Consider the following 131,975-nt stretch of genomic DNA (forward strand, 5'->3'; position numbering starts at 1 on the left):
ATATTCATATGTTCGCTTCATTTCAACTTTATGTATTAGCAGACACTACACTGTAAAAAAGTCTTTAAATTTGAAAGTTTAATCAACTTGTATTTACAATTAATTTCAACTTTCTTGACAAGTAAGCAGTTGCTATAAATTATATAAAAAAGATGATTCAACTTTATTTTTTATAATTTATAGCAAATTATAATTTATATCTCCTCACTAGTTAAGAAATTTGAAATTAATTGTAATTTCAAGTCAATAAAAAAATGTAACTTTTAACAGTGAACTAATTAAAATTAAATGAAGAATTTGTTATAAGAGAAATTTAAGCTCTTTAAAAAAGAACAAGTCTGTTTTTAATATACAATTCCAACTTTAATGTACTCAATAATAAATGAAATAAAAAACAGACATTACAAACATACAATCATTCTTTATCTTTTGGCAAATGTTCCCGTTTACATTACAGATTTCATTTCACATACAGAAAATCACACCCCTTCACCCACACACACTTCTAAATATAACATTTACAGAACATTGACACTTTTGTTGTTGTGATCATAAATGCTCTATGTAGCACGTCAGTTTTTTTACCAAAATATAAAGTTGTCCCAGTACAGAATAGATTGACAAGAAGAAAGTAATAGTGTCAAATAACTCGATAAAGAACACTTGGCTTAAAAAAAAAAAAGATTTTTTAAACAGTAATTTATCAAATAGCTATACATACAAAACCAAACACAATTAGTTTCTTTTGTAAATTCAGTGTTGTGATTCAAGAGAAATGCACGCACATAAAAAATACATGCTTTAAGATTGTATCACGAGACCGGGACTCTCACGCGACGAGTGACGCAACGAATCAAACATTCAGTAATGGAACAAGCATGCTATTCAAGAGAATTAATTTTTTGGGTCGATGTGAGAGAAGTCGTATGTGAAACCTTTAAACTGCTTTGTGCTTATTCATCGTCAACTATTGCAAATAATATTGATTCATCTGCACATGTAAAAGTGAAATGCATTTCAGCTGATAGAGGTATTAAGGTACTTTTCTGTTTGCACTGAAAATTCCTTGTGCTTATGATTTGCTTCTCTGTGCAAATGTATTTATTTCTTAACATTCCAGCATCGGCTATTTTCATGAACACATTGAGGGAATCTCAAATTCACATAACCTGCATGTTTTTAGACTGTGGGAGGAAAGCAGAATACCAAGAGTAAACCCACACTGACACAGGGAGAACATGCAAACTCAATACTATCTCATGGCAATTCGTACGTATTTTATGAAGTGGCTAATTTAGTACAACCACATTCGTACATTTTTGTACCCAATTGGTGATGGTGTTAGTGGTGGGATAGGGGGATGGTTTTTATGGTCTTATAGTTTTTTAAAATGAGAATCAAAAGTTTTTTGCACAATTAACTTCGTACAAATTCATACAAATTAGCCAACTTGTAAAATGCCAACATGTCATTCACACTGTGTGAAAATATAACCTTGATATTTTGATATATTTAATATTGACTGAGTAAAGTCATGTCAAAGATTGAAATCAAGGATTGAAATTAAACTTTGATGCTAATAAGATTATAAGATTTTAGCCTGGATTTTACAGAAAGGGTCACAATCATTTATGGTCTGTTCCTTACACAAACCTATCTTTGCCATACATACAGCCATATTGTCGTATTGTCAATTCATGCTGTCTACGTTTAGTGTTTTTGTCCTTTTGGATCTTAGCAGCCCCTTGTCACTGTGAACAATTGTTATGGAAAGACTTTCATTAAATCTTTACATTTATGCATTTGGCAGACACTTTTATCCAAAGTGACTTATTACAAGGTATAGATTTTATCATTACTGTATGTGTGATCCATGAGTTCAAACCCACAACCTTTTGCGCTGCCCATGCACTACCACTAAGCTTCATAAAAACTGCATACTAAATGGCATACTGTAAATAAAGATCACATTTTACATTTTTTGGTGAACTGTCCCTTTCAAATCTGCTATGTGGATATGGTCTCTTAGTGTGTATCTACTGTTATTTGATCATAAATCATTAAGTTGGATAACACTGCTTTAGGCCATAGGCCCACATGGGATGGTCCTTCAGTCTCCATTAAACAAGAGCTCTTAGAGTGGGATGTACAAGTTTCACATGGTATTTTCCTTCATCTTTAAGGTTATCCACTGTGTTTTGATCATTAAATAAAGCGACCATAATTCTCAGCTATTACAATATCAAAAGTTCTGTTATATTGCAACAATTTTACAATTGAAAACTTTTAGGATAATTTAAATATTAGAGTTTATGCTCTAATCAAAGGTGGACCTTCAAGTTCAACAACCATGTACGATCAGATACAAGGAGAAAGTGACCTTATAAAGTAATTACAAACCAGCAGCCCCCCTTCCTTCCACCCACCCTACCGCACTGACACCAGACAACATAATGACAGAAAGACAATGACTCGTTGAACGTCGCCTAGCAACAACAAGAACTAAAAATACATCGCTCTGTGCTTTTTCAATCTTGTATCATTGAAAAGTCTGAATGTATAAATACACATATGCCAGTACAAATGTGGACCGCATGTACATCTGATCCACCCACTTTAACATAACACCGGATCTGAAGATGTGATCCGAAGGAAAAGAGTGGAAAACTTCGATACACTCTTAAAATAAAGGTCTTAAAAGGGTTCACGCACCGATGCCATAGCAGAAACATTTTTATAGCCATTTGTGCAACCATACAGTCTAACAACTTATTTTTAAGAGTGTAGATGGCTGCCTGTGGATTTGTTGATATTTTATTATTTATTTAAATGGAGGGTCCCTGTGACTTTTGAAGGACATTTTCTCCTTTACAATTTTTTAGCAGGTAGCTAAACAGTGACGTATTAAGCCGTTGGCCACCTACAGCTTGTGGTGTTCCTTTAATTTTATTATGCTTTTTAATGTGAGTGCATTTAAAAGTTTTAAGTACTGATGTGCTGGGAGCCCTAATAGTGAACAACAGCAAAATTACAAAATTATCCTACAGCTATATCCTATCACTTCCTGTAGCATATGTCCCAGGTTGTACCAAGCAGATGGCTGATAACTGGGACACTCTTGTAAACAATTATCTACAAACTAAAACTATTGTATCATTTTGCAAAGAGAGGCAAATAATAGAAAGAGAGATGAGAAAAAATGAACTTCGCTAAACTAGTTTAGTTGGCTGAAAAAGGATCAACACTGTAAAATAAAATGTAGAATAAAGGTAAAACAACTTGGTTTTGCAAGTAAAATCAACCTACTATTTAACGTTTGACTGTAACTTATGAAAACAAGTTGAAACAAAGTAACACCAAAATACACTCACCTAAAGGATTATTAGGAACACCATACAATATTGTATTGGACCCCCTTTCGCCTTCAGAACTGCCTTAACGTGGCATTGATTCAACAAGGAAAGCATTCTTTAGAAATGTTGGCCCATATTGATAGGATAGCATCTTGCAGTTGATGGAGATTTGTGGGATGAAGGGCATGAAGCTCCTGTTCCACCACATCCCAAAGATGCTCTATTGGGTTGAGATCTGGTGACTGTGGGGGCCATGTTAGTACAGCGAACTCATTGTCATGTTCAAGAAACCAATTTGAAATGATTCGAGCTCTGTGACACGGTGCATTATCCTGCTAGAAGTAGCCATCAGAGGATGGGTACATGGTGGTCATAAAGGAATGGACACGGTCAGAAACAATGCTCAGGTAGGCCGTGGCATTTAAATGATGCCCAATTGGCACTAAGGGGCCTAATGTGTGGCAAGAAAACATCCCCCACACCATTACACCACCACCAGCAGCCTGCACAGTGGTAACAGGGGCATGATGGATCCATTTTCTGTCCGTGTTTATGATTGATTCTGTTTACGCCAAATTCTGACTCTACCATCTGAATGTCTCAATGTTTCCAGTCTTCAACAGTCCAATTTTGGTGAGCTTGTGCAAATTGTAACTTCTTTTTCCTATTTGTAGTGGAGATGAGTGGCACCTTGTAGGGTCTTCTGCTGTTGTAGCCCATCCGCCTCAAAATGGTGCGTGTTGAAGCTTCACAAATGCTTTGCTGCATACCTTGGTTACAACAAGTGGTTATTTCAGTCAAAGTTGCTTTTCTATAGGCTAACCAGTTGGCCCATTCTCCTCTGACCTCTAGCATCAACAAGGCATTTTCGGACACAGGACTGCCGCATACTGGATGTTTTTCTCTTTTCACACCATTCTTTGTAAACCCTAAAAATGGTTTTGCGTGAAAATCCCAGTAACTGAGCAGATTGTGAAATACTCACCAACAACCATGCCACGCTCAAAATTGCTTAAATCACCTTTCTTTCCCATTCTAACATCAGTTTGGAGTTCAGGAGATTGTCTTGACCAGGACCACACCCCTAAATGCATTGAAGCAACTGCCATGTGATTGGTTGATCAGATAATTGCATTAATGAGAAATTGAACAGGTGTTCCTAGTAATACTTTAGGTGAGTGTATTTGTTGATTTGACAACATTTTTTTTGGACAGTGAAAGAACATATAAAAAGAAAATGATTAGAGAGAGCAAACTAAAATTGAACAGAAGTTTTACTATACACTATACATTAGGCATGCGCATAAAGGGCAAAATTAGGAGAAATAATGACCCCAATAAATAGATGAAGCTCTGGATTAATGTGCTGATGTTGAGGGTCTAACATTTCACACGTAAAAAAAACACGGTGTAATAAACAAAACAATTATTTACAATTTTTCACTGCCTTTTTTACTCTATAATACCCTTGTTTTAGTCAAGTGAAAACATCTAGAAAACATTGTAAACTCATTGACACATCTACAGTAGCTTATGGCCTAATGACTTTGATATCAAGGCATCCTTGTTGAGTTCCCACACAGCCACATGATTCAATAGAAACGTGAACGTCAAAGAAAGTCCTAGAAGCTCACAGGACTGAACAAAACAGGAGATTGAAACTCCCGACTATGGCAGTGGCGGACAGAAAATTCACTGTGCTTGAGTACAGCACGCTCTCATTCATTAAGACACATTCATGTGCACGACTGGCATATGACACACAAACAGTCATACAATATTTCTCCACGTAATACATAGTTGATCATAATAAATATCAATAAATATCACATGAATTAACACTGATTGGTTCGTATGACACTGTCATCGATAAACTATTTCTTTTGGTCACCATTCAACTTCTATTACTAATATTGTGCCATGCAAAATATGCATTTCTTGTGTTTTCATTAGCTTTAAAATGAGAAAATTAAAAACTTTTTGTTCTCCCTATAAAATAAAAATTCAGAAGAGCATTTTTAAATGAGATCTACAACACAAGCACTTGACATTAAAAAAAAAGATTAGAAGTGAATACTAAATATTTGATCTATGAAGGGCAGGACCACTGATCAAGAAGGTGTGCTGTAGGTACAACTTTGAAAATAAGATGCGTATAGTTTTGAGGTGGGCAACATACCTGTAGTGTATGTGGGTGGGACAATAGTGGAAAAGGGTGGTATAGGCTGGGAATTCGGACCTCCCTAGACAACTTGATCTGAAATTTAATTTATAAAAAACTTCATTAGTGAGATATGAAGGTCTACAGTGAACCAAAAGTAACAGGCAAGAAAAGAGCAATGTTTGTCTTCGGGGAAGGTGGAGGTGTGAAGCATGCCCAGATATCTGCAGTGGGAATGAGTTTATTGAAAGTGCCCGGGAGAAATGACAGAGTAGGGATTTCTGAGAGAATCTCGAAGTGAAACTAAAGCGCCGTCCTTGAAAGAAACAAGTCTAATGCTGAAGGGGCTCTCGGGAGACTATCCTGGATAAGTGTCGCTGTGTCTCAATATCCAGGTGCTGACAGTGAAGATACTAAGTAAGATACTCCATCATCCCCCATCCAAATATCCACACCGGTGTTGGTGAAAGGATGAGAGTTCAATTTGTACAACAATAATTTACAACGTAAACACTCCATTTAGACGTCTCATATACACAATGATGAAAATATTAGTGGATGTATACGGTGAGAAGTTTCTTGTTGTTAGAAGCCAGGCACGTAGCAATACGCCTCGAGAGAGGCCAGCAGGATGTAGAAGAGCCAGAGCGAGATGAACAGGAACACAGTGAGCAGCTTGGCGGTTCGAGGGCCCCCCAGCTCTCCCCCAGAGACGGTGGGCCGACGGCGGTACAGAAGTATGACGACGCACAGCAATGCCAGGATTGTGAAGAGGGTGACGGAGAAAGCCAGCGAGCCGGGCGGGACCTCGAATTTTTTCCCCTGACTGTGCCAGTACACGGCGGCGATGGTCCACGCCACTCCGATTCCAAGGAAGACGTTTACTGCGTTACTACCCGTCACGTTTCCGATAGATGCATCAGCGTATTGGTCCTGGATGGCTGCCACCTTACTGGCAAAGGTGTCTGTATATAGAGAGAGGGGGTGTGAGAAATGGCATTGTCTTCAAGCTATACATTTGATTATTATGAGCATTTTATTACCTAATTTAACAATGATCTACCAATTGGGTGATTCTCGTGAAATTTTGTTGTTTTTTTCCACATTTAAGGGGAACATTTTCATTACCGCAACGTGTCCATGACTGGATTTGGGTTCTTTGACATGGAAATATTTATAATTAAAAAATCTAAAAAATAAAAAGCTTCAGTGAATGTTATACTATAAACATTTACAGTAAAGAAACATGTGGTGTTTAGTGATCATTGGTAAATGTAGAGACAATAATAAGGAATATAAATGTGTCCAAGAACAATTTTCTCATCCTCCGCAACAATTTCCAATCATTGTTTAAGCCCTCAAGGAACTAACATTTAAAAAAAATTGTTGTAAGGGACATAATTGACTGTGACACTCAAGATGGCTACCAGGTAAGCGGTTCTTATTTTTTCTCTCCAGATAAAAGTTTAAATTTTGTTTGTCATAGTACCTAAACAACTTTTTAGTTCTCATTACCGAAACATGAGTTTTTAAATGCATATATTTAATGTAATATCATGTTGCGGTAATGATAATTTTTGCTAATGATAATCTAAAAAATGTAAATAATTCTATAGGAAATATTTGTTTAAATCCTCTAAAAATAATGGTTATAGTAAGTTCAGACCTTAATCTTGTATGTGCAAAATAAATAAAATTGGCTTTAAGGGCTTTTTAAAAATTCTGATGCTGGACACCTTCTAAATCTGGATTTCGTGAAAATCACCAAATTGAGCTACAGTATGTCATATGAAAACATCATCTAATAACAGGTACACAAACACATGCTCACCGGGCACAGAGGTACCCAAGGCCACAAACACCACGGCTGTGACGGTGTCCTTCAGGCCGACTGTACAACCAAAGTGAGATGCCAAATCTCCAGTGACGGCAGTCAGCACACCGATAAGTGTGATGGACACGATAAAACAGGCCCAGCCATTCCAGTATTCGGTGGGCGGGACAAAGGCGAACAGAACCTTCCAGAACACTGTCAGGAAGTGCATGATGTAATCAAAGCATGAGGGCAAGCGCTCTTCTCCGCTTTCCTCCTCATCATCATCACCTGAGGAAGTAACCATACGGTCAGCGGATATATTACAACTAAATAATAATAATAATTTACTGTGGTGCAAACTTTAAAGTGAGGTATTTAGAACATGTTGCAAATAATCTTTTCAATTCTGTCATCATTATATAATCAAAGTTGCACCTGTTCCTAATTTTATAACAAATGTCAAATATGTCAGTAATTTAATGCGTCAACAGGTGATTTGCTTTTATAAAACGCTTGTTAATGTTACACGAAATGTGTTTTACAAATATCAACAACAGACAGATGCGTGTATTTATAGTGTAGTAGAAAGTTACTGACCTGCACTGACAGTAACAGCGCTTACAAATTGCTCTCTCCAGCTACTGCTGCCCACCACCAGCGCCAAGTTAGTCTTCTTTATTAGTTTGTCGACAGTATTCTGAACAAACACACACATGCACATACAGAAGATTAACCAAAGCCATCCTCTCCGCTAAGCTAACAGCAAGCTAAGCTGCTATGGAATCACAACACACTTAACAAGCAACACAATCAGAACTCAATACGTATTTCTGAAGGAGCGACTTCATAGAACAAGGAAGACATCAGCCTGTTTTTAGGACAGTGAAAACAGCGCTATACAGATAAGTAAATTGAGTGAAAAATACCACGCACTGTAAACACAATCAAAGCTTCAAAAACACAGAAAGAACGGGAGCTTTAATACAACTGTCTCATAGCCCAAAAAATACAGAGGTCCCAGTTAAACTGATTTAAAGTGAGTGGGTGTAAGAGCAGATCCCCATCAGTATTTCATTTTCTCCAATGTCACTTGGCTGTTCGTATTTAGAAGGCTGAAAATAATCTCATGCAATGTGTCCGCCCTCAAATCTCTTCAAAATCCTGACCTTACTGACCTGCTGCATTAAAACCGTCATCATGGGAATAAAGAGGGAGGAAGCATCTTAGAAATGCAAAATGTGCCCACAGGATTTACCTTGAATTCATAGGATTCCTCTATGACCACCTCAAGCTTGGTGTGCTCTCCTAGACTCGGGCAGCCCATCTTGGCCACTTCTTCTTCCTCAGCCCCCACAGCTGGCTTGTTATCGTTCGAGTCTCCTGTCAGTGGATGACACATTGAAAATCTACTAAGCTGTATGGTACTTTGACAAAGTATATACAATCAAAAGCACTGATGGTCCCATTTACTTGCATTCATGCAAAACTGGTATGCGCTGCTTTTATAAATAACATTCGGTATCTTGCAATAGTATGATGAGTTGAAGGAAGAACAAGAATTAGAGCAGTACGTACATTATTAATAAACAGAAATGGCCTGGAGATATGGCTCCGATATGGCTGCTTGCACTGATACCAGTTCATGTCTTCCATTATAACAAGTCACCCATTATATGTTCCCCATTGACTCTCATTATTTACGCGAAGAAACCTTTCAGATTTGGTCTTTAATTATTCAGGGATGGATGTGGAAGCTAATAATACAATATTAAACAGAGACACCCTCGTGTATTATCATACAACGGCACGGAGAGTTTTGCAAATGCAGTGTTGATGTCATATAGCTGGAACTTCTACTGACCGTGTTTCTGTCCTATCTCCAGCAGTATCGGCTCTCCCAGGTGGATGGTGAAGGTTTTATTCTTCTCGTATTCCTCATCGTCTATGATCTGCACTTCCAGGATCTTCCTATAATGGGCAAGACGGTGATAAAATGGATATTAACCATAAAAAAGACAAAACGTATTTATGAAACACAAGCAGTATTCAATTTAATCCAACAGTTTACGTAACAATAGACACATAAAAAACTTGAAGGAGGAGGGAAGGCAGAAGAATAGGCTTTATGCCCAGCTGCACTACTTCCTGAACTTCAGCCAGCTCCTTGTTTCCTGTCTTCCATTATTGGACAAACTGATTAATTCAGGTGTGCCTGACCTCAGTAGTCACAACAACAATAATCAGACACACCTGGATTAATCAGTTTGTCCAATAATGGCAGACAGGAAACAAGGAGCTGACTGAAGTTCAGGAAGTAGTGCAGCTGGGCATAAAGCCTATTGCAGCTGGACGCAGAGGCATGGAGGCTGCCTTATATACGCTCTTAATGATGATTGGCAGGCCTAAATGTTAAGGTTCCTCCCGAATCCACGTTTCAGAACTACATTTATGGGTATATATTACACTGTGGAAACCTTTGTTAGCAGAAAGTGCATGCAGAGGTTATCTTTGTGTTGTTTTATTTGGAGTCCAGTAATGTTTAGAGAAGCACAATATCAGAAGAACTGCTTCCCTTAGAGAGGTACAAACCACAGCAGCTCTGAGTTTCCCTACAGTGTAAAGTTTGTGTGTCAAGAGAGCAGGTGGTAACCACAGCTAATCAGAATTTGTCATTATTAGCTCACACAACACTTGTGGTCATGGTTGATAAACACTGATTTAAAAAGTTGTACAACAAGGAGACACAGTAACGAGAGAGGGAGAGAGAGAGAAAGAGGTTGAGTTTTCTTTAATAAATACAGTATAGCAATCCCTCGTATAAAAATATAATTTTGTTTCCAAAAATATGCAAACCTGCATGTAAAAACCCAGCAAAAGTCATTTTTTGGAGATTTACTGTACTTTACTTTTGAAGTAGTTTACTAACTGACTGTTTACTACACACTGTAAAAAAATTCTGCATTTTTGTTAAATCAACAAAATAGAGTTTGGTTCCTAAATGCGATAATACCGCATTTTTTATTAGTTAAAATCAATATTGTATCAGGTCAGTATTAAAAAGTACATTCTTAATTTTACGCATGTATAATGTAATGTTATTCTGTCATCTTTTCTCACTTTTTTCCAAACCGTGACAAACTGTCCTCCTCCTCTGCAGAATGCAATATATTCGCTCAACAAATGACAGCGCACCATTCAACGCATTTAAAAAAATAATGTTGCCGCTTTGAATACACACGGAATCCTAGTTTTCCTCATCTACTTTGTGATCAACAAACGGCAAAACAATACTTTTGATGGCAATGATAAACCTGTGGTGGTTTTCTGTGGTGAGGAAGTAACGCAAGCCATCAAAATCTAATAATTTACGTGAAAGACACTCGGACAAAGGAAAAATGCCGGCTGTTGCTTGTTCTGACACGACAGCATGAAGCTTCTGTCATGGTAACACATTGACTCCAGGGGATCTTATGAAAAACTTTACATTATTTTACTGGAAGTCAACGAAAATCAAGCAGGACCAAAACATTTTACAGCTGATCACAAAAAAGTTCAGCGACGATGTCTCAAGGATGACATCAGCAATGACAGCTAATATCAATATTAAGAGTGTTCTTAATATGACAAAGTAAGTGTTTTGATTAATGCCATTAATCTTTTTTTTAAATCAGTGTATACCACTAGTCAACTAAATGAATATAACATGGCAAAGATGAATGCGCATTTATATATTGATTCAATAGATCTATAGCATTTTAAAAAAAAACACTTGTCCATGTATTTATTGCATTTTGCTGAAAAAAAATAAAATAAATAATAATAAATCTTTGAAAATCAAATTATGCATTTGAATTTTATGTTATTATAACCTAAAGATGCTATGTGAAAGTTTGTAACAGAAAATAGTGCTTTTCATCTTGTCACTTTCTTGGTATAGAAAACACGTTTTTACAGAAATTAGTCAAAATGGATTTATTGTATTTTGGAACCAAACTCTTCATAAATTGTTATGTTACTTTAACTTAAAAAAGTTATGTCAACATATCACAGGTCAAAACTTATAAATAGTAGGTTGAATTGACTAGCAATATTGCATTTTTTTACAGTGCATAAAATCTAAAGAACATTTAATGAAAATATAACTTTAATATTGAAGAGTAAGGTCATGTCAAAGACTGAAAACAGTGGAACAATGGCTAAAATCAAACTGTGACGCTCCTTATCTCAGTATTTGATTTAAGATTTTAGCCTGTTTTTTACTAGCCTGGTGCAACCAGACTCTCGTACATTCATTTCATTTGTACAGACAGTCTGGCCACGCTCCATTGCAAAGCGTTACTTCCGTTAAGGAGGGTCCTCTGTTGAAGTTTAAAACTATTGGATCTGCCCAGAGTCACTCTGAATCTGCCATAACCAATCGCTAACGTTTGGTCGTGATATATGTCACTCAGTCTGGCGCACGACCTCAACGTCTGCGTTCTAAGCCGCTCCCCGCTGTTCGCTGATTGGACCTGCAGATTTTTGCCGGAGAAAACGAAACTCTACACAGCAGTCCCAGACGTTGTTCTGAAGCGAAATGAAAATTAAGTGGAAGAACGTAGGAGGCGGAGCCAGGCTAGTTTTTTACAGGCAGGCTCACAAGATACATAAAATATTATTTATTTTAGAGAACAGACTTTATAGGAGTCTTTATGTCACGCATATTCTTACTGTGTAAAAGATCACTTTTTACAAGTAAAAGCGAAGCAAGGCACAACAGAAAGAGCTATAAAGTATAACATTCATTCAGCAGAAATCCACAGTTTTAATCCTAGGAGATTTACATTTAATCTTTAAATTTTATGAATATATCCAGTCCAGTCCATGACCTTTGGATTGCAAGCACTATGACCAACAATTTTAGCTACTTTACAGGAAAGCAATTGCCAGCACAGCATATGTGGGAAATTAAAGCAGACCGAGTAATAGAAGGGAACTGATCACAAGACTTACGTGTATGAATCACTGATAATTATAGCCAATGAATAATGAAAAGAGACAGACCCAAAGGCAATTTCAATATTAAACAGAAAAAGTATTCGTTAGGTCTCACACATACACACAACTCTTTTTTTGCACCGTAGTCCTCTATTGAATGTTACTACTAATCTTCTCTTTACCACCAGTCTTTGTTTTGCTTTGCAGTCTTTATTGGCTTAAATTGTATGTGTGTAATTAAATCCTTTAGTACTGCAGTACATGCCTTCACTCCCACACCCTTGACCTTCTTTTCTCTTAACCCCCCCCCACCCCCACCTCGTTGTACTCCAATGAACCTGTAAACATCTTAACTGCGCTGTATAGTTAGTGCTAATGTCATACAATAAATGCTAAATAAAGACTAGAAGAATACATATGGTTATAAAAAATGCACATACTGTTACTAAAATCTAGATTTGATTAATCTTTAAAGATTCCTGTAGATAATGGTGCTTACAATGCCAACATTGTGGATTCGAATGGGAACATGCAAAAAAAAAAAACTGATATGAAATGAATACTTTGAATCAAAGTGTCTGCCAAATGCACTTAGTATTATACCACAGTAAATAGTACATATTCAAATTAAAAACTGCATCTCTACGTATCCCTGAGCAAGACAACCATGTGTCATGACTGGATTTACACCTACTATTATAATGTTGTCAATAAACTGATCCAGCTACTAAAACTGCTAACACCAGGTTTAAAGAGAACTCTTGTGGGTTTTTCATTCTGGTGGTTTTGGCTTGAAAGCTGGTAAAGGCCATCAGGAGACAGAAATATCCCACTGGACACAAACACAGGCAGAAAAAAACAGATGAAAATAACGGCATTCAGGAAACAGCTAACTACGATGGCAGACGTTCACATTAAAGTCAGCTCACTGAACAGGTACCTTAATCCCACACCGCACCTTTCAGCTGTAATGACAACTATTAGTCAGTGAGGCGAAGTCGGCCCTCCATCTCAAAGAAAGAAACAGATGTGCACAAACAAAAACTAACAAGGGACTTTAATGAGCTTTGAAATCCACACAGCTGCTCGCTTCTGAACCTATCCGCTTCACGGTTACATACGCAGCCCGTATGTATGAATAGAATATGCGCAAATGCTAATGAGTACAAAACACGCAGCAGAAAAATTTTTGATAACGTTTCCTGTGCAATAAGAAAATCACAAATATACATCAGAATAATAATATTAAGTATATTATGTTTCCCTATAAAAATATTTCCTTGATCCGGTGATTTCTCTAAAGAGGGTCTTTATGGAACGTGTGTGGGTTGCAAAGTTGCCAGCGTGAGCGAAGGAGGCGAAACATTAAAAGCCTTGTTTAAATGACTCATTTAAAGCACCTTCAGGCACTGCATCGCAGGTAAGATTCTGATGCCTTCGCACAGTAACGCAAGGACATGAGGCAGGTGTACGCATTGCATTGTGTGGAAACCCGAATCCGCAAAATTATAGCGTTGGCATGGCAACAGGTAGCAAGGATTGATAAAAGTATATGCCTTAGGCAATGTAACAAAAGAGATGGAGAGAGAGAAGAGGAGGACAGGGGTGGCATGTGAGTAAAAAGGAGGAGGGCTTAGAAAGAAACGTTTAGAGACAGAAAAGCAAAGGTGATAAAATCGTGTTTTCCTAAATGAAATGGTTGCATGTTAATAGATGCATTCATTTGCTGCATGCATTAATGTTACAGATGCTAAGGGTAAATAAAACAGACAGGCTATCAAAGAAAGCGCTGCAAGCATAAACTAGAAAGATCAATCTTTCCCTTTTTATATTCTCTTGCTGAAATACACACAAACACTGGCAGAAACCCTGTAGACAGTTTTTGCTTCATATGAGACTACACCGTTTATAAGCGCTGTTTACTCACATCACACATTTGTGACCCTGGACCACAAAACCAGTCATAAGGGTCAATTTGAAATGTATATTTTATTTGAAAACTGAATAAATAATGTATGGTTGATGTATGGTTTGTTAGGATAGGACAATATTTGGCCGATATACAATTATTAGAAAATCTGTAAATATTGAGAAAATCACCTTTAAAGTTCTCTGATTAAAGTCATAAGCAACTGCATCCACTCACAAAAATAAAGTTTTGATATAGGCCTACTTACGATAAGAAATGTACAAATTATCTTCATGGACTGATCTTTACATAATATCCTAAAGATTTTTTGCATTGAAAAATCAATTCTTTTGACCCATATAATGTATTTTTGGCTTTTGTCTCAAATATACCCATGCTACTTACTTGGTTTTGTGGTCCAGGGTCACATTTAAGCTTTTATATACTCATAGTGCACACATATTCACAGCTTCCTGGACACCAACACTTGGCAATAATTCGTAAAAGATTAATTACTTTTTGGCTATCTGGGCATTTCGGTATAGAGATCAGTTTAGGATCACATTTTTATTGTTTGCTGATTTCTTAAGGCATCTGATAAAGCTTTTGGATCTAGAAACGCTGGCGTGTGACATCAGACTTAAAGGAACAGTATGTAGGATTGTGGCCAAAACTGGTATTGCAATCACAAAACATGTGGCTAAAACTGGCACTGCAATCACACAGCTGGTGGCCAATATACAAAACGACAACATAAACATCAGTTGAGGGCTGCAACACTTTTCAAATGACAATATCCTGGTTATACCACTGTTGTCAGTGATATAAGTATTTGAAATGAAAATGATTTCTTAATATCTAGTGACATTTCAGGGCCATTTAATGATCAATTGATATAAATTTCTTACATACTGTTCCTTTAACAAGCAGATTTTACATTGGACATCGGGGGGGCTAAACTCTTTACAGGTACAACAAAATACAAGAAATTTGCAAACTGAAGAAGGAGGAAGAAATACAGGCAGACAGATCTCATGAGGTGGCGGTGATTAAATGACCTGCAGGTGGAGCTGTTTGTGTTGTGGGTCAGTAAGAGGGTCAGCAGACATCTGCACTGGACAAACGTGGGTGAAACCGGATTGCTGCTTAGCTTCAGGCCAAACACTTCTACAACACACACAACATCATCATTCAACAAACAAACTGTGCACTATTATTTAAGGGGACAGCCACTTCTAGTGTTGTCCAAAATCAGGGTGGACATTATCAAGTGCATTTATTCAATCTCATGGAGCGTCCCGACATGCATCACTGTCCCAACCCTTCATTTGAGCTAAATAAATTCCCGGATCTCACCAGAAGATGACAACTGCAGCTCCTCCAGTGCACCCAGGGGGGCCACGAGATGGTGCCAGGGGGGCCCCAATTTTATGACATTTTATGAAATACATTAATCTATCATGAATTCTTTGTAATTAAACCTAAAGGCTACTAATCAAAAGCACTACTTTTTTGTATAATTTAATGTTTTTTTTATTAAAATGTTGAGTTTTAGAACAGTTTTTTGTCACAAATTTTCTTTGGGGGGCCACGGAGGAATGCACCGTACACAAGGGGAGCCACACGCTGAAAAAGTTTGGGAACCACTGCTCTAAATGATAAAATGATGATGCTTTACTTTCATTGGTAGTCGCTCACGAAAATCACTCGTCATTTGCATAATGTCAGGGCCGGATTATCCATAGACTGGATTGGGCGAGTGTCCTGGGGCACCAGGCAATAGGGGAGCACCAATGGCTCCAGTAATCCAGTGTTTCCAGTGTTTTTTTTACAAGTACTCGGGCATGTGCAGGTACCCTTGACAAAAAAACGGAATGCGTGATCGGGTTTTAACCGCTCAATTGCATGACGTGTCTATCGTTTAATGTCACCATGCGTTCAGTTGAATCTACTGAAAGGAAGTTGAATCTAAAATGAAAGGAATTGTGTCGCTTTGCTGCTGCTTGTCACTTGTAATGTAAAATAATGTCTGGAATAGTACATTTTAAGGGATAGTTCGGCCAAAAAGGATATTAAACATATGGATTATTAAGGATATTAAGCATATGTCCATCATTTTTCAGACAAACACATTTTCAGTTATTTTAGAAAATGTTTTAGATCTTTCAGTTAAACAAATGTAAAGTTACGGGGTCCACTCCTTCAAGTCCAAAAAATGTGCATCCATCCTTCACAAAAGAAATCCAAATGGCTCCACGATGATAACAAAGGCCTTCTGAGGGTAATCCGCGCTGTTTTGTTGTAGAAATATCCACATTTAAAACTTTATAAACAAAAATAACTAGCTTCCAATAACGCCGCCATCTTAGTCGCATCCGCATTCAAGTCGAGAGCGTACGCAGTTTACGGAGGTTTCTCTGCTGCTGCTCTTTGTCATACGTCACTAAGAAAAGTTTATTTAATACTCTCTCCTGAATACAGAGGAGTCTAAGATGGCGGCGCTACCGGAAGCTAGTTTTAAAAAGTTTTTATAAAGTTTTAAATATGCATATTTCTACACCACTACCACGCAAAATAATAACTGAAAATGTGTTGGACCTATGCATCTCGTACGTCTTCTGGGTGAGTAAATCATGGCTTTAATATAATTTTTGGCCGAACTATCCCTTTAAGGTATAGGAAGGGGTATTTCGGACACAGCCATGGTCTTTTTGACGCCATGCACTACATTTCAAGTCTTATGATAGTTGTGTGAAGAACAGACTGAAATGTAGTCATTATTCACTGATAATCTTCTCTTACAGCCCTAAACTCATATCAACACACTCCAATGGAGTATGATGGTTATGATGTCAAACATATAGTTGGACGTCTAATGGCATTATATTTAAATTAATCATGAATAAGTTCAATGCAACACCAGATCAGTTTGGAAAAGATGACAGAATCAAAAAGATGAGCAGCTCTCTCTTTTCGCTGCCTTCACAAATTCTCTTCCATTTTCCTTCTTGCTCCGTCTCCGCTGTGAAGATTTTTGGGTCTGTGTGTGAAGAGACAAAGGACAGCGCGGTCTGAAGCATCGCTTTATCATGCAAATGGAGGAGCCTACAGTAGTCGCGGCTGACAGTGGACCTACGCTGTAATCCAGTGAGGGCGAAATGAAGCATTGATACTGAGCGCTCACACACAGGGTCTAACAGCCAAAAAAAATCCTAAAACTTGTTTAGGGACAGAGTTTCACCAGCCATGGCTTTGATATTGTAATGAACAACACAGCCCTCTCATTGTGCACAAATGGAGATTATTGTAGGAGTTTTTTTCTACATAAATACATTCAGAAATTATTTAACAAAAATGGCTGGTTTAATAAATACATGACTGATGCGATCAACCCCACAGCCCCTTAGAGGACAGGCGGGTTCAAAGAAAGAATGAATGATCTGAAGACGGTTTGAATTCTGTCTCACTCTGATCCCCCGCGACACAGTTCGGCTTGTCTGATGTGGGGCTTAATGAAGCACATCTGGATTACCTATGGTTCCAGATGTTAACTGGTATACGCATTGGCATGCCTTTCTCACCTTCCTTAACCCTGATCTTTGTAAAAGCTGCTGACGAAAGCTTCGCTATCTGGTCTTATGAGATGGCACGGTTTATTTTTTCAGCACTCATTAGAGCATCTCTTCCACTCATTCATTAACTATTGATCGTGTTTGGCCCTGATGGTAATCTTTACAACAATAACATTACTTGATAGCCCTGATTTTGTTTTCTCAAGGCTGTGGTGAGCCTTGCTTTAATGAATATAAGTGACTGCTGTGGATAAGCTTATTATGTCTGGTTACAATGCTGGGGATGGTTTATTACTGCTGCCTGTGAGAAACAAAACACAGACAACTTACAGGTTCTAGAAACTACTGTCATTAGGTAAAGGTAGATGAAGCATTATTCAGTGGAAAAGACTGGTGTTGCTGTTTAGGCCTGGGAGTAAAAATACAATAGCATTGCCAGAGCTAAACATCATATATAGGGTTTATAGTGAGAGGTGCACACGTGTCAGTTGAAGCATTTTAAAGTGTCTGAGACAGACGAAAAAAACATAGAGCACACTACAAGTTCAGTTTATCATTTAAAATCAAGACAACATGAACAACACGCAGAGCACGAGAAAGACACCGCAGCGATTATGATACAAAGTACTTGTCTGCTTCATGCACAAGCTGGCACAGTGAGAGACTCTTTAGCGCTGCATCTTATGTCATAGATGAGAAGAGGAACGACGAAGAGTGACGCCAGTGTCTAAGAAAAACTTTCTCATCTCACATCATTTGCATGTGTTTCTAAACCTTGCTAATGTTAAAATTCTAACAATTTGACTCTAAAGTGCAAAGAAGTTTGCTTGGTGAAAATTACATATTGTGTATTTAACCTTTATATTATGTTCCGGGGTCAATTTGACCCGTTTTGATATTTACGATGTCGGAAAAACCAATGAACTTGATTTTATTCTTGACATTTTGTGACTTTTTATCATTTATGGTCATGAACATGCATGCAAAGTTTGGATACTCTGATATGTTTTGAAGTGTACGTAAATAATTTTGTAACGATTTTGATGTTCGCGGGTCAATTTGACCCTCATTTTTTTGTTTCAAGGAAACTGTATAGACACAAATTAAATACATTTATTGCATATATGTTGGTGTTTTACTACCCTAAAAAGGGAAAAGTGAGCTTTTCCTCACTACAACATTTGTTAAAACAAACATGTTAAAAATTGTGGTTAAATGCATGTTAAAAAATCTTACTTTTTTGTAATGTGTTTGTAATGTGTGACAAAAACTGATGCTAAAATGGTCCTGTTCATACCTTATTCCTTCTTGTTTTTTATAACGTGATATTTAGGGAATTGCATTCAATCCAATTAGGTTCAAATTCGACCCGCTCCATCAAAATCGTCACAATCGAATACAATACAAGGTTTAAATGTTTTTTTTTTTTTTTTTTTGCTGAGCAATTGTCAATGAAGTACTCAACACAACAAGTACTTCACTGTAAAAAAAATTGTTATGTAACCTAAAAATGTGCTTTATGCATTAAAGTCAAATTAAAAATAAATAATTTTGATTATTATTGTGTGCTAATATTAACCTCTTGAAAAACACCCCCACTCTAGCCCAAACCATAAAAAGACCCACTTTCACTAAAAGGGTTGTTTTTACTAAACCAGTAAAAGTATAAGCATACCTATGGTATCATTAGAGAGAAGACACTTTGAGCTTCTTTTTCCAGGTTTCAAAATTATTTTAAGTTAAAGTTAGAGAGGCTGAAGTACTTTGGAATAAAATTTTTTTGCATAGCATCTTTTTTATTACTAAAAAACTTCATTCTTGCAAGGGTTTTTGTAAGACTAGTTCCTTTTCTAAGTGCCAGTCAGCCTCAAAATAAAAGTCTTTTGTTTACATGCGTACACTTTTATTCTTATTATTATTTATCCTTATGTTAGCATATAAAATGCAGTTTCCACACCAGGAAATAAAACGTCACACAAAGATTGTTGGATTCGTTATCTAATTGGCTTCATGTTCTGTCTTTCATTATTTTCCATGAAGTCATTGGAGGAACGAGGGAGTCAGATGACATCACAATATTTGACAGCGCTGTTTGGATATTATGTGTTAAGCGGAACCTAAAGTGTAATCTCATATACAGTGCTACGACATAAATAGTCCTCAGATTATATATTCTATTCTATTACAAGACGTTCATGCGAAATCTGATGTAAACAACAGACTATATATATAGATCTATATTTCATGGATTGTACACATTTGTGGATAAAAATGGTCATTGGATGTATTCTATAAGACGGTTTTCATGGATTATTCACAAACCTGAAACAGACTGGATTCGATTCGCGATCGTTATATCAACACAGAGGTTAGAAGTCACGTTTATATTTTGCTTTTTGCATCTGGACTTCTGTCACAAAATACTACATTTATGATGCTAGAGCATCTGTATCTCAAAACAGAGACCATACACTGATGCTAAACCCGTATACCTTTTAAACAATGTATAGTAATGTTAATATTATTAATGTTTGCAGACAGTAGGCTATTTAGATGTTGTTAGCAGTGTTAAAAAACTGATGTCATCCCGCCTCCGAGCTAGTGCACATCGAGAGGTAATAAACATTAAAACAACTGATCATCATTAACTCACTAACTTTATGATTTCATTCATATGTGCAATACAAAGGATATTCTGTTTTGAGCATGTCTGACCTGTTTTTCTTTCTTTCTGAAAATACAAAAATTCTTTGAATGACATTTGCTAAAAACGCATATAAATTGTTGCAGAAGAATAGATCCTGGCTGTTTCATCTTTTGGTGTTAAAGTTGCATAGAGAAAGTCTGAGTATCGTATAACAGTATCACATGCTTATTAAGAAGTAAGACAGAGATAGATAAAGAGAGAGACAGAAAAGGAGGCTAAGAGTATGTGGGGCTTTAGGGATCAGCTCAGTTACAGAGACGAGACTCATAATTACAGGACTGAGAGAGAGAGAGAGATCTAAGATATGATAAGATGAAGAATATAATTAATTTGAACACTGTTCTCTCTGGCATTAAAATCATATACCTCTGTAACCCCCTAATTGTTTAACTTTAATCATGTGGGTGAAAACCAGGCAGGGGTAAGAAAAGACCAGAATAAATGAGGTGGAAGGCTTTAGTGGTGCAACTATTAATGTATATCCATCATCACTTCCTATATCTGCCCTAGTGTTATTGAAAAATGTAAATCACACTATACTACTCTAATGTCTTATTAACACATTGGAAACAGTGATGGCTGCTGTATGGAAATAATCTCATAAGAGGTGTGCCTTTTTAACCCTTGTGCGTTGTTCAAATTTACTACCCAATAGTGTTGTTAGTGGATGAAAACATCCACTAAATTAAACGGCTATAAAATGTATCAGATGAATATTTTTTCCAATTTTTTTTATAAATCTGTTAATCACCCTCAGTACTGATCAAAACTACCAAATCTTCACAAAAATTCCATGATTTTTACTCTTTAATTGCCAAGTTTATAAGTGGTGTCACTGATTTGAGAAAAAACACAAACAAAATGACAGATTTTCAATATAAAAAGTGATTGTAAACTGGATTTTTTAAAACCTTTTTCACAGTCTTGGACATGTCAAAGATTGGTAAAAAAATTGGCTTCGATTTTAACCACATTTTTTGATTGCAGAGCTATGACACCTTTTTATCATGCATTTTTGAATGTTGGTGTTTTTCCTTTTGCTAAGAGGTCAAATTTGTCATTTTTACTGTTGATCACCATGTGGCACTATTAACCCTTTAGTAGCCCTGTACAAAAACAAAGCTTAATTTCTGGCTTGTACGTTGCGTTATATGGAGTATAACTCCATAATAAAAGCATATAAGTGTGTGTGCGTGTGTGTGTGTGCGTGTGTGTGTGTGTGTGTGTGTGTGTGTGTGTGTGTGTGTGTGTGTGTGTGTGTGTGGAAGTGTGTGTGGAAGTGTGTGTGTGTGCGCGCGCGATGCTACACAAAACTGATGCTACACAAAAACTAAAAATGCATAAAAGCCAATATTTTTACCAATCTTTGACGTGTTCAAGACTGTGAAAAAGGTAAACATAAATGGGTCATTTTGTGTGTGTTTTTAACCCCAAATCAGTGACACCACTTATGAACTTGGCAATAGGCTTTTCGCCCAGCTGCACTACTTCCTGAACTTCAGCCAGCTCCTTGTTTCCTGTCTGCCATTATCGGACAAACTGATTAATCCAGGTGTGTCTGATTATTGTTGTTGTGACTACTGAGGTCAGGCACGCCTGGATTAATCAGTTTGTTTGTGACTACTGAGGTCAGGCAGACCTGGATTAATCAGTTTGTCCAATAATGGCAGACAGGAAACAAGGAGCTGGCTGAAGTTCAGGAAGTAGTGCAGCTGGGCATAACGCCTATTAAATAGTTCAAATAAATTTTTGTGAAGATTTGGTAGTTTTGATCAGTACTGAGGTTGATTAACACATCATTTTTATAGCCGTTGAATTTAGTGGATGTTTTCATCCACTTACAACACGAAAGGGTAAATTTGCCCAGCACAGTATATTGTTTTGAAAAAGCATTTTCTTAAAACATATGTAAATGTAAGATTTGTCACCAAAAATCATTCAATTTGCTGAAACAGAGAGAAAGTTGTGGCCAAATTAAGAGTAAAAAAAACCCTCTTACACATAAGGGTTAAGTTAGTAATAACAGCATGCAAAATTGTGTTATTGGCTCATTGTATTTAAATACATGCAGTTTGTTAGCAAGATCTGTTTTTGACTTCAGGTTTCTTAACCAGTGCCAAACACAAACGATGTTATGAATTCGAAATCAACTCTATTAAACTGGAATGGTCTATATTTGACCTACAGAACTGAATAAGACTTATATGTATGTGTTTCTTATTACATTATTGTGTACGCTATGCCAAAAATGTACAAAAGCTGTCACTAAGATGGTACCCTTTAAAGAGGTTCTAATATTATGTACCATTTAGGAACCAAAATATAAAGGTACCAATACATACCCTTGAGGTACAGCCTTTAGGTACAAAGGTGTACTTTTGATAAGGTACCGCCCCAGTGACATCTTTTGTACCTCCCTTTTTGTACCCAGGGACGTAGTTACATCAAATACACATTTACATTAATGCATTTATCAGATGTTTTTATCCTAAGCAACTTACAGTGCATTAAAGCTATACATCAGAGGTCTCCAACCTTTTTGTGAGCAATGTAAAACATGATAATGTGCTTGTGTTCTAGTGCAAATGTATTTTATAAAGGAACTATTGCCCCCAAATGAAAGCCAAGAGGAATGTGCAAAATTCAATTATTTATTTGTATCATATATTTGCTTTGTCAGTGTTAGCCTATCGCAGGAGCAATGCAGGAATCACTATTGGTCTGAGAGTAACATGCTTGTCCCTGGACGCTCATTACAAGCTCCTGTGAACTGCATCACAGCACAACATGCTGCATCTAATTTCTGCACCACAGGTTATGCACACATGGAGTGCTGCCACCAGGGAAATACAAATAATGCTGGATAAACAACTGCGCGGAAAAGCCACGGATGTACAAAACAGCAACTCTGTTTCACACGCTGGCATGTAGCCTCAGTGTCGTAAAAGGTCCAACCAACGCGCTGACACATAAAGCATTTCTATGCATGAAATAGATGTGTGGGTGTCAGGATGTGCTGCGGAGCATGAGTGGGTTTGGGGAGAGCAAGCGGGCATGCAAATAAGTAGTACAGTGACTTATAGATGCAATTTATACAGGCTGCTAACCACACCCAGACAGACAACAAAACTGTGTTAAAATATGGTAACAGCGGAAGATGAGGTACGAAAGCAAAGAAATCCCACTGTCTCACTTGCAGCATTGCAATCTGTCCCACACTACCCTGTAGTCACGTTCAATCAATCCTTCTCTAATGACCCGCGGGGTGGCTGTCTATTTCTGTCTGCATACTGGCATGGACATACACACAGCCAAGACTTTGACTGTCAAAAGACACAAATCCTTTTTCCGGCTCCATCATTCTGTTCACAAACGTAATGGGATCATTCCAAGAAAAATAAACAGAGGAAAGAAAGAGAAACGCTTATAAATGATTCATTTAAAATGTCTGCTTACATGCCAGCAGTCTTTACACAGAAAGTCTTTCTATTTTTGATACATAAAGCAGCCACTAAAAATGTCTACAGGATTAAAACACCCATGGCTGATGGTAATGCGGTGCAGATAGATGTTTTGCTTATAGAAAAGATCTGGAGAAATTTAGAGATGGCAAGTGTGTGTTGGAAGTTTTTGCTGCCATACAGTTCACCACCATACACAGAAATTTATAAGAACGATCAGTTATTGGAAAAAGAACGAGAAAAACAAGGTTGTTAAGGTCAGACACTACTAAATAAACACACAACACCATACCCCTCCAGAGATAAAAGTCAATATCTCACTTTCACAAACACATTCAGGAAGGCTCTACTCTGCACGTTGCACATATACTGTACAGGTCAAGGGACCATCAATATTAAAGATATCAAGGTTATATTTTCACCCATAGGTCAAGGGTCAGTCATATTTAAAGAGTAACTAAACCCTAAACCAACTTTTTTAAGTTAATGATCTGTAAGAATGATGCTTTATTAGTGCTGTTCATTGATTTTAGTAAGTTTTTTGACATTTGGATATAAAGTGTTACAATACTGCAATATATGGTGTAAAAACGTCTGAGTGCTGCCCTCTTCAGGTTGAACGGTGGCTACTGCAGTTGAATTTTCCTATTGGATGTTGGGTCCAAAAAATGACTTGTGACGTAACCAGGTTCAAGCTCACCACGCCCTTGTTACGATCTCACCACACACTTGGTACGATCTTAGTTCGTCCCCTCTATCTCCGTTGGGATCTGCCTATTTTTCTTGCATTTTTCAAATATTGCCAGTGGGTGGAGTCAGGCTCTGACCAGGGGTTTAGTTACGCTTTAAAGATATCAAGGTTATATTTTCACCCAAATTTTCTTTACATTGTGTAGGACGGTTTTATGTGACCTTAAATAACAAAACATGACTTTAGCTGGGTCAATTTTGTCCTAAGAATATTAGATGCACTTATTATTCTCACAATAATCAAAAAATGTAAATATTTAGTTTAGCAAGTAGCTGTCAAAATCTATTTTGCATCAGAATCTGGCAGAGCACTTTTGAGCACAAATACATTCATCCAGTCGATTTTTGTAAGAAAAGCACAGCATTAAAGTACAAACACTTACACTGCAGGGCTAAAGAAATCTGATGAAAGATTGCTAAGCTTGGAAGCCGCAGTAAATCGTACTTAATTTGAAAAAGATTGTACACGTTAAGCCGTATGAGTTTGATTTCATTTGATAATGGCGCTTTGCAGTCAATGCATTGCAAAAGTGCAAAATTATATTTGTACTCTATGTGGAAAAATGACTCCACGCCTAAAATAAGACTCTGGAATAATGGGCCAACTGAGGTGAACCATGTGATTATCTTTAGAGAACAGAAAACAGGAGGATGAGAACATCATTTCACTGATAAATTGAAACAGAACTTAAGCTCTGCTGCATTGTTCTGCCTCTATCTTCAAAGTACTGCCGAGCATATTATAATTGTGGCGCGCTGAAAGAAACTCACAGGGTCCTTAATTCATAATTCAGAGCCAGAAAAAAAAGAGAGGAGAGGGAGGAAAGTTTCAAAGGAGTGATGGTATCAGTGTCTTTGCCATCTGGAAGGTCTCGTACTCATTACTTCCCATCAGACACTTTTCTCAACAAAACCACCCTTGTCATACAAACCATCCAGCCAATCAATGCTATTTTTTATAGACACCAAATAGTTGAATGTAAATAAATTACTCCCTTTTAAGTATTAACTTTTAAGTTTACCCAAATGGTCTTTGCAAGCCATTTTAACTGACCTTCCTCATTTAATTTTGCTGATTGTTTTCATAAACACATCCATTATAATGTAAAGAACATTCTGTGAAAATATAACCTTGATAATCTTTCATTCTGACTAAGTAAAGTCATATAAAAAAATTAAATCAATGTGAAATCATCAAATATTAAAGTTGAAATTGCTTCATTTGTTAAAGTAATGTAAAACATACACTATACATTTTGCTGGGTTATTTTTAACCCAATGCTAAGTTAATATTCAAACCACAATACAACATAGGTTTATTAACCCAACATGTGTTCCGTCCAATATTTACCCAGCATTGAGTTAAAAATAACCCAGCAGAATTATGAGGGTATGTTGATATGACATACTGATCACTTGATTTTTTTACAGTGTAGATATAACAGGGTCAGACTGGGACTAAGGATACATCCACATTAATCTGGATTAATTTAAATTGTGCTTTTATGTAGAAACCATCTCTCCATACACACTGATATTTTTTTAAGGTTCATAACCCATTAAAATGGCGGTAAATGCTTAAATCCCCTAACTGCACTTTAAGAAGTGTTGACCATCATTTCTATCAGATCTATTCATGATGTACTCCTGCATAGAGATTTGACCCTGCGCTAAGCCATGCCCTAAAACTGTCACAGGCCAATTGTGGTTTTGCAACCGTAACTAGGCACGGGAGATCTGTCAAGCTTTCGAGCGAGGGAAACATGCTGAAGCGTTGTGTGTATGTTTTGTGTAAATCTGATATCCGGTATCCTAAAAGTTTGGATGGCGTGGTGGAATATTTTCCCTTCCCAAAACCTAAAACCCAAGGGTAGAAATGCCGGAAGTGGATCAAGCAGTCGACAGGACTAACAAAAACATCTACGTTAATGTTAGCTAGCTAGCTAACTCAGCACATCATTACTTGGCTCATTCGAGTCCAAGTCAAGACCGAGTCCAGAGAGGGTTGAGTCCGAGTCTAGACAGAGTCCAGAGAAGGTCGAGTCCGAGTCAAGACCGAGTCCAGAGAGGGTCGAGTCAGAGTCAAGACCGAGACCAGAGAAGGTCGAGTCCGAGTCAAGGCCGAGTCCAGAGGGTGTCGAGTCAGAGTCAAGACCGAGACCAGAGAAGGTCGAGTCCGAGTCAAGGCCGAGTCCAGAGAGAGTCGAGTCAGAGTCAAGACCGAGACAAGAGAAGGTCGAGTCCGACTCAAGACCGAGACAAGAGAAGGTCGAGTCCGAGTCAAGGCCGAGTCCAGAGAGGGTCGAGTCAGAGTCAAGACCGAGTCCAGAGAGGGTCCAGTCCGAGTCAAGACCGAGTCCAGAGAGGGTCGAGCCGAGTCAAGACCGAGTCCAGAGAGGGTAAAGTCCGAGTCAAGACGGAGACAAGAGAAGGTCGAGTCCGAGTCAAGGCCGAGTCCAGAGAGAGTCGACTCAGAGTCAAGACCGAGACCAGAGAGAGTCGAGTCCGCGTCAAGGCCGAGACCAGAGAAGGTCGAGGCAGAGTCAAGGCCGAGTCCAGAGAGAGTCGAGTCCGAGTCAAGACCGAGACCAGGGAAGGTCGAGTCCGAGTCAAGGCCAAGACCAGAGAGGGTCGAGTCCGAGTCAAGACCGAGTACAGAGAGGGTCGAGTCCAAGTCAAGGCCGAGTCCAGAGAGGGTCGAGTCAGAGTCAAGACCGAGACAAGAGAAGGTCGAGTCCGAGTCAAGACCGAGACCAGAGAAGGTCGAGTCCGAGTCAAGGCCGAGTCCAGAGAGGGTCGAGTCCGAGTCAAGACCGAGTCCAGAGAGGGTCGAGCCGAGTCAAGACCGAGTCCAGAGAGGGTAAAGTCCGAGTCAAGACCGAGACAAGAGAATGTCGAGTCCGAGTCAAGACCGAGAAAAGAGAAGGTCGAGTCCGAGTCAAGACCGAGACCAGAGAAGGTCGAGTCCGAGTCAAGGCCGAGTCCAGAGAGAGTCGAGTCAGAGTCAAGACCAAGACCAGAGAAGATCGAGTCCGAGTCAAGGCCGAGTCCAGCGAGGGTCGAGTCCGAGTCAAGGCAGAGTCTAGAGAGGGTCGAGTCCGAGTCAAGGCAGAGTCCAGAGAGGGTCGAGTCCAAGTCAAGGCCGAGTCCAGAGAGGGTCGAGTCCGAGTCAAGACTGAGACCAGAGAAGGTCGAGTCCGAGTCAAGGCCGAGACAAGAGAAGGTCGAGTCCGAGTCCAGAGAGGGTCGAGTCCGAGTCAAGACCGAGACAAGAGAAGGTCGAGTCCGAGACCAGAGAAGGTCGAGTCCGAGTCAAGGTCGAGTCCAGAGAGAGTCGAGTCAGAGTCAAGACCAAGACCAGAGAAGATCGAGTCCGAGTCAAGGCCGAGTCCAGAGAGGGTCGAGTCCGAGTCAAGGCAGAGTCCAGAGAGGGTCAAGTCCGAGTCAAGGCCGAGTCCAGGGAGGGTCGAGTCTGAGTCAAGACCGAGTCCAGGGAGGGTGGAGTCTGAGTCAAGACCGAGACCAGAGAAGGTTGAGTCCGAGTCAAGACAATACTGTTGAATATAATAATTTCTCTTCTAAGATATAATAAAATATAAATAATAGAGAATTATATGTAGACTAAATTTACAATATTGTGCTGACTCGTTTACTGCTGGAATTATGTGTAGTCCCACTCTGTGTTTTAGCGCCACCGTCTTATCATTTTGGGTAACACAGGCTTATCTCATGCTTTAATCTCACTGGACGGGTGCTCTTTATTGCACTGCCAAGATGTTAAAGTCTCTGTTCTTGTTCGACAAAAATTACTTATTATATCCTTGGGAATGTCTGACACCGGTGCATAGTATGTGATATTTAATTAATGTAATGTTTTACAAATAAAAATGTAATAATTGTCATTTTCTTACACCAAAGTCTGCATATTTATGCGGGGGACACATTTTTCAAATATGCCTCATTTTACCAGCATAAATTGCAGATTTCCGTGCGCAAAATATATGGGGATGCATGATTTCATAATCCCTGCATTTTAGTAGCAAAAATCACATATATCTTAGCAGAAAGTTGAAAAATGTTGCATTTACCTCACACAAGCGCAGCCATGTCCCCTGTTGCCATGGGAACGTTATGAAGTGAAGTCATTATGTGACGTGAACATCATTGAAAAGCTACAAAAGCTGCAAACAGTTTTTGCAAAGTCCCGCAATTTTTGCAAGTTCCCGCAATTTCATTGCATAAAATTTTATAAATATCCAGCATATTCCATCCCATTTTTAAGAAAACAGGCTGCAAGATCAATGATTTTGCCTGCAACAATCACAAAAAAACTCTTGGTTTGTTAAGGCTTGGTACACATGTATCAGGATAGCACCACCTCCACATAATTTTGAGCCAGGAAAAACCCTGTGTATGTAATATTTATTTACTATGCTTATTTTACATATTTAACACTGCTATCTATTTAAAAATAAAGAGTACAACAACACCTAATATATAATACATGACATCCATCCACCAATATGATTAATCTGCATATGAAACTCTAAAGTATGCATACAGATAAGCTGGTGGCCGGGCAGGGACAGAGGGGAAATATATTCGGGAAAATGTTACCTGCTAAAACACAATTCATTTCTAACGAGGGAGGCAATTGAAACGAACAATCCCATAAAACTGCTGTTAATGTGTAATAGATGGAGAGTGCGTCTGAGAGCTGCAGGATTCACTTCACCTCTGTAACTCCCATTAAATCTTTAAATCATTTGTTCATTGTATTGCATATAAATTTGGTTTCTACAGGACCACCAGTCTACTGCAACCCCCTATGACCGATCCAGTCCTGCTTCAAACCAACTGATATCAAATCACACATATCCCAGACATCAGATGGTTCTCTGAGTGCAAATAGGTGTGAAAGTGACAGCCTGTCCGTAGACATGTGATAGTGGAGGCTGAGCTCCATATGTGTGGGGTGCAAACACAAGGCTGGGAGAACACGAAAGCATCTAGTTTTCACTTCTGTGCTCGCTAATTCGATCTATTTCTCTCTCTCTCTTCCATGACCCCAATCTCTTTATAACCCAACGAGCCTGTTGAGGTTGTGCAAAGCTGCTTTTCCCCTACCAGTTACAGTCACCCCCCACACAGCTTTCATTTCATTTTTATCCACAAATGTGAAATCCAATAAAGGTGTAGAAATTGCACAAAGCAGCTTGAAGTGAGCAAAGGCTATTTAAAGACGCCTTAAGTTAATTTCGGTCAGTAATCTTTCTAAAGATGAAAAGGTTAGTGTTCATTCTCCAACATTCATTCATAATCCTGGCCCTCGTTCATTTCCATTGACCGGCTTCTCACTTTGTTTATGTCCTGGTCTACGTGTGCGAACTTGTTTGTAACGAAACAGCTTGTACATATACTCGTTGAAATAGATGATGGGTGAAAATATGCTACAGAAAGAAGAAGAAAGGGTTTTTGGGTTAAATGAATAGATAAAAATGCTCACTGTCACCCTTTGAAATGGTATTATAATTCGCTAAAAGTCACCCCCAACTTATTAATGCTAATAGAAACAGCTCATTAATGTTGGACATTTTTGCTCACTTTAATGGGTCCACCATGAAACCAATAACCACTAATGCCTAAAATGTCTAGATTTACTGTGATGCTACCAATGCTACTTGATACTGAGATTTAATGCAGCAAGTTTATATTGTCAAAGCTCTGGATGCACTTTACATAACACATCCCTCCTCCTAACCTACTGTACAAAATCACTAAAAAGCTGAAATACCTGTTAACGTGAATGACATGTTTAAGAATAAACAAATAAATATGTAAGTCGGCCTCATTACCTGATGTTTGGTTACATTAGGCTGATGGCCAGTTTTCACACAAAATCTAGTCTCGGATGGCATTTTAAATTACTTCTGAGAAATCGAGTGTGAATAACAAGACATTATGGATTAAAGGGATATCTTTTCATGTAGATGCTGCTCAACAAGGCCTTCTGAATTGACAAGAACGTAAAGCCATAGCTTATGGTGGCAGCATTAGTAAAGCGATTCAAATATTATGAGCTTGGCAGGGCTTCTGTGTTCACCCATTTGTATGTGCGTTTATGAAGAGACGTGAGGCTGATGAAGTTTTTTGAACAAGAAAACAAGCAGAAAAATGCTAATCAGTGCTGTCAGAAAAGAAAAGATTCGCTCCATTTAATTTCTCATTTCCATTTTTAGGGAAAGAAATCACACAAAGATGTTTTGTCTCTAGTTGAGCTGTCAGAGATAAGCCTGTATTAGTCTTATTGTGACAAAAGCAACTGTCAGTTATTAAATAATAAACATGTTTGTTTGCATGATACATGGATGCAAGTCCATGCTCGAAACTGGGCAACTTCAAAAACATCTTAACCACAGAGAATCCTGCCTGTTTTTCCAAGATTTTGATAACTCTTTATTCAAATTTGGCTTGGTGGTTAATAACAAATTTTTCTGTGGTGTCACAAGCTGAGAACACATTTCATCTCTTACTTTAAAGGGGGGTTAAAGCTTTTTCATGCATTCTGACTTATTAACACTGTTTAAGAGTTGAATTGAAAAAGCAGTTTTATTTTTGTGCCGAATGCACTTCATACATGTACATGAAAGACTCATACGTAACAATCTTGCTTTTATTTTTTATGGGCAATTTTAGTGCAGGAAGTACAGTGGAAGTCCTTATATGGGCACATTAACCAAAATAGCGCACGCACACACCAACATAGTGCTGACACAAAATCACATCACCAGAGAAGTGTGTTTTTGTTTCTGAGGGAGATTTAAGCTTGTTTAGTTTTCCAAAAAAGCCAGTTTTTTACAGCGGTAAAAGAAGAAACCGAGGAGCTATGACACGACTGACAAAGGAGGAACGTGATGTTCCTCCTTTGTCAGTCGTGTCATAGCTCCTCGGTTTCTTCTTTTACCGCTGTAAAAAACTGGCTGGATAAAATAAAAAATTCTCTGGATTCAAACATAGTTGTAAACATTTGGGAAAAACGTTAGTTTGCGGGGCAAAAACTAACATGGGGGTTAATTGTAACACGGACTGTTTACATTTATCTCCCCCAAATTATTGGAAATGTATCATGTTTTTCCAGAGAGTTATTGGTGAACGAGTGTTTTGGTGGCTTGCAAGTAAATTTTTTATCATTTTCGGTTTCTGAGTTGGGTGTGTAAGATACCAAATCCAATGCTATGTTAAACCCCATTCACACAGACCTTTGGTCCCAGAAAATACCCGTAAAATTGCCAGACAAGCGTCTGTGTGAACAAAAACTCGTCCCGTTAATCTTCTGGGATCGTTGCCGGAAAGAGGACCTAGTCAGATACACGGATAACCCTCTGTGTGAACAAGAAGCCGAACGAATGCCATAATGGGCGTGTCGTAGTGAGGACGCACAAAAGTTATGGTTCAGCTCCTTAAAACGAGAGATAACATGCATATAAACATTCACCACGAGAAATGTTGCAAACTAGATTGAAGCAGTTATCAGGAAATGATAAATGAGACGCATAAACAATGACGCACGTGCCCCAGTGAGGACGTGCGTGTCATGGCAACATGAAGTTGGTTCAACTCTTTAAAATGATGGATTTACAACATTCACGACGAGAAATGTCAGCAAACTGGACTAAAGCAGATATCAGGTATGTTAACTCGTTACTTACTGCGTTGAAACGGAGATCATTCTGCAGCATAAAAGAATATCGCGTCACGTGCTCATTTGAGCTATAATAAACAAAAATACTCGCGCGTCATCCCAACAAGATATATCGTTCAGCTCCTCAAAATGCGGGTTTTAAATGCATATAAACAATCACGATGAGAAATATCTGAAAACTGTTTTAAAAAAGAGATCAGGGAGATCATCAAATATCCACTCAGAAGCTGAGATCATTCACCAGCATTAGAACTGTGCGTTCACGCGCTCCTTTATAGTCTTATCATAAACAAAAATGCACGCGAGTTGTTTCTGGAGAGAGAAATAATAAATAATATGCAAACTTCAGACGCTGCGTAGAAGAGAGGGCAGGACTTTCAACAGGTCACGTGTCTTTCCGGGACCATCAGATGCGGGTAATCATGTCAGTGTGAATGAATAAAAAATCAAACGGTCCCGGAAAATTCCAGGATGCCTTACCCGTGTATTTTACGGAATGTCTGTGTGAAAAGGGCTTTATATTAATCCGTGTCTTGTTGACTAAAACAACATCATTTTGAAATAGGTCTGCAATTTTTTGGTGAGTTTGAAAATATTTTGACCCAGCGGGGTTAATTGTAACGCTGTGTTACAACTAACCCCTCAGCACTTAGGATATGAAAACGGCTAACATTAGCGTAATTCTTGCCGTTGTTTTAAATAGGCTACACATGAATGATTGCTGGTTGACAACAAAATAAATGTGCCTGTCTTATCAAAAATCATGTGTCAAATAAATTTTTATTAATATCTTTAATATTGATTGAATAAGGTCACGTCAAAGATTGAAATCATAATGAAATTAATAGCTAAAATCAGACTTTGATGCTCTTTATCTTAGAATTTGATTCTGAAACTGTAGTGTAGTTATTACAGAATAGGTAACATATAAAAAATGTTTTGTCAGTTATGCTGCTTTTTCTCACATATTTAGACATTTGTTTCCATTTATAATTGAACTATTGTTAGAAAAGGGCTGGATGAATAAATACAGTGTGGATACCTGTCTATTATAGACAGATATATAAACAATATCCACTTCAAGTTTATAGACAAAATAGTATTGAAATATTTGCCTGCAAACTTCATTTTTAGCAAGTGTTATTGGAAAAGTGACAGATAGGGGGTTAGTTGTAACCTTTGCACTTCTGTCACGTTTGGTGTATTTGTCCAAGAATGGTAAGTAATAGAAACAAACTTCAAAAGTTCATTTGTAGCAGAGATGTTGGTTGTGTAAAAATAAAATTAATCAAACTCAAATATTTTTTGAATAATTGAGATAAAACCAAAAAGCGTTAGGTTGTGCCCCGCTCTCCCCTACTAGTACATTTTTAATGCAAAAATCTTACATATCGTGCCTTTAAATCAGTGAAGATATTCAGCATGTTTCTGTCAAAAGGCTGGGTCACTATTGATTCGTCACACCCGGCGAACTCGCAGAGTCTGCAAAACCCTTTCGCATCGATCCGTTCTTTTCTTTACTCTAGCAAATCATCATCTGATGCCGCTGCCGTATGTTGCCTGCCTGTTCCGAGATCAGCGCTTACATAAGTGCACTCATAGCCCACTTCATACCATTTTAACTCAATTTTCTTTGGCACTGATATGATATCTTCATACGAGATTTTCTGCACAAACGGTAAAATAACACAAGCATTCACACAAACGTGTAGTGTATCACAGTGGGATGCGTGGGAGAGCGGATCGTTCCGGAATTGGAGCGCAGGGTGCTGTGTGTGTGTGTGTGTTTAAGATTCACTCTTTACAGTATGTTGTTGGTTAGTAATAGGAGACAACACTAACCAAACTACATGCTTGAATTTTAGCCCGGTGCTGATCACAGATCCTCATTAGCATCTTAAGATGTTGCCCCACTTTGTGATCCCACACACATAGACTTACACATATATCCGCACAATTCCCAGCCACTGCCGGGTGTCAGCTCACAGGAGTTGTGACTGCAGAGGGAAAATGTTAAGCCTCTTCTATGCTGTATGGTCAGCAGAAATGTACTGACAGACACACACAGATACAGCAGGTAAAAATATTATTGAACACCACTTTTTTACATCTATTGAAATACATTTTTTATCAGATGTTGTAACAACCCATGCAATCCACTTATGCAAAGAAATTAAACCATACATGTCCACAAATTAAGTTACGTGTAAACATGTAAATCGGTTGCATTTGGTAAAAGCATGAACACAACCAACTGAACATAAATACGACAAAGAAAATCATATGTGGACTCATATTCACTCATCCACCCACACAATACACAATTCCAGCCAACCCCAATTCAGTATCAGGAGTGATACACACACTGCACATAGGCACAAACTGGCACTCAATCCCTCACCAGGCCAAAAATACTCACATACACATTCACACAGTTCAGATCTTTCCCTGATAGACAGCTTCAATGCGGCACAATCCATGTGTAACACACAAACTCCCACATGGTGCTTGACTCCTGCATCTCTCACCAGTCAGCCAGCACACACTGAGCGATATAAGCGAACTGTTCAAACAAATTACCCTCCTCTCTCATCTTTCTGTGCCCTCCCTTATTTCACCTTTCCTTCCGCCCGCGCAACTGCCTCTCACCTCTTTACTCTCTCGTTCTCTTTCCTCTTTTGTGAATTATTGCTTCTGCTTTATTATCACCTCACGGTTTAATTTCATCGATCCCATGATGCACTGCACCTCTCTTTATATCACTACTGTATCACTTTTCAACTCATAACTTTGATCAGGGTTTCCATCTCTATATTATTTTTTAATAAAGTCAGGTAAATGTTCTGAGGAAGGGGCAATCGATCGTGCCGACCAAATATGTACATACTTGAGATTTCTGTGGTGTTTAACTACATTAATTATTAACTTTATTCAGGGGCGGCTCGTGACTGCTCTTCTGGGGGGGCGCAAATTCAAAATATGTGTTCGGGGTGTCATGTGTGTTGCTCGTGTTTTCAAAATATGTGTTTGTTGCGTCATGTGAACCATGTGCATCACGTGTTTTGTCAAAATAAGTGCCTGCTGCACACGCATCAAAACCGTTTATGATATAAAAGAGACGCTCACGTTCAAAAAATGCACGCAAGACACTCCCTTAACAGTAAACTCTGATTACACATGAGATTATGCAAGTATCTGGCAAATGCGAGCGTCTCTTTTATCATAAACCCTTTGGACGCGTCTGCAGCAGGCACTTATTTTGACAAGACAATTTTAAGAATATAATAGGATATATAATTTTAGGAAAGCTGTCATTATCCCCTTAACTGGCGCAAATCCCTTTTGTTTTATAAATAAAATAATAAAAATGTAAATGTTTCAGAAAAGTAATAATGTAAGTAATAGTTGGTTTGTGTCACACTTTTAGTGGTTTTACCAACAACGGCCACTAGGGGCTCTATTTTAACGATCTGAAACGCAAGTGCGAAGCGCAACGCGCAAGTGAGTTTGTGGGCGGATCTTGGGCGCTGTTGCTATTTTCCCGGCGTGAGAAATAACTCTTGCGCCGGGCGCAAATCAATAAGGGGTTGGTCTGAAGTAGGTTCATTATTCATAGGTGTGGTTTGGGCGTAACGTCAAATAAACCAATCAGAACGCTAGCCAACATTCCCTTTAAACGCAAGGGCGCAAGTTCCATGGCGGGTTGCTATTATTATGACGGATTTACCAGGCGCACGTCAGGAGCGGTTCACAGCCGAGGAGACCGACGTCCTTGTACGGGGGAATCCCACGCTTGCCAGCATAAATCGGGCACGCCGTGTAACGGGAGGTGGATCTGCCTCAGGACTTGACCCAGCAGAGGACATCGCTGCGTCCACCCTCACCGCTGAAAGGGTTTGGGGGCTTTGAAATCGGACCCAAGAAACGCAAGCAAGGTCCAACCCCAAAGTACACTTACAAATCAAGTTCATATACATTAAGGTTTCTTATGAAAACATTTTAATTATTATTTACATAAAATAAACGTAATACAGCCACACAACAAACTTATGAAAATATTTTAATCGTTATTTGCATGAGAATTTTTTAACGCAGCCACACAATAAATAAAAACTATCACCACAATGCTCACCACTATGATTCCCCTTATCTCGTGTATTAATATTTTTAAGTGTAACAATTTATGATTTGCAAAAATAACCGTTGCATCTGTGTAGATTAGATAAGCAAAGTGTATGCGCGTTGTGCACGCTATACATTATGGTCAAGCATGCGCCCTTAAAATAGCATAATGAACCACGCGCAACGGGCCACTGACTTTAGACTAGTTTTTTTTGGTTAGTAGCGCAATTGTTTTTTGAAACTGCAAAATAGCATAAGAGATGGTTTGCGCCGCAACACGCCTCCTTTTTGCGCTGAACCGCCCAGGGAGCGCAAGTTCATTCCCTAGTTTGCTGACGTGCATCTGTGGAGGGAAAAACCCCGCTGTGCGCCGGCGCAAAATACGAATGATACATGCGTCACTGACAAAGTCAATTGCGCTTGGTGCAAGATAGGGCCCTAGGTGTCAACGGTCTGCTGCATACTCTTGTCACAAATTAATAAGTTACTGTCACTGCATTATTATTAATGCAAAAAGGTTTTGAAATATCAACCACATTCTTAGAGCTTTCCAACAATATATAGTTGGTCAACAGTTTTGAAGATTTATAATAGGATATAGTGTTATGAATAAATAATAATTAACTCTTTCCCCGCCATTGACGAGATATCTCGTCAATTAAGAGAAAACGCTTCCCCGCCAATGACGAGATTTTCCGTCTTTCCGCAATACCGCTATTATCCACCAGGTTCCGCAACTTTTTAAACCCGGAAGTATTGCCCTATGGCAAGCTGCTGCATGTCCGTGTCTGTTTTAAAGATCGCTCTGAATGGGATCTCTATGAAAAGTCCGTCACAAAAATGGAATTATGTCTGCTTTTTGCTCAAAATATGGTGTTTTTGCAAAAACCTACCCATATTCAAAAGCTGATTGCAAAAGAACCACTAAAGGTAGGATGAAACGTTTTTTTTGTTTGAAAGCAGAGGGTCTGTTCTTTCATTTGGTATATTGTATGTTTATATATTTAAAGAAGAACATTTTCTGGAAGGCATTAAACTTTTGTGAAAATCATGAAAAACGCTGGCGCTGGCTGGCAACTTTTTTTTAAAACGCTGGCGGTGAAAGAGTTAATATGCATTCCTATGGGCGGGGGGTCATGTAACAAAAAACTGTCATTTCAATCATCAGATGACCTTGAAATAAGAAAACTACATTCTGAGAGCTTTGTAAAAACAAAGTGGGTCCACCTGTGGCTGTGTGACATTTTAGAAAGGGACTCTCACTACGTCATCATAATTTTCCCAAAATGGTGATGCAATATGAAAACTACACTCTTAGAGCTTTCCAGTTACGTTTAGAATATGGTTTTAGTGTTACAAATAACCTGTGGACCTGTGGCATTTTTAAAAATGGCTCTCACTATGTCATTCCTTTACCAAAATGCTATGAAAACTGATGATGAATGAAAACTGCACTCTTAGAGCTTTCCAATGATATCTAGTTTGTTGTGATAGATAAAAATGTACATGCAAAATATTGAATTAAACTCAGGTGTCCCGCTCAAGGGACAGCGTCAGTTAAGAACACACCACCATATGAAAACCTTAGCAAAAAAATGTGGCATGCCACCATGTACCTCCTGTCACTGTTTATGTTCAGAGATAAGAAAAATGCTATCTAGGGGTCAGGATGTAAACTCAAAACTAAATAACTGTCACGATTTTTATTAAAATTAAATTCAATTTAAAAATATCAATATTGCTTTTTTGAGAATTAATACAGTATTGCCAAACTAAATATCACAATACTCACATGTGTCAATATTCTCTTACACCCTTATTAACAAACACACAACTACTTTTTAGTTTGGATGCTGCCTACCTACATACAATACAAAGGGGGTAGGTGGCCAACTACAATAAGCATGGAAAGAACGCCTCCATTTCAACACATTTCTGTCCTGTCCTGTCCTGTGTCTCTCATGTAAATACTTTCTATCCATGACTGAGAAAGCTACATTTTCTCAGACAGCTATTTAAGTTGTTTACCTACAAGCTTTGCACTCTTCACAATAACAGATTCCAGGATATTTTTGTCACCCCTGATCTGTGGCAGCACTGAATGTTACATCTGCAAGCCACTTTTGATTTGATCAAGAATGGAAAAAGTCAGGATCTTTATCACTCTTAATCTCCCTCGCTGACTGGCTGACTGACATTTCTTCAATTTTATCCTTAAAACTCTTATGTATATGATTCTGCTTATTACACGGCTCTGTTCATAACCCATAACCTCTTATCATCTCTTATCATTTCATCAACTGAACTGTGTCATTTCTGCACCATTAACATCACAAGACAAGCGTAAGTGTTTTCAAACAGATTTCCTAGCAGTCTCCATTCAGCTATGGTTTGGGTAAAATGAGCCTACCCATTATCAATGAATTTTTAAAGTATAGCTATAACTTCTCATTCTGTGGTAAAGAAACATTATTTTTCCAAATCAATATTTTGTCTTGTTTTTCAATGATAAAACTCGAGAGGATACATTGACTTGGGATGCAGAAATGGATAATACTGTATTTGAAAACTTGTTTTTAGAGAATATTTTTTAAACTGCATTTATTTTTCACACGCCATTGGTAAACAGTTTTTATTGGTGTAAGTACAGTTTTCTAATTTGTATTATATTTTTGCTTAAAAGAAGAAATAAATGTCAGTTAGGTAAGAAAAATGACTTTAATTCAAGATTGCCCAAGTTTTCTTTTTAAGTAATTTATCTTGCTTTAAAAATATTCAGATTTAGTTTTATTTAAAATAAGTTTAGCAAATTATGCTTTCTGAAGTTTTAAATGTATGGACCGAAAAGGAGTAATTAATTTAAATAATAAAGGATTAATTACTAGAATTTATCAGGATGCTTACACTTACATCCAAACACAAAAAAAATGTACTAAAGGGATCTGTGGTATCACAACCAGGGTTCTAAATTAACTTTTTTGATCACCAGCCAATGTGGCTGGTAACTTTCTAAAGTTACCAGCCAATCAGCATTTCCACTAGCCAAATTTTTTCTGGTGAAAAAGAGAAATTATGAATGCATTTGATAATTTTATTAACATTGTGAGTATGAAAAACACACATAAAGTGAGGCTTCTCCAAGCAAGGCTCTCTTCAATACGACCTGTCTTGGCAGTTTTAATTAACGTTAGACTCTCTGATGACTTTGGGCACTCTCATGGTCCTTTAGCCCTACTGCCTCAACTTTAAAATTATTTGTTCCCACCACAAATTGTTCGTTTCGTTTTTTTCTTTCACGTACATGCATATTTTCAACATTATACAATGATAGCAATGATTAATAACTTATTTTTACAAGAATATTCGTACAATATTTTAAGAAACCAGTCATTTTATGACTGCTATACTAAAATAATCTCAGTTATAGTTACTGCTAACTGTTGATGTATATCCTAGATAAACATTAGTAAACTAAATATTAATTTCATACATGTGTTGATTTTCTCAGCAACAATGCAATTCTATAGACTTGACAAGAGGTTCTCCTGAAATGTTTTCCTCTAATGTTTGAGACCTGACAGGGTGTGAGGATGTAGTTTTCTCTTACCTCCCTTAGTCTCATCATCTTTCCTTTCTGCTTCCCTTTCCCTGCTTTGCAAAAAACATTTCTGACGTCCACAGAAGCCAATAGTAATCGAGTCAAAATAAGATTAACATTATAATTTAGAAACTTACTTTAGTTTCGTCATGTTTTTATAAGCTAACATAATCGCGTGACGTTGAATGCGGTTGTGCGTGGATAAACGCAATGACGCGCCGACATGGCTTTGTGCGTGTATGCATCAGTGCGCCTGCTGCATCGCTTATTCGCTTTTACAAGCGCATATAGATCCGTTTTTGCCGCTATTATCTTTGTAAAGGAATACACTAGTTAACTGCTAAAATCTTAACTTGAGATTTACACCGGGGCACAACAGATTTAAACTATGGCATGTGCCGCCTTCCTTGTGTGTTATTGTGGATGCGCTCCGTTCATTTCCATGGTTTCTCGCGCTGGTTTCACTGCAAACTGCGCGCAGCCAATGGGTGTATGAAACATCATCACGTAGCATTACGGTACAGTGTTCATGGGAAATGTAGGAAGTACTGCCAGAGGAATAAATGTCCGAGAACAGAGCATTATGTATCATGCATGCAATGCCTCATGCATCACCGGCCAAACTGGCTAGTAAGTTTTTATGAACACCCGCCAAAATTAATTTTAACCCGCATTTGGCGGGTTGGCGGGTGTTAATTTAGAACCCTGATCACAACAGTTTTTATGATGACATTATTACCCGAACCTAATTGAAATATTAGAAAAAAGGTGCAAAAGTTGTACCTTTTTGTCACTGGGATGGTACCTTTTAACCCCTTAAAGTTCCAATGTATCAGCATGTACCTTAGAGGTACCAATATGTACCTTTTAGGTACAAAAGTCCCCAGGTTCGTCATCGGGGAAATGCAAATATACTGTAAGTGCAGAATAAAAGTGAAAGGATTTGTGTAAACAATTTCAAGATTTGATTTTGTTTGGCTTCCAGCAGACAAACATATGCTCTGTACACGTATTTGGCATACTGAGTGATGGCAATGACAAAATGCCTTCTCGCTGAAATTCGCACCTGCACACTTAAAACATTTTAATTCTCAAAAGAATATTTAACTCACATGGTCTCATCATTGAGGAACTCCAGTTTGCCAGCCACCTCTTCATAGTCTTCTCCAGCCTTGGCCGTGCCCTCTGTAGTGTGGTACGGTACTGCCACCTTCCCTCGTGCTCCAGACGTTCTGTGAACCTTCACCTGCATGATGCCCACGCTCTCGCTCACTCGTGTCGAATTGTTCTCAAACGTGAAGATTCCTGCGTGGTCGTCGTCGTAGATGGTCACCGTGGCGCTGTGAGCATTACCCAGAGCGGCTTTTGGAGGGACGTGGCTGGACCCTATGACGATGCTGCCTGGAGACACGGCACTGGTGTCTAGGACTGAGACCTCAGCTCGATGGACGACTCGAGGATTGCTGAGGTTTACGTAGAAATGCTCGTCTTCCTCAAATATGTCATCATCAATCACGCCAACCGTCAGCTCCTTCACGGTCTCGCCCGGTTTGAAGACCAGAGTGCCCTCGGCAAACTCGTAGTCTGATCCTGCATTAGCCGTACCGTCTTCTGTGCGATAGTCAACCTAGGCACAGGAAAAGTTTGTTATACATCTAGAGTGCTGATGCAGTGCTTTATTTTGTAAAGATATGAAATACAATTTGTGTACAGATTAATAGGTCTTACACATGGAATCTGTTTAACTAAACTTTTAACAGACGCTTAGAGATTCAAATGTGGAGTATCATTTTAAAATGAATTTAAAAGTACTTAATTACAGTAGTAGTACAGTACAGCATAGCATAGCATAGTTTTTATACATTTACACCAAAGTGTCCAAAGTCATTGCGTATTACAAGGGATACATTTTTAAATCAATTTGTGTTTTCTGGGATTATACAGGATTTGATAGAATAGTATAGCATAGAATAGCATAGCATAGTACAGTATACAGTGTTTCCCACACATTGACTTGGACAAGCCGCCCAGATTAAAGGATTAGTCCATTTTCTTAAAAAAAATCCAGATAATTTACTCACCACCATGTCATCCAAAATGTTGATGTCTTTCTTTGTTCAGTCCAGAAGAAATTATGGTTTTTGAGGAAAACATTGCAGGATTTTTCTCATTTTAATGGAGTTTCAAAGGACTCTAAACAATCCCAAGAGAGGCATAAGGGTCTTATCTAGCGAAACGATTGTCATTTTTGACAAGAAAAATAAAAAATATGCACTTTTAAACCACAACTTCTCATCTAGATCCGGTCGTGATGCGGCAGCGCGACCTCACGCAATACGTCATGACGTCAAGAGGTCACAGAGGACGAACGCGAAACTACGCCCCAGTGTTTACAAGTGTGGAGAAAGAGGACTGTTCTGACGTTGTTGTATGTCAACTGATACTAATTAATGTCTTTGTGTCAGTTTATTGTTTACAATGGTCCGCAATTGTGCGTTTCATATATGTAACACGTGACCTCTCTACGTCACTACGCATTTACGCTTTTCAGGACCGAACGTAGACGAGAAGTTGTGGTTTAAAAGTGCATATTTTTTATTTTTCTTGTGAAAAATGACAATTGTTCCGCTAGATAAGACCCTTATGCCTCGTTTGAGATCGTTTAAAGTCCAATAAAACTCCACTGAAAAAAACTGTTAAGTGTTGGGTTAAGTATTAATTGTTGGGCTCTATTAAAGTCCATTAAAATGAGAAAAATCCTGCAAAAAACATAATTTCTTCTCGACTGAACAAAGAAAGACATCAACATTTTGGATGACATGGTGGTGAGTAAATTATCTGGATTTTTTTTTAAGAAAATTGACTAATCCTTTAACAACCGCCCAAGTATGTTTGGCATCAAATTTTGTCTTTTTTGTTCTTCCGTGATAATACTCTTTGATAATGACATTTTGCATGTGAGCATGTCGTGTCTCTCCTGTTGAGTTTGGTGTGCGTTTGCGTGCTCACTGTTTCTCGATGAATGGGTGCAACGTGAGGCAAGACTGTGTCATATTGTATCTTTCTATGCTTCTGAATTTGAGCAGATTTGTATGGATGATTAGAGATATTTACAGAGGACCCGAGACCTGTACAGTTCCAGGTCTATATTTTAAATGGTCAATGGGGTCTGGGTCGGTCCCAGTTTAATTACTTTAGGTCCCAGGTCTGATTAACATTGTGTGTAAAACCTAAATCGATCGAAGAACGCCCATGATCAGAGCCAGTCAGCGATAACAACTGGCTCTTGTTTTGAAAGTTACGACCACACACTGCACTTTCTTTATAATATTATTATAAATAAACCGTCTTTTCATATCTAAAAAGTTTGCTCAGAGAGCACAAAGATGGTAGCAAAAAAGCAATGCTAATGTTAATCCCTTGCACTTAAACGCTGTGGCAGCCGGTGACTTCTTTTTTCGAGGGTGCTCGATGCTAAGTTTGTCACAACATGTATGTAGCCCTGGTTTGTAATTTCAAAATATGTGTTCTGCGTGTCAAGTGATCCTATGTGCATCACATGTCTTGTCAAAATAAGTGCCTGCTGCAGACGCGTCTAAAGGGTTTATTAGAAAAGAGAAGCTCGCGTTTGCCAAACACATGCATAATCTCATGCGTAATCAGAGTTTACTGTTAAGGGAGTGTCTTGTGTGAATTTGGGGAACGTGAGCATCTCTTTTATCATAAACAGTTTTGACGCATGTGCAGCAGGCATTTACTTTAACAAAACACGTGATGCACATGGTTCACATGACGCAACAAACACATATTTTGAATTTGCGCCACTCCCGGCTACCACCATGTTTCATATCTGTTGTAAACACTGGCATAGTACAGTATAGAATAGTATTAATATAGTATAGTGTAGGCAACAAAGCACATTAAAAGAAAGATTGTGTCCCAAAATGCTTGGCTTAACCTTCCATTTAAAGTAAAGATCAGGAAGTACACATGTAATGCATTCATGTAACAACAACACTACTGTTTTAATTGTTTAATTCTGTTTAATGTCTTTTATTTGAAGAATGAAAAAATCTGATAATTCTTCAAATTCATGAATCTCATTTTTAACTGATTTCCTCTGGTGATGTTAAAATGATAAAATTAATGAACGTTCCAAATGCTGTCATTAGTTCGCTCATCTTTTAAGTGCTGTAATTATTAAAAATAGCGTTGAGAGTATTTCCTTGCCCTTGGTACTCATTAGGGTTTCTGACCTCAAAAATGACAATCACTGTAAAATAATGACTGTACATCTGTGCATAAAGCGTAGAGATTTAATCATTACCTTAACAGTGCAGCCACTGTCTCCACCATGCCGAGTGACTGAAAGTTTTAAGGATCCGCAGTTCTCGAAGCATTGGTAATGCGAGGGCTCAAACTCAAGGTAGATGGTGTGAGGGTCTTCTTCCTGGGCATTAGATTCATGACAGCTCACCACCTTCCTGGCCTGGTCTGCTGCATGCTTCTTCAAGATATTGCCCGCTCCGATCATCATGCGTGTGGCCTGGATGCGGTAGAAAGCTCGACTTTTCTGCTGCTGCACCAAAACTTGATAGTTAGCCATCTCAATCAGCTGCTCCATGTCCTTGTCCGGGTGTCTCTGTTTGAGCTCCTTAAGCGTACGGGCCATTTCCCTCCTGGCCTCCTCTTCCTCTCCTCCACCACCACCTCCTCCTTCCTCTACTCCAGCTAGCATGCCATCAAGAGCCTCCTTGTGGGAATTGATGCCCTGCCCATCCATCTCCATATCCATTTTGGTAAACATACCGTCACCCTCCGTTTCAATTATAATACCGCGATTCTTGTCAGCACGGTAGCGCTTGTGGACGTATTTGTAAAAGAGCAGGCGACGGTCAGCGATCCAGGCCTGAACCACGCACAGCGGGAAGAAGAGGAATGTGAGCACAGCTTCCCAGACTTCCACCACACCAGGAGAGAAGACGGAGAGAATTAAGTACAGCCAGATGTATGCGAACACACTCCAGGCTGCGGTCACGAAGAAAACCCTTAGGTGCTTGATCTTTCGCACCTCACCATCAGGAACCACGTAAACACAGATGGCGATGATAATAAACATGTTGAATGCTGCGCTGCCCACAATCGTGCTTGGACCAAGGTGACCTGCTTCAAACTTGTGGCCACAGACCTCAATTACAGATAACAAGATCTCAGGAGCCGATGATCCCAAAGCCATGAGGGTCAAATTGGACACGGTCTCGTTCCAGATGCGGACGGTCGCTGTGGTGGTTTCACCGTTGGGTTTCTTGATCGTTATCTCCTTCTCTTGAGACGTGATGACCTCGATGGAGGACATGAACCGGTCAGCGATGATTGACATGCCCAGGAACATGTAGATGAGGGCCACAAAGTAGACAATGGCACGTGCGACCTTATCACCGACGGAGGGGTTTTGGGGGTTCCACACCGGCAAAACTACGCCTTCTGAGCAGCTGTCCTCTCCTGAACAGTTTGCTGGACTGCTGTGGGACACATCGGGGCTGGCCTGAGAGACATTGGTAAGGCCCAAGAAGAAGATCAGGATGAGAAGAGAGAAAAGGCATGGGACGGACGGCAGGCGCATGTGAGGCATGGTGGCAGTGCAACGTTATCTGTGTCCACAACCAATAAACTTCTGAAACACACATAATTAAAGGAAACATTTAAATAGGTGGCAATAATTTTAACAATAACAAGTCTGTTAATCTAATTGTAACGCTTGTCCTCATTCTGACAAATTAAATATGAACATTAAATTATACAAATTATGCAATGAACAGCTTTAAAGCAGAGAAAAGCATCAGATAACTTAAGGGGTTACATGTGTGCAAGCAGAATGTCTGACAACAGCAACCAAAAGATTTTTAAAGGATGTGTCATTGTTAAAATTAATCTAAATTAATCACTGTAGATATTAATGAGCAATACTTGATTGTTTAAAGGGAACATTTCACAAGACTTTTTGAAAATGTCAAATAAATCTTTGGTGTCCCCAGAGTGCGCATGTGAAGTTCTAACTCAAAATATTGAATTTTTATAGGATGTTAAAATTGCCATTTTGTGTGAGCAAAAATGCCGTTTTTGGGTGTGTCCTTTAAAATGCAAATGAGCTGATCTCTGCCCTAAATGGCAGTGTAGTGGTTGGATGATGCAGATTAAGGGGTGGTATTTTCCCCTTCTGACATCACAGGGGGAGCCAAATTTCTTAATTTCTCTTTTTCACATGCTTGCAGAGAATGGTTTACCAAAACTAAGTTACGTGGTTGATCTTTTTCACATTTTCTAGGTTGATAGAAGCACTTGGGACCCAATTATAACACTTAAACATGGAAAAAGTCAGATTTTTATGATATGTCCCCTTTAAAATGATTTTTACCTTTATGGGGGCAGGTTCAACCATATTAATGAAGCAAGAAAATGAAAGCAGTTCCCAATCCGCTCATGATGTAACGAATACTGTTTCTGGGTCCATGCCTCCACTAATTTCAATAGAGGATATTATTTAAACAGCTGTTTATGAGCACTATTTATTCATATTACACATTTAAGTGAAAAATTTATAAACTCACAGTCTCCATGCTCACAGAATCACCGAGAGCAATATATTAATAATTCATAAAATATTCATGTCTATGAGTCCATGTCTGGTCATCTCAGATTTTGTTATGATGATAATAATTAGGATCGGGTGTTTTTGGTAGTTTTGCATCATGATACGAGTGCATATTGGCATGATTTTGTTATTTCCCTATGGCATTTGAGATTGATTGGACCCGAAAGCGGTGCATGATGTCAGACGTAACGAGGGGATATATAAGCATATAAAAATACACATGCACATGTCTTCAATATAACACACTAGAATGTAATAAATCTTACACATTAAATTGCAAAATCAGTTTGGCCAATTATGTTTACAACATGGACATTTTTGCCCTGACCTTTAAACCAGGCATGTTGCCAGATTTGTTGGCATTTTTTTTTTTTTTTGCTCTAAACACATAAAACACTCCATATTTAAACTTACATAACACCTCATATAATGCAGGAAAGACCCCTTTAACATAATTACCACTCATAAATTTAATATTGTACACACCCAGCCTCTGTGATATCTCTTTAGTTGAATTTAAAAGATGTGTGATCTGTTTCCAGGGCAAAACGGATTTGATTTAAAATGAATTAAAGTTATTTGCCTGTTTTATCAAATAATCAACACTGACATATTTCAATAAGCTTAAAAGAACCTTTGGGGTAATTATAAACGTAAAAATGCAGCTTCTCTATTTTGTTTAAACATGCAATAAAACATGATTTAGGCCACAAACATCATACAAGGTACAAAAATGCTTTGAAAGCCCTACAAATCATCTTTCCTACTTTCTTCTTAATACTTTCCTTTGATCCACTTTTTCTCTCTCCATCTCATCTCATATCAAATCATATGTGCCTCTAGCGTGGAATAGTAACAAACATCAAATTCTACCCCATCTTCAAGAATCGCTACAGAGAAAAGTTTATATAAGAGCTGGAAGTACACATGCATGACTGCTGCATTAGGTCTCTTGACTAAATCTCACAAGGACACGCATCAACATCTCCCTCAACATTGTGGGATCTTTATTACTACATGGATCTATGTGGTGACGCAAGGTTCCTCTCCCAAAATATACATCAGCTTGATCTTTAATGTGACTTTAGCAAACCTCTGTTGTATTTAAGTACCTTTGAAAGCCTAGAGCATACACTATTTGCACCACTGCGTGCATGATGTAATCATTCGTATCTCAAGCATAATGTAAAAAATTTTTGCACGCTCTTAACGCTTTGATAGTTACTCGTGTATGCATACCCGATTTAATGACATTACTATATTCATCACCCCCGCAACTTCCTCACCTCCCGGGCACAAAATCATGCACTTGGCATCAACTAAGCTTCTTTACTATTGCCAAACACCATGCCAGGTCTATAAATAGCATCAAGGCTGTTCGCAGCATCATTAGTGTAAAAATAACGGCCCATGTATATGGCTACATCAGCTGTGTTTAGATAGGGAGTTTAAGTCCTATACTTGGCAATCTCACTACGGGCTAGTTGGTTGACCAGTGGGGGCCGGTGACTTGTATTTTGCCTGTCATGTGTGTAGCTTGTCATGTTAAGATGTGTTTGGCATGTCATGTGAACCTATGTGCATCACGCGTCATGTCAAAATATATGTCTGCTTCAGATGATTCCAAGGGGTTTAGGATAAAAGAGACGCTCGCTCGCATTTGCCAAATACTTGCTTAATCTTATGTGTAATCATGAGTGTATTTTGTGAACGTGAGCGCCTCTTTTAGCATAAACCCTTTTGATGGATGTGCAGCAGGAACATATTTTGACACGACGCATGATGCACATAGGTTCACATGACGCACCAAACACATATTTCGACATTACGAGTTACACACATGACACTCCGAACACAAATTTTCAATTCCCGCCCTCTTAGAAAAGAAGTCACTGGCTGCCCCTGTGGTTTACTAGTCAAATAGTCATTCATTATGACCCACGTTAACACACAACTTATAGTTGTTCATGAGGCAGAGCAAAGGTTATGGGTTCAAACACATACTGACAAAAAAAACATATCTTGAAATTTTTGGATTAAATGCCAAAATGCATGAATGAAAACTTAAGCAGCTGCAGAAACAGACCAGAGCATTGCGTAGTAGCAGTATTGCTACAGTTGCAGTCCTTGCAGACATATAATAGATGCATCAATCAAGAGGCTTATTGCATTAATTGGCATATGCTGAGCAGCTACACCACATCAGCATGGCCAGCGGCGGGGCGTGAGGCAAATGGCAGAGCTGTGAGGAGCATTGTAAAGCCCTCAGTTATGTAAGTGAGCCTGGGGATGAGAAGCAAATAACTCAGTATGAGTTACTGTTGACGGTGTACAGGATTCAAATACACACTCACAAAACAACATGGGGGAGAAGAGAAAGTACAGACTAAAGAGGGATGAAAATATGCTGTCTCTGATCAGCAGAGTACTTCACACATACACATACAGTATATGGGCCACTATGAACTGGGGATGAAAGTAGTGATGTCATGTTTTAAGCAAATTTTGCTCTTTGTTCAGTACGCTTTTTAGTTTTTGGTTTTGAGGTGCCCACTAAAATATTTTTAAAATAGACATTTAACATTATGGGCTCTATTTTAACGATCTGAAACGCAAGTGCGAAGCGCAACGCGCAAGTGAGTTTGTGGGCGGATCTTGGGCGCTGTTGCTATTTTCCCGGCGTGAGAAATAACTCTTGCGCCGGGCGCAAATCAATAAGGGGTTGGTCTGAAGTAGGTTCATTATTCATAGGTGTGGTTTGGGCGTAACGTCAAATAAACCAATCAGAACGCTAGCCAACATTCCCTTTAAACGCAAGGGCGCAAGTTCCGTGGCGGGTTGCTATTATTATGACGGATTTACCAGGCGCACGCCAGGAGCGGTTCACAGCCGAGGAGACCGACGTCCTTGTACGGGGGAATCCCACGCTTGCCAGCATAAATCGGGCTCGCCGTGTAACGGGAGGTGGATCTGCCTCAGGACTTGACGCCAGCAGAGGACATCGCTGCGTCCACCCTCACCGCTGAAAGGGTTTGGGGGCTTTGAAATCGGACCCAAGAAACGCAAGCAAGGTCCAACCCCAACGTACTCTTACAAATCAAGTTCATATACATTAAGGTTTCTTATGAAAACATTTTAACTATTATTTACATAAAATAAACGTAATACAGCCACACAACAAAGTTATGAAAATATTTTAATCGTTATTTGCATGAGAATAAATAAAAAATATCACCACAATGCTCACCACTATGATTCCCCTTATCTCGTGTATTAATATTTTTAAGTGTAACAATTTATGATTTGCAAAAATAACTGTTGCATCTGTGTAGATTAGATAAGCAAAGTGTATGCGCGTTGTGCACGCTATACATTATGGTCAAGCATGCGCCCTTAAAATAGCATAATGAACCACGCGCAACGCGCCACTGACTTTAGACTAGTTTTTTTTGGTTAGTAGCGCAATTGTTTTTTGAAACTGCAAAATAGCATAAGAGATGGTTTGCGCCGCAACACGCCTCCTTTTTGCGCTGAACCGCCCAGGGAGCGCAAGTTCATTCCCTAGTTTGCTGACGTGCATCTGTGGAGGGAAAAACCCCGCTGTGCGCCGGCGCAAAATACGAATGATACATGCGTCACTGACAAAGTCAATTGCGCTGGGTGCAAGATAGGGCCCTATTACTTTTAATTGAAAACACTTGGAATAATGTATGTAATAATGTACACATGCAAAGAAAATATATAACATTGTAGTAGTGATTTTTGAATATTTTAATGCTGTCTCTTATCTTCTTACAAACCTACAAAAACAGATATGTTGCTTATTTAAACAAGATCTAAAGCTAACTCAAGAAATCGTCGTTCTTGGCACAAAAGCATCTCATTAAATACAAATACAACAGTCTGGCTTATCTTAAAGGCATCTGCCAGGATGGTGTTTTGCATGTGTGTGGCACAGTGTGATAAAAAATACAGTGTTCTGGCTATAATCTGTTGTGACCAATCTATTGCTGTTTCCACCAGTGACTGTAGCTGTGCCCATCAACCACAATTCACTGCCAATATGCTCCCTGTCTGCCCTGACACAACACGCGCACACACCAAGCCATCACTCAAACTAGTTTTGTGAACCAAATAAAGCAGTTTCTTATTAAAGAGATCCAATAATTCCTTCAGAAATACTTCTTTTGCGATTTCTAATGAATGTTTCTGGATCTCTCCGCTAAAGAGCTCATGATATAAATCAAGGGCTTTTAAGTGGTTTACAGACTATAAACTTTAAAAGAAATTTGACTGAATGGTTTGATGGGATGGGAAAGCAAAAATTGTTCTACTATCTATGGCATTGATGTGAAGAAACTTCTGTAGCACCTTTCAGAAACAATGCCATTAGGGGCGTGCCGTTGTGAGGACGTACATGTCATTGCAACCAGAATTTATGGTTCGGCTCTTTGACACAGGGATTTAAACACAGGTCAACATTCATGTCGAGAAATGTCTGCAAACTGGACTAAAGCAGAGATCAGAGGTCACAATCCGCGCTGAAGCTGAGATCATTCAACAGCATGACAGAACACGCTTTCTTGAGAGAACTAGCAAACTTCGGACACTGTGGAAAAAATATATCACGTGACTTTACGGTATGTGTGTGTAAATGGGAGTATAAATGAACCAAAAATCAAACGATCCCAGACAGATCCCAGACCCATTTTCAGTGTTAACATGAAGCAGCAAAATTAAAATATGTAGCCAATAGAGGTGTTTTAAATACATATCAAGAGGTCTTATGCTGACTGTTAAATCCTTAATCCCACCTAAGGCTTTTAGTGCTGGTAAAATATGAATGCTCAAGTTCTTGAGTGTCCCTTAGCTTAGAAAGTGAAAGAGTTTAACTCTGTGTGCGAGGGTTAGGAGAGGCAAAGACAGAAAGTAGCAGTTGATTTGGGAGTGAGCCATTTATTGAGTCAAATTCAGGGTGGATGCAGTGCTTGTTAAGACCCCCTCTACTTTATTCCTATTCAAGCAATGTCAAAACTTCAGTGCTGAGTGGGTTCTGAGGACCATCCTCTCTGTGTATCCCACAAATCTGCATATCTAAACAGACATTTGCATGCCTCTACCCCACAATTTTCTTATTTCACTGCTCCAAATATGCAATGATGAAAGAGAGTATCATTCAGCACGATGACACTCATACTAACAATTTTTGCAAATGTATGTGTAAATATATACATTTCCACATACAGTCCTGTGCATAAGTCTAAGACCACCATGGTACCATATAGATTTGTTGTTTTTGCAATTGCATAGTGATCATATATATTTATTTCTCAGTCTCTTTATTAGAATACAACCAGAAAATACAGGAAATGTGTATGTAGTATTAAAAACAGTATAAAAGTATAAGCTGAAGTGTCAAGTATTTAAGGTAAACTCCCCTTCCACTTGAGCAATAGCAGAAAACTGCAGGATCTTTTAAACCTAAATGAAATTAAATCCTAATTTCTAATTCTAATCAAATTACTTCAGTCACCTCAAAAAAGCTTAAGATGTGTTTTGTGCCAAGAGAGGTCACACTAAACACTGACTGATGCCTGAAGAAGACATTTAGTTCTGAAAATTGTTTTATTTTTAATTTTGTGTACATATTTCCTGTATTTTCTGTTTGTATCTTAAAAAAGAGTGAAAAATAAATATGGATGGACATTAAAACTTTGCTAAAACAACAAAGCTGGTGATGGTGGCCTAAGACTTTTGCACAGTACATATATATTTATTACACAAAGGTCCTAAGCTTAATTTTCATTATCATTTGTAATATTATTTCAGATTCAAGAAATTCACCTATTAGGGATTGTACCACCTCTATATTTCTTGGTGTAAAATGATTTGAAGTGAATATTTGGAGAGAAAACCTATTGAGTCAATATTTGTCCCTCTGTCCTCTACCTTTTTATTACACAGCAGTCAATATTTACCAAACATCCCTCCATCTTAATTTAGCTTCCTCTCAGGAGTCTCCCCCACCATCATCCAATTTGAATTGAATGAAGCTCTGTGTAACATTAATGGCAAGGCTAAGCTTATATTAAACACTGTGTCTGGTCAGCCAATAGAAGCACAACTTTAAAACCCTTTTAAAATCCTAACCATTTACAGGAATACTAAACATGATACGAGGTTGTACGTTTTTTTGTGTATATTACTGTACCTTAATTAGTATTGTGTACCTTTAAAGGGGTGTCCTTTAAAATGCAAATGAGTTGATCTCTGCAATAAATGGCAGTGTCGTGGTTGGATAGTCACAGGGAAAGGCAAATTTCAACAACCTATTTTTTCACATGCTTGCAGAGAATGGTTGACCAAAATGCCGTTTTTATCTACATGCACTGTGGGTCCCTTTAGATGGAACTCACTATTTCGTGCCACCATGTTTCTACAGTAGCCCTAAAAAGACAAACTACTCTACAGAGCATGTTGTGTCCTGTTGCTTCTCTATGCATTTTGAAAGATTCACAATCGCACAGCTAGATGCTGCTAGAATCTACACACAGCACCTTTAAATGTTGTGATTTATAACTGCAGACCATTTTATGAAAAAGAAAGTCAGTTTTTGTCTTTTAAACTCAAAACCCTTCAAAATGCCAAGTTCACAATAGCCTATGTGTGCAGACATAACAATGATGATCAATTAGGCGCAATGACGACAGGCAGTCATGTTGCACTTCTGAGAGGTGCGAAGGAGCACGGCACTCACACACACAAATCCCAGCAGGGTGAATCCGTGCCTCAGTTGCATATGAGACCCAATTAGGAGACAAACGGAGAAAAGCAGCAGGTCAGCTCAGTGTTTAACAACAGAACCGCTGCTAGTTCTTCATCATTACCGTTCGTGACTCTACATTCAGTCCTGTGAAAGCCTTTTATTTCCACATTCTCTTCTTTCATTTGTTCCTTTCTTTTCTGTATTGCAGGCCCTACATGCTCTCTTGACAGGGTATGTCATAATTGCCTGGAAATTAAGGAGGTCCCTACAAAGGGTCTTTTAATGTCACTGGTGTCATACTTCTTCATTAATCCAGTGCTCGTTTGACTGGCTGGGGGGAAACTGGCAGATTTTATATTCCTAGATAATCAGCTCAGATGATTGTAGAAAATACCAGCATGGGCCAAGAGCATAATTTTGTAAGATAACAATTTCAATAGACAAACCCAGTACGGTCTAAGACAATAATGTTGATGGATTATGTAACATTAAAAACATCAATGAAACAGTAGGGTGATATTACACTGGGGTTTTTAACAGTGCATTGTATTCCCATCATAATCTTCAGAAATACACCTTGAAGTGATTTTTCTTACTTATTTTTTTTTAAATCAAATAATGGCAACATTTTAAACACTATAAAGGACTGACACGCATAAAGGTTTAAGGGGGCGTGCACACCAAAGCTTTTACGCCCGCTGCATGTTTTCAATTGTTTCCAATGGAAGCGCTGCGTCTTTCAAAAAAAGCCAGCAGCTGGCAGTTTTTTTCCACGCTGAAAGCCGGTGCTTACTGTTTTTTCAGCGCCCAGCGATGAGCGCAGAGAGTTGAAAAATATTCAGCTTGGTGTAAAAAACTCAGCTCGTTAAAGGATTAGTCCATTTTCCTAAAAAAATATAATTTACTCACTAACAATGTTTATGTCTTTCTTTCTTCAGTGGAGAAGTAATTATGTTTTTTGAGGAAAACATTCCAGGATTTTTCTCATTTTAATGGACTTTAATGGACCCCAACACTTAACAGTTTTAATGCAGTTTCAAATTGCAGTTTCAAAGGACCCTAAACGATCCTAATAAAAATATCCACTTTTAAAGCACAACTTCTCGTTTTCCTCCAGTCGTATGATGCGCCAGCCTGACCTCACATAATTGCATAGTGACGTTGAAAGGTCACATGTTACATATATGAAACGCACATTTGCGGACCATTTTAAACAATAAACTGACACAAAGACATTAATTAGTATCATTCGACATACAACAACGTCGGAACGGTCCTCTTTTATCCGTGACCTCTTGACGTGATGACGTATTATGTAAGGTCACGCTGGCTCGTCACACGACCGAAAGAAGACGAGAAGTTGTGGCTTAAAAGTGCATTTTTTTTCTTGCCAAAAATGACAATCGTATTGCTAGATAAGACCCTTATGTCTCGTTTGGAATCGTTTAGTGTCCTTTGAAACTGCAATTTTAAACTGCATTAAAACTGTTATGTGTTGGGGTCCATTAAAGTCCATTAAAATGAGAAAAATCCTGGAATGTTTTCCTCAAAAAACATAATTTCTTCTTGACTGAACAAAGAAAGACATCAACATTTTGGATGACATGGTGGTGAGTAAATTATCTGGATTTTTTTACAAAAATGGATGGAGTAATCCTTTAATGTCAGCTCTTACACGACCGTCCAATCACAGTGGAGGAGGGGTGAGACAAATATCACAACAACCAACCGGTGCATTGTACAACGACTGATAAACAAAACCAGTGCGCTCAGCTGAAGAAAGCTGGCAGTCGGCTGAAATAAAGCTGTCCGCCGGGCGTTTCAGCCGAGTTCAAAAGCTTTTGTGTGCACGCCCGTTTACACACTCATTTTTGCAATACCAAAATGTATTATGAGATCAATCAAAATCACTGTTTTTTATGTTTCAGTGTTTTAGTGGTATTTAGTGTATTTTGCCTTTGCATGGCAGCACTGACTCAATAAAACCCAAAGTTTGTCGTCACTTGTTAATGCGGTATAAAGTAGCCTTTATATAAAAACAGCATGAAAGATAGTTTAAAAGAGAGTTATTTTAAAATAAATAATAGAAGATACACTGAATGATTAAAATATGCTATATGCAGTCATTCAGCTAAAAAATGTTGCTGTTCGTATAAGCGTCATTGCACACTATGACGTTTTAGGCAAAGCATGTCTGAGTCATTTGCTTAGTTTGATCTAAAAACAACCCCCTTTTATTCAATGAACATCTCGAGAACTAATCAGAATGTGTTGCTTTATCTGGGATAAGACTGAGATGAGAAGAATAGGAAATGCCAGATAAAGAAAGGACAGCAAGAAGATCAGAAAGAGAAAATGAGACACAAATTAAGATCATAGTGAAATCTTTGGCTTTAAAGCTATATCTACTTGAGGGCAGAGATTTGGGGGTTGGCAGTCACTGAACTAAAGAAATTACTTCCTTATCCAAACACGCAATACTGTACAGACCTGACTGAAAAACAAAAAAGGAACATAAAATTTACATAATAACTGAAAGCCTATACCATTTCCTCACATATTGTGATGTCTATTTTAATTATCTATACGATCGTTCTCCATATGCTCGGTGGAAACGGATCTAATCAATGCTCCGGTGCCCACGTTTCCTTTTTCTTGACACAGTCTAGGAGTTTGTCTGCCATCTCACCTTATTGTGAGGCACCACACGCATCGAATCTGCCATTTAAATGGGTCAGCTTCCTCTCCTGTGTACTGCAAAAACATGAAGCTTCTCCCACCCCCAGATTCTTGCATATTCACAACTGTCATGCAGCGCTCCCTCAATACGCAGCCCTCATGTCCGCCTTAACTTATCAATATTCATGACACATACACCATTACTGTATTGCCCTCTGCTATCTATAACAAGAGACACCTTAATAAGACGCAATATGTGGGGATATTTTGTGCTGTGGTTAAATACAGATCTTATAGTAGCTCTATAGCCTCTCGCTCTTCATAAAGCTTTCATCTGTCTCACGGTGGTTTTGACAGGAGGGAAGTCGACGGCTGGAAACCAGCAGGGAATCTTCCAGTGCTTTAAATACATAATAAGCAGGGCTGCAGCAGAGCGAGCAGGAATACTGAAGCGTTTGCGAGGATGACTGAACAGCTTGCCACAGTTCAACTCGGGGAGATCTGTGCTTAGTGGTATGGTGAGGTTAAATGTATAGGTGCAAAGCAAATAGGTGTGCCAATGTCTGAAAGTGAAAGTCGAAATGTGACCTTTAACTCATCCCGGTGAGATGTGAACACACGCACACACCCGGAGCAGTGGGCAGCTATTCCTTCAAGCAATGGGATTAGGGTGCCTTGCTCAAGGCTATGAGACTTGTGGGTTACAAACACGATTCTCTAATCACTAGGCTACCACTGCCCCTACTATGTAGTCTCTTATTGGTACCATATACAGTAGCTAAACCGTAGCTCTGCTCCAAAACCGAGTGATTTCTGATTTGCATCCTTCAAAAGGTTAACTCACCACATTTTACCTGGGGTTGTGATGTGTTGCACTCAAGCAGGGTTAGCATGACTTTAGCGAAGTTAACCCTGCATTGTGGTGCCGAAAGTGTGCAGTGTGAAATGAATCGGGGTTAGATTAATATGACTCGAGAGACATTCCTCATAAGACAATCTGTGTTTACCGTCACAGAAACACGCTGTAATATGCTGTGAAAATACTGTCAAAGTTGATGGAAAACACCTGAATTAGAGTAAAAAATGTCCCAGGAGGGTAAAGACAGCCAAGAAGGATTTACAAGGCAACCTGTTTTGTCACTGATGCATGCAGTTATTTAAAGCAGTCAGTCTGACACTGCTAAATTTATTCAATCATGACAGTTGGTACCGTAAAAAAAAACAGTGCAGTATAAATTGTCACATTAGGAGAATACCCTGTGTTATATCTGTGTTATACCCCGGATAAAGTATGAGTAGTGTGAAACATGAAACAGAAAATCCAGCATTCTGTTTACCCAGGGATTAGAATAACCTAACGTAACTATTTCCAGTGTGAAATGCCCTTAGAGTGTATCCAAATTACCCCATGATTTACTCCCCCTCAAGCAATCCGAGATACATATGTCCATCCTCTTTAAGACGAACACATTTGGAGTTATTTTAGTAAATGTCTTTGCTCTTCCAAGCTTTATAACGTCTGACTTTAAACCCCTTAAAAGGGCATTCATCCTTCACAAAGGTAATCCACACAGCCCCAAGGGGTTAATAAAAGTCTTCTGTGCATAATCGATGAAGTTTTGTAAGTAAAATATCCATATTTCAAACTTTATAAACTGTAATAACAATCTATCTTTTAGCGTAGTTGCCATAGGTATGTAGCGCAGTGACTCTCATGAATCAAATCAAAGTTGGCGTCATTACCAGAAGCTAGTTATAATACTTTATAAAGTTTTTTTTTTTTACAAAATCACATCAATTACCTGCAGAAGACCTTTATTAATCCCTTGGAGTCATGTGGATTGCCTCTGTGAAGAATGAATGCACTTTTTGGGGTTTAAAGTCACAAGTTCTTCCCTGATTCCTCTTGTCTACTGTGATAAACTTTAAAGGGCAAGGACATTTACTAAAATAACTCCAAATACACTCACCTAAAGGATTATTAGGAACACCTGTTTGATTTCTCATTAATGCAATTATCTAATCAACCAATCACATGGTAGTTGCTTCAATGCATTTCGGGGTGTGGTCCTGGTCAAGACAATCTCCTGAACTCCAAACTGAATGTCAGAATGGGAAAGAAAGCTGATTTAAGAAATTTTGAGTGAGGCATGGTTGTTGGGGCCAGACGGGCCGGTCTGAGTATTTCACAATCTGCATTTGTGAAACCACAACACGCACAACCGAAAGGGGGTCAAACACAGTATTAGTATGGTGTTCCTAATAATCCTTTAGGTGAGTGTATGTTTGTTTGTCTGAAAGATTATGGATATATGTATCTCGGATTGCTTAAGGGTGAGTAAATCATGGGGTAATTTGATTTTTGGCTGGAGTATAGCTTTAAGGGTTAGAATGGAGCACATGGTAATAAAGACATTGTGAGATGGATTATATGTTAAGGCAGGTCAGATAAGATTTCTACAGGCTTTTAATGACCTGTCTGTTTCAGTCTATTTAGAGACAGATCTATCATTGAAAACAATTAATGGCTGGTATTTTTCATCATTTTATTGTGTTGTTGTCATGTATTATTGCTATTGACAAGCCACTGACAAATCAATGTTCACTTCAAGTTGGCCCTACAAGACTTGTTTTCTGCCCCAGAGATGATACATTGGATAACATTTTCATTCTCATTAAATCCAATTTCCTGCGCCTGTCAACTTTTTTATGGCAACCATGGACACACTGGAAAGGTCGCCTTCTGTGGACCCTCAAAAGGCAGCATATGGCATTTGCCAGCCAAAAATAACACCTGCGGCTTTATGCCGGCAGTCTTAGCAGCTTCTGTCCACGGTGACATTAGCTCTTGGCGCCCTTGCTTCACAATTTGACAGCGTAGATGGGATTGTATACTCTCATAAGGCGACCCCTTCTCCATTAACAATCAATCACTCTCACGTTCGCACACACATATACAAATGTTGCTGCAAAAACCTCACCGTAATAACTGTTCATATTGACAACGTTATCTGGATAGGATTCACATCCTGAATTTAAAGTAGTCTAACCGTGTAATTCCACAGCACCGGAGAAGGTGTGAGGTCTTTTACACATAGCTGGCTTCTTTAAAAGCATTTTGATTGGTAGTTTAGTGTCAATTTGCTGACGTGCTGAGATAAATTGGCACAATCTTTTATATGACAAATCTGAACCCTTATAGCCTTTTTTTTCTAGAATCTAATTTCAAACTAGCTGTTTCTTTCACCTCTTAAGACCTGATGTGTCGTGGACATCACATTTTTTGTTGTTTGCACCGTAATACTTAATTCTGTGTAACTGGAACCTGTGCACAAACATGGACCAATTACACTGCTTCATGTTCAAAGAAAATATTTGGTTATTATATTTATTGGTTCTTCGTAACCCCAAATAGCTGGAAGAAATCTAAAATGCAAGCCAAACCAAAGCTCGGGTCTTAGAAGGTTAAACAAAAAGGTATGCAAAGAAAGTGCTGTGCAGTGATAGAAATAGCTGTGCTTTATCTTGAATACAGCAAGTCTATTACAGGGGTAGGTTACTCAAAAATTAAAATTCTGTCATCATTTACTCACTCTCATGTTGTTACAAAACTGTATTAATTTTTTGTTCTGATGACCACAAAGAAAGATATTTTGAGGAATGTTTAAAACCAAACTGATTATGAGACCCCATTGACTTCCATATAAGGAAAAAAGAATACTATAGGAGTGAATGGGGCTCATGATCGGTTTGGTTTTAAACATTCCTCAAAATATCTTTCATTGTGGTCATCAAAACAAATACATTTATACAGGTTTGTAACAACATGAGAGGATGTGTTTTTTGGGTGCTATCCCTTTAACCAATCTGTATCCAGAACTATCTGTTTTTATCATTTTTTTCATACATGCAAAGCAGATATCTACACATGACAATGTGAGGCAACAGTGTGTGACAAATTATTTCTCAATGAAAGACACAGTGTCCATTAGTGTGCTGTGGAGCATTGTGTGCACGGTGGTCATCAGAGACTGCAAAATCCCATTGAAGATGCTCAGTCATGTATGAAAATATTCCCATCATTGTAGCACTTCGGACAAATCGAAAGGGTGAAAACTGACAAGATGTTCTGCATCCCAATTTACATTCTGGCTGTGGAAGAGACAGACAAGAACAAAAAACCCATACCTCTCCTGGTAACCTCGAGCATGTATGTCACCAATGGGACAGAAAAGAGGATAGAATGAAAATGAAGTGATAAAAAACAATATCGCAGTGCTTCTTTAGGTATGTCCAACAAAATTCGGATTTCATTTGCACTCATTAATCTGCGAGAGGGAATCAATGACCCACAGTTCTACAATTCCCATGTTCTTATAATCCAATCAAAAATTCACAGATTCGCAGCCGGTGCTATGACTGATGGGTCTTATAGAAGATACTGACCTAGCATTCAAACCAAACTTGCATCAGTCTGTTCAACAGCTACTGAAATCTGAAAAAAGCCTTACACAAGATCACAAAACCCTTGACAAGTTGGAAATAAATCAATATTGTAAGTCTTCTGAGACAAAACTTAGATCTTTCTTTTTTCCACACTCCAGCAACACAACTGAAGAGCTCAGATGAAAAACCCTTAAGTGCATCTGACATGTTTTCTTGTTAATGAGCTTTTATTTCAGACTCTTAATGTATTCTGTCAACAAAACGGTATTTCTGAATGACCTGAGGCCGGGATAAAAAGGATTTTAAGCAAAAGTATTTGATAAATGTATAATACGTGCCAAGACCATTCGGATAATATCACGTTTCATTTTTGACGGAGGTGCCATTTAGAGACTTTTGCATCTGAGCTCCTCAATTGTTTCTGCATGTAAAGATTCAGCACCCTGGACAGCACCCAGGCATTGCAAATACCAATGTGCTCTGCTTCCCCAGTCTTACATCAGGTTGCATAATATGCTTGATCACTGAGCATATTACACAACAGATATACAAGCTAAACTATTATCACCTAGAGGACTCATGAATCTTTGCCCACGCAGGAGCATTACAAAGCACTGGAATATTGTGGACAATTTTATGCTGCTGGTACAATAAAATTATTAGCCTGGTATAAAACTGACCTCAATTAAAAGAAATCCGAAAAGGCAATTTTAAAAAGCTCCTTAGCACACACTGGAGAAGCAAAAGGCAAGATGTGTTTTTGATTGTGTTCATAAAAAAAGTGTGCTTTAGCACCTTGATGAATGGTATACAATAACTGGTCCACAATTGCCGGAGAGCTTTCTTGTATTTGTTTTTTTTTTGTATATACCACACACACCCCAATGCTTCCAAATGTACTTGATAGATGTCACTTTATAATTACCCAGTTTTGGCATTCATTGCATGTACAAACACAAATGTCACAGTCAAACAGCCCAAAATAGAAAAAGAGTGTGAAGATATCAATCCAAATTAAAGTTCCTGAAGGAAAGCGGCAACATGAAAACAAACAGGGAGATCAAAGACATATAGAATTATCTCACTTGCATTAACTTGATGGTTTATATTCGGCAGATCATTTTAGCAAATAATTTGCTGGGCAGAGAATATACAAACACAGATCTCATGTCATTGTTCTGTAAATTCTCTCAATATAATACAATATTCAATGTTCTCATATTACTAACTGCCCGAGCCCTGACTGCAATGAAGTGCCTTAAACCATAACTGAGATGAGGTGCCTCATCAACATTCAGCATCTTTATTCTTCAGTAAATGGCAATAACATGAAATCTAATAACATGATCTAAGCATCCTCTTCCACACTAGCACACAGTATGCAGTACTTATATGAACTTTGCAAAGGTGTACTTTTTGACAGTATACTGCCCAGGTGACAGCTAGGAAAAATATTTTGACAGTTCTTTCTGACAGTTCACCAAATCTCTCAATTTTGATTTTGACTTAAATTAACCTTCCATTGGGCTAAATAACACAAACTGTCAACAAATAATTATCACTGTACAAAAGCATTAAACGTTTACAACTCTAACAGTGTCTAGAATGTTGTGGAACATGCCACAAATAAAAATATATCATGTTGAGGGTACACTTTAAAAATAATGGTGCTTAAAATGTTCTTCACAGCGATGCAATAGAAGAACAACGTTTGGTTCCTTTAAGTCAACCATTAAGTCAAAGGTTCTTAGAATAACCATTTCTTTAATCTTTTAAAATTCAAAACCCTTTGTGTGAAACAGAAAGCACTGGAGTTGGGAAACCCTAGCTACGTTTACATGCAACCAAATAATCCGTTCTAATTGTATTGAAGACAGGTAAACACCTAGGCTAATCAATACGATTGAGGTCAATTGAATGCAAATTTCGATCGTATTGAGGGTGGTGTAGTCCGATCTTTGATCCGATCCGCAGAAGAATTGTGCTCAAGTTTAGGTCTTATGTTTACCTCATATTTACGTATCAGATGATTCTCGTCACGTTAAGGCAAGGCAAAAGAAACATGCATTTTTAAGGTAATTGTGTCACGCGCTGTACATTCTTAAGTGTTCATGTGTACTTTCATAACATTAGGCTACATAAAGGCAATAATAGTGTCGTGCCTTTCGAAAATTGTGTTTTCATTGCCTGTATCTGAAAACTTCTTAAGAATAACTTTCTCAAATTCAACTTGGACTTTTGTCCAAAGATAAAGTGTGAATTTGGCAAGAGATGCTTGCGCTGGGTGGCGTTGCCAAATCCTCTGCTTTTTAGAGTTCAGATTTCAGCTACTGTTTAAACTGTTTCCACCAGTTGTTTTTATTTCTGCAGATTAAAGATGAAATGATTTTGTTAATTAGTTATTGGTATTTGGAGTGTGAATAGTAAATGGGATGCTTGTGGGCTAGTTTTGAATGACTATTTGTATTTGGATGGTTTTGATATGCAAATCTGGCAACCATGGTTGTGCACTTGCGCAGACGTTCGGTTCAGATTATAAGGTACATGTAAATGAGCAGTTTAATCAGATTGCAATGTTTAGGGTGCATGTAAACTGTATTGTCGTAACCTTCGATTGGCTTAAATTCAGTGGGATTAGCAAAATTTTGCGCATGTAAACAAAGCCATTCTTCTACAATCCAAAAATAAAATGGTACTAAAAATAACTATAAGTAGTTCACTGGCTCATAATCATGGGGAACCACTTTAAGTACTATATAACACATGTATAGCACCTATGTAGAACCATATGGTGCTATCTAGAACTAGGGATGCACCGATACCGATACTGGTATCGGGTATCGGCCTCGATACCACATTTTCTAAAGTACTCGTACTCGTTAAAAGTCCCCCGATACCTGGAATCGATACCACGGTCGCAGAAATGTCTATGTTTGAGCGGCGTGTAAGGGGTTAATGCCTCGTGTGTTGTCCAAAGAGGCAGAGTTTACAACAAACTGGAAAACTAGTCCTTTGTTTTTTTGTTAAATTATATGACTAAAGCTGTTACCTGTAAATTTAAATCATGTTTTTTTTATTAAGTACTCTGTATCGGTCTCGGCAAGTACTGAAATGCAAGTACTCATAGTCGTACTCGTATTCCAAAAAAGTGGTATCGGTGCATCCCTATCTAGAACCCCAAGTGGTGCTATAGTTGTGCTAATACTAAAACAATCCCGGAAAAATCCGCAGCCAAACATAAACAAACAAGCGAAATTAACCTCCCTTGACTCATAAACGCACTCGCAGATTCAGAACTTTAATCTTGCACAAAACAAGATTTAAATGTGCAATTTTCTTTTCACAGACATTTTATGCCATATTTATAACCAATGTATAGGCTTCTAAATCTCGGCCAACATGATTTGCGTCTTTTGAAGCTTTATGAACAAGAGGCTGTGCGGATGTTCTGGCACAGCAAACAATGAAGGGAACAGAAGCGGTGAAAACAAACCACTTTCTCAATTCTGCCTTTAGCAAGAGTGGGATTATTTTCAGTTCGCCAGGAACATTAAGATTAGCTCAAGTTGTGAGTAATGGTTCCAGGCATTATAGAGGAAAAGAAATAATGGGTGTGACAACAGGGGATCAGGGTTTACAGAGAAATTGGGAGCTGTTTTTAGACCAATGTATGAACTGTTGTAACAAAATTATGCAAAACATTTTTATATGTGGCACAATAAATAGGCTACATGTCATCAGTAAAACTGTATCAAACCGGATACTGTTAAATTTCTGCGTAAACCAGATATTGCAACCCGACTTCAGTAATGTAATGTTTTTTTTAAGCAAAATTTAATACAGAATGAGAAAAAAATATGTTTTTCTTTCAATGTGAAATTATTGGATGTAAAAAAAGTAGCAGACTAACAGCTCAAGAGAAGGAGTTAACAGATGTTCTGCTCAAACCGTCAAACTGACATCATCACAGAAAAACTGTGAGGATTTTGTCCTGCACGAGTGAACTGACAAAATAAGGTGAATATATTCAGCTTTAATTTGATCAGATTCTCATTAATAACCAGATTTTCTTTCATTTATGCCACATAGCAACTACTACTGTGCACAAAACAACACTAATCAAATAGTGAATATCATATCATGATGGACTGGTCTGAAGAAGAAGCTGCAGAAATATAATTTTACTCTAATCTGTTCATTGCGGTGTAATTATATAATCAAGGAAATTAAAGGCATAATAGTTTTCTTGGTCAGGGCATGGCATTTTGAGTGTCATATGAGCAGCATGCAGATCAAAGATGCATCTTGCCCTCTGTTTGTCAAAATGGCCATCTGTCAAATTTGGTTGCAGGATAAGTTGAATAATTTAAGATAAAACGGCACACTTATATAAACTGAAAAAAAAAAAATTCATTAAATTTACTCAAAATTTTTAAGGTAAGTGGTTGCAATCAATTTATTTAAGCTACATTTAAATGTAGCTTAAATAAATTGAATGCAATCACTAACCTTTAAAAAAATTTAGTAAATTAAATGAATAATTTTTTTCAGTGTATGTAGCCTATGCCAGATGATTTTTCTGCATTACCAAAATACTCAGGGTGGGACAAAAATGCACAATAAAGAAAAAAATTAAGTATAACTTCTGGAGGCTCCTAAAGGGGATAGATTTTAATCAAAAGTCAAGGCAGTGGAAAATTTTGGATTTTACTACAATATATAAGTATACTGGTGTATGAAATTCTATGAAACAGGTGGGCTGCCTCTATAGTGAGTGTATGAAAGCGTTTCCATGAGAACTGTGCCTGCTTACACAGCTAGTATGAAAACTATGTGATGCATACTTATATGGGGCCAGTAAAAACATATAGCAAATCGCATTGAGGGCTTGCTTTAAGATGGACTAAGTAGCCACATGCATCGTTAAAATGAGAATTATATCATTCTAGTAAAAGAGTTTGATCCGTCTTACCTGCTCTGAGAGACAGATGTTGCGGTTAACAGAGGTTCATCGTGCTGGGTAGCTCTGGTATAGATATTTCACGAGCAACTTTGTTCCTGGAAAAACAATGCAGTCTTAAGTAATCAATGTCCATTTAGTTTTTAGGCTAAATTAAGCAAATTGAGGTATTTGAACGCGGGAAAAGACAAGACGCGGTCAAATGTTACATTAACATGTCTTTAATTTCTATTTCTTAGCACGTTTAATTCTGACAGAAACCTGAAAACCGTTAAGACTGCTTAGTTGATTTGTTGGATTCAATTAATCTTAAATTAGTTAACCCACAGACAGCTTAGAAGCAATAAATAACATTGCATTAGTTGTGTTGTATCGTGCTGTGATGAATTATTTCAGTGTACTTACAAAGACGGAGTCTGGATGCTGGACTGAAAAACTCGCTGGTAGAGCGGCGGTATTCACAGTGAATTAGCTCGGTGCACGCGGCTCATCTCTCCGTGATGCGCACGAGCTGTAGAGCGATGCTTTTGATTTGGCGGTGCAAACAATACAAACATGCACAATCCAGTCGAGACGAGAAACTCTCTCGTAGCAAGCAGGAAGAAATGGAGTCGTCTTACATTCAAGACAAAATCTTGCTCCAGTGGTTAAACTTGGATAAAAATTCCAAATTATTTATAAAAAAAAAAACCGTTAAAGGTTTTTAAGATGTTTGGCAACACCAGCTGTTGCCCATGCGTCCCAAACACTGGAGTAAAAATGAAAAAAATAAATATAATCAATCAAATTCTACAGCAATTGCATTTTAGAAACAAAGACGCCGAAACAAAATGCTTTCCACATAAAAGCAGAGACCCTAAACATTATTTCTTTGAGGAAAAAGGCAACATATCGGAAAATGGTTAGAGCCACACGGACGTGATGAGCCAGTGGGAGTGAATGAGAAAACGCTAACTATTCGCTCACACATCAGCTTCACACACAAGCCACGAGGATGGGGAGACGGGCGGAGTATAGGATGAAAAGGTAATATGTAAATGCACACCTTCTGTTATCTTGTTTTCAGCGAACCGGTTTTTGCAAACCTTGTGTATTGTTTTAGCGGCGCGTGGACTGCAGAATGAATGGGAGGGGACACTCTCCAATTTAGCGCGTGGCTTGTCCAAATCGCCTTGGCAGGCAGAGCAAGGCAGGACAGGACCTGATTCATAACATTGGCGTACACAGATATTGTAAATGCTAATTATTTGCTAGAATTATTAGAAGTGCTGATGCAGTTTTTGACGTTGCGTCCTGACACATTTCCACTGGTGACCACAGATTACCACATGTAACATAGGGATAAAGTTTGCCAGTTGGAAAAAGTTAGCATCCATTAGATTCTTAAACTTTCTTTTCCCCTTGTCATAAAACGATTTGACTTCCCTGCTGAAAAAACAGCATCAAACCAGCATGGGAATTATGCTGGTGGTCACCAGCATACCAGCACCAAAACACAACATATGCTGGTCTTGCTGGTATGACCAGCATGGGATGCTGTCGCTAATGCTGGTTTGGTGCTGGTATAGCTGGTGCTAATGCTGGTTTAGCTGGTGCTAATGCTGGTGCTGATACTGGTTTAGCTGGTGTTCACTAGCAAACCAGCACCAAAACACAACATATGCTGGTCTTGCTGGTATGCTGGTTTTCAGCAGGGTTGTTACCTGAAGGGAACTGTGTTTACAACAACCTCCGAGTCACAACAGATTTTTAATTTAGCTTGTGAACACGTTAATTATCTTTATACAGAATTTTTATTTTATTCCATCCCAAATTTAATGTAACTGAAAATGTGACTGCATTAAGCAGTATTTTGTTTAAATGGTTTTGCTTACTTTGCAAAATGGTTCCCAATCCTGCAGATGTCTTTTATTGGATAAGCCTACCTGAACTTCACTACACGACCAAAATGTTTGGACATAAGCAGTTTCTCTTGTATTGTATCTATGTTGTTCATTATGGCAGTATAGGATCTATTAAATATAAGATCAATGTACTAGGCCTACTACACTGACATAATCAATGTAAACAACAAAATTCACTTTTCTTCAGCAGGCTGAAAAAGGCAGATAACAAATATATATTAGCCTATGTTAGTAATATAGAACTGGGGATTGTTTATTCAATCTTAATAATTATATTATCAATAAGATTCATATTAAATGAAGCAGTTATAAAAAGTAAATTCACGCAGAAACATTAGTCCTATTAGCCTATTTGCCGTGTGCTGCAGACATGAGTCATAAGCGAGAAAAGTACAATCTCACCAGTACATGGAGGTTTCTTGCCATCTACAGCTCAAACTGGGTAATTGCACAGAGAAGCTATACAAAAGACGACATAGGCCGTTTCTTAATCCGAAGGCTGCAGGCTCCGAAGGTCGCATTTCTAGGCTGCATACGTCATCAAGACTGTCTTATTTTAGAATATTAACAATTATAAAGTTGACTATTATTCTTAGTTAGTCGAAAATTGTTGTAATATGATTATGACTTGCAAATGTAATGCTTTGTTAACGTAAATAAACCAAGTTTGATGACGTATGCATCCTGCATATGTGACCTCCGCAGTTCGCAACCTTCGGCCATATTCTTAAATAGAATAAATAAAACACGATTATAATTCACTTTAAAAATTTAATTCGGATAACAGTCTAAACCAATATGCACTGCAACAAAACAAAGCCAATATTACTTTATATCCCGCATAAAAAATAACAGAAGTAGAAAAAATAGTAGAAAAATATACTTTACTAAAATGTAGTAAATTGTACTATACTGTTGTTCATAGTAGCAATAGCTACATTTTATTAATGTATATGCTCCAGTATTTTATATTATTACATTTATATTAAATATAACAGAACAAAACTGTTACTGAGCAAAGCAGTCTTGTGCTTGGTGTGAGATGGAGAAAAGCAACACCCATGGACTTGAATTTTCTCAATGCAAATGAAGACCAACGAAATGTTTCCCTTGTAAATTTTCCCGCGATGTCTTCGGGAAGCACGCGTTGTCTTTTCTTCCCACGCTTCCACGAGGTTGTAGCTAAGATGAAGTAAACAAGTCACGGAACAGCAGCACAGGCTCGCCAAACCCTATCGCAACAGTGACGTTACATCAGAGTGCGTGCAAAACACCCTAGCAGCGGGCTGTGATTGGCTAAGCGAAGAAGCTTTCTGCCACCCGATTGGCTGAAAAGTAAGCGCTGCTGTAATCGACGATAGACAACAACAATATCCGAGCCGAAATGAGATCATAGTCATACACATTCCGTGGCGATAACAACAACGGGTCTGAAATTTTAGTACGTCACTGCTTGCGGCGAAAAGACAATCACTCCGTCTAAATGTCACGGAAAACTGGATATTTTTTGCATTATTTCTGGGCATCGAGGTTTTTAGATGCGCGTCATTCAATTTTAGAAATATGAAACTTGTATAACCTAGCAAAACATCTATTGTTGTTGTTTGGGTGTGTCACATGCCATGAGGCTATCAATATTTTTGGAGAACTGTACTGAAGACCAGACTGAAAGCATATAGTGGAGTGAAAGCTCTGGAGAGACAAACACGTTTCAATCTATTGTCCTGGTATTCGTCCAGATCCACAGGTATGTCGTGGAGTGCGTTAATGATGATCTTATTATTTATGCGGAAATTCGATCTTGTCCTTTATTAAATGTAAAAGATGTTACATTAGATTAATATAAGGATTTAACCACATGTCCAATATTAATGACTGTCTAACAGCTCCCACAATGGATAACACAGCGCAAGATGATTCCAGGACCTTGGATAGCAAAAATGAATCAAATTATGGAGAGACAATCAAAAACGCTGGACAACATCAGGATAAACACTTGCCTAACAGTTCACCTCAAGGTGAGAAGAGCAGTCATGTTACCTAAACCTCATCATTGAACCAGGAAATAATGCTGTACATAGTCATAGTGTAAAGAAACGTGTCACTGATTGTCCTAGATAATATTTGCTTTGTTACCATGTCCTTAATTGTCCCTTGTGCTGTCTCAGGGCGTGTACGGCTGTATTCTGAGTCTCAGGTGTATACGGTGAGCCGCTGGCAGGACATGGAGCCCCAGGACGGAGCATCAGCAGAGGAGAATGGAGGAGTTGCAGATGGTGCTCCATTCAGAGGTCGCTCTCAGTCTGCACCCGCTGCTCTGTGGAAAGCTAAGAAGTACGGAAGACAACTGAGAAGAATGAGCGATGAATTTGACACATGGCTCGACAAAGGGGTGAGTGAGCCTTACATTATAAAGAAAACCACAGACGTAAATATATATGTTTAAATTATAGGGGGACAGACTTTATGTACAGTCCCAATGAACACATTATAATGCACTGTTTGTTTCTAGGAGGTGAAGAGGGTGAGCAGCAATGGGAGAGGAGCTCAGAAACAGACCTACCTTGGATGGTTCTCATACCTCTGGAGCCCCAAAGAGGAGGAGGGAAGAGAATAACCAAGTCTTCGACCATACTTAACACAACATAAAGACAATTATAAGAGAGAACTGCTCTTCATAGTGAAGTAACAGTGCTGGGTGATGGCTGGTTTGATCACCATCATGGCCTTTAAGCTTAAGCAAAAAAGATACACTTTGTCAATCCGAGAGAGAAAAGGTGCTGTAATAATTTTTTACCAACGCAATAATGCGTCTCTGATTAAAAGATTTGTTCGTTTTACTTCAATTTAACAATCTTAAATAGGACAATCTCATAAAATGATACAAATTGTTGACAATCTTTGTGTAATGATTATAAATGCCTCTATTGAAAAAACTATTTATTAATATGTATTATTTAAATTCATATTTGGCAAAGAAATGTGTTGTATGATGTATTTTATAAATTGTACAGATATATAGATGTGAATTATAAAGCATTTTTTGTTTTATTAAAGGCTGGAGCACTTGCTTGCAAAATGTAAATATGTGTGACCTTCCTGTGAAAACTCAGCTAAAGTAATTTTTGCGATTTACTGTTTCCTACATAAAGTAAAGAATATTCTGTGAAAATAAAACTTTGATATCTTTAAAATTCACTGAGTAAGGTCATGTCAAAGATTGAAATCAATGAATGAAATCAAACTTTGATCCTCCTCAGATTTTGTGAATTTAGCCTGGATATCACAGGCAGGATTACATATTTAAAAAAAACTGTGACATTGGATAAAGTAAGTTGTGAAAGGACAGGTTAGTAATGGTAACAATAATACGGGTACGTTTTAATTTTTCAGTTAATTTGTTAATATTTGCTACATCTCAGGTTTATTTGTTTTTGATGCCAAACTGTTGTGGTGAATAGTCAAAGTAAGAGTGGATGAAATCGTTTTTTCTGACATAAGATCTTCATGTTTTTATGCTTGGATTTCCGGCGGGAAAAGAAATTGATATCTGATTCTTTCATAACTTTGTAATTTATCACTGCCTTTTTTTTGTACATATTTCTTGATGGTAAAGTTGTTGATAGTCTGGTACATTTGTATTCCTTTAAACTCAGATTGCAGGCCATGTGCAGTCTGTCTGAATGGCCTTGTTTGTAAAACCATTCAGACCAGTTTATAATAAATGAAGTGCAGTTGGACAAAACAAATTCTGTTTTTATGAATCTGATACCTAATGTTTTTTAAGCATCTTGTACATATTCTTATTTAATATAGTTTATAGTTAATTAACTGTTTAAATACTTTTTAAACTGATCAACTTTTTACCTTTTTTTTTTTAGAATTTCTGGTCAAATAAATACTTTTCTGGCTTAAGCTAGTTTTAATGTGTTTTTTTTTTAAACACACTGTTTGCAAAGCTTTATCTATAACCATCTTTATTCAGATCTTGAATTTTTTTTACATGCATCATATATTTGGACCAGGATCAATTTAAGAACGTACACAACATGTCAAGCTATATTGCTATAGTCTCTTTTACAAAATCTTGCTCCACAATTCATGGCATCGAGCATCTTTATATCATTCTCACTTAGCTTAAAACTGAAAACCTCTGCATTCTCCTTTACTCTGCAGGGTTGTGAGGAACGAGGAAGAACCGAAATGCCTTGCTGTACAGCCCACCTCAGCAAAACCTGTGAAGGTGTCCGACCACAGCTCTTTGCTATAGCCACCACCCCTGGCTCACCCAGAAGAGCTCCTTTACCAAGAGAGGAATAGGCTTGAAAGTGAATGCCTTTCTCTTTACATAAATCCCTCAATTCCCTCTGGATCAGCTTCGGTTGACACTCCAGTTGTAGGACGGCTGGGGGCACATGGCACATCACGAGCAGTTCGCTGAGGTGTTTTGTAGTGTAGTTAGAGACTCCTATTGCCTTGAATTTCCCACTGGTGTAAAATTCCTCTAGGGTTGTCCAGCTCTGTGCCCGAAACTCTGCATGACAAGGATCCCCTGGTTCAAAACCCTCTATCCCAGGCCAGTGTATCAGATAGAGGTCAATATATTCACAGCCCAGTTGCTCCAGACTCTTAAGGCAACCTTGTTTTGCCCTGGGCCCGTGGTCCAAAGGGGCAAGCTTGCTAATGATGAACACATCTTTACGGCTAAGGCCATACTTGGGCAAGAGCTCTCTGATGACTTGCCCTAGATGTGCTTCGTTTCCATACACTGCAGCTGTGTCAAAGCAACGATATCCTGCTTCAAGAGCAGAGTCGACACACTGGTATAACTGCTCATAGCTCTGGATCCTATACGTGCCCAGACCCAAGAGTGGCATCTGCACTCCTGACGTCAACGTTACTGACGGTATTTCACAGGGCATCATTTTATTTTTTATAAACTTTTCAATCCTGAAAAACAGTGTAAATAAAGAGCCTTTTTAAAAACATTTTCTTAGTAAACATATCACCTTCTCTTAACGTAGCCCAAGCTATATTAAAAGCAGGAGCGGTTTACTAACATTTTTAGCGTATTAGTTTAGATTCCATTGTACTATGAAAAAACGTTTACACTATACTTACATACATATAAATTATCCCTTGATTAGGCAGACAAAAGTATTAAGTTCAAATCACAAAAAAAAGCGATTTGTTCACGATTCCTCCACGTGTTGCTCGAGTGCGCGCTGGGGACCTTGGATCTATGCCTTGGATGTGTTCAACGTCATTCATGCGGCGCTGCGCAGACCAAGCAACGTATGGCATTAAAGTACCGCGATAGCACTGCTTTCGGATTGCTCTCGCGGTACCTTAACGTCATACGCCCATCGGTCTGCGTAGCTGAATAGTCGAACACATATATTTCTTGCATAGTCGTGTGGTAAACGATCGGTTTGATCTTTTCCGTGTCTATTGGGCAGTACTTATTTGGGTATATTGATATTAGATATAAATGAATTGCGGTTTAATCAGGTTAATAAATCCACACCACAAAACACTGATTAAATAACCATCATGTTGCCTTTATTCACTTGAAGAAATTACCAACAGATATATAACACAAAAATGAAACTACTGTAAGCATTAGCAAACGATGCCGAAATAAGCAGTTCGTACACTATTTCACATTTCATTCATATTCAATAGCGCAAAGACTGACAGCTTTTCCTCAATTTAACAACCACTAAATTACAACTAAGACAATAAAACATCTATATTACTGACAATTTATTGTCAAATCTTCGTTATGTAATGTAGCTCTAAACTGAACAAGGAAGTGTACTGCAGGAGAATTTTATGTTATGCTCGCCTCTTGTTGCTCATAATCAGCTCTGAGAGACTAAGTTTTTATAGGGCATTATCTGAACCGCTGCCACTGGAGCTAAACAGTTTAGAAATAGATTTTTTCCAATTAAAGACTTGTTTTAGTGTAAAATTTCTAATAATTTGCAAAGTAAAATTATAGTAGAGTAAAAGCTTTTACATAATTTTACAATGTAATGTGTGTTGGAAAGTGTAAAGACAACTTAAGAAAAAACATATCTTACTTTAAAATATAACGTTAAAGGTTTCATTTTGATAAAAACCTTTTTAGTAGATTTTATAATCTATAAAATTTAAGGATAAGTACATGCAAATTACCTCGCAACGAAAAAAGTTTTATGTAATAGACAAATCTATAAAATAATGTGCACAAGTTTAGTATCCTGGTATCCTTTTGTATCTTATGTACACGCTTTCCATAAAACTTGCAGTTCCCTGAGAATGACTAGTATCTTACACTCCTGTCTAGATCAGATATACTTTTCATGGCTCCATTATGTCATAAGGCTCATTTTTTGCAGTGCTGATCATTACCTGATTTTGTCTCTTCTTTTGGTTTCACTTTTTGCTCTTGAAAGGGTCATGAATGTTAACTGACCGGTAATCACTGAGGGATTAAATACTGCATGTGCTTTTTAACAGTTGACTGAACATTCATTGAATCATATATTTACTTACAAAGGTTATCATTCCATACTACTGTCTAGTTAGAACATCTTATAATAGTGTTTATAAACTACTTTATTTAATCTTATCTTTTCAAGTTTAACAAAGCTCCCTGAACTGCATTAATTTCTAATATTTCAATACTAACTTAATAAGAAAATATTTTATGATTAGTTATGAAATCTCTCCTCTTAACGATATCTTAAAACAATTCCTCTTTAAAATGTTGATTTTAGAGTTGACTTAACATTGTGTGTGTGAATGTAAAGATGAGTAAAATAAATACACATTAGAACACAATGATAAGCCAGCACAATCCAAAATAACATTTACATGAATTGATGATCATCAGTGAAACCAAAACATATCAAATGAAAACAGGCTCTGCAAGTTCATGATTACATAAAACAAGCAATGTCACAGAGAGAACAAAAGTCCATACTGTCCACCTCCAAATATTACTTACCTTCACTTTTAACTCACCCATTTTGAAGAGTTACACAAGGCTGTGTGGTCAACTGCTACAGTCATTTTAAACAGGGCATCAAACATTAAAGGAATAGTTCACCCAAAAATGAAAATTCTGTCATCATTTACTTTACTCACTCTCATGTTGTTCTAAACCTGTACACGTTTCTATATCATGTTGAATAAAAAAAAAGATGTTAATAAATTATGTTAAGCATACAGTTGACCGTTCCCATTGACTTTCATACTATATATTACATAATAATATATTTTCCTTGTAAAAACTCAATGGGTACAGTCAACTGTGTGCTTACCATTATCAATCAAAATATCTTCTTTTGTGTTCAACAGAATAATGAAACTCATTCAGGTATAAAACAACATGAGGATGAGTAAATGACGACAGGATTTTCATTTTTGGGTAAACTATCTCTTAAATTTATCTTGGTCAGGAAGACAATGATTAGAATTTCCTGAGGTTTAAATTAATGTCTTTAGCATTGTGTATGATGCAAGCGGAAAGTTTTTATACGAATCTATTTACTTCAGACATAAGTGACCCAGTCAAAGAACACGAATGACAACGTGAGCGAGTGAGACAGGTAGAAAGGGACTCAGTTAATAACTAGTGACATGAGAAACGTTGCGTCTGAGTCATTCGAATTTTTATTCAGGCGGCTAAATGGTGAACAGCGATTGGTAAAACATGTTTTTATACGTTTAATCAAAAACAAGCATATAGTTTGAATCATTTGCAAACAATCGCATAGCTGCTCGAATGGACAAGATGATAAAGTTAGCGGTTACGGATCAGAAACAGGCTTTAAAGACTTTTTTAACATACGTACATTTTAACAGAACTGTACGCTAACAATGTATGCAAACAGCAGTAGTACAAGTAGGACAGGTAACAATGTTGAGTATTCAGTAAATAGGAATCACAAACACATCCATTGTAATGTAATGTCAAAATAAGCCTATCATCTTTAAAAACTTTTTCAAGAGTCTGCGGAGTCGGAAAATCAGCTATTTTCTAAAACAACGTAATATCGAAATACAGTGTACAAACTGCACTTATCAATCAGCGTTGTTTTTTAATTTTTAAACGTTCAGCGGGTGTGGTTGGTCATGTGTTTTTCCGAGCTTCCTTCGACCGGTGGTGCTTTATCCTACGATGCGGTGGCGGATCCGATAGTTGAGCGCCTTGTAGATGTCATGTGCTCGGTTGTGATTGGTTGATCAGTCAGTAAGCATACAGCTCCGCCCACAACCACCTCTTTACCCATTTCCTCTCTGTTCCATCCCACTCTCATCGAACATTACTTTTAACACCAACATAGCAAATTATTTTCACCTAAATAAAGGTAGTCCAGGAGATTAAACTAAAATAAATTAACTCAAATAAAAAAAAGCAAAGCAGGATTGATCCGTCGGTTACAAAGACATGATAGAAAATCTTATATCTGCAAAGATGCGTTCCCTTCCAGACTCATGGATAACAAGGTGAAAAAAAATTAAATATCACTCCAAAATAAAAAAACAGAAAAATAAACGCAGGTACACACTGAACAGGACTTACTTCGATTTTAAACAGACACTCGAAACTATGCACTTGTTAAATTATCTAACAAAAAAGTAATAATAACGCAAACATTCGTTATCTTAACCTTGCCATTTAGTCAATCGTTTGTATTGTAGAACTTTAGCAAATGTTCCAAAAATGTTTAAAGCAAAAAATTTGCAAGCAAACAAGGGTCTTTTAAAAAATATTTAAACTGATATGGATGGCAAATATAGTCAATTTTTACATGCTATAAAACTTTTCTATTCCTTCATTGGGCAGAGAGGTAATTTTATTAATAAATGAGTATAGATTTAGCTGTTTGATTCATTGTCTAAAATAGCTACAAACACGAAATACTACAAAATTCATCCCGAACTCCCTGAAGGTACCCCTCTGATAACTCGTCCTCTCAAATAAAAAAAGGGACTAACAAACTTCCAGGACAAAGCATGCTTAGTAGCTACGGCCGAAGCCGTTGCTGTATTTGTCCTCCAAATAATCATCCTTATCAAAGCCTGAGCCAAGAGAGTAGCGCTGATAGTGGGAGGAAGCAGCGGAAGGGGGTGGGGGCACCGAGCTAGCGCCATTGCGGGAAAAACCGCGAGCGAAGCCGGCAGAAGAGGGTGGAGGGGGAGGCGGAGGCAGGAGAGAGCGACGACCACCAAGAGGGCTGCGCTCACGGTAGTAGCGGGCAGCTAGAGGAGGCGTGACCGGTCGTTGGGGGGGCACAGGGCGTCTGTCGTATGGATCCCGCTCATAAAAACGAGGGGAGGCGGCAGCGTACGGGTCAGGGCGGACTCCTCTCTCGTACATAACACGGTCATAGTAGGCGCGTGGTGGCGGAGGTGGGAGAGGAGGGGGTGGAATTCGGCCACGAGGCGTATAGTAGTCACGAGGCGGCGGGCGAGGGGGGAGGAAGTCGGGATGGTGGTGTGGGTGAGGTGGATAGTGATGTGGAGGAGGAGGAGGAGGAAAATAGTCCTCCCCTCTGCCATTTCTGGATGGGTTATTGCGAGACAGAGAAACAAAGATCTTTTGGCCCTCCAATTTAGAGTGGTTAAGCTCTGAAATAGCCTGCATAGCCTCATTTTCTCTCTGCATATGAACGAATGCATAGTTCTTCACAATATCGCACTCCACCACTTTGCCGAACGGCTGGAAGAGCTCCTTGATTTTGGCTGCGTTGACACCGTCAGGAACATTGCCCACGTAGATCTTGGTGGCATTGCGTACCTTAGTGGTGGCATACTCAACAGTGATACGAGAACCATTGAGCTCGTGCTTGTGCAAAGCTGAGACAGCCTTCTGGGCGGACACTTCCTCGTCCATATGGACGAAGCCATAGTTTTTCAGAATGTCACAGTCGGACACAGGGCCATAGCTCTCAAACAAAGCACGGAGCTCATCTTCAGTGGTCTCGGAAGCTACGTTGCCAACAAATATCTTCACCATTTTGGACGGGAAGAGCGGATTTTTTGATAAATCAGTCTTTGGTTGATCGGAGGTGCAAGGTCTCAAACTCAGCAGTTCCTAAGGCAACAAAACAAATACGAATAAACATCCAAAATCTATGCAAATCATTTATAGTTCAACCATGAATTAGGACAGCAAACGGCAGGCTGTGAAAAAAAATCTTAACTTCCTAGTTTTTAGTATGAGGTGTCTTCATGTCTAGTAACAGTAAAACCAGACAGGTCCACTGTCAGACACTTTTATCCAAAGCAACTTACAGTGCATTCACAAAATACATTTTATCAGTAGGTGTGTTCAATGAGGTGAACCATATTTTTTTAAACATTTAAAAAGATTAATTATGAGTATATAAGGGAATGTATGACTAATGATAGCTCCTTACTGTACGCACCTTTAAAACCAGTTAATATTACATAAGGGCCATGTCAATTATTTACTTGAGAGCAGCCATTGTTGTTTGCGTGTAATGGTAACTACTATCTGTATTACCATAGTACACAATATACTACAAATTTCATAGCTAAACTAAGGTTACTGTAGCGAAATCATAGTAAATTTTGGTTACTCTGGTACTAACGCCTAGCTGAATGTACATAACACCTCTTCTTCATATTATAAATTATCTGACGGTTAAATTACGCGACTGGCCAATCCGAATCAAACCGTGTTATAATGACGACGCATGGCGTAGTTTCACTTTTGATATGAGAATATGAGCGTCGACGATTTCAAATAAGACTTGATCCGATTATGTGAACAACGTCAGATTAATGTATGCAAAGTATCTTTAATCTACTTTAGAGTCATAGAGCTGATCATGCGCATCTGAACACGATCCGACTGATCAAAGCTATCGTGCTAATGCTAACCGTATCGTTTACAGCACGATCAAGGAAGTGAATAAATTATTTCAGATATCCAGTATTTCACAGTCCTAATAAGCCAGTAACCAATACTAATTTGTGCTCCTAAATTACAATAGTTTACGTTCATACGAGGACGACGCTAATCGTGAAAGAGATTCGGATTAATAACGTTGAATGTTAATGATAGCCAAATATTGGGCAAGTAACTAATTCAAACAGCCGTATCGTTGCGTCAAATAAAAACATCAACACAATCAAGATAGTGTTTTACATGAAACGTAGGAAGTTTAATCTTTAAAACTCACCTTCAATAAGCAACTGTATCGAAAACGCGCGCTGAGTTGCGGATAATGGACGCTGACTGTGCCAGTGGTTGGTTTGAGTGATGGGGGATGGTTATGGTCACATGCACAGTGAAGCGTTTGAGAGTTGGCGCCTCCTACCGACTGACTCCAGACAAAATCATTTCAATCTGTCAGATTTCCAACGCTAACGGGCAGCTATTTCAGTCAAACAATCAGGGTAGACTCATATTTTTTAAAATGTCTTGCTAAGGTAACAAAAAAACAAAACATATATAACACCGACATAAACTGTACCACACATTTTTTATGCTAGCGTTCCAGACAACTCGGATTTAGGATATTTCCCAATTCAAAACCGGAGATAACGTCTGAATGAAGTAACATTAAAAGTATTTATTTACATTGACGTTACTAATAAGTATTAACATAAAAACTTTTTAAGGGTTAAACAATATTAAAAGAGCGCCGTTTTAGCCATTATTTCCGGGTAAAGGTGGGAACTATCCGAAATCCTAGTTGTCTGGAACGCAGCATAAGCTTAAACATTTTTTGGTAGAGTAAGTTTATGTATAATATTTGGTGGGAAATATGGTGTTTTTTGTTATCATAGCAAAATAATTTAAAGATATTAGTCTCCCTAGTTTTACTGAAATACATCCCAGTTTAATTGCGCTCTAAAAACAAGGTTTTTTATTTGTCTGGCTACTGCGCATGCGCAACTTTCTCCCATTTGTAGCACTACTGCAGCCAGTATCATGGTAAGATCTATAATTTTTATCCTGTAGAATAGATAACATCCGGTGAATTTGTTTATTCCTCTGTTACAGTCCATTAAAAACTGCTTACATTAACTGAACGTGAACAGTGCGAATCCAAAACTTGTATGTGTTGGAATGAGGACTTGCAGGGTCAATTATTATAGGCTTACCTTAAAAATATGCTACTGTTTTAAATCCCTATTCATCCTCTACATTTAAAGCAGAACTTTCATTTTCATACTTTATTATAGAAATGGATATAATTGGATAACCAACTACAAGCTGTCATTCAGAGCAGTGGATCTCAAACTTTAGGCCGTTGCCCCCTGGGGGGCCCCAGTTTTATGACATTTAATAAAATAAATTAATTTATAATGAATTCTGTGTAATTTAATCTCAGAAAAATAAAGCCACCAAACAACAGCAATACATTGTATATTTTAATAAGTTTTGTTTAATTTAAATTTTATGTTTTACAATGTTTTATGTCATACATTTTCTTTGAGGGGCCATGAAGGGTACAAGGGCACACCAAAAAGTTTGAGAACCACTGATTTAGAGAGAGACATTTGGTCAAACTACTTTACTATCTCTGTAAGTGAACATAAAACGTGCACCTAATTCAGCAAATCAGGGCACAGTACTATCAAGGATTGTATGATTTTTTTTTTTATAAAAATATTAACTAATTTACCCATATTATTTCATTATAATGTTGGTTAATGTTAAGTGTGAATCTGAAATGTAAACATACATTTTTATGAAATCTATTGTAATCTACCCAAGTTTGTGCGCCCAGTTGGAAATATTTTAGAAAGTAAATAGTTTTATTTGTATTGTGCGTGCTTTAAATCAATTAAAGAACAAAACGACACTTAAAATCTTGCTTAAAGATTAAACAATAGAAATAAAACAGGTAATGATAAAAAACAGTATAATTCACTAACTTGAACACAAATCATCCAACTTTTGGTTTATTCATATAATAATAATAATAATAATAATAATAATAATAATATTATCTTCTCCAGAGAAAGGCAACGAAACACAGACTTATTCCAGTGCAGCAGATTGGATCCAACCAGCAATTCTTAATTACACTACAATCCACCAATAATTACTTAATTGGCCCTTAATTAGTTTCAGATATATAACCCCTGAAGTAGAGGAAAAACAACAACAAAACTAACTGTCTGGGCATAAAGTGTCAAAAGGTAATACCTCCAACACAACGAGGGTTCAAGTCAACACTTCCATTTCAGCTATAATATTAATAATAAAACGCTGTACTGTGAATGTAGTAATGGGGCAGAGGTTAAGGATTACCTACCATATGTTATTGGTCAGATCAAAACCATCAGATCATATTTAGTGAATATAAAAATTCAACTATGGCTCTACTGAATGTGCTTAACCACACAGATCTAAGATGCCCAGCACTATTTTGTGTTGTACATTCAGAGCATCAAATCTTCCCCTTTGCTCTATACACGTTACCTGGAATTGGAAGTAAGATCAAGTAATGCGGTGGTTTATCATTTTCTGTTTTTTCTGTGGTTGAATAAAGGATAAGATTCAGGGTATGGGGGGGCTTTCCTCGACAGTAGCTGGTTCGTGTTTTTAGAGAAAACCACTTACAAACAGTTCAATTTGATCTCCAACCTCCGGCATTTTTATAACTTTCAGAACTGAGGACAATTGTGAGGTCCAAGAAAAACCACAAAACTTGAACAAAATTGCCACAAATAAAAGATACAAAGCATTGGGTGGGGGGGAGTGATAAAGGAACAGAAAACCCAAACCAAGACAGAACACCTCCCCGAAAAAATAAACCACCTGAAAATGTCTATATGCACAAATGTCCCCCATAAACCTGTCTAGCATCTTTTCCCTCTTTACAGACTCTTCACTGCCTCCATAAAGCTTACAGCTCCATTGATTTTCCTCACAGTGCCTCCCAGCATACGAGCTCCAGACGATCCTCAGGATAGTAACCTCATTTGCTTCCTCAGAGTTTAAGCTCATTGGCGACCTTCGATGCGATGTTCTTGAAGGCGATGGACGTGCCGGAGATCCTTTTGAAGCGCACCCCGTTGAGAGAGAGGCGAGGTAGCTTGCACACCTCCATCTCCCACTGGACGTAATCGTCATGCGCGGGGTTGCCGGAAATGCAGAGGAGCATGAATCGCTCGCGCATCTCGTACTCGCAGCTGTTGGAGTCCAGAACTTTCCGGATCTCCTTCATCATTTCATTGGGCTCCATGGAGGAGGTGGTCTTCATGCTCCAGGTGAAGCGAAGGGAGCGTGGCTTGGTGTCCTTTGAGGCCTGGGTGGATGAAGGGGTGCTGGATGCCGGTGAAGATGACAAGGAGTCCTTGTTTTCATCACCTGGCAGTCCCTGGGTACCTTTCTCCATCTTGTCTGCTGTGCTCAACATGGGTCTTTGGTGAAAATGATAAGAGGTAACAAACAAGAAAAAGTGAACAAGAGGAAAACAGGAATATTACAGATATAAGAGCTTGAATGATCAAAACTTAATTCTTGTTTTATCACCAGCAACACATCAAACACATCAACATGGTGCTATGGAGGACTACAATGCAGTCAAAAAAAAAAAAGATATCTGCTAACAAATTGAAAATCTGCAATGTGCTAGGAAAGAATTAAACTGTGTTTGGATTAATAATTGGTCGGACACACATAACACCTATTTTCGGCTCAACAAAGAATATATATATTGGGTGTCTCGTTTTAGGTCACTCAGTGATTCACAGAAATGTCCATTTAAAATATCACAATATGCCAAAATCCTAAAATGCAGGTTAATTAATTTTATGTGTAAATTTTCATTACGTTACATAAATGTCATTTTATGATACAATCAATGTCCTCACCTGCTGGCCTCATCCTGAAATTCTCCCTCATACGGACTCCTCAAAGAAAACCAACAAGTTTAGTCTCTCAATTAGGAGTTCGCTATCTTAGTGCCGATAGTCATGTGGACTCCTTTTAAATATATATTCTTAAAACATTTATGTAATTTAAATAGCATTTCTATTCCTTTTCTATTCCTTAAGCAAGATGGCAAGAATATTGGAAGCAAAAGCCAGAGCATTTCTTTATAGTCCCTTCACCAACCTCTTGACAAACTTTCCTCTTTCACCATCAACCTTTAAATCAACACACACACTCCCATAAGCCACCCTGTATTTAGCATACACACCTACCCACATTAGCAGGCAGCAGCCTTTCGAGTTGTGATTTGTGTAATACGGATACTCTAAATGGATACTAAATAGCAGCCTAGTAAAATTTAAGGCACTAAAAATTCATATCTAAATTGAAAGTACAATTACATAAACCTTATGCAATAATTCAGCGTAGTGCCTGAAGCACAACCACCAGGGGTCCATCTAAATCCTTAATCCAACAAGCTTCCCAATCAGAGATGAACTATAACAATGTAGCTGCCATTCTCTGTCTTCTCATACTGGTACAGTAGCTGTACAAGTGACTGCACTGAGGTGTGTGTTGAAAGAATGGAGATTCGGACGGGGAGAAAGAAAACATCGAACCAGTTGCCTCCAAAACAGCGCAGCACAAGAACGCAAGGACAAAGCACATCTGTTTTAGTTCAGCCATATAAGAGTTACAAGCAGTAGACCAAAAGATGAGAGAGACAGGAGCCATTTCAGAACCCTCACCATAAACACTACTCACACCCGGTATCCACCAGCTATCATAAACTTAAGCTTATAGCTCTAGAATATTTTGCGAAAAGGATTTTGTACCCAAAGATGCTGTTAATTATTCTTCTACTAGTTTGTATATTCTGTCTCAAGGATCTTTAAATTGGGATTGGAGCTGTAAGGATATTATTTTTCCATTTCATTTAAAGCGAAACTCTAGCTAAATATTAAAATGACCCCATGATTTATTCAACCTGAAGCCATCCGAGATACACATGTCCATCATCTTTCAGACGAACACACATACACATATATTAGGGGCAGGAATCTTTGGACTTCACGATCCAATTCCGGGATAACGATTTGATTCCAAAACGATTCTTTACATACATTGTTGGTAATTAATTCATCTGCTGTGGACTTGCATGAACTTTACATTAACCAAAAAAATTTTTTTATATAGTTTTGTATATAGTAAGAATCTCTGTTTGACAGTATTGCCATGTTAACAATTATAATAACTATTTCTTTCATTACTTTTATTATATTAACAAAGTAAATTACATTTAGGATATCAACATTTAGGAAAAACAGGACTCTGAATCTTGGACTGCGCAACCTACCTATGGAAACGATCGCTCACTAAAATTGCTACACAGAATAATGGAAGTCCAAGATGGTGCAGTTACCGAAAGTTAGTTATTATTAGGGCTGGGTATCAATTCAGATGTTCCAGATCGATTCAATTTCGATTCACAAGCCATCAAAATCGATTCGATTCTCAATTAAATTTTCGATTCGGGTTCTCAGGTCGGTTTTTATACTCGATTCTCGATTCAACTCAATGAATATAGATTTAATACAAATACTAAATTAATAAAAAAGAACAGTGAACAGAAGTTTAAAAGTGGGTAATTAATAAAAAGAAATTAAAAGACACAACACTATCGTTTTCGTCTTGCTTGCGAAATCTAAAATGCTTCCATACCTTCACTTTTTATGTAAAGGTGGCATCAATGTTGATGAAGCACCTAAAACCGCCATTTTAAGCACTGAATGAATGAATGACAGGCTCACCTCTCGCTCCTTGGTAACATCGCGCAAGGCAAAAAAGAGGGTGACATCTAGTGAAGAAGACTAGTAATTTGATTAACGCTAATCTTACGTTCAATGTTTGCCAAAAAAAAAAATTCTGCTCTTTGAGAATAGATTCTGAATCGACCACGTAAAAAAATATGAATCGAAAAATCTATTTTTTTTGCCCAGCCCTAGTTATTATAATTTATAATTAAAATAAAAAATATTTTTCTTACAAAATCGCATTGATTACCCGCAAAAGACTTTTACTAAACCCCTGTGAGCCATGTGGATTACTTATGTGAAGGATGAATGCACTTTTCTGTGGTTTAAAGTCAGAAGTTTTTCATACATTTTCCCGTTTACTACCGTTATAAGCTTGGAAAAGCAAGGACATTTACTAAAATAACTCCAAATGTGTTTGTCTGAAAGATGATGGACATGTGTATCTTGGATTGCTTGAGGGTGAGTAAATCATGGGCGAATTTTGACATTTAAGCTGGAGTATCACTTTAACAATCAAACTGAGACTGATGCCAGTATAAGGATGTGTTGTCTATCAAATGCCTTTCTCTCTCAACATACTTAAATATTTCTAAGTACTATGGCACTGTAAATTTAGCAGTTAAGTCCTGGTGTGAAAATGCAGTCCAAAAACAGTATTTTAGTACACTGTCAAAAAAAAATTGTCAAAAAAGGTCCCTAGTTGTCACTGGGGCAGTTACCTTTGCACCTAAAGAGTTCATATTAGTACCTCAGAGTTACATATTGGTACCAAAAAGTACATTTTAGTAATTGAAAAGTACATATCGATATCAAATGTATACATATCTGTAACTAAATGGTACACATTAGGACATTTTTAAAGAATACTGCACCAGTGAAAGCTTGGGAGCATTTTTTCTGACAGTGTATGTATGTTACAAAAATGAAGGTAGAAAATCATTAAGTTCTGTATTTTAGCATTTTATGGTTCTCAATTCTCACCCCATCTACAAAACTGGTCAAGTACAGAGTTGGGGGTTTATCAGGAACAATATCTCCAAACAAAGAAGTGAGCATCTGACTATAATTTAACTGCATTGTAGAAGTGAAGTCATGTTGCATGATGGCATCACAGATGGGGGGCAGATACGCCATTCACAAGACCAGCTGCACAATGTACATGACACCGGGGACCCAACGGGTTTTGACGAGAGGAGGGGGTGAGGATGTGATGCATAAAAGTGGGATGTGTGGCGGAGGAGTGAGTCAGGCAATGGACGCGGAGCATTAGTACAGGATAATACCATGAAGATAATTGTATATGAAACAAATAAAGAAAAACCTTGCATCAAGACACCAAAGAGGAAAGCAGAGAAAAAGATTTTTGTCGAGAAAACTCAAGGGTGATGTTATTGCCTACCTTCTGGGAAATCTGAATGAGAGATTTCTATAAACAAAAAAAAATTCAGAGAAGAAAACGTTTCTCAAATGCGTAAGAACCATTAAAAATCTCACAAAGGTTCAAACTTTCTGTTTTTCCTGAAAAATGAATAAGGGTCTTTTCAAGACCCTCTGAATAAGGTCTTGGTGTTAGCTGATGAGCCTTAAAGGGCACCAGGACTTGTAGTCGTATAAAAAAAATAATGAAGTTACAGAGGGAAAATCTGGATCAGTGAAGAAATTGAATTGTAAATGCTTTGCATGAATGATGGATGTTAGATTAGGGTCTGATTTAATAGGTTAGTTATCTTTAGTGGCATCTTTCACACTTAAACCATCCCTGCTCCAGCGGCTCTTATGGCGCTTTTCCATTGCATAGTACCCCACGGTTTAGTTTAGTTTGGGTCGGGTCAGCTCACCTCACTTTGGCGTGGTTAGCTTTTCCATCGAGTTTAGTATCACTTCGGAGTGGGAGGGATTATAGGCGTGTCGTTATATTTACGCTGCCTACTGCTGTGACATCATACACATGAGAGCGTTGTTGTACATTCCCATACATTCATTTATTTCTCAGTCTGCCACAAAATTAAAATTGGCCACCACATAGATGTTTGCACATCGCGTTTATAACTACCTCTGTCTCACATGACAGTTTCTGTTCAAACACCCGACCCGTGGCGTCAGTCGACGGCGCTCCGCTGAGCCTCATTCAAGTTGCATTTAAGCATATATAATGCGGACGTGCACGTCGCGAATGTGCCGCCACAAACTGCAAGTCTCGAAAAAACTGTTATGGTGTCCCGGATTCTCAGCATGCGGATGTTTTTCATCGCTAAAAGGGTGTTTGGAAACTTATAGCAGAACACCGATAACAACATGTTTGCTTGAGACAGCACAAGCTAGCAGTAAGCTAAAGCTAATATTTACATTATAGCGATGACGTGACGATTCTCTCAGACCAATCAGTGATCTACAGTGTTTTCGCGTCACGTTTGGTATCAGCTCGGGTCGCTTGGAACCCCAACCGAGGTGGTACAAAAAAAGTATCGGGTACTACGTACTGCACCCAATGGAAAAGCTCCCAAAAGTAAGCTGACCCGACCCAAACTAAACTAAACCGTGGGGTACTATGCAATGGAAAAGCGCCATGAGATTCAGTTTCTGATCTTAGCCATAAATAACTGTGCCACTCCAAACCATCTCGTCCTGTAAGAGGGGAGTACTGGTGAGGGTCACGAGCATGTGCACTGATACACACAACGAAACAAACACATTCATGAATATAAACCTTAAGTATATAAACATTTCAGTAGCGATCAAATCGACTGTAAACTAATGGAGTGAAAGTGTGGCGTCATTTACATTTTGTATTTACAGAAGCCTACAAGAGTTCATGTTAAAATTAACAAAGATACTGGCAAATTTCAGAAAATAATTAATTTTTGTGGGGCTTTTTATGCCATGCTAGTTTCTATGGAAATGTTAATTTCAAGATCCAGGTTTATTTAAAACTAAATGAATTGTTTAAGATTTTTTATTTACTTGGTTAAAAACTTTTTAAAGTTGATTTCTTGTACTGTGCAAAAGTCTTAGGCCACCGTGCCAGAATTAGATTTGTTGTTTTTGCAATGTTATAGTGATCATATATAATTGTTTCTCAGTGTATTTAATAGAATACATCCAGAAAATACAGAAAAAGCGTGTATAGTATTAAAAACTGTATAAAATGTAAACTGATGTGTCAAGTTTTTAGGGTAAACTTCCCTTCCACTTGAGCAATAGCAGGAAACTGCAAGATCTCTTAACCCTAAATAAAATCCTAATTTCTTATTTTAAAGAAATTTGTCTTTTTACTTCATTACACTCAAAAACGCTCAAGATGTGTTTAGTGCCAAGAGAGGTCACACTAAACACCAATGATGCCTACAGAAGACATTTAGTCCTGAAAATGTACTTTTTTAACATATTTCCTGTATTTTCTGTTTGTATCTTGATAAAATTTAAAAATAAATATGTATGGACATTAAAACTTCTAAAACAAGTAGTCTGGTGGTGGTGGCGGCCTAAGACTTTGCACAGTACTGTACATATATTATATAAAAGCATATATCATCCTTCTATAACTCACGTAGACCAATTATAAACTCACCTGCGTACGAATTTGGACGTAAACTTGCTGAAGATGCCCGTCCCTGTACGGCGCGCCTGGCTATTGCCGTGGGAAAAAGAGGGGGAGGCTGAGGGGTCATTGTATGCGGAGGCTTGCTGGTCTCGTGTGGCTCTCTGCTGGCCTGCGTGGAAAGTGCTTCTGCTCGTCACCCCTCTGGGGAAGTTGGTACGGTCTGTCACTGTGGAAATGTTTATGTTCTGAGCCGAGGGGGACACCACTGGATTTCTCTGTGCGGTTGTGCTGTGTTTTCCATAAATATGAAAGAAACTGGTTAAAACTTTGTTCATTATGGACTTCAGATTAGCCATAAATAGCCAATCAGGAAACAGCTACTAACTGAATGATATCAAGCTGCAAAAACACATAAGTGCAACAAATAACACGGTGCAAAAACAAACAGACAATATACCATGTCTGTGAAACCCAAGCTAAAATCTCAATCTAATTATAACATAAAAAATTTATTTCAATGGCTTTAGTCAATATTAAAGATATTTTCACAGAATGTTCTTATGTAGGACGATTTTTACATAAAAAAAATTGCTTTAGCTGGGTTTCACAGTGGTGGTCAAAATGCATGTAATGGCCATTTGTAATTCATAAAGGCTATTATTTAATACGCCATCAACTGTAGCACTTTCTGCTAATGCATATACAAATATTAATCGATGGTTAATTCCCAAACCAATTTCAAACCTAAATGAAAGAAACAGAGCATGCAATTGTGAAATCCAAGTATAATCTGCCATCAGTTCCTTCGACAACATGCCAGGCACTTGACTGTCCGAGGGCCACAGAGTTAGTCAAATCAGAGCATTCCTGTTATTTTGTAATCTTTTAAAAATACATTAAGGTATTTTGTAAGAGTTAAAGGTGAAGTGTGCAATTTCTGTGGCACTAAAGGGCTTTGTAAAGAAAATGGTTTTTCTCCACAGATGTCCTTGTGTGACCACAGACAGTCCTGTCACAAACTCACACCATTGGTTAAGCAGGGATGTATTGAGATTGGCTTTATGATTTAATTTCATATTTTACCTTTGAAAACATCCGCACACATCACCTTTAAAGGAAAACACCAACGTTTTTAATATTTAACTATGTTCTTACCTAAACTTAGACAAATTTATACCTACCCATCTTTTTTCAATGTGTGCACTTAATCTTTGTACAGCGTGTCGTGAATGTGTTAGCATTTAGCCTAGCCCCATTCATTCCTTAGGATCCAAACAGGGATGAATTTAGAAGCCACCAAACACTTCCATGTTTTCCCTATTTAAAGACTGTTAAATGAGTAGTTACACAAGTAAGTTAGTGTGCCAGAGGTCAAAGTTCTGCAAACTAAGTGCTCTTCTGCCATACAATATACCGTATTTTTCGGACTATAAGTCACACTTTTTTCATAGTTTAGCTGGTCCTGCGACTTATAGTCAGGTGCGACTTATGTCAAAATTAATTCATACTGACTAACATGAACCAAAAGAAAACATTACCGTCTACAGCCACAAGAGGGCGCTATATGTCGCTCCTGTAGCCTACCCCTGAAAAAACTGTTAACTGAAACATTTACTTAAAGACTGTTAATGGAGAAAGACTTAAAGTGCTCCCAAAAAGAATAATTTTCTAAAATAAATGCGACTTATAGTCCAGTGCGACTTATATATGTTTTTTTTCGTCTTCATGCCGCAATTTTTGACTGATGCGACTTATACTCAAGAGCGACTTATAGTCTGGAAAATACCGTAGTTCTCATTTTTTATCCGTTTTATTTTGTGCCACCATACTTACTCGTGTAACTACTCATGTAACAGTCTTTAAAAAAGGAAACATGGAAGTGTTTGGTGGCTTCTAAAATCATCCCTGTTTGGATCCTAAGGAATGAATGGGGCTAGGCTAAATGCTAAAACATTCATGACGCGCTGTACAAAGATGAAATGCACGCATTGATAAAAGATAGGTTTATATTAATTTGTCTAAGTTGAAGTAAGAACATAGTAAAATATTGAAAAACTGTGGTGTTTTCCTTTAATAACAGTTATCATGCAACTTTTACCAAACAAACAGCCTGAAACAACCACAGTGAACCTAAAATCCAAAGAAACATTTCAGGGAAGGAAGAAACACCTTTGTTAACATGCCTGCAACTGACGCAAGTTTTTTACATGAACAAAGGTCTTTAGAAATGCAGTTGCTGTTATTAGAATGGTTAAGCAAGCAGTGAGACAGGTTTTAGACCAGCATTTAAGCTGGCCTGTGGGTATTAATGTGATATGTGGTTTGTCTGCAAAATAGCAGACAAAACCACACAGCTATTGTTTAGACTTCAGAAGTTGAGAATTATAATGGAGGTAAAGGAAGGGCAGCAAACTTACAGAGCTGCATTACACATGCAGATGTAAAGAAAATCCTGGTCTTAGGAAAAGGCTGTGAGTTAAAGGAGCCGGGTGTGTTTTGGGTTAGAAGGGACAAGGCTGTTAGATGCATGACGTATGTGGTGTGTTTGCGTGAAGGGGTCGACGAGTATGACGGTGGTGTTATTTTGACGAAGAATGGGTCAGTGAAATATAGACATGGTTAAAAAGAAAGTTTAGGGGAGAAATGGGCAGTATCTCATCTCATTAGTGTGACGTTCATTATACCGTCTGTTGGGAAACATGTCATACCACCCAGCCCTAACTTGTGTTATCTTGTCTTTGCTTGACAGATTTAAATCTCTGTCTGTGGATCTTAAACCTGAACAAGCTTTCGATACACTGCATTTCTGCAACAATTAATCAAAAATCGATGCTACCCTTTGCCTTTTGTTCTTAAAGTTTCTCTATTGAGTCTGGCAATGGCTGCCACTTGCCTTGGGCGGTGTGCGTGGATGTCTGAGGGGCTGGGGTGGGCAGAGGTGGACAAGGACTTGTGGTGGCGAGTGCGGGATGAAGTGACGAGGACTGCGGCTGCTGAGGCGGTGGAAGAGCGGGACCCAGGAGTGTTCAAGCTGGGGAGATGACGAATGTCAAGTGGAGGGATGGATGTATGGGTGGGGATGTAAAGCAGATAGGTTAGATTCAGCGAAGATGAGGAATGGCTTTAAGTGGAGGAATAATAGGGGATTATCAAACAAAAAGCACACATCAAATAATAAAACTGCAACACTTGCTTTTCGATAATGCAGGTTTGGTCTATTCTGGTCTTAGTTTTATTTTTAGCATCCTAGCTATCACAGCCTGTCAAACTCTAAACAAACTCGCATTATCGTTGGAAAGCTCTCTGTCTCTGGGCATTAAGTGAGAATTGGTAATGAAGTGCACTTTTGATCAAAAGAACTGTCAGCATCTCTCTCAAAGGCACGATGTGCACTTAAAAGCTATTGATATCCGCTCAATTATTAAATGGGTAAACAATATGAAACAGTAGATAACACATGCAGAATGGGGAGCAGAATACAAAACTCTGATGGATGTGACAGGTGTTTTGTAAGTCGCATAATGTTGCCTTTATTTTGTTGTTTAATCAGCACTATACGACTTTACTGCCACACCTCCATCCATATCATGCTGCGCTGCTGCTGTTTTCAGTTTCTCCATCTCTCTCTCTCTCTTTGTAACCTGGTGGAGCAGGCCGGTAACTCCAGATTAAGGGATGAGATGGACTACATCACGGTCAATCAGTAGTATAACGTCAATGTGTGTCAGCACATCTCAGCAGACTCTTTATAAGAATGATTATAGGATGTTTCTGGGTCAATTGGATTAAAGGTTAGGGGTAAACTTTCGAAAATGTATGTAGCTTCATATTTTAAACATTGACTGAACATTGCTTGTGAAGCTGCCATTATGCATTTAGTTTGGCGTTAAACTCAGCTTCCGCGAGTCAAAATAATTCTTGGTGCTAGACACAAAGTTGAGAATAACCCAAAATTTTATTTTATTAAAAAAGAAGAAGATTACAAACCCAAGCTGACAAGCTCTTGCACAGAGGCTTAACTGTGAATTAATGTGCGTGATCATTTATTTAATCCTCATGCTAAAAATCTACATTCCCGATGGTGTTGCGAATCGAGCTGAACAGATTTTAACTCGGTACAGTGGCTGAATGTGTGCAATTGTTAATGTGAGAATGCATGTGTGCATAACAGGATTATGTTTTCCATGCTGGCAGGGCAGCAGCCTGTCAGAATGAGTCGAGAGCAGAGAGGCTTTCCAAACAGTCTAAATATACACATATGTGCACACAGTACTTTTAATACAAGTCCAGACCATAGCTCAGTTCCAAAACCTAGCAAACTGCTTGTTGTTTACGGCCCACAAAGGCTTTAAAATCTGCATCCTTACTCAGAATCTTAAAAGTTGTACATCACCACATAGGCAGCTTATTCATAACACATGCAAAAAAAAATTAACCCAGTCTGTGAAATCGCAGCTAGAGTAAATTTTGTGATTTACGGTTTTCTACATAAAATCATCCGACATAATGTAAAGTACATTTAGGGAAAATATAACCAGGGTATTTGGAGGAATCAGAGATAAATTTACTACCTTTTTTACCACCTACACAATATTTTTTATTACCAACATGACATCAAGCAGCAGGGGGGTGTATAATACAAATTATAATTGATATAAACTGTGATATATAAACTGTGAGATTTATTTATTTATTTATTGCAAATCTTATTAATTTTAGCATTTTAATTTTTAAAATCAAATTTTAGTTAATGCACCTCTGTAATGCACCTCTGCAATGACTAAAGAATTAATAAACGCTTACATACAATATATTGTAAATTTTTTGTGCATAATGCATTAACTAATGTATACAAATACAATTAGGGAACTTCCTCTTAAGGCCAAAGTCTGAATCTGATATACTGTTACACATGCGTTTTCTCTTTTAGCTGTTTACTTTCTCTTAAGACCTGAATTGTCGTGTTTATGAGGATACTTGCAAAAGCCGGGAATTTTGACGCATGTGTGCATTTAAGACTAATACACAGTGGCAAAAATACTCACTAGCTCAATGAGAAGCGGATGCGCGGATTGCACGCTCCTCTCAAACAGAAACAGCACGCACATATAGCACTGTTGTTTGTGTTTCGACGGCTTAAAAATCACTTAATTTAAAACTGCGGTGCTTAAACACGTGTACAAATGTTAAGCTTTTGACCACACGCAGAGCAACGTTACGTGGGCGCGTAACCTCGAATAAGATACTACGAGTTAAGTGTGTGCGTTCAATCTGCACAGACTGCTTAAACTTCAACTCCGACTCACTCAGGTCCGTTTAGCAGCGTAGTTTAAAAATATATATGCTAGATGAAGTTAAAACATGGAGATACAAATATTAATATTAAAAAAATCCAAGTCAAATTGCGTTGTTACCTTTTACTACCTTTAAAGGGCCTTAATTTTGGAAGGATTGTTTTTACTACCGCGCAGACACCTCGATAACCTTGATATCTTTAATATTGACTGAGTAAGGTCATGTCAAAGATTGAAATCAATGAATGAAATCAAAATTTTTTGATCCAAATCTCATATCTAGACTTTAGCCTGGATTTCACAGACAGGGAAATCTGTAAAAAAAAGCATTCTTTTTCTAATTACAATACTACTTTTATATAGATATTGAATGCTTATAATTAACATTTCCCTCGCTTACCCAAAAACTTGGAGTAATAATTTGCTAAGCTAGTGTCAATGCATTCTGGGATTACCATCCCTTGCGGTGTCTCAATCAGCTCCCTTGTTCAAAAGCAAAAAATTTAAGTGTTCATTCCCTAAAAATTCCCCCGATGCAATGCAAAAACCAGAGAGCATCGGTGGTCCTTATGTCCCCTTTAAAGTGGGGTGCATGATTTTTGAAAAACACTGTAAAAGGGAGTCAGCCCAACTACCAAAACACACTTGTAGCCAATCAACAGTAAGGGACATGTCTACTAACAAACATCGTTATTTGGGTTCCACATGTGTGGGGCGGGTCTATCAAAAGAAGGTCCAGATTATATTGGGCTGGGGCGCGTTTGTTTAGGTGATTTCAAAGGTCAACATTGGCTTTCAGAGATCATGCACCCCGCCTTTAACGGAAATCACATGACCTCTTCTGAAGCTCTACAACAAAAATCATGCAAGCCAACTCAGTAAACTTCATGAAATTACAGAATTTTTGAATATATATTATATTATATTAATTTAAACACACATTGCTAGACAGGAAGGGACCACAATCTATTTAATATTTGAATGTAAAAGTTTTCCACATTTATGCACGAATATGTAAGAAACTAATAAAAGTGTTTTTAATAATAAAGTTAAAAGGTCACGTTCCTTTGGATTAAACTTTAGTTAGTGTGTAATGTTGCTATAATAGCATAAATAATACCTGTAAAATGATAAATCTCAAAGTTCACTGCCAGGCAATATATTTTCTTTAACAAAATTCGCCTTTCAAAGCCTACAGCGAATGGCCGGTTTGCACTACAGCCCTCTACTTCCTGCTTTAATGGCGTCACTAGAACAGTTTTTTACTAAACTCTGACCACAGGAATACGTCAGACGCCAGCTAAGCTAACGGCAAGTTAAGCTAAGTCGCTATCGAATCACAACACACCAAACAAACTACACAATCAGAACTCGATACGTTTTTCTGAAGGAGGGACTTCATAGAACAAGGAAGACATCAGCCTGTTTTTAGGACAGTGAAAACAGCGGTATACAGATAAGTAAATTGTGTTGAAAAAAAACAGTTTTTACACTGTGAGTTATATTGTGCATTGTAAACGCAATCAGAGCTTCAAAACACAGAGTGAACGTGACCTTTAAATGATTAAAATTAAGTCAGAGAGATGTTGGTCTTGTTGTTGATGAATAATCACAGCGCGTATAAGGAGTAGCGTCACAAAAAAACAAGTGAACAGTGTCCCAATGTGAAGTAAGCTAAAGTCCTTACCAGTGCACGAACACGTGTACACGATATACTGATTCATGACCTCACGAGCTAGGGAGCTGATTGAGACCCTATTAAGCTATATCCTATATTGCCTTACAATTTTGCTGAAGTAAGGCACCTTAAAAATGTCCATAAATTGCTCCCTCTGTAGGCAGCTCCCAGGTCTTGGAACAGAGCCATCTGATGCATTGCACATATGAAAGTTTGTAAAAATGATTGTGGTAGTACCTGTCCTTGCCATTCTGTACTCCCAATGTGGCTCTTTCAGTAATTGGGGAGTTCTTGCTGCGGCCGGTGCCTGAGGAGAGGACGCTGTTCTGTAGGGCACACACAGAGAGAGAGAGCACAGCAAGATTATTCATCTGAACTCTGCTGTGTATCGGTCTTGGGTTCCTCAGGTACTTACTGTGGAAGGGGTAGGAGTCTTCTTATGGTCTCCGGAGATCAGTGGACTGGGTGGGACTTTACTGGAGCTGCCTGAACCTCCGATGTGCTTGCCGTCGGCTTGAGGACGCTTGGAGGAACCTGAGGTGGAGAAGGGGAAGGCGACAATGTGACAAATCGAACAGGCCATGGTGGGTAATGTATCAGCAGAATGATGCTTTACTTTGGTCTGTTGATCTGCGGGACTTCTGACTGTAGGTACTGCGTTGTCCCTTGTGTAAAGGTGATTGGGCATTGTTTGTGAGGTCGGTGCCTAGGCGGGGTTTTATTGACAATTCATCCAACTAAGAGAAAAGAAAGCGTTTATAAACTTCAATCCTAAACGCACATTGAAGCACGTGATAAGGTGTAGTAGCATACCTCGGAGTTCCTATAGTCCAATAATAAGTAAGTCGCCATGACATCATTGTACTTTTGGTTGATAAGGGAGTCTTGTATCTCATCTAGAGAATATCCCATCCGCAGCATGATATCTGAGGAATAAACGCATTTAAAGCTGCAGAAGAAACCTCTAACCAGTTGTCTGTGCAAAACATGCCACCACTTTTTCATTGCTTAGAAAGCAATTTTGTAACATTGGCAAAGAACTGTAATAATAAACAGAAATAATGTTCATGCAAATCATGCATAGACGAGCAAAAAACTAAATCTAAAAGAAGAAAACATATCAATCTTCATTTCAACTCACAAATACGCTCGGATGAGCTGCTGAAAGGAATTCAGTTCCAGTCCCATTACCCAGATTTATCACCCAATCACAACCTATCCCCGTCTCAAACCCCACCCATCACCACCACCATCACCACAGCCCCGGCCCACGTCTGCCCCACCTCTCTTCCAACCCCCTGCACTGTTGGGGTGCTGACCTGTCCTCTTAGGGTCCTTGTAGTCAGGCTGGGGTTCAATATAGGGCTTCAACTCTTCATCCTCATGGCCCACATTCATCCATCGGTCCTTCATGATCTGCTGCTGGGTGGAAGCAGAAAAACAGACGTTTTAGGATACAAGGTACACATAGTTTATATGAGATGAAGACTGATGGTCTATGTTTTAAGTAAACTTAAACAAACAGAACCAACAGAAAACATTTGTACACAACTGTGTGTACACAAACCTCAAGACTTCCTCTTTTTGTTGGGTTGAGTATAAGGAATTTCTTCAGTAAGTTCTCACAGTCCGTTGACATGTAGAAGGGAATCCTATACTTCCCCCTCAAAACCCGTTCTCGCAGCTCCTGAACACACAAACAAAACCATTTAGCATTCAATTAGCAGTTGATGATACGTTTCCTCGCTTTCCTCGGCTCACCTTTAGGTTCTGTCCATCAAATGGCAAAGAACCGCTGACCAGTGTGTAAAGTATGACCCCCAGGCTCCAGACGTCCACCTCCGGGCCGTCATATTTCTTCCCCTGAAAGAGCTCGGGGGCGGCGTAGGGAGGGCTGCCACAAAACGTATCCAGCTTGTTGCCCAGTATGAATTCGTTACTGAAGCCGAAATCTGCTATTTTTATGTTCATGTCCGCATCCAGGAGCAGGTTCTCTGCCTATAAGCAAGGGAGCCTTTTTAGCAGTTTTAAGAATAAGGATATAAAGACTGTTTCAGCACAAACAAACTGCTTTTGTGGCCCAAAGTGTCTCGTGTTTCAGTGTCTCTCTACAGTAGATTACTTCTAATAACATATAAATAAACCTTAGTTCAAATTATGGCTAAAGCTAGAAGCATAGTGCCGTTATTAGGCATACGCGGGGGTCCGCGTACAGTTTTTGTAACCACACATACTTTGTATGCGTTGTTCGGACACGCACATACAGGAGAATGTAGTATGTAGCACAGACACAATGCATTGCATTTTATCACAATGTGCATGCTTCATATAAACTATGCTGTGCATTCACCCATGCACATACATTCGCTTTAACATAAAAAAGAAGACTATACTCTTAAAGTGCTAAAGGTGTATAAACTACTACACTGAGCTGATGTTATTTTGATGAATTTTTGCCTGGCAGCCAAATCTCTCTTCACACAGTGATCCATGCTCACAGTCTCGCCTCATCTTTAGGAAACCAAAATATTTTTAGGTTTTTGTTCCAGAAGTCAGTTTAGCCACTAGCCAGACCAATAAACATACATAGACCAGAAGTTAACGTTGGGCCAGGTGCGTAACATATGTAGGTCCAATTAAACAGTCTATAAAAATCACTGTGTGAAAATACATCTTGTGTACCTTGAGGTCTCTGTGGACAATGCACTTTTGGTGACAGTACTGCACTGCTGACACAATCTGCAAACACACAAAACAAAAGGCAAGATTGAACATTTAAGAGACTTGAAATTAGTCAGTTAATGAGATACTTTGAGCAAACTCTGGCAACTTTTAGAGGCTGTTTACGCCTGGTGTGTTTCGGTCGATTGGATCACAAATTGACGACGCTGAATACAGGTGTTTAACTGGGTGTAAAACGTTTTGAGCTTGTCCCCTTTCGACCACATTCTCTGACGAAAACGCATTCGACCGGATTGCTTTTGTGGTGTACACGTTCATGTGGTCAAATGTCACAAAAGACTGCATACTATCAGCTTTCTGATTTAATGTAATCAGGGTTCCCACACCTTAGTTAACTTCAAATTTCAAGGACCTTTTAAGGACTTTCCAGGTACATTACCCTCAAATCCAAAAACTAAATGTGGGGACACATTTCAAGTGAAAGCAAGGTACATCGTGTTACCTTTTAAGGTACATTGTTACAGTTCCCTTTCGAGGGAACTCGCGCTGCGTCACTGCGGTGACACTTTGGGGACGCCTCCAGGGGTAAGTGCGTCTGAATGTGTATATCAAATTCAACCAATGGTGAGGCTTAACGACAAAGAGCCAGTAGGGAGCCAGCGGGAGCCAGGAAGTATATCGCTATCTGAAATATCGCCAAAGGCGGCTTTACATGGACGCAGGAAGTATGGCAAGGGAGACGTAGGGGGAACAACCAGAGACGTCTTCATTTGTCAAAAACAACTATGCAAAAAAGCATTTTGGCATGAATCAATGTTCGCATACAGAAGATATCAGCATTTAAAGCGAACAGTGTAGCACGTGTGCTTATAAGGCTAGACATTTTATGATGATATCCTACACTACAGAGGGAATAATATGGATTTTTATGAATAATAAGAAAACTTCTTGCTTAAAATAGATTCAAGCACTTTCAATGACCTGTATCTATGTATGTATATTTTTAAAAACTTCCCAGGGCCTTGAATTATTTTCCCCAGATTCACAAACTTTCAAGGATATCAAGGACCCGTGGGAACCCTGTGTAATGTATCAGACACAGTGTTTTAACATCGGACATGACTTCTAGTGTGAACCAACAGTGTTCAGCGTGATCTTAAAGGGATATTCCATTTTCTTAAAAGAAAAATCCAGATAATTTCCTCACCACCATTTCATCCAAAATGTTGATGTCTTTCTTTGTTCAGTCCAGAAGAAATTATGTTTTTTGAGGAAAACATTGCAGGATTTTTCTCATTTTAATGGACTTTAATAGAGCCCAACATTTAATCCTTAACTCAACACTTAACAGTTTTTTTCAACGGAGTTTCAAAGGTCTATAAACAATCCCAAACAAGGCATAAGGGTCTTATCTACGATTGTCATTTTTGACAAAAAAAAATAAAAAATATGTACTTTTAAACAACAACTTTTCGTCTAGGTCAAGTCCAGCGTGACCTAACGTAAATGCGTAGTGACGTAGGGAGGTCACGTGTTACATATATAAAACGCAAATTTGCGGACCATTTTAAACAATAAACTGCCAAAAAGACATTAATTATTATCATTCCACATACAACAACGTAGGAACGGTCCTCTTTCAAGACGCTTGTAAACACTGGGGCGGAGTTTCGCGTTCGTCCTCTTGACGTCATGACGTATTGCGTGGGGTCAGCTGGCGCATCACGACCGGATCTACATGACGAGAAGTTGTGGTTTAAGTGTATATTTGTTATTTTTATTGTCAAAAATGACAATTGTTTTGCTAGAAGAGACCCTTATGCCTCGTTTGGGATCGTTTATAGTCCTTTGAAACGCAGTTGAAAAAAAAACGTTAAGTGTTGAGTTAAGTATTAAATGTTGGGCTCTATTAAAGTCCATTAAAATTAGAAAAATCCTGCAATGTTTTCCTCAAAAAACATAATTTCTTCTCGACTGAACAAAGAAAGACATCAACATTTTGGATGACATGGTGGTGAGTAAATTATCTGGATTTTTCTTTTAAGAAAATGGACTAATCCTTTAAGGCTTTCATTGATAAAACTAAAGCATCTGCTCTCTGCCTCTTTCAATTTTTTTTGCAAGAATGTGAAAGTTGTGCAAGCTTATTTCAACGACTGTTTTAAAATATACATATACATGTATAAAATGTTGTGCAGCATGTTAACTAACAACACAAGCAGCAGACTACGACATAATATTAGTTTGCATCAAACACGTCATTTCTCCTGCTAGCGTTTAAATGAAGCCCACAGACCACCACCTCAACGTAATCAGGAAAGAAGCAGTCAAAAGTGGACAAGAGAGATGGATTAAAATACAAGGTGTAAACGTGAATGTGTCTCTCTTGTCCACTTGTGATCCGATCAACCAAAACCCATCTTAATGCCAGGTATAAACAGCCCCTTAGACACTTGGTATAAGAGGGCATTCACACCAAAGCTTTTTTACACGGATGAAAACGCCCGGCAGACGCCGACTGCCAGCCTTTTTCAACCTTTGGTTGCTGTGATACTTGGTTTATCGTTGTTGTGATATTTCTCCCACACCTCCTGAACTGTGATTGGACGGCCATGTGAGAACTGACATTGACGAGGTAAAAATTTTTCAACTCTCGGAGCTCAGCGCTGAGCATGGAAAAACCGCAGAGAGCTTTCAGCACAGAAGAAAACACCAGCTGCTGGCATTTTTTTGAAATAATAAAAAAAGCGTAAAAGCTTTGGTGTGCACGTCCCCTAAGAATCTTTCTCAGGTGATCCAATCACAAGTCACAGCACTAAATTCAAATAAGGCGGTGTGTCGTAACTTTAATCTCCTTGGTTCTTGCGAGTCTTGTGATGAAATGCATTAATTTGATATTTTGATGCTTAAAGATGTGTTTAGCTGATAAAATACTGACTAAAGGGGAACATTCATTTGATAGGATTCCAGTACACCTCTATGTAGTCATGACTATTGTGATTGAATCCCTAGAGACAACTGTTCATATCATGTGTAAATAGGGCCTTAAAGTCACAGAAACAAAATGAATCTGTAACCGAGAAACTCAAACACCACCGATGTGTTTACAGCCTCTACAGCGCTTTGTATTTATTCAACAGTGATATCAGATGTCAGCCTAAATTGTGCAGAAGTGAATAAAACTGAATGCTCAGCATCTCACCTGTCTGAATTTGGCTCGGGCCTCTTTCTCTTTCATTCTGCCGTGGGCTACGAGGTAATCGAACACCTCACCTACAGAGCAATGAGAGAAACAGCAGTCATGAAAGAGACAGTCAGGATGCTTGTGTAAGGCAAGTTTGAAAGGTATGAGAAGACCAAGGCCATGTGAAATCAAGCAACCTAAAATTGTTATTGGTCAACACAGAGCCATTTTGTCAAAACTTTTAAATGAATGAATGTGCAGAGCTCAGCGACGTAGAATAAACTATCATGTAGGCACTTAAATACACACAGTGGTAAGGTGAGCTGAGGGCTGTGAGATGTTTTATTTAATTGGCACAAAGAGAAGAACTAGTCACGTCCTATCTTCAGTACAATCTAGAGGTGTCTACAGAAAAGCTGAACATTCACAAAACACAAGAGTTAAGAGAAAATGAGGTGTAATGTGGCAGACAAAATGAGTTTTAAATGGGTTTAAGAGAGCTCTAACCTCCGCTGGCATATTCCATTACCAGGTAGAGGGTCTTCTCCGTCTCAATCACTTCAAATAACTTCACTGAAAGAGGAAAAAGAAAGAGGAATATAAGAAAGGCTCAACTTCACACATTAGCATTATTTTTTACTCCATAAGCAAAGCACCAATTTTAAATTCAACTTATGTAAGGAATAATTGACGACAGGCCTTTGAATTATTCGGAAATAACGCACACCCAAGATGGTAATGATGTAAGAAATTTGACAGATTAGGTGTGCGTTAATCGAAAAATAACGCACACCCGTGGAACATTTCTCAGCCAATCAGAAAAAAGCATTCAACAGGCCTGTGGTATAAATACAAATAAAACCATTTTTAAGCCATGTCAGAGAAAATAACACTTATCTACATACTGAATATTGTACAGGCAAAAAAAATTGTCTGCCTAGTCCTATGATGAAAAAGGACAGAGTCATTTTGAAATACACAAGAGGTTTTACTATTAAATCCAGTTGCACAGAAAAACACTGACATTTGGACAAGGATTAATAAACTCAAAAAGGGAGAAAAACCCTAGCAGGCGCAGCCAAAACCGGAAGAGCTTTTGGAGATTGGAGCTGAAAGAATTATGGGTGATTTGTCTGTCAGATAATCTCACCAATATTCGGGTGATTCAAGAGCTTCATGATCCTCACTTCCCGAAATAGCTAAAAACCAAAGAAAGGAGATATCAATGTGCAGCAAACATGATGTGTTTGTCAGTTATATCAGTCAGAAAAAAACTGAATTTTAATGTTAGGTCAATATTAAAACTAAATGCAAACTTTACCTATAGTTAAATACCTGAAGAATATATGATGAGTTCAGATGCAAAACCCAGACATGTTTTCTTGTTTTTCAAAGTCGCCATGAAATCAAAATTAAACTTTTTCTTTTAGGATAAATACATTAGGATTAAGTATATAAACTGATATGGTACAAAACACTAACAATACTACGTGCAGAGAGCATTTGGTCAATATCGTTCGTTCTCATATTTTTGACAGAGGTGGCATTTGGCGGCTTTTGCATCTAAACTTTTCATATGTCATTATTCTGTATTCAAAGGGACATTCAACTTTTATTTATTTTTTAGAAAATATGCACATTTTCCAGCTCCCCTAGAGTTAAACATTTGATTCTTACAGTTTTGGAATTTTGGATATTATACAGGTGCCAAAAATAGTCCACTTGGTATCTTTCAATAGCAGGGGACTATTTTCGGGCAGTGTGTAATATCATTGCGCCTCCTGAAGCCATGGTACAGCAGCAAAGTCCTTGATTCTTACACCAGAATCGGAGTATAGTTCCTAGCCATGTCTTCCTAGAAAATCACAAATTTTAATTTTCCGTCGGTCTTAGCACACGATGTAACTACAGAAGAGTCAAGTTTTAAATAGGAATAATATCGAAACTCTTTGGTTATTTTTTAGCGCGATGCTAATGGTCTAATCAAATTCAATAGATTGTGCTAAGCTATGCTAAACGTGCTAGCACCAGACACAGAGATCGGCTGAATGAAATCCAAAACAGTAAATATCAAATCTTTAATTCTAGGGGAGCTGGAAAATGAGCATATTTTCAAAAAAAAGTGGAGTGTCCCTTTAATGTAAGTTTAAATGTATTCTGCGAAATTCAATATTTTTTATGATACAATCAACATTCTCACTTGTATAGTTTTAAAATGTCACTTGTATAGAGATCATCAACATTTAGATATTGCGACAACCTTACATCCCAATGTGTAAATGTACGCACACGTCTCCAAGAAGACACGAGGTGGTTTAAAACCACAACCCAACCCTATATTTCAGGAAGCATTTGAGACTAATTTCCTATAATTAACTGCCTGCCGTGGACCCTGCAGACTAAAGGCTTTCCCTCTTGAAAGCTATGAGGGAACAGGAAGAGACCCAACACAAGGCTGGGAGAGTTTTTTTTAACAAAAACTAAAAAACTCTAAAATTGTGTGGGAAGGATCAGACTCACCTTTTGAAGACTGGAGGAGTTGAGCTGAGTCTTGTCTATGATTTTCACCGCCACCTGACCAAGAAAGTAAAAAGTCTGATGAGGACTTGGGAAAAGGCCTGAGGCTGCAGGCGAAGATCAGCCTCGGCCTGCCTTCCAACAGATCACAATCTCACGTCATCAGGAAACAATTCACCACGCTGCATTGAGATTACAGTACGACGTTGCTGCAGCGGGTGCGCAGTCTCGACTCCTTTGTTGATCTAAAGCTACTTTCTACAGCTGGGAGTCACGTTGAACATTATCGGTGTGTCAGACAACGTGCAGTCGCAGGGGATTAAAACAAGCTCATCTGAACCTTAAAGTGTGTTCATACATGCTAGATGAACAATCAAGACATCCCATTTAAAGCTTATACGCGATGAATTAACGTCAGCCAATGAGAACTAGACAGCAAAGTCACATTAAATGCAATTCATGTACTGTACTAAAATATATAAAATTTGGATGCAAAATAAAATTAGCGTGAATATAAAATCAAATCTATTGCTGACATGTATTATACGTGTATTATATTGCAATGCATATTCATTCTTACACAACAAAAGCAATTTCCAGTGTGTTGCAGAAGTGTGAACTGAATGCATTTTTTAAAGTGGGATCATGTGAGCGGCTAGATCTCTGAGGGATGTTAAAAGAAAATCCTTACCTCTTTTCCAGTGAGGACATGCTTGGCAAGTTTGACCTTAGCGAAGTTTCCCTTGCCGATAGTTTTCAAAAGCCTATAGCAGCCTATGTGGGGCTGCTCATCTGCTGCGGAGTGAAGCATGTTGGAGCGTCCGCTGGACTTCGATTCGGAGTGAGACTACAAAGAAAGGAATCAAAACAAGGATCAGGCCAATGTTTATTTATTTGAATGTTACAGACCACTATTTTGCACAAGGTTGAACCTAAATCCACATATGGCACTGGTTTAATAATACTCTTATCAAAGCTTGTGATTCTGATTGGATAGGACTGCCGCCAGTCACCACATGATTATCATTTATAACATTAGTAAATATGTAGATTGCCTGTGTAAATGTAGTGTAAAAGTCCAAATTTTTCCTTACTTTACACATTAATAACCCTGTTGGTTTCTGCCACATTAAAAGAGCCCTCTCCTAATTTGAATGCCGAGAATGTGAGGCTATTTATCCATATTTCAAAATGTTTTACTGAAGTAATGCAAAATGAATAATAGGTTTAATCACTTGAAAAAACAAGTACAATTTTAGTTAAATAAAAGTTCATTTAAATCATCAACATCAATTTGTCAGTGTTGTTTGTTTGAAAACCTCCTACAATCTGAGGACTCTCAATCTCCTGATCTGTGGTACACTGTGATCTTTCTGTGTTGAAAGGGTAACAGTGCATGAATGAAGACCTCTCTCTCTCTCTCTGTGAGCTCACATTAGAGTCAACGTCTGAGGACAGACTGTCAGCCCATGAGGTGAGCACATCTCAACACAGACTCTTTTTGTCTGGATCATCACACTGTTTAACTAATGTTAATGGTCCCATATTCACATTCGTGACCCTGGACCACAAAACCACTCATACAGAATAAAAAAGCTTTCCATAAATTTTTGGTTTGTTAGGATAGGATAGTATTTTTCAGAGATAATCTTAAACCTGAAGGTGCATATTTATATATTTATAGAAATCACCTTTTAAGTTGTCCAAATCAAGTCCTTAGCAACAGGATATAAACGCATTGATATATTTACGGTAGGAAACTTACTAAATATCTTGATGCAACATAATCTTAATAATTATTTAATACCCTCATGATGTTTGGCATAAGAAAATTTGATGACCTATACAATGTATTGTTGGCTATTGCTACAAATATACCCATGTGGCTTATGACTGGTTTTGTGATCCAGGGTCACATTTGTACAAGTGACAGTGTGTCCACCCCTGCAGTCTGATATGCCTATACGCGTGTTTAAACTGTCCCTTGCCTACCCCAGAGGATCATCTACAGAAACTAGGGTTGTGCAATTAATCGTTTTAGATTTTCTATATCAGTGTCTGACTCAAACAATTACAGAAACAAGATAATCGAGGTAAAACAATTATAGTGCAATTAAAATATAAATTGGTGCCGCTGGACCATTGTGTTTGTAAGGCACTTCGCAGTAGGCATGGGCCGATTACCGGTTTCAAGGTATACCGAGGTTTAAAACAGTCAAGGTTTCAAAACCACTAAAATGTTCTGTGATACCGTCTCCAAGGTATGAGCTGTGTTTATACAAAATTCATTAAATCATGAAGTCATGTGATTGATTTGATGTTTACATTTAATATATATTACGAAAATATTATATATGTTTTGAAAGCATATTATAATTTAAAGGCTTTATTGTACCTGGCATTTGAAAATAACACATTTTAGTGTTGCAATGGCAATACCGCAACACCGTGAAACCGTGGTATTTTTGCTAAAGGTTATCATACCGCCAGAATCTTATACCGGCCCATGCCTACTTCGCAGGCAACACTGCTTTGACATAGCATACTGCAACACTTACGTAACCTTTTTCTTAAACAAATGCATGTTTTTAAAGCCAAAAAGTAAATAAATGTGATTATGATTTTGCCCATAATCGAAATTTAAGAACTCAAAATTGCTAAAATTGTCAGTGATTTAGGGGCTGTCCACACGGAGACGCGTATCACTGTATACGTATACATTTTTTATCGTATTGGCGTTTCGTCCACACGGATCCGGCGTTTTGGGAGACTGAAACCGCTATTTTTTGAAACCGGGTCCTAAAGTGGATAAATCTGAAATCAACACCCTTGCGGTTTCGTGTGTACAGCCAATCCGTATATTTTATGCTCTTAGATCCACCGCGGAAGACAACCAGGAGAAAGTTGTTGCATTCGCCATCACTTCTTCTTCTCTTGGTTCGTATACAGCACGCAAGGTTATGCGCATGCTCAAAGTCTTCTTCTCCATGTATAGTGTATATCTGTGGCAGAATTACAGCGCCCCATACTGGTCCGGCATATATACTACACCGCTTTCAGAGGTTTCGTGAATGCGGAGATATTTCTTGAGACGACGCTGTGTTTACGAATTATTTTTTAAGAACGAGGAAAAAAATTATCGTATAGGGAATGCACCGGCTTTGTGTGGACAAAGCCTTAGTTGAGACGCAAGTTTGTGAAGCAAGATGAAGCCAAGCCCACCCATTAATTGTGATCCATTTAGGGGTCACTATGAAAATGTTGTCATTTAATTTAAACATTGCAACACTGTGCACTTATTAGGCACGATGCACCATCAACTAATCTGTCAAAATAAATATATTTGGTGTTTAATTTGCAGCTGTGTGAATAGAGATTTTGGACCGATCAGATTGCAGACACAGCAACCCAGCACAACACCCAAAATAAAAAAAAACAGGTTGCAGACAGAATTCACCACTGCATAAAGGTTGTTAGCCTAAAACTAACACTAACTAGACTATTTAACTGTCACGTGATCTGATTAGGACAAGGTGTAATTATAATACAGCAATAAACCCTTCCGTTATTTTGTGTAGACAAAACATGAGCGTCTACGCCACAAAAGCAATCCGGTCCAATGCTTGTTCGTCTACCTCTGAATGTGGTCGAAAGTGGATGAGCTCAAAACGTTTTACACCTGTATTTAGTGTCTTACAATTGTGATCTGATTGACCAAAGTGCATCTAAATACCAAGTGTAAACAGCATGTAACAGTGGAGGAAGCCAGCAAAGAATAAAATCTTTACATAGATAAATCTCATAAAAACTATAATGAAGTGTCAGTCTGTATTAAGTACAATAATAATGACATTTTGCATTATAATAAGGAGATTATGCGAGGTGCTTAGTTTTCGCCATTATCTATTTTTACATAGCACTTCATCAAAATGTTTATTCTTTGTTCTGAAATATGTCCTGGATCTTCCTTTGTGGTATTTATCTACTCTGTCATCTCTACTTTTTAAACACATGCATGCTCACTACACGGACCTCCCTGTCGTGGTTGTACGAGAGGGAAATTGTAATGATACTGCAGGGAGCGCACGTCACTCTGTGCTGCTGACGTACAGCAGGGTCTGCGGCAATATTAAAGGGGAACACATAAAAATGCATTCAGCTCTGACCTTCAATACAGCTGCGCAGCTACTCTGACAAACCTGAAACCTTCACACCTCTAATATAAGTTTACACAGACACATCAAGGAAAAGCCAACAAAAAATGTATGCACACCATGATGAACAGCTATGAGTGGAAAGGCTAGACCAAAGTCAAGACAGGAGGAAAGCAGCCTTTTTAAAGATGTGTGGGAATGCATTCGCAGGTTATTCATTTTACAGTGTGATATACTAAGGAATTATATGGATCTTTTAACTGGATTGACTAGTTAGTGACTATTTATTATAAGGTCTTAAATGAACATTACCAAAAAATTTGCATACATAAATTTCCCAAAACTTTAATTCCACTATCCTTATAATTAGATTTTAGTAAATTTATCACTAGATAACCTAACATTGCCATAAATAAATCCTGCACCTCTAGTTTTTAGTCTTTGCATCTATTATAATATGTCCTGTAAGGTGTTAAACATCCTCAAAAGTTCATAAAAGGTGAAGACAAATATTCCAGAGTGGTTTCAAAGCAAAAACCCACAGATAAATAACCCAGAGGAGGATTTTACAGGAGGCATCTGCCTAAAAAAAGATCTACATGCGGATCTCTCAGGGGGTCCAAACTGAGAAAAGCAGCTTCCTCAAACACTGCAACACAACAGGAAGTTGAGCTAATGCCCGGAAGTACAGTGATAGAGGATAGTGTAAGAGAGAGAGAGAGAGAGAAGAAAAATCACGAAATGATTTGGGGTTCAGGCCATACACAGGAAGCGACGTGTCTAGGATTGTCAGGAGGAGTGGCTGCCGGAGCGAGAGGAGGTCTTCAAGAAGCTCTTGGGAAACAAGCGATGACATGCCCGAACAGCTGGGAACCAAGACAATGGGGCGGACGAACTGCAGACTGAGCCTTTCTGAATTTTCTCTAGTTTGAATGATCCACCGGCGCAATGACTCAAACTTATAAGAGGGATAGATGAATGATGTCATAACGAGGGAAATGATGTAGAAAAGCAGGAACTAATCTAAGAACTTAAATAGATTGCCATGTTAATCTAAATAACTCAAACTAAGCCAAAAGGCGTTGGAAAATATTATGAAAAAAATGTTGATTAAACTACATTTTCTGTAGGCATCACTGAAAAGTATTGAAGTCAGCAACAAATGCTGTCACTATAGGCTAGGCTGATAAATAATGATGCAATATGGGAAAAAACATCTTTGGTAGCCTTTAGTTTACAAAAAATAGTTTAAGACAGGTCTTGCAGATCTTAAGGTTCCTTTTTATGAAGACATTGTACTTAGACTAAAATTAGGCTACCAAGTTACTTTCAAGTTATTTTAATCTTTTGACAAAATTCCTACTTAGAATTTTTTGGAGAACTTATGACTCATTGTAAGTCATAACTATATAAATATTCCTTTAATGCTTTCAACATTTAGAGCAAACTTTATTTTTTTACAAGGTTTAAAATCTATGATGTGATTTATAGATAGACAGCTTTACTTTCGGTGTATCCACAAAATGCGGTCCATGTTAATGGTCTTCAAAATTCTTTCCTTTAAAGCACCCTTTTCTTTTTTTGGATCTCTAAGACAGCAACTGTAACATTTGATGTGTTATAACAAGATAACAGCAACTTGTTTCTGTGGTGATTTCACAACATCAGCCCAAATCAGATCGGTGCAGTGCCACACCCGCCGAATAAACATCAATAAATAGTCACTACTTCTGGCACAGAATGGGCCACACCAGGTAAAATCTTGCTCTTTTATACACAAATCAAGCCCCATAAAATAGACAGAAGCTTATCAATTAAACTCGGGTGAACTAAAAGGACATTCTTTGGAAAAGGGGAGGACACAAACACAACTTTTCATTCATGAGCTACATGAACTAGCTCTACCTGTCTCCTAGAAAAACCTGTTTAGCCCAGCACCTTTATTTCCTTCAACCAAGCACCAGTGGGAAAACTAACCAGACAGTCAAGCTCCCAGAAAGCAAGCTTTTATTGAGGCCATTCAGATACTATGGTAATAATGACAAGTCTCACGTCCAAACGAATTATGACATCTGTGGAACCGGTTACAGTGAATTCTCTGATTCTTCTGTGAACAAGACTAGTTTCATTGTTTGACTAATGTTTACGGCCGGTTATAGAGGGCTGGTAACACAGACGTCAATGGTGACAAACATTCAGGAGTGGTATGTTTTATTGGGACATCTAATATGTACAATATAACTTAAAACCATTGCCTGGGAGGCTGCAGCCATTAGATTAACAGAGAAAAATCACATGTTAGCATTCATAAAATTCACCTTTAAAGCATCATAAAACAATAACCAACACTTTTTTTAGATGTTAACAGAGTTAGTTGTGTTGCACATCATAGAAGACAGCATTAGTATCTGTTTATTTAAATATTAGGAGGAAACTAGTTAATTTTTTGTCATATTTTTGTCTTCCGGGTTTAAACCACCATATTGTGACGTGGCAAAGCACTGTAGTACAATTTCACTGTCTTGTCACATTAGTATTTATAAGATAGCATGTTCTTATCCAATGCAAAGACGTTTCGCTTTTGTGTGTGCGCGTGCATGTGATCCGTGCGGCCAGGTCAGCCAGGTAGGGGTGTCTGGGCCGGGGCTCAGGATAATGGCACATGGATACGGTGCTGTATAATAAAGTAAATGTGACTGTGCCATTACGCACACACTGTAAATACGTGGGATGATTTTCCCCGCAATGCTGTCAGGACAAGACTCACCATCAACTGAATTTGCTCGGGAATGCTACAGGAAGCAGGTGGACTTTGATCTGTTCTGAGGTGCAATGTCCTGAGGACTTTTCATTATCTTCAAACAACCTATTATTTCAACTATAAGAGTTTTACTTGACCTTTGTTTAAATTAAATATCCTTAGTAGATCTTAGCTTATATCAGTTGCCCCGCCCACTCAGCGCCATTCTTCTCCCAGCATCCACGCCAATTTAATTATTATTCGTTCATCAAATACTTTCCCTTCAAATCTGCTTAATCCCAGCCTCATCCAAAAATACAGTTTTTTCCAAAACCCATTAAGAGTCTGCAATAAGCCTTTACTGCAGTGGCAAATAGCCAATGACATGACAGTTTGCATAAATGGCAATCAAATTGCAAGCTTCCTCATGCACATTTTTTTTGTCTAAATAACATGCTAGTGGGATTGTAAAATGAGTTAATGTAGTTGGTGTTTTTGATTAAATCATCAATTTAAACGTATACTTTTATTATGGATTACCATTAGAAAACCCGTCACGATCAACATGACTAGCGTGCAGCGCCTCAGCCAGTCAATAACGATAAGTGACATCTGTTGCAGGTGTTCAGAGTGTTACGACAGTCAGTTACAGTTTACATTTTACGGTTTCTTGTCTGAATTTGAGATTAAGTTTTAATCAGTTAATTAAAAACGGCCTCTGGTCTCCCTCTTTGTGTATAGCAGCATTAGCAGGGTTTTTATGCTAAGCTTGCAGGCTTCCCTGAAGAGGGTCTTTGCTTTCAGTAGGCTACCCGTATTTGCATTTTCTGTATCAGACCCTATCAGATCCACTGCGCATGCCATTGCATTGGAAGCCAATCTCGACTCGCATGACATTAAAAAGCCCAGGTGTGTGTGTTTAGCATCAAGCATCGTTGTGATCATGGCTAGTTTAACTCCAACACATGTGCATGACCTTGCTTTTTCGACCATTGTGTTACTCATGCTTATGCCACTAATGCCCTCTCAAATGTTTATGACTTCAACCGAACACAGTCAGTGTTATAGTAAATAATATCATGGCTCTTCTTAGCCTTTGTAATGGCATTGAAGAGCATCCGTGCTTTCTAAAGCATCAAAAAGCACACAGATCCATCATAAAGTAAACCAGGCAACCATACATGGCTAATAAATGTCTACAAAAGTGAAATTATGTGTTTGTGAGAAAGAATACTTGGCATTTTGAGCTCATTTAGCGATCAGTGCATTATGTATTAATGTACATGAAGAACTACAATCCATACAGAATGGTTAACCAAACATCAAAACCATTCATTTAGTGTTATTGTACATTTTCACATCAGATTATTTGCCTTGACGGGGGGAAACATGACAAAAAAAAGAGAGATGTTAAAACTTTCTCACACCGTGTGTGACGAGATAAAGAAACACAAATTGCTAAAACTAAGAAGCTTTTAAGTAGAACGTGTATGTATTTTAATGCATTTCATTTATAGCATAGCGTATATCAGTCATCCGACTTTCACAGTAGAGAGTTTAAAATGTTAGCTAACCTCATAGACCCAGAGGCAGAAAGGTGATAAAACAAAGAAATAAAATTGATTTCACTAGCAGTATAAGAGTTGTTTCCCTTAAGCCAGGACTAGGCCTTAGTTTAATTAGGAAATATAACTAGTTTTAACAAGCATGCCTTACTAAAAAGATTACTTGGGTGCATTTTGAGGCAAAAAAAGGTCATTGATGTATTTTAAGATATGTCAGTGCAAGTTGTTTTCAGTGTGGACAGCTCTTACATTTATTTTCCCGGTCCGGAAAACAGAGTTTGTTGTTGATTTGCTAGAAGACGGTACTGCAAGTGGATACTGATGAGAAGTTACACAAACTGTGATAAAACATTACATCATCACTGTACAAATAAACATGACTAATGTTTTGGTTTAAGACAACCATCGCAAATTCACGTCACTTTATTGTACCTGGTATTCGTTTTAACACCAGTTTGTTTTCTAATGATGATTAGGATGACATTACATTCACCCTTTTTGTTTGTACTTGTCAGTATCTGTTGATATCTTTTTGATCAATCACTGTGCGCGTCTGCATTTACATACTTATTACTAAACAGGAAGTGTTTATGCATATACCCGCTATTACAGATATCCAATATGGCACACATATGCAACTAGCCAATTATGAGAGAATTTAGATTTTCTTGTTGGGATGGTTCAGACAAAAATGAAAACTCTGTCATCATAGTTCAGCCAAAAATGAAAACTCTGTCATCATTTACTCACCCACATGTTTTTCTGAATCTGTATGAGTAACTTTATTCTGGTAAACACAAAAGAAGATATTTTGATGATGATAAGCATACAGAAATACTATGGAAGTCAATGGTGTTTTAAGCATTTTTTCTGTTCAGGTATAGACATGACAACATGACTGAGTAAATGACAGAATTTTCATTTTTGGGTGAACGATCCCTTTAAGGAGGCAATAATACAAGAAGTGCTATACCAAGTTACAAACTTTCAACAAGAGAGACTATACCTGTTGAAATAGAGGAAAGGTTTTTTTTATGGTGTTCTTATGGGACATTTAAATATTGTAAGGCACGAGACTGATCAGTCAGGGTTATAGTTGCCTCTGATTGAACTAAAATGTCCCTGCATATCAAAGAAAATTTCTGTTTTACAATACTAAAGGTTTTTTAAATTACTTAACATGTTTATTAAAACGTTATTTCTGCCTAGAGACAATCAGGTAAAATCTGGCACAGCTTACCCCACTATTCATTAGAAGTACAGAATAACAGAAAACAAATATTCTGGCCAGAAGTCAACTTTGTCACCTTAGGGTTGGGGAGGTGCCATTTGTCAAAAGCAACTATGCATGCTGCACACATCCTATTGAATTGCTGTTTTTTTAATTACAGAGGCTTGAAGGAGGACATTCACATCTGCGTGAATGGCTAATATCCGACAAGGACACGAAAATCACCTAAAGATGTAATGCACACCCGAAAGAGGACACCGGTTACGGGAATGTTGCAGAGCGACCGCTCACAACCACGTTCAATGCCAGCGCTTCAAACACTAGAAGGTGAAGCAGAGGCTCTGTGTGAGGGACAACTTTCTAAGACTGTGGGGAAAACAGTGGGGTACACAAAAAGGGGAGGGGTAAATAAAGGGGGTGGGTGCGCTGGTTTGTCATTCATCAGTATTTTTATTACACCATGACTATTTCCAGAGTTGGGAGGTAGCAGCCAAGTACACAAATAGACACCAGCTGAACACCACCACCCCCCATCTGTAAAACGCTACTAAACTCTGTAAGGCTACTGTACTGTAAAGAGACTGAAAGGCTTATGCCAAGCTCAGGCTACAGGTGATCCAATACATTAATGGAAATTAAAAAAATTTATTATCGAGTTGGAGGGGAAGTCTGTTTTGCTGTGGCAAGATCACCAAAGTATATAGAAATTTAAAATACATTATAAAGGGGAAATTTTAGGTAATACTGAATCAGGCTGCTTTTTTTAGCTTGCAGGCGTTTCTGGTTAGGTAAGACTTAAAAAATACACACTGTGCATGAAGATCAATCTTTGTAAACATTCAAAATGAAAACACACCCCCAGTGACACTCCTCAAACCATGCCCAGCTCAACTGGAAATGCTAGTCCAGACTGACACGGCTGAGGATTACAAACCTTATCCCAGAAACTCACAGCCACAAACTCAAATGCTAGCATCGCTAAAGGAATAAATAAATAAAATAAGTCTTGATCTGAACTAAGACAGATTTACATGAAGAACAGGATTAAAAATTATTAGGCTACACTACATCAGGCCAAACAGATTAAATCTAATTGGCTAAGCCACATAAAAAGTTATTGAGGGAAAATGTTGACCAACTTTTTTAACTGCAGATCACAAAACATTTTAATAAACATTTTTGGCTTTAAAAAAAAAAAATTATGCATACACTATACAGTCATACAGTTCAAAACAAACTCCAAATATGCCGCATGAGATTTAAACTACAAGCCTCTTACTGTTGGTTAAGTACCTGAGAGACACAGATAATCAGTATTTTATCATTTGATCATATATTTTTTTTTTTTAAGTTAAAAAAGTAGAATCTTCCGATTCTTTCCGAAAACAGCTGGAGGTGTTGCGTGGGCGGAGCGAGTCATGAGCATGCAACACACACAATACATCATTGGATTATCCCTGGATAACTTCCGATTAACCATACCTTCATGGTTTTTTTGCATATGCACTGGGGTGCACCGATATATCGGCCGATGATGCTTGCTATGCTTCACAATGAATTACGTGAAATGCCGCTACATCCAAAAGCCAGAGGGCGCTCTCGTGCAGAAACTCAATGTGTGCTGCAGACGAGTAACTATACACACGCAGCTATGACATGCAGCTCCAGGAAATGGCTTAAGGATATATTTATATTGCTGTTCTTTTCAGGTATTTTCATGATAATAAAGAATACGTATAATGATTATGTTTGACAAATGTTGCTTTTTCAAATGCTTGTTATAAACGACTCAAACTAACAGTGATTTCAGATCGATAAGGACTTGCTAATCAAAAGCTGTAGTACATAAAATAGCTGGGAATATTATTGGCTGTGCGATTAAGAATAGTTATCGGCCACGTATTATTTAATGTATATCTGCATTTATCGGTGCACCCCTAATATGCACTTACACACCGGATGCCAACAAACCTCTTTACTTACTGCCTGTGGTCCCAACTCATTTATCGCATGGGCCGCACCACCATTCAGTTTTAAACTATTTGCAAATTCAGTTAAAACATTAGGGGTGTAACGATTAACCGTGCAAATGACCAATTTGAAAAATAAAATAAAAAATTAAATGAATTACGGTGAAATCCAGGCACATCCGAATGCCAGGGGGCGCACCCATGCAGAAACTCCCTTTGTGCCATAGAAGAAGTAGCATTACGAATGCCATTCCAGGAAATGTTTACAGGAATATTTATATCACTGTTCTTCAGATAGTTTCAGGTATTTTCATGATAATAAAGAATATTTTAAATGATTTTGTTTAACGAGTGTTGCTTTTTTAAATGCACGTTGTAAACGACTCCGACTCGTTATAATTTTAGATTGATAAGGACTTCCTACTGACCATATGCCGTAGTACACGCACAAGCTGTGCATGAAACAAAGAATCGCAGCCTTGCGATTCAGAATCGATTTCAGACAGGCATTTTTAATGGGACACACGGTTGAATCGTTACATCCCTATAAAACATCTATTTTACATCTGCTGAGAACAAACAAACACACTTGCACCTCCGTAGCTGCCCCGGAAAAACAAACTGCATCCACTGTGTTCCCCTCATGCTGGGTTATATGGGAACCCAGCATGATAAATATCGGTGGCCTGAACAAGCTTAAATTTCCCTCACAAACAGAAACAAACTACTAAACGTTGATTTCATGATCTTAAAAAACAAAACATCAAATCTGTCTCGACCAAGTCCTTTGCAGCTCTGCCCATGTCTGTAACCTGAATGACATTGATGGCCGTTTTACGTGATAAGTGTCTATACATGGACTTCCACTGTACTTCCATCCGTTGTGATGTAAGAAAAAGTGTATTCTGCACAAAAATACCAACAGTTATTTTTTACTTTGCAAATGTTTATGATGAGAATCCAAATGTTTAACAGCGTAAATAAGTCAGAATGCATAAAATAGCATTAAAAACTATTTCTGTGCTGCCCTAAAGACCATAACAAGCAGGTGTAAAGCTGAAGTAAGAGAAAAGACAAATTGGTGTATGTTTAAAATAGTAATTTTGAAAGCTATTACAAAACCCACATCACCCACAGTAGGTCTTGTGCAAAAGCAGAACTCAGTAACAAGACAAAACAATGAAACGTCTTTACTAGGTCTAACCACCGATCTTAAAAAGTTACACAAACTTTGTTTAACTAAATTATCAAGTTATTTTATTAACCATGTTTAAATCAATAATAGTAAAATAAGACTGTAATGGGCTCTGTTGTGTGCATGTATTTGTATGTATATTACAGATGCAGAGGCCATCGATATTTATCAGTTGCCAATAAGCTTTTTTTAATGAATTACTATTACCGACAAGGGTAAGGTATACAAATTGATAGTTAACTGTGTGAGGGCATTGAGCTGTACGTTTGTTGCAGAATTCAATGTTTTTCTCTGTGTGAAACAATAACACTTACCAAAACAGAAAAAATAAGTACAAAATACAGCTTGTCATGTAATGTAGGCCTGTTGAATGGTACATATGGATCTAATCCATGTTCAATGAAAAGCACTTGATGATGCACCAATAAACTAGTTAGTATAAAACAATGAATGCATTTTAAATTTGTTGATTTAAAACCACCATAAAAGGCAAAATTTTAAACAAGTAAGCCAGTGACATCAGTATAAACCAAAAATGTATTAAAACTGGTATGTTAAAATGTGTTATGTTAAATTTTGCTAAATTCCTATCTGTGCATTCCCTAAAATTAATAAATACATGTGCATCCTCTCAATTTCCCAAACATTTTCTTTTTACATACTCTTATAAATATATGTAAAAAATAAGCAATTTAAGACTGTTGATAACAGACAAAATTGATCTCTAGAATAAAAAGCAGTATTTTATTTTGCCTGACCAGGTTATCTTTAAGTAATGCATATAAACAATACCTCTTGTAAAAGACCTTATGTTCAAACCAAACAAACCATAAACACGAGACAGACTGATAAAACTCTTTCAGCTCTAGATACATAAAGACTTACCTGACCAGTTGAATGATCATTGATTTGTAGCAGTGGTGTTCTGGTCGACATCTTCTCAAGTTAGATGACAGTTTATTTTCTAAAAATTGAATGTATTCACAGTCCTCAAAATTCAATCAGACGTGACATCGGTACAACAAGATGAGAAGTGTCCGAAGTCCAACTGTTAGAGAGCCACCCTGAGCTCTAGGTAAAAATCCCAAATAACTAAAGATAAGTTTCGATATGGATCTCTCATTAAGTCATAGTTTACACGATTTATCAGGAAGTTAAACAAATAAGCACACTTTCCTGAAACAATCCGAGTAAAGTAAGTATCAGTTTTTCGACAAACACTACCGACTGGGTGTCAACACTCAATCTCAACTTCCTACGGGGTTTGGTGTATTCAGACTGGAAAATTTCGGGGGAAATACCAAGTGAATATGACCATCGAAGGATAAACGATTAAAAACTGATTTCGTTAGTAAAGTAAATAACTGTTCCCAGCACCGATGTGCAAAATCGAGTCCGAGGTCTCCAAGTTTTATTAGGCCGGGTGACAAAAGTCTGGAAGGTCCCGAATTTAGCCCAAACTATCGATGATCGGCTGTATATTATTGTGCATTTGTAATGTCAAAATGATAGTCCTCTTTTCCTCCTTAAGCCAGTAAAGAAAGACAGATGAGAGCCTTGCTTAGTATGGAGAAACTTCAGGGCAAGTTATCGAGCTGCTCCTTCCAGTTAGCAAACTCAGTATAGCGTTACTGTGAGAAATCATCCGCCATACAGGTGTCTACATGTCCATGATTTTAATCGTTTAAAAGCCCAGTCGAACACTTGTCTCGGTGTCGAGCTGGCAAATTAATAATCCAAGCACGAAAACATCGTGAAGATGGCCATACAGTGGCTCTGTGCGACTCAGAAAATCACATCTAACCTGCTAACAAGCGTTAGCTGCCCGGGTGACTTCGAAAAAGTCGCTGATATTTTGACAGTACGGTAGTAAGAATAAGCTCTAACCGTTACCCAGCTGTAAACGACTCTAAATGGTTCCGTTCCAGTCGGTGATATGAGACAAATTACATCTGTGAGCGGTGAAAATGCGAGCAGTCGGGCGGTCACGACTGGTACCGCAGAAGCGCCCGGACGCCAGTGAGTGTTGTTTGCGTTCAAGAGAAATGTGAAACCAGCTTGCGCGGATCGACTTCCTCTGTCTCTCTCATAATATGTTTTAAAATAAAAGTATTTTAATCACAGTAGTTTTAATGAAATATTAAACATTTCATTTGACAACAATTTTTTAAGAATATGTGTTAAGTTTCATTTATTATATAAAAAAAAATAAGGAGGAGGGGACCAGTCATTATGGACCAAACTATGTTAATTGCGCGTGTGTCTGTATCCCAGGCAGTGATATCTAAAATGTTCAATATGTACATCGTTCATAAGTATTTGGGGCCATGAAAACCTAAACTTTAAATCAGCCTTTTATCACCATAATAAAATCACTTAAACATACTAATAGCAGCCAGGATAATACCTTGCTCCATATATCAACTTCTTGTTTCATCCATTGAAACGTGAATTTATTTGTTAAATGGACAATGGCTGCTTTCTTTACGGTTTGATTAGTAGGGTGGAAGGTGATCTAAAATCTGAATTAATTATTATGTTTGCCAGACGTTGAATTACATTTATAAAAAATCAAAAATACATACTGGATTTATTTTGTAATGGATCTTTGATCACGTGCTCTCGTTAAACAGTAAATGAATGAATGAGTACTTTGTCGTCATCTACAGGCGTTTAGTGGAAAAAACTCATAGAAATGCGAATATACAGAATACAAAGGCAGGTGTTGTTGACCATATTTCTAATATGGAGAAATAACAATGATGACGTGGGAGGTTATCTACCTGGTGAAATTATTTTAAAATATAAAATCAGTAATATTTGATTATTTATGCTAACTCGTATGGTTGTCATTCATTCATTGCTTTACTAGAATTTTAACGAAGTAAATTGAGCCTTCTTTATATGATTTAGCTTAAATTAACTAGCGTTTTACTGTGAAAGTGAACTTAACTGAAAAATGTGATGTTACTCATTACACATGTTGTCGTTAAATTCTATTGCATTTATTTGTAGGTCCATTGAGTGACGTTATGTGGACATTTCGTCACATTTTGCCTGTCATTGGTCTAGGATGATGTCATCCAGACAGAAACCCCGCCTTCATAGCAGCGTAACGCCCCCGTCCCCACATACAGAGCTGTCTCATGCACACTCACTGTGCACAGTAGGCGCACATAGTATTGCGGTGCATAGTATTACTATTGTGCATACAGATGAGAACAAACGCTTTGAACAATATGAGAACTCACTGCTTGAATCGTATATACGGATGGACATCACTGGATGTTTAAAGCGCAACCTTCACATTTTCCAGACCGCAGATATCTGCAGCTATGTAAATGTCTCGCGGCACTGGAGCGCGGAGAAACACAAGGGGACCCAATGAACCACCAATAATGATGATACAGCGGACATACAGATTATAACGTAAGTCATTTTTAACTTACTCATTTATTTACTAGGGCCTACGTGCAACCTGCTATATCAAATCGTTTATTTTATATATATTTTTGACAAAATGTCGCCCAGTTATTTCAACAACCTATTATTTACATATGTTACAGTTGTTACGAGGCGCACGTTCAGATCTTTTTTAAAAACAGAAAAGCATCAAAAAATTGCAAATGTCGAATTTAAATAGTAAAAAGGGGAATAAATACTTAAAATATAATAGTATAATAACATCTTTATAACCAATGAACATGGGCTCAAATGGCGTATAGAGACCTACTAGACCATAATGAAAGCGCATCTAAATGTGCGTGACAGCATCAGCGTGGCCTAACAAGTGACAGTCAATACAATTCGGAGTTAGGCCCAAAGAACACCATAGTGTTAATAATAAAATTAACAACACTCAATAAATAAAATAAAGCATAAAAATAGACGAATATTTAACGTTTCTGACAGTAGACCAAGCGCAATTTTGCGGTTTCTGAAACAAAGGCTCAGTCTTGATAACTGCTGTGATTGCTTTTAGTGATGGAAAAACTGAGCTTCAGAAATACATTTCTCCACTTAATCCTGTTCACCTTCCATTTCATTTACCACACATCATACCACTTTCAGGTTTAAAACAATTATAGTCATTTTATTAGGCAAAATAGAAGGCTACATGGCATGCCAGCCAGTCACCAGTTGTGGTGCAGGCCCAGGTCTGTCGCAGACTGTTTGAATGTAAAACATTCCTGAAAATGAGCCATGCTGGATTAACCTGTTTGCATATTCAAGATAGAAGCTAAATAAGTAATCTGAATATATTGAAATGCATGTGTAAGCTGTTAAAAATCTTTCTTTCTTTTTTTCTTATTGAAGAAAGGTTTTTACACCTGTCTGTAATACAATTCTATCATAAACAGTGTTTGTTTTCATTTAATAATATTTTACTGCAATATTACCGTATTTGTTTTGGCCACACACTGTTCTTTTGGTGATGTCAGTGAAACATGATCACTGTTTGTGTAGTTGTTTTGGCGCTCAGTCGCTATCTGAGCTCATAGATGCTGATGCTGATGCTGTACACCCTCTGAATCAAGCACATGCCCGGGTTTGTGCATTGTGATGCATTGATATAAAACATTACAGATACAGTTTGTGTGCAAAACACTGCCAATGAGGTGTTAAGTGTGTGAGATAAACTGACTGAAGTGATGTTGACTTGCAATATGACAAATCTGGGTCAATGTAACCACCCACCCCCCTTCACTACTGCAGGCTACAAAAGGCAAGACTGAAAAAAACAAACAGGATGAGGATACCATCACCAGGCTCTGTGCGTGAATGTATGCATGTGAAAATAAGAGCATGGTGTGCTGGCTTCTGTCCTTTAGGATCTGTGTGTATGTGTGGGTATATGTCTATAGTGCTGTTTTGCATGCATCCCCTTTCTATGAAGTCCAGCCATGTCAGATGCACATGTTCTCTCTGTGCTGCTTTATCTATTCTGTTCTTCTCTCTCTCTTTCTCTCATTGTCAGATACACACATTCACATTTCATAATGTCTACTAATGTCTAACATTTAGAATAATGAGTTGACTTGCTCTGTTATTTGGCGATTAGGAGAGCAAGATTTTATCTCTATTGTAATACAAAATAAATCATTGTTTCATCCCATTACATGTTTCATTATAACGTAAGCTTTAAAAACATAAACTCTGTAAATCCTAATACTATCTTATAGGAAGTCACTTAGGGTAGTTCAGTATGATGGAACACAATGCGTATTGTTACATCCTTACAAAATGTGACAATATAACAGCCCCCTTTTCCTTATTTATACAGTTTCTTATATGAGTTGCTTGTGTATCTGTAATGGTGATTACTTTATGGCTTTGGTTGACATGAACCCTTGATTTTTCTAACAAGGGTAATGGGTCAGAAAAGCCTTTTTTATTAGGGTTTGTGTTTATTTTACCCTGTGTGCTAATCTTTATTGTTGTGTTAAATTACCAGGAAGGTTGTGAATGACTAACAGAAGACACTCTTCTGTGTGTTACTCATCACAATTGTGTATTTCTGTGTGTAACTAACTTTTAAACTTATAAACTGTATGTGCAATACTCACATAATATATGTGTCTTCTATGTGTAATTTAATTAAATCAAAGAGCATTGTAAGATTTATTTGTCTCTCTTATTTTCTCTCTGCATCATCAACTTTCAGCTTTTCTCAGCCCCAGATGCCTCCACTCCCTCTTGACGAGCGCATAGTGGTTGTTCAGCGCCCCAAAAGTTTGGCCCTGCGTGTGGCCTCCCCACCGACCACTTCTCAGTCTTCCTCATCACACCGACCAGCCGCATACAACGACCCCTCATCCCGCTTACCCCAACCCCCTACATCCCGCTCACATCCAGGTACTAACTTCCTGTCTCTGGAATGCAAGCGCAGGCAATCGTCCCATGTTCAGAGAGATAAAAGAGATCGAGGTGCCCTCTTTGAGGGCAGCGGACACAATGCTAGCCATTGTCACAGCAATGGGACTGTAACTTTGGCTCCCAGACTTCACAAGCACACACATACCATTGACATTAAATTGTCTGTGGACAAGGGTGGAAGAGGAGGTTCATATTTAGACAAAGGGGGCAGTAGTAGTCTTACCCAACGTGGAAGCATTAAGACCAGTCGAACAAAAAAGGTATCCCTTCACTTAGATTCAGGTCAAGGTGACAGGAAATGCAAAGGAAAGTCTTCCGAGTTAGTGGAGAATCACCAGAACTATCATCAGAATCAAAATAGGATTCAGCACGGTAGACATCATCAGAACCAACTCACTGTTTCTCCTGGTGGGATCTTGGAATTTGTTCCAGCCCAAAGACAGCAGACCAAATCCAAGCTATCAAGAGAGAACAACTCATCATTAAAGTCTTGCTCCGCAACTGCCAGCTACCCCTCTCATAGTGACAAGGAGATATTATCTGTAGGAAACAAAGAAAACTCCAAACTGGGACCCGGTCATCAACTGCCCCACAGCCTATCCCGTCACCATGGTTCAGTCCCGTTACCTCATGCTGCCATCCTAAACACCCATTACCCTGCTGTCCCACCCTCACTCCCTTCCCGAGCCCCATCCTCTTATCACCACATCGGTCAGCCTCGTCCCTCACGCACTAGAGAATATCGTCCCCAAATTCTTCACGCCTTGCCTCTCTCACCCACTTCCTCTCGAGGAGGTTTCCCTAGTCCAGACCACACATGTACTATTGACTTTTCCCATCCTTGTGGTTGCTGGAGGCTGGTGCGTTGTAGAAGAGGGAGAGGTCACTCCGCTGGCTGCCACGGACATAGCACGAGCACATCATCGTCGTTCTCTCACACCCAAGGAACAAGTGCAGCCAACGGAGGTGGTGGAACCATGGGACTGAAGACTTTAGGAGGGTGTCTGTCTACTGCTTCCACCACTAACACCTCCTCTTCAAACAGCACTGTCTCAGACTGCCGCACAGGGCTTCTCAGGCCCTTGCGTTGTGCATCCTGTTCTAAAGAAACTGGAGGTTTTGAAAGTCCCGGAGCATTTCGTAAAAAGCTTGTTGGAGGTTGTCTTCCCTGTACACCCCTTTCTTCATCTGCACCTCTTCGGGCACTCCAAAGTTGCGTCAGTGGCTGCAATCCCAAAGCAAGCCATACTGGAAGCTCCACATGCAGCTACTGCAGTAGTGACCCCATTGTAGTGACCTTTAACCCGCACAGAGGGAATCCTCCCAATATGGGCCGTAATGTTGGTGCACATAACATGGAAGGTTACCAGCCCGATGATGATGATTACAGTGTACGCACAATCTGGCCTGAGGAACTAGCAAAAAAGATGACTTGCTCTAAAACCCAACCTAACCATCACAATGCAGGGATCGGGATGGGTTCAGGGAGGGGCCGCATTGGCCACAACGAGAGCAATGACACTGGCAACAATCCTGTAATCCTTGACTGCCGGAACCTTATGGAGTTTACACGTTCTCATCTGACAGATCAGGCAGGACGTCGTAGACTTCAGCAAGGCAAGATGGCGGTTTTGGACTTCATCGGATCAGGTAGCAGTAGAGACCAGGGGAGAGATTCCCTGAAGAGGCTTTGGAACAAAGGAGGAGATGCTTGCATGGGGGATGGCAATGGGTTTGATGATGAAGTTCTTCCACAATCTCCATCCCTGCGCTCTCCCTCTTCAGATTCTCCTCCTTCTTTTTCACCCCCACCTTCTGCCCCCAGCACCCTCAATAAGCCCAAACCTAAACAGAGAGAGAGAGAGGGTGGACACACCTTGCCATCTGCACAATCACTCCACCTGGTCCTCAATTCACTCAACAGAGAACAAGATGAAGAAAATGGTCGAGGTAAAAATCCTAATGTGCAACTACCTTGTAATGTTCTGTGAATGTATGAGCACTCCATGTTCCTGTTGCCACTTAAATATACTGACCTTCTTATGACTTCCATTAGGCTGTAGGCCTTTGTGCACTGATAGTATTCAAATTAAAATTATAATCTGTGGAGTTCATAATCCTCACCAGCTTCAAATGATTGCCATGGTTACATTACCATTATCTCAAATGGAGCTTTTACATCTCAGAGTTAAAATAGTTTTTCAGCTGTAAATCCTTTATACTTGATATTCATTTTCTTAAAATCCAGACTGCTTTATCCAATCCTCGGTTTCATGTCTCATTTAAACGTCAGTTCCTTTTGTTAAAGAATTAGGTGATATTGGCTAATGTTAGCCATGCTTTTGGGGAAAAGGGAAGATAAGATAAGAAGAATAAAAAAGTACAATTATAAGATTTTCTTACATAAGGGCTCATTGATATCCAACCCACTGAAGTTTACTTACTGCCCTACACTTAAAAAAATCTAAGTAGTAAGAAAGCATTTTGATATTTTAAGGACTTAAATAATCAACCTGTTTTGTTTTTCGTTATCAGTGCACCTCTACCTCCCCCTCTCCTCCTCCCTCCCAGCATCACTGTCCGAGGAAAGTGTGATGACCCCGGATGTGGAAAATGCCGTAATCAGTCCCATCCTTCCTTTCCTCTTCCTGGGTAACGAGAGAGATGCACAGGATTTGGACCTTCTGCTTCGGCTCAACATTGGTTTTGTGGTCAATGTCACAACCCATCTTCCCCTATACCATCTTGACACGGGCCTGGTGCGTTACAAAAGGCTTCCTGCTACTGACAACAGCAAGCAGAACCTGCGGCAGTATTTTGAGGAGGTGTTTGAGTTTATTGGTAAGATAACTAATCAGTTTATTGTTAAAATCAATGAATTTAAAAAATGAAGGGACCCCTTTGGGGCGGTTTCACAGACAGGGATTAGACTAGTCCTAGACTAAAACAAATGTAAAGGCTGTCCAAACTGAAAACAACTTGCACTAACATACCTTAAAATACATTGTGTTTTTTGCCTCAAAATGCACACAAGTAATGTTTTTAGTAAGGCATGTTTGTTAAAACTAGTTATATTTCCTATTTAAACTAAGGCCTAGTCTCGGTTTAATGTTTATTAAAACTATTATGTTTAGTTTCAATAATTGTATCAATTTAACAGAAATTAAAAGGTTATTAGTCAGTAATTAAAATGCCTTATTTTCAGAAATGTCACTTTAGTCATTTTTCATTGGTATTTAACTAATTTGACTGGCATTCGCTGCAAAACCCCCTAAGTGCATCCAATATAAAAAGTCTCCAGTCACAGTCCTTTCTAAATAATGTAAAAAACTCAAAAATGTTTTTGGGAAAATTAATATAGAAGCTGTCACTAGCAGATGTAAACAGTAACTGTGCATTCACACTGCCGCTCTGGCTGCCCTGCTAACGACGCTAAAGAAAAGGTGTAGTGTGGACGCTCAGACGCTCAAATGCATTCTCTGAACTCCTCTCAGGCAGAGGTTTCCACCTTCCGATTGGTTGCCGCCGAACATTTCCGCCTTCCGATTGGTTGCCGCTGAACCGCGTCATATCTCATTACCATAAAGTTGAGCTGATTTCAACTCTCATCGACGCTCACGCTGTACATGACGCGCCGCTGCTCGCCGCCGGCTCTAATTGAAAATGAATGACTTCCGGCCACTTTGACGCTCTCGCCGGTGGCGGTCTGAATGCACAGTAAGGGCGCATTCACACGGGGCATCAGCATTAACGCTTCCCATTCACTTTTAATGGGTGATGTCATGCGTTGCCGAACTGAATTGTGGATCCGTCGGCGCCGCATCAGTGCCGTTGCTCACGGCAGAAGTGAAACATTTCTCAACTTTTCAAGCGGCAACGCGTGCGTCAGCCAATCAGATTGCCTTATGCAAATAAGCTAGGCAGAGCCAGCCAATTACGTTTATGGAAGAACGTAGCATGTGTAGCGGCCACTGTGATTGGCTGTTGGCCACGCTTTAGACAAGCCTTCCGTTAAGCGTTAACGCTTACGCCCCGTGTGAATGCACCGTAAGGGGTGCTAGGCCAGCTGACCACTTAACCCCCTAGGGTGCCACCCCACCCTATTGAGTTTAATCTACACTTTTGGAGCTTTCAAACGATATACAGTTAGTCATGATAAGATAAGTGTTCACATTCAAAACACTGAAGTAAACATAGGCGTCCTGCTGGCTGGACAGTATATTTAGCAGGATATAAAAGTTTTGAGGCACACTCTCTTCATAAATTAATGAATTACTCTACCTACATAATTTATTTTTTAAAACACTATTGAAATGTCTATTCTAGAGGCTTATACCTTTCCAACTATATATAGTTTGTAGTGATAGATTAAAATTTACATCAACAATATTGACGCTTAACAGTTTAATAATAAACAGGGCTTTAGTTCTTACCGCATTCTGTCTAAAAGCTGGCATGAGGTTGCTGCTAAAAATGTATTAATATAAATCTCTTTGTTCTGTGTATCTGTTTGTAGTTATTTAAAGGACTGCTGAGACTATAAATGGAATGAAACAAATTAAAAACAGACTTAAAGATTATCAGGCGGCACTTGACTGATCCTTGATGTCCACCACCTTTTGTTTTTCTTTCAGAGGAAGCTCACCAGTGTGGACGGGGCGTTCTTGTACACTGCCAAGCAGGCGTGTCCCGCTCAGCGACCATTGTCATTGCTTACCTGATGAAGCACACCCTCATGACCATGACCGATGCCTATAAGTACGTACGAGGTCGGCGGCCAGTCGTCTCCCCCAACCTCAACTTCATGGGCCAGCTGCTAGAATTTGAGAGAGACCTCAACTCTGGGGTAACACCTCGTATCCTCACCCCCAAACTGAGTGGCCTAGAAACCCAAGTTTAAAGGAGTGAAGACTTGAGCAAGAAATTAGTAAAAAGTTGAAGTAGATTAGAAATTAAAAGAGAGATCTAACAGTAATAACATGAGAGGCAAACAGTCGAAACGAAGCAGGGGTCTTGATCTTAATTAATTGACGTACTTCAACTAGTTTAAGTCTTTGTTTCATAAAAATAGCTCTTAATTGATGTTTGTGCTACCCACCTTTATCCTGATACTGTGTTAATGATGTGCCAAGTTTTATTGCAGAAACATAGCATTCTAGGAATGAAATTACCATTACAACTCAATCTGCTTAAATTATTATTGTATTATAATTGCTACTATTATCAAGCTTTATTCAAAAAGTTATGAACTATACAAGTATTGAGGGTAAAGTACTGAGACTCTGCACAGAACAATGCACACTGAGAATCACAGAACTGTGACAAGCATCACATTCGAGACCCAAGACCTGTAGCAAACCTTAAACTCCTTTCTCACTGTGCACAGCACTTTTCTAGATAATTCAAAGGCACTTTTTTAAGTTATCTCAGTTACGTTTGTGTTAGCTGCCAACTATTTATAAATTTCACTGATGTGATGATTTATTTTGCCTTTGAATTTTTTTGGATATTGCTATTTTTGTTACTTGATTTTGCATCTTTTATCTTGGTGTCTTTATGTGGGAGGTGTGCAATAGAGACTGACATCGATTTGTTTATTTATGGACACTGGATATTTTTTCACGGGACATTTATCAGCTATTCCAAGGCTGAATAAAATCAAAAAATCACAGTATTTTTTATTTTGATTCCTTATATTGGACAATTTGTATAAAGCCCTGTGTCGCTTAACTATAAAATAGTTATTGTTATGTTTTTTATATATATAGTTAACTAGTTATTTGCTTTGTGCAGACACATTTATTATTTTTAATCCTGCTTACTGTATGTGTTTTATTGCTCTTCACTTTTTGTGCTCGAGATGGTGTTTGAGAAATTTGGAGGAGAGCAACTCCTGGAATCTAAAGAGAAACCCAATTGACATGCTATAATGGAGGAGATCTACGATATACAGCTTTTTATTACTGTGCAGAATTACTGTGACTGGAGCAGATTGGGCCAAGTCATCATCATGCATCTCTCATTTCATGGTTTTACCGGTATGGTTCGAATTTGCATTTCAGCACATCAACCTAAGGTGACAAATGCATAGTTTTAGTTTATGCAAAAACAGCATTAAGGTTTCAATGCAGTATATGCAGCCAAATCCAATGCTTTCTGTACTTTCAGAGTTAAATGAATACACCTTTAGCTTTAACACCATTAACACTTGAAATGTTCTGCCTAATTTGACAAAAAAAAACTCATCAGATTTGTGCTAAGTGCTCTCAGGTTTATCCGGAGTTGTATTATGATTCACAAATGAAACCAGAGCATCTCCATCTGAGGCATATTTTCCCTTTGTTTGGTCTTGGACCTCCTCCAAGAGACTATGCACCATTTTAGTAATACATTTTGGAAAAAGGACTCGGGTTTAGTTCACTGTGAAATGCATCCTTCTTCCTACATATTGTCGAGTTTTTGTCTTTGAAGCTCTTACGCATCCATCTTGGCAAGCGGGGAATTTGTCTGCTGTCTCTGAGCTCTTATCTGCCTCAGTGAGCCATCGGGCCTTTCCAGACCGCTGCTGTGTCGCCATTAATCAACTCTGGGCAGCAGTGCATGACATAGTGCGCTTTTGCATTTTACTTCAAATGAGTTCCAGTTTAAAAGCTTCCTACCTACAGTGAAGGTTAAAATGTGAGGATAGACATAAAGACTGTTGGTGCCCAGGACAGCATTCCCCTGGTACATGATACAAGAAATGCCCTAATTTCAGTACTAGCCCAGTGCTATTGCTGATCCAGCTCAGTATTTATCAGTACAGTACAGTAACAAGCTGACTGTTTCATTTTCTCAGTTTGCTGACAAGGTTTGTGAGTGTTTTCTGAATGTAGCTTCATTATGCCCGGAGGAAAATAAATAGACGCATCTAATAAATAAACCTTGGTGAGGTGTCAGAGCTCTGAGAAACAAAACAAATTGTAGTCTTATGGGGGTCGCACACCGGACAAGAAGTGCCGCGTCACGTCTAGGACAAATCGGAGGTATTGTACACCGGAAGTGCGCATTAAATAGCACAAGCTTAGTCAGATAGAGTCTACTTCAAAATGCAAAATATACATTAGCAGCCAATGTTAATCGCTAACGATTTGGGACAAATATGATGTTATTTAATATTAAATTATGTGAGTGGCGCGAGCAGTGTCCAGAGTTACAGCGGACAGCTGGCGCGAGGCACTGTTGTTGTGTGTAAATTCAGAAAATAATGTGTTCTGCTTTTAGATTCATGGGGCGACGCCGTTTAGAGGGCGTGTACCCCAAAGCGTTTAAAGGGATAGTTCGGCCATAAATGATATTAAACCCATGATTTACTCACCCCCTAGCTGTCCGAGTTGCATATGTCCATCGTTTTTCAGACAAACACATTTTCGGAAATTTTAGAAAATGTTTTAGATCTTTCAGTTGATTAAATGTAATGTTACGGGGTCCACGACCTTCCAGTCCAAAAAAAGTGCGTCCATCCTTCACAAATTAAATCCAAACGGCTCCAGGATGATAAACAAAGGTCTTCTGAGAGTAATCCGTGCGGTGTTGTTGTAGAAATATTCATATTTAAAACTTTATTAATGAAAATAAATACCTTCCGGTAGCGCCGCCATCTTAGACTCCTCTGTATTCAGGAGAGAGTATTAGCGTAGTGTACGCACTTTTCTTAGTGACGTATGACAAATTCGGAGGGCGGGGGCACAGAGCAGCAGCAGAGTAGCCTCCGTAGGCTGCGTAAGCTCTCATCCTGAATGTGGACGCGACTAAGATGGCAGCGCTACTGGAAGGTGTTTATTTACATTAATAAAGTTTTAAATATGGATATATATATGGATATTTCTACAATAACACCACGCGGATTACCCTCAGAAGACCTTTGTTTATCATCCTGGAGCCGTTTGGATTTATTTTGTGAAGGATGGACGCACTTTTTTTGGACTTGAAGGTCGTGGACCCCGTAACATTACATTTAATCAACTGAAAGATCTAAAACATTTTCTAAAATATCCGAAAATGTGTTTGTCTGAAAAACAATGGACAAAAGCAACTCGGACAGCTTGGGGGTGAGTAAATCATGGGTTTAATATAATTGTTGGCCGAACTATCCCTTTAAACGCGGCTAAAAGCACCAGGCGGAAGGCAACTGTGGGCGCTTGCCAGTGTTTCTTTAGCTAAGCACCTTGGGGCTATGATTCTGTTTTGTTTATATGTCCTTGTACAATGCGACAGTTGCTTTTTGTAGTATTGGTCCCGCCCTCCTCTACTATGATTGGATTGTTGAGTGAAAAGTGACATTGAGCTGAGTGTTTCACGCAAAACATTTTTTAACTCTGGGCACTCTGTGCTAAACGTTGAACAAGCGCCAAAGCGCCAGAATGCAGCACAAACAAAACAATAAAAACTATTCAAAACTCGATGGTGGACACGCCCCCTTAACATGGATGATGCTGAATAGTTTGAGCATTTTGTGTTTTTAAAACTTGATTTATTTGTGCTTTGTGTTTGGAATCTTGCATCAAGTACCAAGTGTTGTTCCCCATTGCTGTTGTGTTTCGTTCCTCTTCTTTTTTGCCCATGTTTATTTCACTAAATCTGCCAACTGCCTCTCTTCACATGGCTACATGTATAAAGTGTGTTATAAAAGAAAAGATTCGCCAGGGATGCCTTTTGGTAATGCTAAAAACACAATAACTGTCTTCCGAGTCGATGTAGCACCTATCAACGAAAGAAATCAAAGCACTTGGAAGTCCTGAAAATATTGGAATATATTTTGCCAGGCTGATCTCATGGGGAATTCGTATATATATATATTACGAGTTGGCTAAATCATGTTTATTCACACAAAGTGAATATTATTATACGACACGGGGGGAAAGCAAATTGTACAAAAACGTACGAATGTGGTCGAAATAGCCACCACGTAAAATCCGAATGAATTGTCATGAGATTGCATTGTTTTTGCTCAAAATGTGTGTGTGTGTATGTGTGGATATGAAAGGAAAAAGTGTATGTGGCCCCTGCATGCATGTGGAGAAATGAGAAATTATCCCAACCTCAGGCCTGTTAGATGTCCATTGGCACAACTCAAGCCTTGCTGTGAGCTTGCATCTGTCAATGCGATTAGCCACAACTGTATGCCTTCTTTACCCAAGATTTTGCTCTTCCAGATATTTGGGAACTATTTACCTCTCTGTACATTCAATCATACCTTTCACTGTAGATAATATAATCAAACTGTGTTGGCCTGCCAGAACCACCTGGTTGAACAGGATTGAATAATGTTAGACAATACAGAATGGTGATGACGTCTTTGTGTTGAGGTTTATAAAAACAAGTTGTTTATAACGTGTGCAAAACATAAGAACTGTACAGTAAACAGTAAAGATTTTTCCTTTTGAATAATCTCGAATATACCATTTATGGCTTGCACATAGGAATTAACTACGTGTGAAGTCTTGTGTCAAATTTGTTTGAACATGTTGTACATTTGTGTAAGGATACTTTGTGACTTCTTTATTCATGTATGTGTAATGCCTGTTTATTTATTTATTATTATGATATAATTTTTGGGCCAAATGTTGAAATTAAGGTTGGCTTTGGGCTAATGATATTTGTATATTAATGCAGCTATGGGAAGTAAAATAGAAGTGCCCTCTAAAAAAAAAGAAATGCTATTCCTCAGTGATCAGCATTTTATTCCCCGGAGCAAATATTACATGTGTCCATCTAACCTTATGTTACAGTACACTGTATAAAAAAGCAGCATGAAGCTAAAGCAACTTGGTTTTGCAAGTCAATTCAACCTACTATTTTAAGTTTTGACTTGTGATAAGTTGACATAACAAGTTATAATTGTTAATAACTTCATTTGTCAGGTTAAAGTAACAAAAAAATTGATGATTTGTTTTGAATTTTGTACAGTGTACTTTGTTACTGTAAATTTATACTTTGTGCAGAATTTCCTATCCGCTAAATGGCAATGCTATTAAAAGATTTTATATTTTCATATGTTGACATTTTTTGTTTGATCATTGTGAATTTATCTCTTTGG

The 131,975-nt window shown here is 38.4% G+C and overlaps 6 protein-coding genes across 17 annotated transcripts; 2 read left to right on the top strand and 4 right to left on the bottom strand.

The window, feature by feature from the left end:
- Positions 1-348: 348 nt before the first annotated feature.
- Positions 349-67,066, bottom strand: slc8a4a (solute carrier family 8 member 4a). Its single transcript, XM_065287075.2, has 9 exons — positions 66,037-67,066; positions 65,644-65,729; positions 44,456-45,802; positions 41,241-41,755; positions 9,192-9,298; positions 8,586-8,710; positions 7,928-8,027; positions 7,346-7,618; positions 349-6,479 (listed from the first exon to the last, which is right to left on the bottom strand). The coding sequence occupies exons 3-9, from the start codon at positions 45,758-45,760 to the stop codon at positions 6,100-6,102; spliced, it is 2,805 nt and encodes a 934-aa protein (XP_065143147.1). The 5' UTR covers positions 45,761-45,802; positions 65,644-65,729; positions 66,037-67,066; the 3' UTR covers positions 349-6,099.
- Positions 67,067-68,894: 1,828 nt separating this feature from the next.
- bada (BCL2 associated agonist of cell death a) lies at positions 68,895-70,614 on the top strand. The gene is made up of 4 exons (XM_065287091.2): positions 68,895-69,282; positions 69,422-69,553; positions 69,704-69,927; positions 70,048-70,614. Exons 2-4 carry the CDS (start codon positions 69,430-69,432, stop codon positions 70,150-70,152), a joined length of 453 nt encoding a protein of 150 aa, XP_065143163.1. The 5' UTR covers positions 68,895-69,282; positions 69,422-69,429; the 3' UTR covers positions 70,153-70,614.
- A 153-nt stretch (positions 70,615-70,767) lies between these two features.
- LOC135776404 (uncharacterized oxidoreductase YtbE) lies at positions 70,768-75,042 on the bottom strand. Of its 2 annotated transcripts, XM_065287088.2 has the most exons (2): positions 72,657-75,042; positions 70,768-72,485 (listed from the first exon to the last, which is right to left on the bottom strand). In XM_065287088.2, coding segments are annotated over exons 1-2 (900 nt in total). In that variant the 5' UTR covers positions 72,659-75,042; the 3' UTR covers positions 70,768-71,587. The 2 variants fall into 2 exon arrangements, with proteins under 2 accessions (XP_065143160.1, XP_065143162.1); XM_065287090.2 differs by having other exon boundaries at positions 70,768-75,042.
- Positions 75,043-75,179: 137 nt separating this feature from the next.
- On the bottom strand, positions 75,180-78,880 carry LOC135776403 (uncharacterized). Its single transcript, XM_065287087.1, has 2 exons — positions 78,740-78,880; positions 75,180-77,625 (listed from the first exon to the last, which is right to left on the bottom strand). The coding sequence occupies exon 2, from the start codon at positions 77,545-77,547 to the stop codon at positions 76,549-76,551; it is 999 nt and encodes a 332-aa protein (XP_065143159.1). The 5' UTR covers positions 77,548-77,625; positions 78,740-78,880; the 3' UTR covers positions 75,180-76,548.
- Positions 78,881-80,430: 1,550 nt separating this feature from the next.
- On the bottom strand, positions 80,431-118,055 carry mark2a (MAP/microtubule affinity-regulating kinase 2a). Of its 10 annotated transcripts, none has more exons than XM_065287080.1 (19): positions 116,906-118,055; positions 103,857-104,012; positions 103,169-103,222; positions 101,799-101,847; positions 101,156-101,221; positions 100,667-100,737; positions 97,465-97,521; positions 96,544-96,780; positions 96,350-96,469; positions 96,102-96,201; positions 95,596-95,708; positions 95,399-95,519; positions 95,198-95,316; positions 95,020-95,108; positions 90,704-90,841; positions 87,838-88,098; positions 85,669-85,695; positions 82,392-82,430; positions 80,431-81,938 (listed from the first exon to the last, which is right to left on the bottom strand). In XM_065287080.1, exons 1-19 carry the CDS (start codon positions 116,954-116,956, stop codon positions 81,506-81,508), a joined length of 2,301 nt encoding a protein of 766 aa, XP_065143152.1. In that variant the 5' UTR covers positions 116,957-118,055; the 3' UTR covers positions 80,431-81,505. The 10 variants fall into 10 exon arrangements, with proteins under 10 accessions (XP_065143152.1, XP_065143149.1, XP_065143153.1 ...); XM_065287077.1 differs by having other exon boundaries at positions 96,066-96,201; XM_065287081.1 differs by having other exon boundaries at positions 82,392-82,427; positions 96,102-96,204.
- A 1,105-nt stretch (positions 118,056-119,160) lies between these two features.
- Positions 119,161-129,216, top strand: LOC135776406 (uncharacterized). 2 transcript variants are annotated; one of them, XM_065287093.2, is made up of 5 exons: positions 119,161-119,449; positions 120,737-120,794; positions 121,686-123,847; positions 124,433-124,738; positions 126,532-129,216. In XM_065287093.2, the coding sequence occupies exons 3-5, from the start codon at positions 121,702-121,704 to the stop codon at positions 126,795-126,797; spliced, it is 2,718 nt and encodes a 905-aa protein (XP_065143165.1). In that variant the 5' UTR covers positions 119,161-119,449; positions 120,737-120,794; positions 121,686-121,701; the 3' UTR covers positions 126,798-129,216. The 2 variants fall into 2 exon arrangements, with proteins under 2 accessions (XP_065143165.1, XP_065143164.1); XM_065287092.2 differs by lacking the exon at positions 120,737-120,794.
- The last annotated feature ends 2,759 nt before the right edge of the window (positions 129,217-131,975 follow it).

This window comes from Paramisgurnus dabryanus, chromosome 18 (genome assembly GCF_030506205.2).
Source record: "Paramisgurnus dabryanus chromosome 18, PD_genome_1.1, whole genome shotgun sequence".
Classification (NCBI taxonomy): domain Eukaryota; kingdom Metazoa; phylum Chordata; class Actinopteri; order Cypriniformes; family Cobitidae; genus Paramisgurnus; species Paramisgurnus dabryanus.

Coding starts and splice junctions, on each gene's coding strand:
- slc8a4a (XM_065287075.2), bottom strand. CDS start 45,760: ATGCCTCACATGCGCCTGCCGTCCGTCCCATGCCTTTTCTCTCTTCTC. Junction 8,711..9,191: donor GGAGATAGGACAGAAACACG/GTCAGTAGAAGT, acceptor ATCCACTGACAG/GAGACTCGAACGATAACAAG. Junction 6,480..7,345: donor CTTGGGTACCTCTGTGCCCG/GTGAGCATGTGT, acceptor CTCTATATACAG/ACACCTTTGCCAGTAAGGTG.
- bada (XM_065287091.2), top strand. CDS start 69,430: ATGGATAACACAGCGCAAGATGATTCCAGGACCTTGGATAGCAAAAAT. Junction 69,554..69,703: donor GCCTAACAGTTCACCTCAAG/GTGAGAAGAGCA, acceptor GTGCTGTCTCAG/GGCGTGTACGGCTGTATTCT. Junction 69,928..70,047: donor ACACATGGCTCGACAAAGGG/GTGAGTGAGCCT, acceptor GTTTGTTTCTAG/GAGGTGAAGAGGGTGAGCAG.
- LOC135776403 (XM_065287087.1), bottom strand. CDS start 77,547: ATGGTGAAGATATTTGTTGGCAACGTAGCTTCCGAGACCACTGAAGAT.
- mark2a (XM_065287076.1), bottom strand. CDS start 116,956: ATGTCGACCAGAACACCACTGCTACAAATCAATGATCATTCAACTGGT. Junction 103,223..103,856: donor ATGTCCTCACTGGAAAAGAG/GTAAGGATTTTC, acceptor TTTCTTGGTCAG/GTGGCGGTGAAAATCATAGA. Junction 90,842..95,019: donor GTACAGAATGGCAAGGACAG/GTACTACCACAA, acceptor TCATCTCCCCAG/CTTGAACACTCCTGGGTCCC.
- LOC135776406 (XM_065287093.2), top strand. CDS start 121,702: ATGCCTCCACTCCCTCTTGACGAGCGCATAGTGGTTGTTCAGCGCCCC. Junction 123,848..124,432: donor AGATGAAGAAAATGGTCGAG/GTAAAAATCCTA, acceptor TTTCGTTATCAG/TGCACCTCTACCTCCCCCTC. Junction 124,739..126,531: donor GGAGGTGTTTGAGTTTATTG/GTAAGATAACTA, acceptor TTTTTCTTTCAG/AGGAAGCTCACCAGTGTGGA.